At 34.8% G+C, this 144,179-nt stretch overlaps 1 protein-coding gene across 1 annotated transcript; it reads left to right on the top strand.

The window, feature by feature from the left end:
• The first annotated feature begins 41,505 nt into the window (after positions 1–41,505).
• Tusc3 (tumor suppressor candidate 3) lies at positions 41,506–130,590 on the top strand. Its single transcript, XM_013024081.1, has 11 exons — positions 41,506–41,624; positions 43,664–43,784; positions 44,211–44,380; positions 55,478–55,595; positions 61,074–61,214; positions 64,959–65,099; positions 73,793–73,882; positions 112,493–112,556; positions 122,130–122,204; positions 125,417–125,507; positions 129,545–130,590. Exons 1-11 carry the CDS (start codon positions 41,506–41,508, stop codon positions 129,558–129,560), a joined length of 1,146 nt encoding a protein of 381 aa, XP_012879535.1. The 3' UTR covers positions 129,561–130,590.
• The last annotated feature ends 13,589 nt before the right edge of the window (positions 130,591–144,179 follow it).

The raw sequence follows: 144,179 nt of genomic DNA, 5'->3' as shown, positions 1-144,179 counted from the left end.
CTTGTCAAGGTGATACACATAGGGGGTTACAGTTACATAAGTAAAGTAGTGAGTACATTTCTTGTCGAACTTGTTACCCCTTTCCTCATTCTCCCACTTTCTCTCCCCCACCCTCCCCACCCCCAAGTTGTACAGATCATTTCCAACATATTGTCTTGTGAATATCACTGTTGCCTTGGTTTCCCCTTAGTCCTTTGACTCACCTTTTTTTTCTTTTTTTTTATTGTGAAAATACCATACAGAGGGGTACAATTACATGGGCAAGGTAATGAGTACATTTCTTATCAAGCATTGTTGCCTCCTCCTTTGTTTCCTCTTCCTATCCCTCCCATCTTCCCCACCCCCCCACGCCAAAGTCATAAAGTTTGTTTCTTGATATAACTAACGTCTTGTACATCTCATTGTTGCAATGGGTCCACCTGAATCCCTATTTAAACAATTTGTTTTTTTGCCGTTCCCCTCCCCAAATTATACCAACATCAAATATAGTGAAAACAGGAGTTATACTGTGGGGGAGGGACATAAAAAGCAATAAAGAAATATCTTATAATAGAAACAATAGGAAGTCCTTATCTTGGGGTTCATTTCTCCTAACATCAACTTTTCTGACCGTTTCTTCTTGTCTCAGACATATACTAGTTATTGCAAATAAGGGAAACCATGGGACCTATGTTTCTTTGGGCCTGGCTTACTTCACTTAATATAATTTTTTCCAAGTCATTCTTTCTGATGGAGGCATAGAATTCCATTGTGTATATATACCACATTTTCTTGACCCATTTCATCTACTGAGGGGCATCTGAGTTGGTTCCATATCTTAGCTATGGTAAATAATGCTGCAATAAACATAGTTGTGCTGGTAGCTTTAGTTTGGTCTTGTTTGTGAACATTTGGGTAAATGCCCAAAAGTGGGATTGCTGGGTCATAGGGGAGCTCTATGTGGAGTCTTTTGAGGAACCTCCATACTGCTTTCCAAAGTGGTTGAACAAATTTGCACTTCCACCAACAATGTAGTAGAGTTCCCTTCTGTCCACATCCCCTCCAGCATCTGTTGTTATTTTTTTTGTTCCCCTTCCTGTCCCTAATTCAGATAAACATATATACAATACCCAGGGTACCAGAATTAAATACAGTGACAACAGGGAATAAACCATAGAGGGAAAAACACAAAAGAAAAAAAAATCACATAGAACAACAAAGAAAAACCTCTTGTGTCCATGTCTTGGAGTTCATTTCAGTTACATCATTTTATATGGTCATATGTACATAGCTATTGAGCTGTTCTGCTCATCTGTTAAGATTATCCTAGACAGACACTATTTATTACAAGTAGGCAAAACCATGGGACCTATGTATCTTTGGGTCTGGCTTACTTCACCTAATATGATTTTTTCTAAGTCCTTCAATTTCCTTACGAACAAGGCAGTATCATTCTTTCTGATTCTGACAAGTCTTTCTTAAACAAGATCAGCCTCCATTTATATAGTTCTTCTTAGTATTTGCTGGATAATACATGTTCAATTTATTGCCATAAAATTATATATCCCTTAAATTTAGACTAATTGAGGTGAAAGTCAAAGGAAATTTTCCCTTGCAAATTTGAGATAATAAATTATAGCTTAATGACAATAAAACTGTTACACACACATAAAGTTTATTTTATCCATCTCAAAATCATCTGTATAATTATCTTGATATCTGGATCAGGGCAAAGATAATAGGTTATAGCCAGAAGGATTCAGCTATTTAGAATGATGATGACTATATAATTGATTGTCTGAATCAGGACACTAGGGAATGAGAAAAGTTGCAATGAATGATTTTGCTGAGGTTACAGGAATGAGGTGGGACTGTCCCTGGGATGCTGGGACATCTGGTCACTGTAGTTAGAGGATAGATACGAAGGTTCTAAAATGGATACACTAATACATTTTTTTAAAATTGCTAAGAGCAGCTGTATAAGATTCTCAATAGAAACTATCTTTGTGTTAACACTCAGTGTTACACTAGTGTATATGATTATTTAGCATTCACCAAGATTTTAATGTATTGCTCTAATTGGTCTAGTGAGTGCTACTTTTTTTTTTCACGGAGAAATTTTACCTTGGTTTCAGTGAGTGCTACTTATATATGCAGTATTTAATCTCAGCTTTTCAATTTTCTGTATTTTCATTAAGGAGTGTTTTATTTTCATTAAAAGAGGTTTACTTATGTTCAAGTGTTTATAAAGTCAAATTTGGAATATATACAGATCCACATATCTATCTATATATATATCCAGACACATCATTGGTGGAAAATTCTGCTCAAAGAGAGCATGTGCATTTTAAAGAGAAACCGACATTATCATTAATTTTTACCTTGTCTTACAACATTAAAAATTCTTGGTTACCTCTTCTGTTTAATAAAACTCTGAATTTTCACATTGTATATTTTCTTTGTAATGTAATTTTTTGTGTAGAACACCTTAAAACATAGTTGTCTTTTTCTAGTATTAAAATATTATTTTGTAGTCTATTATATATGTAACATATATGTAGAATAAAATCCAATAAATATTGCCTAGTTTTCTTAATGATGCTTAATGGAAATTGGCGACAAGATTGTTCTCTTTGGTTTGAATATGTTGTAAATATATGTAGTCTATAAAACGATGAAATTTAAATAGAGGCCTGTTTTTTCCTTTCCTGTTTTTTTATGAACTTAGACAAAACTTGGAAATGATTTTAATATATTAACTTGTTTAGATTTAATTAAAACAAGAAGTAATATTTCTATGTTCTAGCATAGTTGAACTAACGATAACTGCCACTTATTAAATCCTGACAACATGCTGTTCTCTATTTTGTATATATAATGTCTCATTTGAGAACCATAGAAGTGTAGTATGATTTTGTTTATTGAGGAAAATGTTGAGGTTGGTATATAAAAGTGTTTTGTTAGGATGATTTGCTCCAAATAATGCAAATGGTCGCTGATATTTAAAGTGCAGAGTTGACTTCAAAGCTGTACTTTTGCATTATCCCTTGTGGTGGTTCTCAGAATGAAAGAAGAAAGAGTGAATGAAAGTGCATTCCCAGGGATGTGGAGGAATAGCAAGCCACCAGCTGGTATTTTGGAGTATCTTTGTGGTCTTCTATTTTTATATTAAAACCTTTGATAAATGAACTTTACAACTTTGGAAGTGGGGGAGGGGAGGTGGAGATGGGAGTGGGGGAGTATAGTCGTGGAGATGGGAGGGCAGGGATAGTAGGGGAAAAACAAAGGAGGAGGCATTGTTGCTCATGTAATTTTATCCCCTCTGTACAGTATTTTCACAATAAAAAAACTTATTAAAATAAAAAGATTGCTTTCTTTCTGTTATCTAATAGATTTTTGTATTCTCAGTTGAGTGTAAGTTGCTAAAGGAGGCAGTGCAGTATTTTCATCGATCACCCTAGTGGAGGCAAGGATTATTTTGCCAGAGAATGTGCTCTTTTATAATAGGATCCACATCCAATTAGTCCCATAGAGAACTGTGTGTGTTTAGGAGAGCAGCCTCTTCCTGAAGGAGTATGGGAGCTATATAGGTTGTCTTGCTGCACTTCTAGACTCTGCTAAGTCCACATAAGCTGCAGGTCTCCATAGCAACAGAAGTTCTGGGAGCCTGCCACTGACTCACTGGGATGGTGTCACAGCTGAAAAACCCTCAGTTAAGGAACCTTCACACTTCCAAAGAGACTACATTAAACTTGTCCAACCTTGCCCTGCAGTCTGGAAATAAATCTGTCCTCTTGTTTGAGGGAAAACTCTGCTGGGTATGTGTGGGTGTATCTACATATAATTATTAAGGTGTTGTACAGAATTACCTTTTCATAAGTTGGGTAATCAGTACATTTCTTTTTTATTTTTATTTTTTGCCACTCTTGGGTTTGAACTTAGGCCAGGTGCTGTCCCTGAGCCTCTTTGTGCTCAAGGCTAGAGCCCTATCACTTGAGCCACAGCACCACTTCTATCTTTTTATTTTAATAAGTTTTTTTACTGTGAAATACTGTACAGAGGGGATAAAATTACATGAGCAACAATGCCTCCTCCTTTGTTTTTCCCCTACTATCCCTGCCCTCACATCTCCACGACTATACTCCCCCACTCCCGTCTCCACGACTAGATGACTATACTCCCCCCCCACCCCCCCGCTTCCAAAGTTGTAAAGTTCATTTATCAGTATAGCATTTTGTACATCTCCTTGTTGCATCCTTGTTGCAGTGGGGTCCACCTTTATCCCTATTTAAACAATTTGTTTTTTCCCTTCTCCACAAATTATACAAACATCAAATACAGTGAAAATAGGAGTTACACTGTGGGGGAGGGACATACACAGCAACAAAACAATCACCTACTAAATATGTTAGAAACAATAGCAAGAAAGAAAAAAAAAACTACTTGTGTCCTTATCTTGGGGTTCATTTCGCCTAACATCATCTTATCTGACCTTTTTTGCTTATCTCAGACATATACTAGTTACTGCAAATAAGGGAAACCATGGGACCTATGTTTCTTTGGGCCTGGCTTACTTCACTTAACACAGATGCTGGAGGGGATGTGGACAGAAGGGAACCCTACTGCATTGTTGGGGGAGTGTAAACTTGTTCAACCACTTTGGAAAGTAGTATGGAGGTTCCTCAAAGATTCCACATAGAGCTCCTCTATGACCCAGCAATCCCACTTTTGGGCATTTACCCAAATGATCAAAAACAAGAACATACTAAAGCTACCAGCATGACTATGTTTATTGCAGCATTATTTACCATAGGTAAGATAGAGAACCAACCCAGATGCTCCTCAGTAGATGAATGGATCAAGAAAATGTGGTATACATACACAATGGAATTCTATGCCTCCATCAGAAAGGATGACATTGCCCCATTTGTTAGGAAATGGAAAGACTTCTGTCTTTTTCTGAGTAGTTTATAACTCTCCTGCTTGGGCTGGCTTTGAACTGCGATCCTCAATCTCATCCTTCTAACTATCTAGGATTACAGGTGTAGGCCACCAGCACCAGGCAAGTATGTTTCTTCTTTGGGATAATGACACTCCTGTCTCTGCTTTCATCCAGTAGTTTTGTCTGTTCCTGCCCACAGGTTACATAGTTCTTGGAAAACTATTTCTAAGGCTACCTGTATGCAAATGTTATTAAAATATGTTTTGCAAAAAATGTTCCAACATAAGGCAGAAATGGTGTGGAAATTTTGTTAGGACCCCCCCATCTTGAAAGTTTTCTGGTATTTTTCAAGTGGTGGGGAGGAAGATACATATTTTCACAGTGGAAGGTAGGGAACAAAGAAGGTAATTAAGCTAGTGCTTATGTAATTCTAGGTTGGGGGTTTCTTCTTGTTTGGATTCTATAATTGTCTTAGGTAGGCTTAATAAAGGAAATTTAAGGAAGCCTCATTGATATACTTCAATTGTTAATGTGTTTAAATTACCTGTTGTTTTGTTCATAGCCATGACTATTACTAATGTGCAAAGGCTCCCTCCTTGTCTCCCCTCTCTCTTATTGTATCTCTTTTCCTTTACCTCCCTTTCTCTTCTCTCTCTAGATCTATAGAGATTTAGTATGATACATTAGTCATTACTTCTTCTAAAAGTATATAATTGTAAATATGACTGGGCAATTGCACAGCTTGTATATTTTTTTCCTTCTGTCATTAGTGGTAGAAATGTTACTCAGACTATTTTAACATTATATCAATTTTTAGTATGAAGTAGTGTGACATTACATTTAGATTTATTTGTTGGGCTATCATAGTTTATTATGTATACATAGCCCCACACAAAGTCAGATCATTTTAATATTAATAATTTTATATTATATGTATATTTATATTCATGAACTGATTTTTCCTTTGTTGTCTTTTTTAAAAATAATTTTTATTGAGATTGATTACATAAATTACAAAGTTTCACAGTATTGTGGGATAGTGAAACTTAAAGTCACAAACACATTTTAACCTTCACAAGGCAAATTGTCATTGTCATGGTCTATAATGTTTGTGAATTCTATGAGCTTTGACAATACAGCTGTTTCTTCCACATCGGGTGATATGTACATTCCTTTCCTTTTGCTTAGTGTCAGCCGTTCCTTCTTTCCCTGTCATTCCCTCCTTTCCATCACTGCCCTTTTGTTGCGTAGTTTGTTTCCATCAATGTCCAGTGCAGCTGATGGGCCCCTCTGTTGTATAATTTCCTGTGTCCCTCTGATTCTGTGCCCTCCTCCTAGCTTCCCTCAGATGTGTGTGCGCACACATGCACACACACCCTCCCCACATACATACATATATACACCATATATATGGTCAAGAACATGGAGTTTTGGGATAACGGGGCGCTTCTATGCCCAGCTATTATGCTTCCTAATGTAGATAGAATAACAGGACTCTACCAGCTGGTCTCATTGATGGAAATGGAATTTCTAGAACTTTCTGCCTGGACTAGCCCCTAAACTATAGTCCCCTGTTCTACTTCCAATTATCTAGAATTTCAACTTTGATCTACCCATTGCACCCAGCTAGAGCCATTTTTTCTTAATACTACTCCTAAAGTTTTATGCTTTCAGTTACTAAGACTGCTTCTTTTTTCGTATTTTAAATATTTATTTATTTTTGTTGGTTTTGGGGCCTGATCTTGGCCTGTGCACTGTCCCTGAGCTCTTTGGCTCAAGGCTAGCTCTCTACTTGAACCACAGCACCACTTCTGGCTTTTTCTGCTTAGGTCATACTGAGTAATTGAACCCAGGGCCTCATGCATGCAAGTCAAGCACTGTACCACTGAACCACCTTCCCATCCCCTCTTTATGATTTTTTTTTAATTGTAAAGGTGATGTCCACAGGGGTTGCATAAGTCAGGTAAGGAGTACATTACTTTTTGAACAGTGTCACACCTCCCTCATTGTCTCCCAATTCAGACCCTTTCCTATAACTGGGAAATTGTTGCTTGCTTTTAGCTGTTGAATTGGGGTGGTCTGGATTAAGACATTCAGTTGCCATTATTTATAATTATTGCTTTGAGTTATAACAGAAATATTTTTCAGTTGCCTCTTAGCCCTATGGGAGTAATTTAAATTTTGGTTATTCTAGTAATTTTGGTAATTCTGGTTATTTTAATAATTCTGCCTCACAGAGCTTACTTAAGATTTTGACCCTTAGGGTTGTTTCTATGAGAGTTAGATTTCATTTTGTAGCTAACATTATCTCATTCCTCTTGAGAAATTGAGTAAGTTTATATTGCTTCTAGAGAAAATAAATAAAAAATTATTTTATGGTAGCTGTTAATCCTTTGTGCCCAATTTTAGTTTTATCTGGGCATAAATCACTTGGCAAACATTTAGATGGATCATCCATTTAGAATCTAGTAAATATGTTCAACTTTATACTGTCAATTATAGATTGTCTCCCGCTGGGAAACTGCCTTCTTGTTTTATATTTTAAGGTTATTTTGAAGGAGAAAAATGTTTAGCAGAAAGCAGGTACCCTTCTCTATAAACCTACGTGTACATACCTGTATATTTACATATATGTTATTCATCCTAAGATGCTAATATATTTTTCAAAAAGTATTTTTGTACTGTACAGCCAATTGAGCTCACTTATTTTTAATGTTACATTATATGTTTTGATATCTGCTGTCAGTCACAGTCCAAAAATATTAAGTGGAATTTTTTAGAAATAATATGTCTTAATATACATGCTATTCTCATAGCATGATGGTCCTGCTCTTTTCATCCCATCATATGAACTAATTATAGAAGAAGTAGAGAAGAGAGATGGAGGGAGAAAGGGGGAAAGATAGGAGAGAGGGAGGATGCTCACATAATGTTATTATGATGGTGTATTGTTATCATTATTCTGTTGTATTAGTTATTGCTAATCTTACACTGATGAATTTATAAATTAAACTTTACTGTAAGTATGTTTATATAGCAAAAAGTGACAAGTTCAGTACTCATGATGGTTTCAGATATCCTCTGGAAATCTTCAAGCTTATCTTTGGTGATTCAGTGGGGAGTACTGTACTGCCTTGTAAATATGGTGCTTATCATTTTTGATGAAAATTATGCATTTGAACTTCTAAATCACTCGGCCACTTCTAATATAAAAATTTTGCTAGCATTTTAAATGTCAAGAAATTAAAGATTGGAAACTAAAACTTAAAAATGATGTGAATAGCATATAAAGATAATATAAAGCTAGATAACTATATAATTGGTCAGTTAAGTTGGAATGCATTTGGGAAGCAAAGGAGATTCCAGGACTACTGCTTAGAAGTAGAAATACACTAGAACTGTTTCTAGCAGACCTAGTACATTATTTTGTAAAGACAAAAGTAAATCATATACTTTGGTTTATAATTTGTCACTTTATACAGTGGATTCTAATATTAATGTTTTCCTTTATGCTAATAATTCCAGGACAGCTTACCCCTCTTTAGAAGTTTTGAGGTAAAAATTATGTTTTTTAAAAGTTTATATTGTCTTTTTAGTTTTTTTTTTTAATTGACTGCACCAATGTTTGGACTCAGGTTTGTACTTGTTTGCCGTGCTTGTCGTGTCTGGCACTCTTCCTATTCCAGCCACACCTTCACCCCAAGTTTTGTAGATTATTTTGGAGATGGAGTCTGGTTGACTTTTTTGCCTGGGCTCCCTTAACTGTGATCCTCTGAATCCTAACCTCCTGAATACCTAGAATGAGAGGTGTGTCGTACCTGGATGGAGTTTGTAATTTTGGTTTTACTGGTATAACAATTCTTTTGGCTGAGTAGTTAAATATCAGTGAAAGTTCACTTAGATTGCAGTTTTGGAGCTGGAAACTTAAAAAGCATGACACTGTTCTAAATATTACCTTCCTGGTTGTCACCACATGAGAAGATAAGCAATTATGTGTGGAACTTAGAAGAATTTGTCCTTTTCATCAGGCTACAGTGGTCATAGCCCACCCACTTTCATGAATTCATTTATATAAGCACCATATGCTTGTAATCTAATAACCTCATACAGTTTTGCAGGTGACATTCAAGCAATAGTAGTTGTGCTTTGAGTATTGGTACCTGCTTCTCCCTGAGTAACACCTTCATTCATGGGGGACGAGCTTCTGTTCCTTAGGAATGGTAACCCCTGTTCTTCTCAGCTTGCCCTCCTTCTACTGGTGTGGTTTCTTTCTAGTCTTATGTGCAGGGCTTGGAAAAGGGATAGGAACCACCTTAGCTTTATTTGCCCAGATTAGATCTACTGTAATAAAAAGTTAGTAAGGTATTGGGAACTCAAATGGGATTTGGGCTCAAATGGGATGAACATTTTATGTTCTTAACCAAGACTTGAAGATTAAATAAATGCTTTTAAATTTCTTGCTTTCTTAGTACAATTTAAAAGTTTTCAACCACTTTTATTTTGTTTTCCTGAGATATGCTGCTAAACTTCACATTAAGTGAAGAGCATTTTAGAGATGCATTATGCATCTAACAGATGAAATTAATATGCATATTTAAATAGCTTAATGCCATAAACTGGTTGGTGATGACCTTTGTTTTCCTTTCTTTGATTTTAGATTCGTCTACTTCCACAAACTTATGGGATTTTAAATTATTATTAATGCAATATTGAATTTTTTGTACGTTTTTTATTGTAAAAAATGCTGTACAGAGGGGTTACAGTTACATGAGCAAAGTAATAAGTATATTTATTATTGAGCATTGTTGCCTTCTCCTTTGTTTTCCCCCTACCATCCCTTCCCTCCCAACTCCACAACTACTACCCCCGCTCCCCCCGCTGAAGTTGTAAAGTTCTTTTTCAGCATAGTGTTTTGTATATCTCATTGTTACAATGGGTCAACCTGTATCCTTATTTAAACATTTTGTTTATTCCCTTCCCCTCCCTGAATTAAAGAAGTGTATATACAAGATGCAGGTCACTGACATCAAATACAGTGAAAACAGAGGTTATACCATGGGGGAGGAACTTACAAAGAAACAAAAAAATCACATGTACATTATACATACATTAGAAACAATAGCAAGAAAGAAAAATGATATTTGTGTCCCTATCTTGGGATTCATTTTGTTTAACATCATCTTATATGGTCATATGTACATAGCTTTTGGCCTTTTCTGCTTGTCCTACACATGTACTAGTTATTGCAAATAAGGGAAACCATGGGACCTATGTTTCTTTGGGCCTGGCTTACTTCACTTAATGTAATTTTTTCCAAATTTTTCCATTTGCTAACAAGTGGGGCAATTTTCTTAATAGAGACCCAGAAACACAACAAATCAAAGAAAGGTTGGACAAATGGGATTGCATGAAATTGCAGAGCTTCTGCATGGCAAAGGACATAGCTAGCAAGATCAATAGAAAGCCCACAGATTGGGAGAAGATCTTCACTAATCATACAAGGGACAAGGGTCTAATATCTAAAATGTGCTTGGAACTAAAAAAAATTAAATCCCTCAACAACAAATCCTCAAAGAAACAACTGCCCGATAAATAAGTGGGCTAACGACTTAAAGAGAAACTTCTCTGAAGAGGAAATAAGAATTGCGGACACATGTAGAAAAGATCAATTTCTCTAGCCATAAAAGAAATGCAAATCAAAACAACATTGAGATTCCACCTCACCCCAGTTAGAATGGCTATAATCAAGAACTCTAATAACAACAGATGCTGGAGGGGATGTGGCCAGAAGGGAACCCTACTGCATTGTTGGTGGGAGTGTAAACTTGTTCAACCATTTTGGAAAATAGTATGGAGGTTCTTCAAAAAACTCCACATAGAGCTCCCCTGTGACCCAACAGTCCCACTTTGGGGCATTTACCCGAATGAACACAAACAAGGCCATACTAAGGCTACCAGCAAAACTATGTTTATCATAGCATTATTTACCATTACTAAGATATGGAACCAACGTAGATGACCCTCAGTAGATGAATAGATCAAGAAAATGTGACACACACACACACACACACACATACACACACAAAGACACATACATACACAGTGGAATTCTATGCCTCTATCAGAAAGAATGACAATATTGAAATTTAACTTTGAGATTGTGACAGACATTGAAGTCAAGCTAGCTTGAGTGGGATTGATACAGCTGTGAAAACTTTCTCATGAAAGTTAATCTGAGAGTTCAGATTGATGTGTTCCCCTCTTTTTCTGTTTCAGACACTATTGTTAAACACTTAGATATAATGTTTAAGTGTTATAAACACTTAAATTAGTACTCTTAATTTCCTGCCAATGTAGGACATTAAACATTTAATATTCAATCACAAAGATTATAGAATTTAGTATACATTTTCTAGCAATTTTTGTTTAAATAAATTAATAATTTTATAACATAGACTGAAGTCTATGCTAAGTCTATGCCAGAGCCAGTTCAGAGAACATTGGTATGATGTTAAACAAATGAAAGAATGATTACATAGGGAATATTGGAAATAATTAGTAAGTTCAGCATACATACTGATAGAATGGTTATTTTCTTTGATTTTATTTATAAGTAGGATCAGTTGATGGATATTGTATATATATGTGTACATACATAGAAAGATAAATTTTGAAATGTTAACTATTTTTTAAAAATGGAGTTGGTTTTTAGTGGGAGAGCAAGCTCCTTTTTTCTAGAAGTGATCAATGTCAGGAAAGTACATGGGCTCTATTGGGTGGGAGTTTTAAGTAAATTGTTTCTATTCCTGTGGCAATTATACTCTTATGGAGGGAAATGGTAATGATTATTGTAAATGCATTTTTAAATTATTGTTTTACTTTGACAATTCTGGAGGGACTGCATGATTATAAGTATTAAACCAGAGAAACACTTGAGATGAGGATACAGTTATATGAAAGAAAAATCAGTAATGTGATTAAGAAGGGGAGTGTCATCTTTGCAAGTTTATAGATTGAATTAAATCCCTTAGCATATAGTGTAACTAGTTTGCTCTTTCTTTCTTGAGCTTCTGGCCTAGGTGCTGTCCCTGAACACCGTTAGCTCAAGGTTAGTGCTCTACCACTTTGAGCCACAGCTCCACTTCTGGTTTTCTGGTGGTTAATTGGAGATAACAGTCTTACGAATTTTCCTTCCTGGGCTGAGTATGCACTGTGATCCTTAGATCTCAACCTTCTGAGTAGCTAGGATTATGGATGTGAGCCATTAGCATCTGGCTAAAATAGTTTCTTAAGACTCACCAAACACAGTGGCTTAATTGTTATAATATTTCTGTAATCATTAAAATGCTGAAATGCTTATTTGATATTTAGTTTATTTAACACATAACATTTTCAATTGTGAACTTCAAAGTATTGTTTCAATGAACTTAAGTGAGAGAGAGGACTTGTTTATAGGTGTGCTCTTTTAAAATTGTCAATCTCATCAGAATACTTAATGCAAACTGTTTTTCCACTACAGGATACCTCCATTTGTTCTATTAATATTACTTCTTTTTTCCCTAAACTGTCAGGTTTAATAATAACCTTTTCTTCTTTTTCAGTTTGTACTGTTTCTTTTCACCTCAGTGTACTACCATTGTGGTATATTAAAATACAAAATGAGAAAATTCAGTGTTGTTGGTACAGAGTACCATTTTAAAACTCACAAATTCACCAACCTATAAAGTTAATGAAATAACTCATTTGAGGAAATAAATTTTTCCTTAAATCAAAATAGATTAACTACTCCATAAATCAGCATGAAAATACGTCAGAAAATAACAATGATTATGCTCATATGGAAGTCATTTATAAAATATCACTAATACAATATGCTAATGGAAAATTACATCATCACTCTTCATCTTCCTTTGTAAAGAATTTGTTCTTTGTAATAACCACAACATGGGCCCCTTCCCTGGCAACCAATGGACTAGTAGATGTTCCTAGGATTTGGGCCACCTCCCAGTAGCCTTTGCCTACTAGCCTGCAGCTAACCCTTCTCATCACCCATTATTATCAAGGCCTGGGGGAATGCCACCCAGCCTCCTACTTCTCTACAAGGTGGATGCCGAGTCCTTAGATAGTGATTATCTAAAAGTCATCATTTGCATCAGTCTGGAGAAGAAAGGGACAGAGTGCTCATTGCCCATGCTTGCATGCTCTTGGTGGTGCTGGATATCAGGCAGCATCAGCACAATGTGCTCTTTTGTGGAGTCCTCTAGGGAGCAAGGCACCCCAGCCTCTTCTTAGGCGGGTTCACATTGTCTTTAAGTAGCACTTCTTCAAAACCTTTCTGCGCTTTCCTAAATTCAGTCTTCATGGGGCCTGACAAATTTGAAGTGGTGTCAGCAGCAGGGGTCTTGGTGTCTGCCAGCATCTTGCCCTGGCACTCCCAGCCGTCCCCTGCAAGGAGCAACAGCAGCTCCTGCAGCTGCCTTTTCTCTTCCTCCTCCTGGGTCAGCTGGTTGACACACTCATCTTCCTCCTGATACAGCTGATCCAGAACTTCCATCTGTTCTTTACAGAAAACTTTGGCCTCTTCAATAGTGCTAATATGTTCTGACAGCTGGCTGCATTGATGTTGGAGGTCATCCACTTGACTCTGGGAGTCCACCTTGTTAGGCAGGTCATCGGTGAAGCAGATTTTCAACTTCTTGGGTACCTGTGTGTCCTGTTCCTGTCCCCATACACACCATGGTTCCAGCTCTTGAGGAAGAGAGCCTGTTGCTCCAGCTTTGTCTGGCACTGGGCTGCCAGGTTGGCCAGGCACCTGCAGCGGGCCTGCTGCTCCTGCAGCTGCCAGCTGAGTTTTACCTTTTTTGATTCAGCAACTGATAGTTCTTTACGGTAAGTATCCCACATCGTTTGTGGGTTGTCTACATCCTCTGGGACAGTCATGTCAGGTGGAGTTGCCTCCTCACCCTTTTCTTCTTCATTGTTCACTCCTTCACCTTCCCTAGGGAAAGCCAGAAAGCTCAGCTGGGCCTGCTATTGCTCCTTCTGTTATCTGGTTGCTTCCAGGCACTTCAGAGCATCCTGCAGCTTTTGAGTCACCGTCGGGTCCCCCAACGTGGTCTGCTTTTGCACTTGCTTCAGCTGCTCCAGCATCTGGGTGTGCCTCCGCAGGTGCTGCTACAGGGCCTCCTTCTCTGAGCTCAGCTGCTGATTGGAGGATATGTGCTGCTCCCAGGTGCCTCTGAGCTCCTGCAGATGGGCCAAGTACTGGTCATGCAGCTCCTACAGATTCTGAGCCACTTGGCTCTTTATCTCAATCACCTCTTTCCATTCTTCTTACTTCTCTAGCTGCTCCAGCTTCTCCTGCAGATGTTTCTTCACCTGCTACTCTGAATTTAGGATGCTGGTGAGCTCCTCCTCCTCAATACTCACCCTGTGGAAAGCATCCTGCAGCTAGGCCAGCTGATTTTTCAGCTCCCTGTTGTGCACATGTGAGCATCTCATGGTCTCAGATCTCATGGTCTCATGATCTTCGGCATGCTGATCCCATTTCTCCATCATCTTCTCTAGCCACTCCTGCTGCTCCACATTCTGGAGACTGAGGCTCTTGTTTTCCTGTACCTGGTAGGCCTGGGCCTGCAGCTGCTGCTCAGCCTGAGATGGTCCTGCAAAGGGCTGCAACTCTGCCAACTTCTTTCTCAGTTCCTCCAGGTTGGTCCCTAGGTCCAACACCTGCCTCACCCCTTGCTCTCTCTCCTCTCTAAGTTGGTTCATCTGCTCTGAGAGCTGCTGGACCTTATCCTTCCACATGGACCTCTCCACCCTCAGGTCCTTGGCAAAGTTGACGCTCTCCAACTTTAATGTGGTCACACTCCTTTCATGTTGTGTAGTTGTCTTTTCAGTGCTGCCTGTTCTTCATGTTGATCTTCTGTGTCCAGAGCACTTCCAGCTTCTCCTACAATTCGGTGTTCACTGCCTCCAGGTCATCATAGCTTCTGGTCTTTTCCTGGAGTTGTAGCTTTACATTATTCAGGTCTTCGATGAGCTGAAGGTTCTTCTTTTCTGTCTCATTCTGTGTGATGATGACTTCTGACAATGTCATCTCTAGCTCTGTGGCGTGCTGCTGTGAAGCCTGCAGGCAGCTGGCGAGACCTTCATGCTCCATTTCTCTTTCATTGGCTACCTGTTGTACGTGGGTCAGGGCAGATTGTAAATTGCATTCTTCTGAAACCAACATCTGTATTGATATCCTGTTGTTTTCCAGCTCTGTTTTCAGTGCTTCTTGCACATGGGCTATCCTCTCATTTTCTTTCTTAGGTTGGTCCTTCAGGTCTTTCTTTTCCTGCTTCAGTTGTTCAATCTCACTGCAAAATTGTTGGATTCTTAGGGCAAGCACCAGATGTTATTAGCGCCTCTCTAGATCCTTTGTGTTATTGGGATCTGTCACTCTTGAACCTGGCTGCTCTGACTGTGTCCACAGGCAGGGGAGGCTTAGGGTCAGCATGATCTTTGGCTGTACTCCAAGTTGAATTATAGTCCCTGTGGAGTTTTTCTTGGGGTTTCCTCCCTTTTCAGTTCTCTTGTTTTTCTTGAATTTTGCAGGTCCATCAGGACAATTCTGGTATTCTTGCAGAAGTTTCTTTCCTGCAGATATATAGATATAATTTTTTTCTGTCTTGTTTGTTCAGACATCCCAGTTCTGAGACAGGTAAGATAGGTGGGGGGCATATTTCCAGGCTCTCTGAAATCACCTCTATTCTTACAATCACTATCAACTATGTCTATTTCTCTTATATCTCCAAAGTCACCTTGATTCTCTTGCTCACCACTCGGCCACCTCTACCTTCCGCCTCCAATACTTTCCTGTTGTCACTCCATGCAAAAGTAGCCTATCAATGTACTTTTTAAAGAGTATCACTTGTTAAAATGGTATGAAATACGTTTTCACCATTCAGTAGAATAAAGCCCTGTTGTGCATTGTTTTTGTTGTTGTTGGTCGAGGGGCTTGAACTCTAGGCTTGAGTGCTTTCCCTCAGCTCTTCAGCTGAGGGTGAGTGCTCTAACACTTGAGCCACAGAACTGCTTCCAGTTTTCTGGTGGTTAATTGGAGATAAGAATCTCATGGACTTTCCTGCTAGGATTATAGGCATGAACCATCAGCACCCAGCTATTGTGTTCTTCAATAGAGATGCACAGATCAGTTGTTATGTAATTGTGTATATAGTATAATCTACCTCCTGAGTTTACTTTTACATTTAGTTTACAGTTGAGACCATTTGAGTTAAAATTTGCCATCTTATTTCCAGAGGTTAAATACAATTATTGATTCAAATGGCTACATTTTTCTCAGTTATCTATTTCTTGGTACAAGTCTAGTCTTGTTTCCTGCATGATAGTGACCAGGTTGGCTCCACACCAGGATTCTCAGATCTCAGCCTCCCAAATTGCTAGAATTACACCTTTTAAGACTATATATAAACACGAGCCGTGAGTGCCTGGCTTTGTTGTTTCATTCTTTAAGTTCTGGTTAATGTTAGCTACCACTGCCCATCTCCGCTTTTTTTCTCTTCCTTGCCTTTTCACTGTTGTGTCTTTTCAGTCCTTCACCAGTCAAATGTTACCAATTTTGAAGATTTACTGAAAGCATAAACATTTACTGAAAACGTAAGTGAAGATATTCTTGATGATCATACCAGTAATGTCATTTTCATGTCAATAATTCTGGTATATCCAATTAATACTGTGATGTGAGATGTTTTAACCATGTTCTTATCAATGGGTATATTGCTATAAAACATTTATGAAACTATTTGAAGTTGTCACACAATTCATTGATCCTCCATAGTTTATTATTGGGATGTCTTCCAGTTTACTCATTTTGTTCTATGTGTTCTACCCATTGTACTTTTACTTCAGATTTGTAGTACTCTACTTTCAAGTTAAATTTCACTATTTTAAATATCATTGTGTCCAACATCTTGAACATGTAGGATGCAGTTTAATGTCTCTGCTACTTTTAAAATCTGTTCAGTTTCCACATTGGAAATTATCCAGTTTCCAATAAAAATTGGCTAAGTTTTCTCCATACTATGAAATGTATTTTTCTGCCTTTCTGTGTGCCTGGAAGTTGTTGATTAGACAAGTTTTTTACCTGGGATGCTGGCTATGTTAGGATTCCTATGAGTAGTAGTATTGGTTTATTCTGGCTGAGATAGAAGCATTTCTATTTCAGATCTTTTTATAAGGTTCCTTAGTTGGACACAGAGTAGCATTCTGTGTAAAGATAACTTTTTTTCTGACTGAAGCCAGCTCCTGTAACTACTCTCTAAAGAATGCTGAATTGGGATGCTTTGTTAGTAGAAACAGCATCTATTCTTCACTGATGTTAAGTGCACAGATGCTGTGCATCCACTTGTTGAGACTGCTGAGCAAGAACACACTCAAGCATGAAACTGTTATACATATGTCATAAAGGACAACATGAGTCTAGAATTCATTCATTTCATCTTCCTCCCCTCAATGCTAAGAAAAGCTGTGTGGGGAAATATAGTTTCCATTATGGGTGTCCCTCCTGTTCTGCAGCTGAGGGACTCTGGAGAATAGTCTTCCTTGAACACCATCACTTGAACACAAGGCCAATGCAACTCTGGGATAGTGCACTGGGGGCTAGACATTCTTTTCCTAACAGGAGATTTACTAGTCATGATTTACTAGTCATGGACTTTTTTTTTATTATCTGGCTTAGGTATTTTCCTCACAGCACAGGGTATGATCAGCACACACTGAGTTTTCAAGATGTCTAAGTATAATTCTCTCCTCTCTATGCGTGTCCAGTGAGCCTCAGTGCCTTGACTTATGTGGCATTGCTAGGATTCTCTTTCTCTGTGCTTCACCTGAAATCCTTCTGTATGCAGTGAGCTAGAACAACCACAGGTCTCCACTGGATTCTTTACTGTGCCTTGAACATTTGTATCTATTTTTTTTTATATCCAATGTTCTGAAAGTTGTTTTGTATATTTTTTCCCTTGCCTTTTCCTGTTTTTGTTTCTGTTAGGTAGATAAATCTGGTCCCTGTTGCTCTAACCTGTCACAAACAGAAGCATATTTTTGTTACATTTTTTCAAAAGTAATATGAAACAGACATTCTTAAGGGAAGAAGTTCAGTGTAGTACAATATGGGATTCATTCTAGTTTTATAGTCCTATAAAATTATCCCCAAACTTAAGTATTTTTCTAGTATGTTTATAGAATTCTAATTTAAAACAATGTTTTCCATTTTGCAAGTTGTTCTTCATCTGTCATTGCAGTACGGATTGCTATTTAGTAAGTTCATTTTGTGCTATAGGAGATGAGGGTTGTAATGAGTAGTTACTTTGACCAACAGAATAAGAGTAGTCCAGGTCCCCTATATATAGTTTGAAAGTCTTCTAGTAGTTTATCTAAGGTATAAAAACCATATTTTGCAAATGACTTTACAAGAGCCTTTGAAACAAAGTATTTTTTCCATTTTGTAATAACATACTCCATCTGAATATATATATATATATGTATATATATCTGTCTTAAACAATTAGATACTGTTTCTAAAGCAGATGTCTTTTTTAAAGTGTATTTTATTTTCATTATTGTTCACAGAAAGAATAATGCCATGTTTTTAGGAGAGTTTTGCTAAGAAATTATCTGGAGCTTCAGTTAATATGTCTTATAATTGTATAATTAACAGATAATTGTGGGGCATACTGTTAGCTATAACCTTCTTTTTCACACAGTTATGTTAATGTTCTCATATCAATTATAGTTCTTTATTCCCTTTAAAAATCTCAAATTTCATGGGCTTACAAAGAGTGAAAAGTGGAATATGTGAGGGACTGATTCATTTATATTACAATTTCAATTTGTCATTTTTTAAAAAAAATTTTATTGTAAAGATGCTGTACAGAGGGTTTACAGTTACATGAGTAAGGTACTGAATATATTACTTGACGATCATTGTTACTGCTTCCCTTGTTGTCCCACTATCCCTTCCCTCCCCCACCTCCCACACTCCTCCCTCCCCAACCTTCCTCAACCCCTCCTCCATCCCCCCCCCCGACCTGAAGTTGTAAAGCTCTTTTCCAATATACTGTCCCCATGGGTATTGTTACAATGGGTTATCCTGTGTACTTGTTTCACCATTTTGTTATTCCCCTTCCTCTCCCCAGATTAGACAAATGTATATACAAGATTCAGGGTGCCGAAATCAAGTACAGTGACAACAGGGAATATACCATAGGGGGAAGAACACACAAAGGAAACAAAAATCACATAGTACATTTAAAACTACAACTATAAAGATCTCTTGTGTACATATCTTGGCGTTCATTTCACTTAACATCATTTTTAATACATATTTTTATTGTAAAGATACTGTACAAAGGGGTTACAGTTACATGAGTAAGGTAATGAGTACATTTCCTATCAAGCATTGTTACCTCCTCCTTTGTTTTTCCCATACCTTCCCCACTGCGCTAACTTCTCCCTCCACCTGCAAGTTGTTCGTTTTCAATCTAGTGTCTTGTATATCTCATTGTTACAATGAATCAACCTGTATCCTTATTTCATCATTTTGTTATTTCCCTTTCCCTCCCCAAATTAAAAAATGTATATACAAGATGCAGGGCACTGGAATTAAATACAGTGGAAACAGATTATACCATGGGGGAAGAACATACAAAAGAGACAAAAGAAAATCATACAGTACATTATAAGTACATTAAGAACAACAGCAACAAAGATAAAATCTCTTGTGTCCCTATCTTGGGATTCATTTTGCTAAGCATCATCTTATGGTCATATGTTCATAGCTTTTGACCTTTTCTGCTTGTCCTAGAAATATACTAGTTATTGCAAATAAGGGAAACCATGGGATCTATGTTTCTTTGGGCCTGGCTTACTTCACTTAATAAGAATTTTTCCAAGTCTCTCCATTTCCTAACAAATGGGACAGTGTCATTCTTTCTGATGGAGGCATAGAATTCATATATATATATATATATATATATATATATACACACACACACATATATATACAGACATATATATATATACATACACATATAGATAGATAGATAGATAGATATCACATTTTCTTGATCCATTCATCTACTGAGGGGTATCTGGGTTGGTTCCATATCTTGGCTGTGGTGAATAATGTTGCAATAAACATAGTTGTGCTGGTAGCTTTAGTGTGACCTTGTTTGTTTTCCTTTGAGTAAATGCCCAAAAGTGAGTTTGCTGGTTCATAGGGAAGCATTTGACAAGATCCATCACCCCTTTATCATGAAAGCTCTGGAGAAGCTAAGAATCCAAGGAACATTTCTCAACACAATAAAGGCTGTGTATGACAAACCTACAGCCAGCATTATACTTAATAGTGAAAAGTTAAACTGTTTCCTCTAAACTCAGGGACGAGACAAGGATATCTCCTCTTCCCACTCCAATTTATTATTAGAATGCATAGCTAGAATAATAAGACAAGATGAAAACATAAAGGGGATCTAGGGAAAGATGAAGTAAAACTCTTCCTCTTTGCAGATGACATGATCTTGTATTTAAAGCACCCCATAGGCTCCACTCCCATGTTACATGAGCTGATTCGAAACTTTGGCAAAGTAACAGGGTATAAAATTAACCCACAAAAATCAATAGCTTTCCCGTATGCCAATTATGAGAAGAGTGCAACTGAAATCAGGAAAGCAACTCCTTTTGTAATAGCCTTCAAAAAACAAAATGCCTAGGAATTAAAATGAAGGAATTATATGATGAATACTTTAAAAACCTGAAAAAGGAAATTAAAGCAGAAGTAAGGAAGTAGAAAAACCTCCCATGCTCCTGGATAGAGAGGATTAACATCATGAAAATGGCAATACTGCCAAAGGCTATATACAAATTCAGTGTGATACCTATCAATATCCCAACTTTATTCTTCAATGAAATAGAAGAAGCAATCCAAAAATTCATATGGAACCATAAAAGACCCCGAATAGCAAAAATAATCCTTAACAGAAAGAACAGTGCTGGAAGAATAGAAATTCCAGACTTAAAACTCTACTACAAGGCCACAGTAATCAAAACAGCTTGGCACTGGCACAAGAGCAGATGGAATAGAACTGAAGACCAATGGAATAGAACTGAAGACCCAGAAATGAACCCAGACATACAGCCATCTAATCTTCGATAAAGGAGCTAACAATAGAATGAAAAAGACAGCCTCTTCAGTAAATAGTGCTGGCAAAATTGGTTAAACACCTGTAGAAAACTAAAGCTAGATCCAGTATATCACCCTGCACCAGAATCAACTCCAAAAGGATCAAAGACCTTTCAAATCAGACATCTGAAAACATTACAGGAAGGAATAGGTGAAACTCTAGGGCTCCTTGGCATAGGACAACATTTCAATAAAGACTCAGAAACATATCAAAGAAATGTTTGACAAATGGGATTGCATGAAATTGCAGAACTTCTGCATGGCAAAGTACATAGCTAGTAAGAGCAATAGAAAGTCCATAGACTGGGAGAAGATCTTCAGTAGCTATACAAGAGACAAGGGCCTCATATCTAAAATATATTCAGAACTCAAAAAATTAAATCATCCAAAAACAAAGCCCAAAAGGAACCTCCCCCATCAATAAGTGGGAAAAAGACTTAGTCTCCCAAAAACAAATCCTCACAGAAACAACTGCCTGATAAATAAGTGGGCTAAAGACTTACAGTGAAACATCTGTGAAGAGGAAATAAGAGTGGCCAAATGCCACATGAAGAAATGCTCAACTTCTCTAGCCATAAAAGAAATGCAAATCAAAATAATACTGAGATTCCACCTCACCCCAGTTAACATGGCTATAATCAAGAGCTCTAATAACAATAGATGCTGGAGGGAATGTGGACAGAAGGGAGCCCTACTGCATTGGAGGTGGGAGTGTAAACTTGTTCAACTACTTTGGAAAGCAGAATGGAGGTACTTTAAAAGACTACAGAATTCGTCATTTTTGCTGAGGTAATTAGATTCATAGGTTTTCTTTTTGCTTCAAATTAGCCTTTTTGAGATGACAGGCATAAATTATTTTGCAAATCATTCTTAAATGGAAAAGTACAAAAACAAATCTAATATTGAAAGTATTAGTTGTATAAGTATAGACTATGAATATGTATAACTAAATATGTGTGTATTGAATTTAGTTTGATATTATTTAGAAAAACCTTCATACATTTGTTCCTGGAAAATGTTTGGTTATCTGACATTGAGATTAAGCACATGTACTGAAAGCATATGGCTGTCTTAACTCTTTGACCTGGGACTATTCAGTACTTTGTCATTTGTCAAAATAGTATGGCCTGGATTTTTAAGGCAGTTGGAATTCTAAATTGGTAGTGTGAGGGAAAAACTTTAATCCTGTGAATTCTTTTGTGGTAAATGTATGTACACAGGGTTTATTTCTTGGCATTTGTGTATGCACAGTCACACAGGTTTGTTTTATTTTTTTATTTTTGTCTGGAGAATTATAGTATTCCCTTATTATAGTATTCCCTTTGAACTCCTCCCCTCCTTCTCCTGCCCCCCGTAAGTGGGGCCTGATTTCTGGGCCTGGTCACTGTTCCTCAGCTCTTCAGCTCAAGGCTAGGGCTCTACCACTTGAGCCACCAGTGCCACTTCCAGCTTTTTCTGCTTATGTGGTGCTGAGGAATCAAACCTTGGGCCTCATGCATACAAGGCAAGCACTCTACCACTGAGCCACCTTTCCAGCCCTCCCTTTTAAAATTTTAAGGTCACATAGTATTCTCTTCCTTTGTAAGGTTTAGATTTACTTATCCTTCCCTTGATAATATTCATTGTGTAGACTAGATTTAGGTCCTGTGTCAATTTTTGTTCCTTCAGCATTACTTACAAATAAGGTTACTGGCCACAAATCCCATGCTCTTTTTTTTTTAAATCTTGTCAGAGAAAATTTTTATTCTCATTTTGAAAAGTATATTCTGAAGGCACTGAATTCTAGTTTTAACTTTTTTCAACACATTTTAAATACTTACCTCTACTATTTTCTTTATTGCATGGTTTCAGAGAAGTCATATTGATTTCTTATCTTCGGTCCTTTCTTAGTAATGTGTTTTCTCTTTTTTCTGACATTTTCTTTCAATTTTTTTTCATTATTTAAAAATAAAATGCCTGCATGACTTTTTGGTTTTTGGTTCTCATCCTTTTTTTGGTGTTCCTTATTTTATTACTGTTTCAAATATTTGTCCTGTTCTCCCCGCCCCCCCAACTTCTCCTTTTATTCTCATATTCCCATTCTGGAAATGTCACATTTTTATAGTTTTATTTATTTAATTAATTTATTTATTATGAATTTTCTGGTTTTTTGCTTATTTTATAGCTCTTTGATTTTGAGGTTTCTATAAAACAAGCCTGAAGTTATGAGACTTTTCAGCTGTAGTCTATTAATCAGCTCAGCAACAGCCTTTATTTTTCATAACAGTGGCTTTGATCTCTACCATTTGGCTTTGGTTTCTAGGATTTCCACTTCACTAACATTGCTTATCCATACATGCTTGCTGTCTGGTCTCTCATTAATATGCCCTAGTGTAGTAATCATGAATGTTCTTAATTCCTAATAAAGTACTTGCGACATCTGTCATGTCTAGTTCTTATGATTGTTCTCCCTCTTCATTTTTTTTCTTTTGACTATGTATTGTACATTTTTCCCTGATACCCAGAAATGATGTACCAGTAATTTAAGTGTTGGAAGAGGGAGGCAATATTTCTCTAGCCCTTTGGTTAGTTTTCAGTCTTTTGGTGAGCCTGTGTCCTAAAATGTGGACTTTACAAGTCTTTCTTGGTGTTTACAGAAAGGGTAGACTAGGTTGTAGTTAGGTATTTCCTTATGCTAGGATACGTAGCCTCTGATCAAACCTTTGTAGATAAGATTCTGTTTAACTAGTTGCATCTAAGGGCAGACCTTTTAAGATGAGGTAGAACAGTGGGAAGGGAATATTCCAAATGGTTCCATTTACCCTCTGCCGGGTAGAAACATGAGATTTTGCCAGGCGGTTACTGATTGAGTTCCTAGAGATAAAACTGAAATCTATGGTGGAGGGTTTCTCTATAACAGTGTTCTCCTAGAGTATAGAGCTTTGAGTTGTCTACACAGAACCTGCAGTAGTTTGTCAGATACATCTCAGATTTTCCTACTGTAACACTGCTTCCTACATAGTTTACAGTGCTGAGACTTGTATTAATAATGACAGTGCTTGTTTTTCCATGATGAACGTGGAATTCTGTATTTTTCTCCAGCCTTGCATGTTGTGATTTGCTCTATGCCTTCACATATACAACAAAAGGTGCTTTTTCATTCAGCTGAAGTGACACGTTAAAATTTCCTTATATGTGGACCTGGAAACCAGAGTTGTACCTGGCCATTTTATTGAAATTTTAATTTGGCTAGGTGACTTTTAAATTTATTTCAACTTAAGCATACAATAGTATAATATCCTATTTGGGAATTTGATGAAACTAATGTTTTGTTCCACTGTATGCAGGATCAGAAGTAGAGATGCTGGGGTAGATTCTACGTTGATGGAATAATCAATATTTTCCATTTAAAATTTATTTCATTTTAATTTTTAGTGTATTGGGGCTTGAACTCAGAGCATTGCACTCTTGTTTTTTTTTTTTTTTTTAAGTGCAGGGCTGGTGTGCTCTCCCACTGGAAGCACACTTCCACTTCTGGCTCTTTTCTGGTTAATTGGAGATAAGAGTCTTAGGGACTTTTCTGCTCAGGCCTGCACTTAACCTTTATCCTCAGTTCTTAGCCTCTTTTGAGTACCAGGATTACAGATGTGAATCACCAATGCCTATTTTCCAATTTTAAACTGTGAGTTTACTCTTGAAATATTTATTTTTTAAGATAAAATTTCATAAAATTACTTAGGAAACATGCTGAAATACATTTGTTTTAAACTTTTGTAAGTATTTGTTTGAATTAACTTATTTTCTAAATGTAATTGCTATTGGAAAACTATAGTTAGTCCAGGAAAGACTAGCTGGCATTGGGGAGGAAAATGAACTTTGTACTATAAGGAAAAGTAAATATGACTAACCAGAGCTGGAATATTCATACAAACGTTGAACTACAAAATTAGAAAAAACAAAACAAAATGCTATTTTTGAAGGGCAGATAGTTGGACTAAGGGGTTGGTAGATATACAGAAATTGTAAAGAATATTAGCTGATTCTAAGGAGATTTAGGCATAGAAATGGGTAATGATTCTTGTTTATATTTTTTTTGATAAAGTTTTGTTATTGTGACCATTAAGTTTGTAAAGCCTATAGAAAATACTGCTTAATTTTTGCTTTGTCTTAATAGGTTATAAGTTAGAATGAATTGGACTGGAGATGAGGAAAAGGCAAAAGCATACATGAACATTTGAGGAGGTAACTCAGTTATAGCTTGAGCTAAGAGGTGTGACGTATTCCTTTGCCTTGCATATTCAGATCTGAATCCTTCTCTTCTTGGACCCTTTCACTAAATATTTTATTTTCTGCAGTGGATTCTGAACTTATTTGTGGTCCCAAAGAATTTTGTCTTTGTCTTTGCTTATATGGAAGTTGCTTAGTATCAATGAAATGACCAACTTAATAGTGATTATAAATATAAGGACACAAGACGTGCAAGCAATGTGCTAAAATAATTTATGTGTAGTGGAACTTGTTCCCTCATTTTTGAAGGGAATGCACAAGTCATTGAAAAAAGTAATTGAATGTTCAAGTCTTACAACAGAAAGTGAACTTACAAGTTTTTACTTTGTAGAAAACCAATGAATATTGGTTGGCTAGGAAGTCTAAAATTGGGTCTTTTATTCTAAGAATCTTAGGAGGATGAAGTCTTTACTTACAGCACTATTTTAAAAGTATTTACATTTTTTTATTGTGTCTGTCTACTCTGTGTGTGTGTATGCATGGGTGAGTGCATGCAGGGTCTGTGACTAAAAACTCAGGTCCTGGACACTGGCCCCAAGCACAAAACTCACACTCCACCATTTGAACTACAGCTCTACTTCTAGCTTTTGGAGATGAATATTATGGACTTTCCTGCCCAGCCTGGCTTCAAACCATGATCCTCAGATCTTAGTCTCTTGAGCAGCTAGGATTACAGGATTTAGCCACTGGTGTGGGTTGTTTTAAACAATTACAGGCCACATAGAAAATCAGGGTTAGTGCCATTGTGATTTAGGTTTAAATTTGACCCTCTCTGTATTACTTTATTATTGCCCATTGGTGAAATCTGTAGTAGTGGGGACATTCTTTTTATATTAGTTTCCAGCTAAATTTTAGAAGGCTTATGAAGGAATAGGGAACTGGACAGTGGCATTTTGAAGATAATGATAGTGGTTCCATGTAATGAATGCTATTGGATAGTAAGAGATTGCTTGAGTTTCTGAAGAGATGATAGGTATAGATGCCCTGAGCATGATTATTTTTTTTTTTGCAGATGTGGGAATAACAGCATGTTAAACGTTTAAAATATCTGCTACTATGTTGTTAGCTATACAAGTAATTAAATGTGAATTTGTTAATAAGTTTTTTATTGTGAAAATACCATACAGCGGGGTTTACATGAGCAAGGTAATGAGTACATTTCTTATCAAGCATTGTTGCCTCCTTTTTTTTTCCTCTACCATCCCTGACCTCCCATCTCCAGGACTACACTCCACCCACCCCGCCCCCACCAATGTTGTAAAGTTCTTTTTTTAACATAGCATCTTATACATCTCATTGTTGCAATGGGTCCACCTGTATCCCTATTTAAACAATTTGTTTTTTCCCTTCCCCTCCCCAAATTATACCAACATCAAATGCAGTGAAAATGGGGGTTATACCATAGGGGAGGGACATACAAAGCAACAAAAAAAATCACCTTATAAATATGTTAGAAACAATAGCAAGCAAGAAAAAAAACCACTTGTGTCCTTATCATTTTTCCAAACATCATCTTATCTGACCTTTTCTGCTTATCTCAGACAAATACTAGTTATTACAAATAAGGGAAACCATGGGACCTATGTTTCTTGGGCCTGGCTTACTTCACTTTATATAATTTTTTCTAAGTCTTTCCATTTCCTAACAAATGGGGCAATGTCATTAGTATTAGAATGCCTAGTTACAGCAATAAAACAAGATGCAAACATAAAAGGGATCCAAATAGGGAAAGATGAAGTAAAACTTTCCCTCTTTGCAGATGACATGATCTTGTATTTAAAGAATCCCACAGACTCCACTCCCAAATTACTTGAGCTGATTTGAAATTTTGGCAAAATAGCAGTGTATGAAATTAACCCTCAAAAAATCAATGGTTTTTCTGTATGCCAACAATGAGAAGAGTGTGGCTGAATGTGAATTTTTGTTTTAATAAGTTTATCTTAATTGTAACACATAACAAGTGAAACAATCACATTTACTACTTGTATGAACATAATGCTGGAATTCTGAGTGTGCATTAAATACCTACTTGCATTGAATCATAATTTTCTCTGTGAAACACGTTTTTCATTTGCTAGGATTACATAGACTTTGTCTAGGTATTATTTGATTTGTGGCTTTCTTTGTGCCAGTTTTTACCAAAATATACTGAATAAAATATTTATGTGATTTTTCTGGCTATTTATAATGTAATCTGTTTTTTTATAGTGTTTAGAATGTTCTTAAATGTAGAACCAGCATTTGCTTTTACATTACAATTTTTATTGCATGGTGCTTCATTAACCATTCACCGTATTTTATTTTGTACTGATCATTCAAAACTATGTCTTGAGTAGTCTAGTATAGAATACATTATTTAAATTTTGTTAGTCTGGAAAAGTTTACTGACTTCTAACACAAATAAGATGAAAAGTACATATAAGCTTTTATTTCTGCACAGTTAATTTTCACACAATTTATCAAATAGGCTGTATGTGTTAGTCCTTACATTTTTCATCTCATGAAAAGAACTGGTAGAAGAAAACAAGGCAGTGGTTTGAAAGAAGTATGGAGTTTGAAGGCAAAGCCTTTATGATATTGTCTTGTGCGAGGGTTTAATCTTTATAAATGAAGCAATGGTAATTGCTGCCTTTCTGGGCCCTTGTAAAAGCTAAATTTTTGCATGTGTATGTGTATGTGTATAATCTGTGTGTATATGTGTATACATACTATGTATCTCTATAGATTTGTATAGTACCTACTATATAATGAGTTTAGTTTTTGTAACTAATATCACTTATTAATTTTTATACAAAGAAAAGGGCACTGGAAATTATGGAAAAATAACATTAGATTATTAAAATTAACATAAATAAGTATAAGTAAATCTTGAATATTGTTAGATTATGAAAATACTTTATAATGCTAGGGGAGAGACCAAAGTTTTAAATAAGAAAGAATTCTGGCATGTATCATAGTAGTAGTAAGTAGTAGTAAGTGCTTGGCTCTAGGTTTGATCCCTAGAACCACCCATACATACCACGAAAAGAGGTGCTTAAAAGGAATTTTTAATTTGACTATATTTTAAATAGTTTTGTAACAAAGGAAAACAGAACTCGCATGTCAAGTCAAAGATTGCCATGAAAATAATTAACATTAGTAATATGTTACTTATTATTTATCAAAAAATGATAAATAATAAGAGCAGACCCACAATTGGAAATGGGTAATCCAAACAGGCAGTGTATAATGGGAACCTGAGTGGTTAATAATCATATTAACTGATGATCATGAATATGAAAATTACAAGAAAATTCAAATACATAGAAAATACATGAAAGGTAGTACATCTTTAATGCGCTTTTCATTTTTCTCAACATAGAACAGTTATTTAGGTAGCATTTAATTCTTGGTACATATAAAATAACTAATTGACAGGTGAATTAAAGTATATTAGAAGATGTACTCAGGTTATATGCACATTCAGTGTTTTCTTTGTATAAATGGTATAAGTAGCTTTAGAAGAGTTTTGGTTACTTGTAGGCGTTCTTGGAATATTAATGGTGCCTAAGGAACATTAGTAATTTGTATGGAGAAAAAATTGGCATGATCTCACAATTATGTTTTTGTACTTTTTGTACCATGGCCATATTATACAGTGTTGGAAATGAAAACTTTGTACTTTACAGAATAATTTTTTTTTTGGTCCGGTTGTGGGGCCTGAACTCTGGGCCTGGGCGCTGTCCCTCAGCTCTTCAGCTTAAAGCTAGCGCTCTACCACTTGAGCCACAGCGCCACTTCGGGCTTTGTTCTTTTTGCTTATGTGGTGCTGAGGAATCGAACCCAGGGTCTCATGCATGCAAAGCAAGCACTCTACCCCTGAGCCACCTTCCCAGCCCTACAGAATAATTTTTGAATTAATATATAAAGGAATAAAAATGATAATTATATTGAAATATCAAAATACAACAAAGAGTAACTTTATGAGGCCTCTGTAACAGGAATCTAGTAATAGGTCATGATAAATGTCATGATCCCAAAATAGTGACTAGCACAAACCATGTTTTGAGCTATTAGTAACAAAGAAAATGGAACAGAAAAATGTTTTCTCCTATTGTAACACATAGTGCTGTCTTTTGTGTTTTTGTGTCTCTACTTATATTTGAACAGCTAAGTTTTAGTTAGAAAATTGTGAAAATCCTCCTTTTTCCATTTCAAGTTCATGATTCCTGGATTATAATCACGGAGATAGTGGACACTACCATTGGAGAATATCTTACTAGAGAACAATACTAATAGTTGTATCGTTGTTTGTACAGATATAAACAGGAAAAAACTTTTGTGGCCATTACATAGAAAGGTGGAAATCATATTGGGATGGATTAAATTCTCAGCAGCAGTGCAGATTACTGAATTCTACCTACATTTGTCCACATGCATGGATTCAGAAATAAAAATCTAAAAGTTTCAATATAATAAGCATCTAATACTGAGAAAAGTAAAGGCATAAGTACAGTTACGGTGTGTGTTATTGTGGGCTTATGCACTTGTGTGTGTCTTTATGTGTATGAAAATAATATATTTACCTGTGAAAGGCAAATCAATTAACATAAAAGAATTCAGTTATCCCTATAATATTTTAGTTCTTTATGTTCCTGTTCTTTTATTTCAGAGGATTTGAAATAAACAGACTTTACTCAATGATAATTTACTCAATGATAATGAAACATGTACTTATTATAATGTGTACTATAATAATGGAAAAGTGACACCAAGATAGCAATTAAAAAGGAGACTTTGTACCTGTGTCTTGGTGGCTCATGCCAGTAATACTACTTGCTTGGAATGCTGAGATATGAAGAGTACAATTTGAAGCCAGCCCAGGCAGGAAAGTCCCTCAAGAGTCTTATCTCCAATTAACCTTTAAAAAAAATCTGTAAATGGGGCTGTGGCTTCAGTGGTAGAGCATGAGACAAGCCAAGAAGCTCAGAGCCTGGACAAAACCCTGAATTCAAGCTCCAGGACCAGCACAAAACAAAACAATAACACAAACCAAACAGCTCTTTTTGTATATACTATTGGTGCATATTGGTTACTCAAAGAATTATAAAATTAGTATTTTGAAATTCATGCGAGTTCTTATTTTCTTTTTCCAGTTCCATTTGGAATATGAAAGTGTATGTTTTTCAATCAGTTGATATTTATGATAGCAGAATGTAACTCTGAAGGTGGTTAAAGTACTTTGGTATAACTTAGTCCCAAATTTACCCCATTTTTGGCATCTTTATTATCAACGAAGCTCAAAATTATCCTGGCAAACCTAGATAAATGTTTTATTTGATGTACATTCTCTAATGTTTCATTAAATGCTTCTCTGTAATGCTTCACTAAACATGATTTCAAATATCTAGGATTGATTTATTGAGTTTCTTCTTAGTAAAGAGATACATAAAATTCTGGTTACTGAGAAACTTCTGGTGCAGTTTCTAGGTCATTTTTACTGAAAAGAACTAAAATGGTAGTCAATACAGATAGATGTAGTACAGTATAATGAAGCATCCTCATTTTATCAAATGGCAGCTTGACCCAAAAGTAAGGATTAAATTACAGTGAAGTGAGTATGACTTCCCAGAGAGCAAAATGGATCTGCAGATGGGAAGATGAGCATAGTAGCAGCACAGAGATACTGTAATATCCTTTTTTAACATTCTTTTCTGAACCATCAGAATTTCTTGACTCTTAGCTAATTGTTTTTTTTTAATCTCTTACATTGTCTTTTTCTGATCAACAATTACTGTTTAGTTTATCAAGTGATAATAGGTAAAAATTTCAATAATATAGAAATTTATAGAGTATAAATGAATATATCTCTGAAGTTTCCTCTAGAAATAAACCATTATCAATTTTTATTTATCCTTTCAAGCATGTATGTAAAAATTTTAATGAATAGGTACACATATTTTAAAACTACAAAATAGTAACTTAATGTTATTATACATAACATTTAAATAATTTAATTTACTTAAATTTATATTATGTCCTCATACACAAGGGCCTTCTTATGTAAGTCTGTTTCATTTTGTTAAATAACACCATTTTGTGATTGCACTAACCTTCCCTGTATCAAGTTCCAAGTGTGTCTTGCAATGAATGTCCTTTTTCATAGACCCATGTTTTTGTGTTGATGTTTTTTTCTTTAAGATACATTTCTAAAGCACGGTAAAGGATACATTTATTTAAATTACATATATAGTATCATGTATATTATTTTATCAATGCATATCTGTATTATAGCATTAGATTTAACTACATTCTACATTTTAGTAAAATAATTTTAATAACACATTTTAAGCACAGTCTTTTATAATGTTTTCACCTAGTGAATACTAGCAATGGGAATTATCATATGTAAAGACAGCTTCCATGTTTAATGAATGATCAGCTTTCACCCTGGCTGTTACCCTGCTTCTAGTAAGTGATTTTAGAGGCATAGCTCTTCAGCCACAGCTACCTAGGAGATATGTCTCTGCCCTAAATAAATATGTTACTCATCAGATAGCTGTGTTTTCCATTTCCATTTTCCATTTTTTTGTTATTTTGTTATACCAATACTTATTTGTGGGTAATGCATTAGGGTATTTGCTAGATACATTGAACAGTATAGAATATAACCAGACATAGTAGCTTACTATGTCTGTAAAAACAGTAATTTGGGAGACAGAAATTGGGAGGATTGTAATTTTAGACCAGCTCAGACAAAAGGTACTGAGACTTCATCTCAGCCAACAAGTGGCTGAATGTCCTCCAATAATTGGCCTTGAGGGAGGCATACTAGGAAGATGATGTTTTGAGGCCAACTCTGAGCAAAAGTGCAAGACATTAACAAATAACTAAAGCAAAAAGGCTATGGCGTGGTGCATCTACCTAGTAAGCATGAGGCCCTGAATACCCCAGTACTATATAAAAGGAAAAAAAAAACCCTAAATAGAATTCTGGTCCTTCAATAGTTTATAATATAGTATTAGAAACTGGTAAGTAGCTACACATAGCTAAATATTTTATTAGTAGCTATAGAATTACACATATTGTTAAAACAATGCTTCAAAATGAAAGCTAAACATTCACTAAAATATTTACTTCTCAAACTGTCATTAGCATTAGGTATAATTTTCCTCTGAATTTTCAACACATTACACAGTTTTGGAATGAGTATTCAACATGTATACCATCTCATCTTTCTAATTAATCTTTTTTATGCTTTTTTGCATATTTCTTTGTCCACTTTCTCTCCATCTTTTAAAATGCTTTTCAAAAATTTATTTTATTTTTGAATTAGCATACGTTTATAATACGAAAGGGATTCACTGTAGCATTTCCACCCACACATACAATTCAACTTTATTCTCTCTTCCCTCCCCTTCATTCTCCTTTTCAAATGGTGTTTGGTGAATTTCCTTATGGTGTCTTCATATATCTCATATATATATATATATATATATAGAGAGAGAGAGAGAGAGAGAGAGAGAGAGGGAGGGAGAGTCATATATATATATATATATATATATATATATAGAGAGAGAGAGAGAGAGAGAGAGAGAGAGAGAGAGAGTGTCCCTTGGACCTTTGGACCTTTTCACTTCTGAGTATACTTTTTTTCCCCATTAGACAATCTCCTTTTTATATTCCTGTTACTATTAGTTTCCTCATCTCATCATTTGAGGTTTATATTCTACAAATGAACTAGAACATGTAATATTGGGCTTTTTCAGTTTGGTTTATCTTGCTCAACATTTCAAAGTAATCTCTGTAATGAATGTAGGTTCAAAATCCTCCTTAAAATACTTGGGAACTGAATTGAACAATTATAAGGATCATGCACCAATTTCAAGTTGATTTCATTCCAGGCATGCTAGGATGGTTCGACCCAGGTAAATAAGTGTGATAAAACAACACATAAATAGAATCAAGGACAAAAATCACGTAATCATCTCAATTCATACAGAAAAAATATTTTTGCAAAAGTTGATACCCTTTTGTCTCTCATAATAAATACTCTATGTCACAGTTCTATAACCAACATCCTACTAAACAAGAAAAAAATACTCAAAAGTCAGGAATAAGACGAGGATGTCCACTCTGTATTCTGATTGATTACGGTAATGGAATATCTAATCAGAGAAGTAAGGCAAAAGAAAGAAATGGGATCCAAATATGGAAGGAAGAAGTAGAATTATATGCAAATAAGGGATTTTTCTTAATGACAAGAATTAACAGTCTGAGAAAGAATTCCATTCATGATAGCCTCAAAAAATGAACATAAATTTTTTGAAACATAATTATCCTCCTTCCAACCTGCAGTTTATTTAGTATTATTTTAAATAATTTTTTTAAATAAAGCCTATAATTTCAATATGTTACAAGTTTGGAATTTTAAATTTCTTTTCTAGTCCCTTTCCCACCTTGTAAGTTTTTGATGAATTGTTTATCTAATTACAGAGCACAATAGGTCATAAATCTTAAGTAACCACATAATTTACACCTATTGCAATCTTTTTGAGAATCAGGATTGACATCAACAGTTGTGCAGGGCTGGAAAGTGCAGTTGGGTTTCTTAGGCAGCACACAGGATACTTCACTCTCTGTAACTGCCATTGCCAGAGTTCTTTATCCTTTGTTTTATATCTAAATGTGTTTGCATTTAGTAAACAATGTGCTTAAAATCTAATATTTTGCCATCAATTCTCCCTTTTTGGGTTCTTCATTTTGATTTATCTTTTTGCTAGATTGTATACTATAGTTGTCCACCTCCTTAAGGAGCTAATTGGTACTGGATTCCTTAAGTTATTGCTTGTTTCATTAACTTACATTTTTATAGTTTGTATCAGCACTAAATTACAAGCAGAAATGGTTATTTATGTACAGGGATTATGAGAATGACATTGGGAACATTTTGGTCTCTCCTGGGGTATCATGAGTTGGAATCATTGCTCTGCTATCATGACTTTTACATAAAATCCCATGCAAGAAATTGTTTTGGCTATTTTAGTACTACTGGGACCAATTCATCTGGAGATAATAGATAGCTTGGACACTTTTTGATATCATACCTTTTACAGAAAATAGAAAGCTAATATATTTATTCACCCAATACTTGACGTGCTCCCTTGCAGTTGGAAGTAACTTGGTGTCCACAAATCCTATTAAACTTGAAAAAATGTTACAAAAATTTTAACATAGGCATAAAACTTTGCCTTTGGCCTGTTTTCTGTTGTATTCTATTTAATTTTTCTTTTAATAATTTAACCCTTCTAGATTTTACTGATTTATATAATTCAAGAATACATTTGCTGAGAAAAAAATCATGCATAAAATGCAGAGCTTTTTTTCCCCCACATTGTAATACTAAAGCTTCATCTCTAACACACATGTTGCCATTAACAGTGAGGAGTTACATACTGTCACTTCGAAAGTAGTATAGACTATTTTATGATATAGTATATTATTATTATAGCTTACATGCTACACTCATTTACATTGGTAATGGCGATCTTGCCTGGATCTATGTCCCCAAGAGAGTAAGAACAGATGGCTGTGTACAGCTGCAAGTAGAATTCTCTCCCTGCTCTTAACATCTGCTGTGATTCTTAGTATCTGGTACTTGTTTTTAAATGGCACATTATTTATACAATAAAAATATCCAACAGAAGACATGAAAGAGTACTAGAAAGATCGTGACAGAAGCTAATGCACTGGTACAATTAAATAGGGATGTTATTGGAGCCCATTTTGTGATTATCTCTTATAAAAATTACTTTATATTTGATCCTTCAGAGAAAATGTCATTGTATTCATTGTAGAATACAGTTTTTGACAGGAGGAGAGGGCATTGTTTTTTACTTTCACACTTTACTGTAAAAAATAGCCATAAGTCAGCTCACATAAATTTTTTAAAAGCCTTTTTTCATATTATAGTAAAAATAAAAGAGTAACTCCCAATACCATGAGTCCATTTTCAGCTACACAGATGACTCTTCCGACCTTTATCTCCACAGATTTTTGTAGCTATATCTATTGTAAATTTGTTACCATCTATCTTCTAACTTGCTGTTATGATATTTGATTTGTTTGTCGTAGACCACATGTGCCTTTCTGATCTGCAGTATTTTATTGTACTAATCTACTTGATTTCCTAGATAATTTTAGGTATTTTAGTATATATTCTATTGATCACCTAAGTGTTTTGCTATTTTTTAAAAAATATTTTGTTGGCCATATTAAGAAAATATGATTATTAAATTAACTTACATTTAATTTACTTTGTATTGGTTTTATGTAGAAGCATTATATTTTAGGTTATGAGAAGTTTATTTCTTGAAGTCTATTTGAAGTTAATTTCAATGAAGTCTGAATTCATTGATCTAATTTTGTTATTACTGCTAGTATCAAATGTAAATTATTTCATGACACTGATATTTTCTCAAACACACACACACACACACTCACACACACACACATATCTACCTATAGCAATGCTATTCTTTTTTTTTAATTTTAATTTTTATTTTTTGTGAACATACTGTACAGAGGGGTTACAATTACTTGGGCAAGATAATGAGTACATTTCTTATCAGGCATTGCAGCCTCCTCCTTTGTTTACCCTTCATATCCCTTGGCTGGGTGCCAGTGGTTCACACTAGTAATCCTAGCTACTCAGGAGGCTGAGATCTAAGGATTATAGTTTTAAGACAGCCTGGGCAGAAAAGTAAGTTAACTACCAAAAAGCCAGCAATAGAGCTGTGGCTCAAGTTGTAGAGTGCTATCCTTGAGCACAAAATTTCAGGGAGTGCAACCACTTCCTAAGTTCAAGCCTCAGGACTGGCACACCAAAAAACAAAGCCAAAAAATGCTTAAATTTTATAGTTACCAGAGGATAGTTATGCTTTTACTGGAAGAAAAATTCTGTTTCAGCCGGGCGCTGGTGGCTCACGCCTGTAATCCTAGCTTCTCAGGAGGCTGAGATCTGAGGATCACGGTTCAAAGCCAGCCCGGGCAGGAAAGACCATGAGACTCCTATCTCCAATAAACCACCAGAAAACCGGAAGTGGCACTGTAGCTCAAGTGGTAGAGCGCTCGCCTTGAGCTGAAGAGCTGAGGGACAGCGCCCAGGCCCAGAGTTCAAGCCCCACGACCGACAAAAAAAAAAAAAAAAAAAAAAAAATTTGTTTTCAATAGTCAGTAGATGTACTTATATGAGAAACCTAAGTTTTTTTATAAAGGAAGGGCAGTAGTAATCATATTGGTTCTTGTGTTCTCAAGCTCTAGTTCTGTGCCTTCCACACAGTATTTTTGAGTCTGTAGGGTACGCTTTCTAATTCTCCTGTATGAAGAAATACATGTGCTTTTGTATATACTTCCATTTCTTGAGGGCATGCTTTAAGTATCATCCTGAAAATTTCCTAACAAGTCTATCAGAGTATGAAATGTTTAGTCTGTTGTTTTCTTTTTGTATAACTTTCATAGTCATCACAAAATAGGAAAACTAAAAACTATGCATTTCAAGTATCTACCACTATAACACTAAATGTTAATCATCTATCTGAATATATAGTTCAGAAATTTTCATTCGTTTTGACTAGTATTGAAAACTTTGCATATTAAAAAATTGAAGGCATTATATTTTTATATTAATCCCTTCTTCATTTTGAAATAATTCAAGACTTAAGTTGCAAATTGTGCAGAATTCATATGTCTTTCTCATCGTCTCTAAGGTGAGTAGAGCTACTAAAAATAAAATTGTTCAGTATTACTAGCGAACCTATATTCTGTTATTCCATTTTCACTAGATTTCCAGTTCAGAGTTTGACATTGTCCTGTCCAGATTCCTTGTCCTTGTCTCCTTAGCCCTCTTCTTTCTATGATGGTTCCTCAGTCTTTGTTTCTTGTTCTTTACTTCCTAGTCTTTCATGAATTTGATACCTATGAAGAATATTAGTCAGGTATTTTTTTCAATATGTTGCTTTATTTGAGTATCTCTAATGTTTTCCCATGATTAGAATGAAGTTTCATTTTTGGGGGGAGGCATAGCAAAAAATGATTTCCTATAGTGGACTGTGTCATGAATTATCTAATATCAGTAAGTCTTTTTATTAGTACTGTTGAGAATCATTTTTTGGGTAAGGTTTTATTTACTGTAATTCTCTATTATCATAGTAATGTTTCTGTCATGATGATTAATAAACATCAGTGTTGTGAAAATATGCAGTTTGTCAAAATTCACCTAAAGTAGTAAACTTTCCTGAGTCCTAGCCTGGTATTCTAATGATGCTTTATAAAATTTCCTTTGTGGCTTCTAAATATGTATTTAGAATTTTTCTTTAATCATGGTTTATTCCTTTTCTTCCATTATTTGTAAAATAATTATGTGATTTAACTTCAATTCTATTTTCATTTCTCATGTGCTCAAAATTTTCAGTCTTGAGTAATTTAGTATTTTCTCACATTCTTTTTGTTTTCAGTGACTTGAGCAGCAACTCATTATCTGGCAAAATAAAGTATCATAAATTTACAATTCATGTAACATTCTTCCCTTTAACCTTTTAATCGACCACTTCTGATTCCTTTTAATGATGCTGATATTTAGAAATCAAGGTTTGTGGCTATTGGCATATCAACAATTCTCAGTCCTCTCAGCAGAGCTTAGAAGCTCTCTTTCTCTCTCTCCCCCTCTCTCTCTTTACCCCTCCTTAATTTGTCCATGCAAGCTCATTTCTGTTTCTCTTTTACATTTCTATTTTAAAAGCCACAGATATGATGCCTCCCACATCTATTCCAAACCACAGAGTTTTGCCTTTTGCTTTATTTGTGATTTTTTGACAACTATTAATATGACATTCTTTACAATATACATGCTTATTTAACTCTAATATAATTTTAACATAATGTGTGCAATAACTAACAACATAGTGTTATATTAGGCTTATTTATGAGGGTTTGCATTTCATTTTGGTAACTCCTACCTCTCTGAGATTGATATTTAAAATCTATGCCAATAGGATTTGTGATTGGTATATTTTTTATGGCTTTGAAAAAAATGTATAGCCCTAACTTTACTACTACCCTCATGAGAGAATACTTTCATCACTCTGTTATATTTTAGAAAAAAAGTCTTGAAAGTAGTTTGAACTTAAAATTTATATGAAAAATTTCATGAGCATTTTTCTGGTATCCTAATCTAGCTTGAGTAATCACATTAGGAAAGAAGATTATTTGAATAGTCAAGCAACTGAAATACTAAGTGAGATCCACAAGGAGCATCTTTTCTTTTTTTTTTTTTTGGCCAGGCCGGGGGCTTGAACTAAGGGCCTAGGTGCTGTCTCTGAGCTTGTATTGCTCAAGGCTAATGCTCTACTACTTGAGTCATAGTTCTGCTTCTGCTATCCTTTTTTTTAATGTATTGGAGATAAGAGTTTCATAAACTTTTCTGCCTTGGCTGACTTCCAACTATGATACACAGATCTCAGACTCCAAAGTAGCTAGGATTATATGCATGAGCCACTGGTGCTTCGCAAATGTCACTTCTTAATTGGTATTCATCACCATGTTAGAACATGTTTTTTTTTTCTTTTTCAGATTAAATAAATGGAATTTTCATATACGTTGAAACTGTTTAAACAAAAGTATCTCACAAAAATTATGTACTTTAAAACATAACCTTTTGCACATATTATAAGTTTACTTATCTTTGTCTACCCATGTATACATAGAAGGTAATGCAAAAGTAATAAAATGTTAGCCTCATACCACTTGTATCAATATTCTGGATATGGTATTGTTGCATTCATTTTTATCTGTTTTATATTACAAATTTCTATATTTGTGAGTAGAAAAAAGATAATGGGCCAGGCGCTGGTGGCTCAGGCCTGTAATCCTAGCTACTCAGGAGGCTGAGATCTGAGGATTATGGTTCAAAACCAGCACGGGTAGGAATGCCCATGACACTCTTATCTCCAATTAACCACCAAAAAACTGGAAGTGGCGCTGTGGCCTCAAGTGGTAGAGTGCTAGCCTTGAGCTGAAGAGATCAGAGACAGCTCCCAGAGTTCAAAACCCATGACAGACCAAAAAAAAAAAAAAAAAGATAATGGACATGAGGCAGTTAAAGCAGATGTATGCAGAATTATAGAAAGTGCTCAATTTTGCTAGAAAATAAGAATGTAAATTAAAACAAGGATATCCTATTTTCACCTATTAAAGGATAGTTGTATCTAGATGCATGGGACAGAGAGAGAGAGAATGAATATACAAATCTGGTATAGAGAGAATGAAAATAAACATACTAATCTGGTAGAGACAGAGGCAGAATGAGAATGAACATACAAATCTGGTAAAGCAGTAGTGACTGACATTCTAGCAAATTTGAACACTGAACCTGGCATTGGAATTTCACAATGATTTAGAGTCTTTATCATGATGGTCACAGTAATAAAAAAATACCAATGATACTTCTGTCAGACAATAATCACTTGATGGACATTTTCTTTAAAGAAATACGTTATAGATTATCCATAGTATAAACAGTATGTTCAATTGTATTCTATCTTTTCGAAGACATGATTGTGTAAAAGTTATATTTTTACATAGACAAAATATAGAACATGCCTGTGTATCCTTGCGTAACCTAAAATTTGTAGCAGAGTACTTGCCAACGCATGAATCATTAATTAGGAAAAGGAAAGATTTAGATTTGAACAGTTTTGGAGGAATATTGTAACTGCTTGGTAACTACAAATGTACTATAAAAAGAAAGATAAGCCAGGTGATACCTATCCATTGCTGTGTATTCCCCCTCCCGCACCGTGCTTGGGATTTACTACCAGACCTTGAGCATGCTAAGCAAATATTCTTTTGTTGAGCTATGACACCAGCCTTGTTGTGTTTTGTTTGGCTTTTAAATGACAATGTAACTTACCAGCTCTGGTCACTGAAATAAGAAATATCTTACCTACTGAGGAAATGTCATATGTGAATGAACTTAATTTTAACTTTAAAATGGAAAGCACTTGGAAAATATGGGTACCAGCCTTATTTTTGTTCTTTAGCACAGATTTTGGTGCATGAAAGTTCTTGTGGCATATTAAGGTAGGATATTTTTGTGGCTTTTACCTTTGAGGTAAAATACATAATAATTAAAAGTACTATCGTGTATTTATATTCTTGTTGTAATAATTTGCTAAGTTTCTTAAGAAAAATTGCATTGTTTAATGATACCTTAAAAAAGTCACAGATGTGACATCACTTCTAAAAGCCATCTAAGTTTGAACTTTTAATTAAGATGAAAGAATTTCTGAATAAAGATAAATATTATTACTTGACTTTGAAAAAATAATTCCATCCTGCCAAAAGGTAGATGGAAAGTTTTTGATAGCCAAGAGTAATTGTCAGGATCAGTGACTGGGTTCTACCACTCAAAGGCTATTTTCAAGTTTGTTGCATATATTTGTGCTGTCTTTTATACATATATAGCAGAACTAAAATATTGAGGAGTTATATTGAGGAGACATACCTCTGTACTTCTAAAATATGTAGATGTCTTCAAATTCTGCATTGTAATAAAGAACATACTGTGTGACATTATTGAAACTGGGTCTCATGTTTCTGCACATCTGTACTAGCATTAACAATTTTAGTATGACATTCGTTTCAAGGATATTGTTATACAGAAGTCTTGGAGGATAGACACATATCTTTTCTATGACAGAAGGCAGATATGTTTCTTGTGCAAGATTATAGAAGAATTGTTTTATCTGCATGTTTTTCTAGCGTTTCCTTTGAAATGTGGGGTCTTTTAAGAATTGGGTTATTCAGTGTCATCTTTTATGGACTTGTTAGGATGTGAATGACAAAAAGCTCATTCTGATTGTTGTGGCATAAGGAATATCTTTCATTGAGAATTCATGCTTGTACCCTCTGTAAGATTAACTTTGGCTTTAAGATCTTGTAAGTGGAGTAAAAACTTTGACCCTCTGCAATTATTTTATGTTTTAGTAGAAACATATTGATATAATTATGTAGTGTTTTAAAAAATGGAAAGGTGAGCATGGTGGCTCAAGACTATATTCCTAAATATTTGGGAGTTGAAGATGGAGGTCAACATGAGTATAAAAGTTCAGAAGACTCCATCTCAACTAATGATTGTTATCCTGAGTTACAGGGAAAGTACATGTGCCTGCCATCTCAACAACAAAGGGAAGCACAAGGATTGTTTATGAAAACTAGAGCATAAAACGAGACCCTTTTCTAGAGTAATCAACACCAAGAGGATTGGTGGGCTGGCAAAGTAGCTCAAATAGAGCCTGTTCCTATCAAGGTTAACTGCTGGAGTTCAAACCAAAAACAACAAACAGAATTCTGTAAGAATAATATTGTAAAAGCAAAAAGTAGTACGGAATTGTGTGTGTGTTGTTTGTATGTTGTATTTAATGAGAAAGCTATACTAAAACACAGTAGGAATATATAGGCAACTATTTAAAGGCCAATTACTTTTTGTCCTCCTTAGTGGATTTCCCTGCTTGATTTCTATCCTGATTCTGTTTTTTTCATAGAGGGTCACAATTTCTAAATACATAAATATAAAATATATGAATAATATAAAATATAAATGCTTATATATAACAATATTTTTCTTTGTATAAAAGATTCATAGATACTATATTGTCTTGCTAAGTGTTATAGTGAAGAGTTGAAGACTATCACATATGTTCTATTAATTATATAACAGTATTCTGTAACACACCATTAGATTATGCCTAACATGGAAAATACCATTACTTTGTTTCTTAGAATTAATTTAAAGAACAGATAACAAAATTCCTGTGTACCTTCCAATTGTTAGGGGTATACTGATGAGACTGATTATTTTCTAAAATAAGCTTTATTTTAGTTTGAGTTTAGTAAGATTATGATTTTATGTGTAGAAACATATTCATATGTGTAGGCAAAACTAAAGAATTGCTTATTAACTAGATCTTAGTAATTTGTTTAGAAGTTAAGATCAACTTGAGGTCTTGACCATTTTGTTACAGCAAAATTATGTCGGGTGTTTTAGTTTGTTTGTGTGTTTGTTTTTTATGTTTTTTGTGTGTGTGTTTTTTTGGTCTTGGGCTTGAACTTGGAGTGAGAGTGCTGTCCCTGATCTCTTTCACTCAATACTAGTGTTCTACCACTTTGAACCACAGCTCCACTTGCAGTTTTCTGTGGGCTTTGGAGATAATAGTTTCATGGATTTTCTTGACCAGGATGGTTTTGAACTGAGATCTTTAGATTTCAGCCTCCTGAGTAGCTAGGATTACAGGCTTGAGACACTATACCCAGGTTCAGGTTTTTAATACTAGCAGTCATCTCAGTAATGAGCCATATATTTTTTCATTTAGTTAGCATACCAGAACTGAATGTAGAGCATAAATTACTAATTAAAAATTCTGTATGTTGTACTGGTTAATATTTCTTCTTCCCTCTCTTTCATGTCTTTCAGTTTGTCTTCTTCGTTTACTTAAGCGAGTGCATACATGTCAGGTCTTTGCATTTAAAGCAGGTGCCTGTGTACCTGTTGTCTGATTCATGTACACAAGCTCATCTATGCAATTCATGAGGAGCCACTGATGCACAACTATTGGGAAGGGAGGGAAAAGAAATGAATTTCTTTCTAAATTCCAGAGTTGGGCTTTCCTGTTCAAGCCTGTTTCTTGACCATAGACACTTGGTTTTTCCAAGGCAGAGCATTTCTTTTTCTTACACATATGCAATCCTGTACAGGGATTTTTAGATAAAAATGAATGCTCTAAAGGCTAATCTACAGTGTCCTCTCTACCCTCGAGAAAATAATATTATTGATAGCACTCTACCTCCCATTAGGCCATCTCCCAGCCATTGGGCATTTACATTGTCCTGCCTGTTCCACTTTAGTCCTATCTTCATTTCATCACAGTAGATTAATTTAGATGTGTGTGTGTGTGTGTGTGTGTGTGTGTGTGTGTGTTAACAGTACTAGGGCTTGAACCTAGGACCTTGCCTTCTTACTCTTTCAGCTTTTTGCTGATAGCCTGTCTATACCACTTGAGACAAACTTCCATTCTGTTTGCTTGTTAATTGGAGATAGACTCTCTTGTTCATTTCTGCTCCAGCTGACTTTGTTTTAATTCTGTTTTCAATATCTCAGTCTTGTGAATCATTAGGATTACATAAACTCTTAAAATTAGTCAAGCAGAGGCTCCTATTCAACCTGCCAGTGGTAATGAGACCACAGTTGTTCTATGGTGTTTGGTTGAAGAACAGTTATTTTACCAGCCTGCCCTTTTCGTTGTCTCTTGGGTAGAGACAGTAAGTGTTCATTTGCAATGTGGACTTCTCTAAAGAGTCCTTTAAATACGAAGTGAAAATCCAGGGAACTCATTGCTTTTTCATTTTTCAGGTTATGTGATCCTTAGCCAGTCTGCCTTCTTTTTACCTATAAAAGCTTCTTTACATAGTAAAATGTTCACATTACTATGTATTTAGTGGGAAGATTAGGAAAATGTATGTGGATTTCATCTTTCTGATTTTTAAAATGTATTTTATAGTATTTTGAAATTGTTAGGAACAATGAAGTATTTTATGCACAACAGGTCAATTAACAATAAGTCCATTCACCAAAACGAGAACATTAACTAATGTGGTAAAAATTCAGTTTTAACATAACTTCTGTTTGGAAAGTATCAGTAATAGTTTAACCCTGTGTAATTTTAATTTTTTTGTGTATAATTCCAGAATCTTTTGGCTGAAAAGGTAGAACAGCTGATGGAATGGAGTTCTAGGCGCTCCATTTTCCGAATGAATGGTGATAAATTCCGAAAGTTTGTGAAGGCACCACCTCGAAACTATTCTATGATTGTTATGTTCACGGCTCTACAGCCTCAGCGGCAGTGCTCTGTTTGCAGGTGAGTTATGTATTTAAAGTTTCAAAAAGTGGGGGCTGGGAAGGTGGCTCAGTGGTAGAGTGCTTGCCTTGCATGCTTGAGGCTCTGGGTTTGATGCCTCAGCACCACGTAAGCAGGAAAAAAAAAGCCGGAAGTGGCACTGTGACTCAGGTGGTAGAGTGCTAGCCTTGAGTTGAAGAGCTGAGGGACAGCGCCCAGGCCCAGAGTTCAGGCCCCTCGACCAGATCCCCCCTCAAAAAAATGTTATTTATATGTTTAACCTGATATATATATATATATGAAAATAATTGTGGAATACAACTATGAACATTATAGAGTAAGCTTAAAATCAGCGTATTTTATAGGCTAATATTTTATTGCAGGCATCAAACTATATATTTATTAAATTCGCCAAGAAAGATCAAGAATATTTTGTCCTTTTCATATCCTACATTTTGATTTCTGGGTTACCTAATTATATCTGTGTTCATATATGCTGTTCATTTGAATATGGTCTTTTTAATAAAGAATAGAGCAACTCATATTTGCCTAGGGAAGTCCATTTACTTTTTGATACCTCCAGTGAATAGAAAATAAGTGTTAAACAATTTGAAATGAGTGAATATCAGTACTTTTCATTATGCCAGGTCAAAAAAATTCTGCACGTATGGCATGTATGTTAATAAGCTCAGTTGATGAGCATCTTGCAATAATCCCCATTTCTTGTTAGTTGTATGTAAAGCCCTACACATCCTGCTCATTCATGGTCTTTCTTCATGGTGATCTCTTTGAAAACATACCTATGGAAATCAAAGGTTTTTGTATAAAGTTGAGCTAGAACAAAAACAATGAACATGTAGTCAATATTTCTTAGTTTATTTTGAGATATGGTGGTACATATGTAAGAAATAATAAGAAGTGATAGAGTTCTTGTGTGTTAGTCATTTTTCTATAACTGACAAAATATTTTAGAAAATCAACTTCAAGGAGCAAAGATGTATTTTGGCTCACAGCTTCAGAGATTTCAGTCCATGATTATTTGGCTACATTTTTGGGGCCTACAGTAAATCATGGTAGAAGAGCATGATAGAAAAATCTGCTGCCTCCTGGTAGCCAGACAGAAGACCCAGCTAGTGACCAGAAGTAAAACAAACTCCTAAAAGATATGTCCCCTATGACCTACCCAACTAAGCCCCACTTCCTAATAGCTCATTCAAATATATATATATATAAACCTTGGAAATGTCCATTGAGAAAGTTAGCACTTTTTGGATACAATCACTTCTCAATATAATCACTTCTCAGTCACTTCACCACCATTTAAGTACCAAACCTTGAATATGTGAGGCTTTGGGGATATCTATAGCCAAACTATAACACCCTTGTATTGTTTCCTGTTTACTCCATGAATAGCATTGTGCAAATCTCTGATGTAATAACTCAAGCAGGTATTGTCATTGGTAAGTCATTATTAATGATAATAATGATAAAGTCGTCCACTCTTACCCCATATTCCACAGCTTACTTTCAATTTGGCTTCTCCTTTACTTATTTTTCATTTCTTTAATTTCCTTAAAGAATATAAATGCAATCATACCACATATGACTTTTGATTTTTGTTTTATAAAATTCTTGAATATAATAACTAAAACCTTTCACATTCTAAGTAATTAATTGGGCACTGTTTAAACTAAACCATAATTCCTTCAAAATCTTTACAAGTTATTTCATTTTAAATGGTTCATTCTTTCTATTACTAAACAATATTTTATGGTATGCATGTTCTACAGTTTGTTAAAAGTGACTCGGCTTGCTTCTGGTTTTGGATTGTTTTAGGTTAAGCATCCTAACCGAATAAAGTGAAATCTAAAATGCTCCAGAATCTGAAACTGAACACTGCCATGATGTTTTAGTAGAAAATTTAATTTAGGCTTTTCTTTGTGAGCCTTTTCTGGTTGTTTTGTTTTTCTATAAAACCAATAAATTTTCTTTCAGAGTTAATTCATAATTAGATTCTCTAGTTGTTTCTTCTTGCTGAAAGGCTAGTGAATGAGCCTTTGATTTCTTATATTTCCATTTAGCAATATATTCTGTTCTTCCATCACATAGTCGGTTTATTCACAAATTTGTGAATTCAATTCTCACCGCCCTCAGTGCTAGTATCAAACTCCTTGGCCAAGTAAAGTTGTTAATTATTACTACTCAATACAATTCTCACTTCCTTTAAGTGTTAACTTCAAACTTTCCCCATCAAATTATACTGCGGGGAATATTTCCATAATTGCTAAATTTTTGTTTTGTTTTTGTTTTTATTTAATTTATATTTTTCCAGTCCTGGGGCTTCAACTTGGGCTCTGTCCCTGAGCCTCTCAGTGCTTAAGGCTAGCTCTCTACCACTTGGGCCACAGTGCCATTTTGGCTTTTTCTGTTTATGTGGTACTGAGGAATCAAACCCAGAGTTTTCATGTATGATAGGCAAGCACTCTACAACTAAGCCACATTCCCAACCCCTAATTGCTAAAAGTTATAGATCTATTCTCCCACCAAAATACTTATTTCCTCTAGAATTTAATACTTATTATAAGATATCCCTGTTTAAAGTTACTTCTGTGTCTCAAAAATTAAGGGAACAAATTAGTTGAATAAAACATTTTACACATTTTCAAAAAATTTTTCAGGGAAATGGATTGACCTAAAACAAATCATGTTAAGTGAAATAAGCCAAGTTTAGAGAGACAAACAGCACATTTTTCTCTCATATGTAGAAGGTAGATCTAAAATACACCAGGATATATTAAATTATACAGGACTCTAGCATTCACACAGAGAGACTCTTAGGGGAGGAACACAGAGGTGCCATGCTTATGTGCCTCAATCATGTAAAATTATATTTATCAAAATAAACTGTAGGAAATAGAAATGAGGTATTTTCTTTATTGTTGTTTTTGTTTTCTAATCTTTTTTTCTTCTTTATTTAGCTGTGTTTGAGAGAGTAAGGTGTAACATAGTAATGGAGGGACAAAGGGTGAACAAGTACAGAAGTGGTACTTGAAACACTACGTTGAAATGAATTACACAACTTGTGGCTGGGCATAGGAAGGAAAAACTGGGAGAGAGTGATGGAAGGAGTGATATTGCCCAAGAAGAAATGTACTCATTACCTGACTGTAATCCCTCTGTGCATCACTTTTATAATAGCAATAAAAACAATATTTACAAAAAATAAAACCTTTTTGACTTACAGAACCAAATACAGTACTTTTGTAGATAAAAGTCATGTGTTAGAGGTTACAATATTATTGGACTCTCTCTATATATAAATTAGTAAAATACAGTATAAACTGAGGAATGTATTACACGACTATTAAATTGTAACTGTTTGTATATGTTTTGTATATATATATGAACATATGTATACATTTATTTGTGTTGTATATTATTAATCTGAAAGTAAATCTGAGAAAAATCCATTTTTATAGATGACACTATTAAAGCTCAAAGGGTACTCCATAACTATTAGAGTTTTAATACTTAAGGTATTCATTCGTCCCTGACCCATGAACTGTATTTGTATTTTGCTTGCATTCCCAGCTAAAATTATTAGCCGTTTAGAGCAAGGATTCATCAGCCTGCATTTTCTAAACATAGGATCATGAAAACTTTTATTCCAGTAGCATCTCATAATAGAACTAAAATGTGCAGTTTACATATCCAAAATCATGTGGAAAAGTGCTGGGCTTCCCATTTTTATCACAAGTGAGGTCACATAGTATAGGATTATATAGTTAGCACATAAGGTGAAAACCAAGTATAGATAAAAATCATCCTGCACTTAATGTACTTGTAAGTGCATTTGCTTTTTAAGTGGTTTTTGAACTATTGCCCTTACTGCTTCTCTCATATTACTCTGCGATATTAAATTTTTAATTGTCTCTCTTTTGCCTGGCAACTTAAAACAGGTATTTTACTTCTTTGTCAGAATAGAAAACTGTTGAAATTCATGCATTTTTTGTGTGCCTGTTTTCATAGTGTAAATAATACATGAGAAATGGCCTGATTGAATCTGTGATCAGTTTAATAGGAACGATGCTGTCTTCTAGTTTTTTTAAATTTTTAACATTAAAGATACATAATGTAATTTCATCATATCTGTGCTCTTTGTGGGTGATAATTATCATTAATTCTACAGTATAATCTCATTGTAGAATCTGTTTTGGACTACAAAGTGCCTTTTATACCTCTTTCCCAATTTCTGTACTGGCCAATTTACCTTTGCCTCTGTAGTTACTTTTAATATATTTTGTTCTCACACTGTAATTATTTTTTGTTTTAATATTAAATTTTTCTTTTCTTTTAGAGCAAGCAAAGTGTTACTTGCATTGCTCTAGAGTGGTTTGATTGTTTCCTCATGGTTTTGGCAGAAGTGCTATTGTAGTTATTGATATGCTTTTCATATGTCAGATTACAACACTGCTTATATGAATTAACATGATTGTCAACAAATCCTTCCATTGTACAAGTATATTTTTCCCTTGAAATAAATTATTTGAAGACGACAAGTAGGTTTGGGAGAGAGGACACGGGTACCAGGTAAACATCCTGTTTCTCAGCTAGTGGTTAGAGAAACCATAGATAATTTTTGCTTGAATTTGGTATTATGTTGCCGATTGTGAAATTAATTAGTTGCTAGCTTCTGTAAAGACTGGCTTTCTACACTCTTGTATTTTGAATATGTTAAGGACTTATTTTTATTCACTAATGCATTACTATAATATTCTTTATTTTAGAAGAGTTTTTTTATTTAATCAGTGGGTACCAATTCCCATATCACAGATCTGCACTGTTCTATTTTTTAGTATGAATACTCACATGTTTACTTGGTACTGTTGTTATCGAAATACCATCACCATGGCTTCAGTGTTAGTTGTACTCATTGCTCCTTGTATATTTTCATAAGCATTCAGGCCTTTTTAATTGAAGAAAAAAACTTCTGAACAACTCTCTGTATGTACTTAAGAAGTATGACTTAAGTTTGCTCTCTATTGTAGAAGAATACTACACAGTTTTACCTGTCTTTTCATCACTTTATCTTTACTGTCTTTTTCCAAAATGAAAATCCAAATCTCAATCAGTTTTAATGCATTTGCTCATTTGCTGTCTTTAAAATGTACAAAAATGCTTCAGTTTTCAACACTTGTGTGATCTCTGACAATCAATGGTTGTAGGTGAAAACCTTTCCCACTTTCTGTGCAGTAGGATTTGATGTTCATGAATGAGTCTTTAGATACTTGCTAGCCATGTTTGAAAACTGGTCATCGACTGTTTTTTTTTTTTCAAATTTATTTATTAAAAAAAATCCAAAGTGGATCAAAAAGAAAAATCATCAAGGTGCCAGACACAGGCCAAGAGAATAGGTAGAAAAGTATGCCTTGGGAACATTCAGGACTTCATCTCTACCTTAGTTTTCAAAGTTATAACCTAACATAAATAGCTTAGTTTTCCATTGACCTAGCTTCTGCACCTACAAATGTGGCTGACTTGCCGTTCAAAGGCCTCAGTTGAAGGACCACATTTACACACAGGTCGTGGCTGCTTTTTGTTTCTGTTTGCCTTGCTTTTTAGCTTCCCAAATCGTCAAATATCCACTGAATTTCAATCAAGGCTAGGTTGTATGTTAAACTGCGCTGACCCTAAACTGGGCTGGGAGTGTAACTCACTTAGTGTGCCATCCTCAGCACCATGTAGAAAGGCAAACAAAGCAAGAATAGCCACAAATAACAATGAACCAGATACTGAAACTCAAACTTTGTATCTGCAGTTTTTACAGCAACAAAATTGGTCAAGGCATACATAATATTAATTACCTCATCTGGCTGCCTGAGCCACCAGTCTATGTAAATTCTATGTAAAGACAGTGTTTGCCACAGCAGCAACCTTGGGTGTAATCTCAGGGTATGTCCCTTTTATAGTACTCTACTTACACCCTGAGGATCATGAAACAATTATCAATGCCAGCCCACTATTGAGCTCCCAGCTCAGCTGAGTGGAAGCTCCTTCTTTTCTACATGTATTTCCATGCTAGATTTCCCCTTCCTCTTCCTAGCTGTCATGTTGTGACTGTTGTTTGCTTATTGTTAATATGTTCTTTCTCATGCTCTGTTCTGAGCACCAGTCTGATTTTCTTCAATGTTTACTGTTTAACTTTACTCACTTTGCTGAGTAGAAGAGGTTTCTTGATTGTTTTGATTTTTTGTACTTTTTATTGTAAAAATACTATATAGAGGAGTTACATGAGCAAGATAATGAGTATATTTCCTATGGAGCATTGTTGCCTCCTCCTCTATTTTTCCCCTCCATCCCTTCCCTCCCACCGCCACAACTATTCCCCACGACCTTCCTGCCATCGTGATTGTTTTGATTTTGAACTGGAGTATAATGCTTGCTTTAATCCCACATCTTGGCTCCTCTGCCAACTTTTGAGAGAATAGATGTAATTTCTGTAGGGTTTTCAGTATGCCTACTATAGTTTTGTTGGTTCTATTTGTAGAACTAGATGATTTTTACAAATTGTTGCAAGGTTTTTGTCATTATAGGAACCCAATGATTAACTTGTAGGTTAACTTGGAATCTGAACACAAACATGAAGGATCTTTAAAATGAAAACTATTTTACTAATATTATTATAATGTTGCTATGTTCATTCTAGATCACATGAAATGCAGAGCTTTGTACTTTCTGTATTCTTAGAATCTTATTTAATGAAATGAGAGTATTTTCATATTGGTAGAGAATTAATTGAAAATTTGATATTGCAGTATTACAGAAGTAATTCTATATAGGCAAGTCTGATCACCTCAGATCTAGTATAAATCTCTTAAATTTGTTATTTTTATGATTCATGTGTATAAAATTTATCATGAAACTATGGCTAAATAGGCAGTAAGCGCTAGTATTTTAATATGAACCTGTTACCTGAAAGGAAGTTGCAGTAACAGTAAAAAGCACAAACATACTTTGTAAGGTGTCCTTCCAAGAAAAGTAGTTAAAAATGGTATTCATCATGGGAAATATATAGACTATCTATAGACCATGGATGAGCTAATCTGTTTTGTTTCATGAAATCTTGTAAGAAAGATTGTACTATAAAAATTATTATATTTGGGTTAAGTTTTTCCTTGACTGAAGATTTTACTATACCAGATTTAATATAACTAGTGTCCTGGAGTTAACCGCTTAAGCACTCCTGAATCTCTCTCGTGCAGTCTTACTGCCCTCTTCAGGCGGCATACGAATCTTAAGAATCTTATACAGTCCCCTAAGTTCTTAGGTTAGGCCTTGAGTGCTCCTGTAAACTGCAACAAAAATATTGTTTTAGTTTGTAAATATAGTAAATGTAGATAATTTGAGGTACATGTTGGGGCATTTGTGTTGTAAATGAAGATATTGGATTTACTGTAGTTTTTAATTTCTAGTTTGAAATGGCATTTAGGTCTGAGTAAGCAGGAACAATATTTGCTTTTGATCATTAGTCTAAACTGACATAAATGTAGACAAAAATCCACTAAATTTATCTTTTCTGTTAGATTTCCTCTACCTCCTACAAAGTGTAAAGAAGTTGGACTATTAGGGGCATACATGATAATGATAATATAATAAGAATGTAGAATCTTTGCTATGAGGATAGTTTTCTTGCTAATGAATCTTTTGTACTCTCAACCTATACCATTATTATGTTTTTCTCATCTTCCTTGACTTGTTTTTAATGACACAGATTTGTCCATTGATTTTATTGTTTCTGAATTATACCCATCAGAAGAAAGCCCTTATTTATTTTTGTTATTATTAATTTTCTATTAAGTATTGGGCATATTTGAGTTGAGAAATTGGAAATTATTTGGCCTTCATTTATCTAGATCAAATATCTAGAGATATTTCAATGTAGACTGTTTTAGAAAATTGTAGTGGATCTGTTGGCCTGCTATATCCTAAAAGAGACTATATAAAATAGGTTATGGACTGGGAAGGTGGCTCAGTGGTAGAGTGCTTGCCTCACAAGCATGAGGCTGGAAGTGGAGCTGTGGCTCAAGTAGTAGGGCACTCATGTTGAACAAACAAACAAACAAAAATGTTTCAGAGGGAAACAAAAAACCCATCCTGTAAAGTAGGTCATATCTTTATATAACATTTTAATAATATCTTCTGTTTTTCAAGAAAGCATTTTGAATGGAACCCATTGCTTATTTTCTTTCTTCCAATATATTATACACTTTTGCCAGGTACAATATTTTTAAATAATTTGTTACCTAATCTAATTCTTTTGAAAACACCTGAATTTTGTCATTATTTACAGAAATGTCTTTTTTAATTTTTCTCCCCTTGAGTCTTTCTTCCTCTTATTTTCTAAGATGAATCTTACATTTCTATTTCCTCATTGTTTTTTCCCTCTTTTTTCTTGATTATTATAATTTTAGTCCTGGACAAACTGGTTATTTTCCATAGCTCAATCCACGATGATGCCAACTTCCTTTGTATGCTGTGTAGCATCTACAATCTGCATTCTTTTAATGAGTTTCTTATTTATGTATTAGACATATCCACTTCTTCCTCTAACGAGCCTCTTAATTATAGCGATTATGAACTATACCTCATTGTCATTGTTGTTGGAGCATATGCCGAAGACTCAGTATGAATACCATTGATAATTAAGCTCTGGATTCCATATTTACATATGAAATTGACATTAATATGATATCACATGATGGACTAGTTGGGCTAGGTTAGTTTATAACAGTATGAGTAAAAGAAGTCAATATATCTGCTTAGTTCATTTCATAACATATTGCATACAGATGTTGAAAAATCAAAATATTTAATTGACTTATTTTTGTATCATGGATGTCATTTACCCAAGAATGCTGTTTTGATGATTTTTCTGTTAAGATGTTTTTCAATAAAATCATCCAGTAATGCAATTTTATTTATATGCTTTTTTCTTATTTATGATGTCATCCTTCTATTTTTTAACAATATTAATCTCTTAAGCTTTATCATTATTCTAATATGCATTGCAACATGGAGGGAGGGCATAGCTGTTGTAGTTGGCATGTTTCTCTAGGAAACAGATCACGTTCTCTTTTATATGATTTTTTTAAACCAGTATCCTAGAGTGTTTCACTATGTAAAACTTGATCTTTGCTTTTCCTGGTGCCCTTATTGTTCATGCTCTAGCTCTTCTCAGTGAGACTCTCATTCTTGAGATTTGACCTTTTCTGTCACTTCTTCTGAAAAGTCCTGTTGACCATTCCATCTATCTACCATTATTTACTGTAATGTTATTGTGGATGATTATCTCAGCATATACTTCATTGACAATTATTTTATATATTCTTGTAGTTACCTGCTCAGTCGCCCCAATCAAACATCACCTCAATGACATAAGAGGCCTTGGAGATTAGCTTACTTCTTGCTCTTGGATACATTGTCTATACTTTTGTATGAATTAATAGTGAGTTAAATTTAAGAACAAAAGTTTTCAAAGTTTATAATTAATTGGATCGAAAATATTCTAAAAATAATTTTATATAATATTCTAGCCACTAACCACAATAACAGTCAAGCAGTAATGATTAGTTTGTGCACTGTGCTTTGGTGACATAATGCTCTTAAAATGTTTATGCTAAATAACTTCAGATTGTAACACTGCTAAATATATCTTTTAATCACAGTCACACAGATAATATTAATAATAATTTAAAAAGTTAAACTATGTTCACTCTGGTTTTGAACTCCTCTATTTGTAGATATGTAGTCCAGAGATATTTGTTGTTACTCTTTTGTGCTTATTATAGGGTATAGTTTTGGGTCCTGTATTCTTGACGAATTAAATTTTCAACATTTTTCTATTCTAGGAAGAATAGTCATTTAAGAAAATACTTTTTAAAAAAAAGTCCATGAGGCTTTCCTTAAATTTATAGTGAGCTTTTAGATAGTTTAGTATTAAGTAATAGAAAGGTGAATTCTGTCATTGGTAGGGCAAGATTAAAGTTTGGGCTCCATTATTTTGACAGGTAAATTTAATTATGAACTCTGTTTCAGAATTATTTCTTATCTTCAGACTCAACTATTTCTGGATTTGGTTGTTTTCCTTTTTAGTTGCAATTGCCCCTGAAATTTTAGCTGTCTTCGTCAAACTTTTCCATGAGCTGTTTTCCAAATGTTTCTGGAAATTTTTTATCGGCTACTGACTCTACTGTTTTTATAGCATTATCCTATTTTATTTCACTTCTTATATCTTTGGAGAAGAATAAGATAAACTCTTGAAAATAGTAATATTAAAAGCACTATTTTCCTCCAAATGTTTGAGCAATATCTTGTTGATTCTTGTTTCTGTTATGGTTTATATTTTTCCAGCAAAGCTGTTTCTCTATTCCTACTGTCTCTCTATATAAATCACTGTCATCTGGAAAATCTTCAAAATCCCCATTAAAAATGGATTCAGTATATGAATAAATACTATATTAAGGGAAGGCTTGTTTGTTGCCTCTGGTGTAGCCACTCAGAGAAAATTTTGCTTACTTTTAGATTTGAATGTAAATGTGCTTTAACTCAAAGGAATGTATAATGGTAAAGGTAGCTTTATTTTCAACTTTAAATCTTATATTTTCTTTCACTTAGTTGTTCCATTAAACTAATTTGTTAAATGTTGACCTATACCTTTTACTACAATGTATTGGAAAATTTGACTTACATCATAAAAAATGCCACCAAGTATTTTCTTTCCTAAAGTAAAAATAGGCAAACTTTTTATTCAAAGGTCCACGCTAGGCCATAGCCCATTTTAGATAACATTAAGAGCAGCTGGATTTGGCCCTTACAGGAGGAGTTATAAAGGATATATGCCTGAATCTAAGTGTCTGTATTTAATGGAAACCATTGTGGAATAGCAAAAATTTGAGTAATTTTAAAATAATTTGCACATGTTTGAACTGTTTCCTCTTTTTATGGTTGATATTCATTTACCTTTCAGTTCATACAAATGATGGCCAAATTTTACCCTAGAATTGCTTGTTTTATTGGAATACTGAAGTGTTTTCTGTTTTGCTCCATTATCTTTTCCAGGCAAGCTAATGAAGAGTATCAAATACTGGCGAATTCCTGGCGCTATTCCTCTGCGTTTTGTAACAAACTGTTTTTCGGTATGGTGGACTATGATGAGGGAACAGATGTTTTTCAACAGGTAAAGAAGTTGTATTTGTTTTGTAATATATTATACAATGTGTTGGTTACATTTTTTTCCTGTATAAAATACAATTCATAGAGTGAGTTAATACATTAACTGATACAAACAATAAATTCTGTGATATTATTAAAATAATTGCAGTTAATATTATATCATTAGAAGGTTTGCTAGTAGCAAGTAGCAAGTACAGTAAAAACACTTCACATCTGTATTTGTAGGGAAGATTGTTTTCAGCAAATGGCTAGTGTTACTTTGGTATTTATATATTGTTTAGGCAATGTTTTATACAAGTTTATGATATTTTGTGTAAAATTCAGTGAAAGTTTTACTTTTGTAGATTCTTTAACATGTAAAATGTTACATATTTATTTTAAAGTTATTATACCTCTCATATTCAAATTCCAGTGTTGCAACCCTAAATCACATTGTGACTCTATTTGTAGCTGGGGCCTTCTAGAGATAATTAAGGTTGCATGAGGTCATGAGGATGAGTCCCTGCTCCAGTAGGACCGATAGCCTCATAAGAAGAAAGATTAATAGTGCATGTTGGCAAAGGCCATTTGGAGACATGGCGATGAAAGAGCTATTTCTAAGCTTAGAAAGAGAGGCTTCACCAAAAACCCAGCACCTTGATCTAGAAATTTGGGGTGATAGGCCTTTTCTTTCTCTCACATGGTGCACTTTGGTTTAATGCTTGATTGATTCTTACTACTAATAGGAAATGGACCATTAGTGAGTATTTTTTTCTTATTTTTTCCAGATTAGCTCATTGCTATTAGTTTCTATTTCAATAACATATTTTTCTTTTTGTGCCTTCAATATCTTTTTATTAGTAGTAGATTTCATTTACATCCTCTCCCTTTAATTCATTTGTAGTTTATTTTAGATGTTTTTTTCTAAACTAAATAGTAAAGTATCTGTGCTTAGAATTGTGTGTGTGTTTACTCATAGTCAATAAGTATTATAGAGGATTAATCTATAGAAGCTGTAAATTTCTAGGAAAACATAAATAAAAAGTTTTTAAAATTAATATACTGTTATTATAAAGCAGAGGGATTGCAATTACATGAGTCAGGCAATGAGTGCATTTTCTTTCGTATAGTGTCTTCTGTTCCCTCACTCTTCCAGTCCTTCTCTCCCATTTCTACCAGGAGTTTTATAGTTCATTTTCATCAGTGTCCAGTGGGATCCATTGCTGAATTTCTTCACTCTTCTGCCCTTGAGTTCTTTGCCCCCCAAAGATATACACATGACCATACCATTCATAAGGAAGACAGAATAATCAAAAAGTTAAAAAGAGATCTGTTGTTTCTGTATCTTGGAGTTAATTTATATATATATATATATATATATATATATACATATGTATGTCTATGTGTATATGTTTATATATACATATAAAGATAGCTTTAAAACAGAAAAACATATAGTTCTTACAAGCAGCACATATGTAGTTTTAAAACAGCAAAACAAATATAGTTCTTATAAGCAGTTTATAGATTAGGAAGTTGGTCATTATCATTTCAGAAGAATAAAATCAAATACATATATAATTTCAAATCAACTTAAAGGCAAATATATGGATCTATAACTCAAATATTAATTTGTGTACTTTACACATTTTTATATACTCTTGGGAAATTGGTCTTAGAGATCACAAATGGAAGAACTGTTCATTATGTACTTGAGTCTCCTCTGCATTGAAAAATAGTCATTTGTATCCAATCTGGTTGGAGCAGGCATTGAGATCTAGTGTTTGTGTTGACCAAGACTGTGAATTATATCAAAAATGGTTTGGGATACTTTAGTTTATTATCTTTAATATGCCTGTACTAAGTATGTTAAATGTGTTAGTTCTTTTAAGCATACTGTTTTTATTAAAAGTTTCTTTGTCTTTTTACATAAGTAGATCTTTAATACAAACACTCATATTTCACATCCCATTGTGGGAGGACAGTGTAGTGTGAATGAGAACTACCACCAAGTGAAATGGATGTGCTTTAATGCTGTAGGAAGGAAATATCAGAGCTCTAGCTCTATGAAGAAACATAGTTCACATGTAACCAGCTCAATTTATCAATAAAAGCTCAAAGTATTAATTTAACATGAAATTCCTCAATCTTTTATATCTTACAGGTTATTTATATTAAAGAAAACTTTTGAGTAGCTAGGATTACAGGCGTGAGCCACTGGTGCCGGGCTTATACATCTTTGGTGTGGGGGGGCGGTAGCACTGGGTGGGAGTACAGTCCTGAGGATGGGAAGGGGAAACAGAGGAGGCTACAATGCTTGATAAGAAATGTACTCATTATCTTGCCCATGTAATTGTAACCCCTCTGAACAGTATTTGCACAAAAAAAAAAAACTTTCTGGGAAGAAAGTCATTATGAATTTGTGGTACCAATAGGCTGCCAGTTTGTAACTTTATTGGTACATCGTTAGATATAATCATTCCATTATTTTATATGCATTGAACATTTTATAAAGTTACCATGGTGATGAGTTTTGAAGTCAGATTGATTTCAATTGAAACTTTGTTCAGAACTATTTTGATTGAGCGTAATTCCAAAAATGCATCTGCGCTGTGTTTTCTAAAACCTAATCCCTTGCTTAGCATTTGTTTTCTATCTTAAAATTCAATAATACATAAAAATTATAAGTTAATGATTTTTGTAGGTAATTAGAGCCTGAAAAAGTGGTAAAGTGTGTATTTTTTGACAACTACTAAAAGATTTTTCATACTGATGTTTTGTTTCCCACTTAGTTATACTTTGTTGAAATATTTTCTCAAAATTAAAATTTTAAAGCACTGTCAAGAATATTGTGGTATCTGAAGATATAATTAATAAAAATGTACAATAAATTTAATTTCTAGCTTATTGAGGGGCTTGCTGGGAAAGTATATATGGTTCCCATGGGAATGGCTGAGGCTAAGGGTCTGATGGTAAGACAGTGAGTTAATGAGAATGTGTGTTGGAAGGACTTCTGGAATAGAGAACAGATTTGTGTTATGCCCTGTTTATACAACCTTGGGGAGTTAGGACATTGTAATTAAAAAGTCTTTGAATTATGTGACTTTTTTTTAAACTCCAAAAGTGTAGAATGGTAAGCTTTCATATGGATTTCTGATTGTTGTGATTTAGGAAATAATAAGGGAGACTTTTCTTCTCTTGTAATCTTAAATTTACATGTTGACCAAAAACTATTGTGTATCCATGGGAGAAATGCAAATGAACAAATTCTGTAATGGGGTAAGCATAGAAAAAAAAGGAAGTGGTAATTACCTTCATTTTAATTAATATCTAAGTGTCTGTAATAGGCCTAGTTTGGTGAAATGGAATAAAAAGTAGACTTCTGATGTCCATATGTATGTGTATGTGTTAATGTGCATATGTGACATATATGCTATATACTGTGTATTTTCATGTTGCATGTTATAATCTGTCATGTTTATCAAATATAGGAACTTTCATAATTTAGTCTTAGAATAAACTTGTTCAAAATTGGTATAAAATATTCATTAAAATACATCATAATTTATCTAAAATAGAGTTAGGAGACCAGATGTTACATTACAGTGTTACCTGTTTATAGTTGTATGATCTTTATAAACTAAGTGATATTCTTAAGCCTCTATTTCTTCTGTGAAAGAGGGAAAGTATTAGTGCCCTTCTCATAGGATAATTTAGATGATTAAAATTAGATGCTAATAAATGTACCTGTCTACCTCTATGCCTGATGTGTAAATGTTTAGGAAATAATTATAGCAGTACAACATAAGCAACAATATTGAAATACAGGGTTTAATCTTCCAGTACTATCTTAATTTTGCAGAACTTGATTAAACCTAAATTTTGTAGAAAATAATGCAAAGTTGATATAAAGAAATGAAGAGCAAGAAAAATAGGATAAGCAAAATTTCTTTTTCTTTAGGAAAATATTTGTTTAAATATTGTCTTAGTCCGTGTTATAGTAACAAAACACATGAGATTGGATAGTTGTAATTAGCAAATACATAAGCCCCCACTACTGGAGGATATGAAGTGTAATACCAAGGATCTAGCATCTGGAAATGGCCTTGTGCATCATCACATGGTAGAAAATAGAGAAAGCAGGAGGGCAAGAACGGGTAAACTTGCCCTTTTACAACAACAATCCCTTCCCTTGATGCCGGTGGAGTCTTTATGGCCTGTCATCTCATAAAGTTCTTATCTCTTAATACTATCATAATAGCAGCTAATCTTGAACATTAAAATCATAGTGAACATGGATTATCAACTATTTTTTAATACTAGAGTACTAATGTGGGTAAAAGGAATGTAAGTAAAGAAAATCTGATAGTATTTGCAGTATTAAAAATGAATAGTATGTGATACAAATAGATTTATTTAGAGAATTCAGCTCTTTTGTGCTAAACTGTTTGACAGTCTAAACATTGATTTGGAGCTGTCTTGAATATAACAGTTAAGGTAAGAGTTTACCTGTATGACAGGAGCTATAAACTTGGCTATTACAGGTATCTGTGCTTTCACAGCTATTTCTTAACCTTGATAATGGCTGTTGTGTAATATAGTTTATTTGATTTGATTGTTATTCTACTTTAAAAATTATATTGCAAGTCAAGGGCAAAAATCACTTGACCCTTTAAGTTTTTTTTCTATAATTTCTATAATTTCTTCCATACATGTCTATGTGTACTTATGTGTGTATATGCATATACAGATACCTATATGTATATACTTACAATTTTCTCTGTAATGCAAATTAACTGTATACATGTTCCTAGAGATCATATTGTTAAACAACACTTATTTGTTTTCTATTTAGTATGCTTTTTGAATGGAAATTACCTATAGGAGATATTGCTGCAAAACCCATTTAAGAATATTGAATCAATAGAAAAGTTCAGCAGAAAATACTGTATTGGGGATTTTGCCTGTAGTTTCTGGTAATTCAAGTTCTTTAGAGCATAAACACTGGCTTCTGTTGTTTAGTCATTATCATTATGGAAAGGGAAGGCATTAAAACCTTTACTAGAGAATTCAGTCTTTGTAAAATGTGTTTGCAACTTCCATAATATGCTTATTTGTTCAAATCCCAGTAACTTCTCAAGAAGTTGAATAATCCATGTACTGCCTGATTATAGCGTTTCTACTTTGAGCTTTCTTCTTTTAACTAACTTAAAAAAAATCTACAAAGACAATAAAAAAGATGTTGAATATGGAGGGATATAGCTTAAAATATGAATTATTAATGTTAAATGAGATCATTCAGAGAATTTAGGCAAACTCACCAGTTCTCTTTCATCCAAAAATACATTGTTTGATTAAAAACAAATTAGGTAGTTAAGTAGAATGCTATTTAAATTTTTGCAAGGTAATCTGTTCAAAATTCATGCAAAAAGTATAAAATTTTAATTCAATGATAAAGAATATTAGGATGTTATAATTAATATTTTTATCTCATGTTTTTCAGCTCAACATGAACTCTGCTCCTACATTCATGCATTTTCCTTCAAAAGGCAGACCAAAGAGAGCTGATACTTTTGACCTTCAAAGAATTGGATTTGCAGCTGAACAGCTAGCAAAGTGGATTGCTGACAGAACGGATGTTCATGTATGCTTTTATTCCCTTAAGTTTTAATGATATGTCTTGATTAGCTTGGTTTATAGTATTCTGTAATAAGCCTAAAGGACTTAACTTTTTTCCGTATGGCTATTTCTCCTTGCATAGGACATACTATGGATTCTTTCAGTGCTTTTGTTTGTGGTGCTGATATTGAACCTAGAACTTTGCATATGCTAAGCAAATATTCTACCACTGAGCTACAGCTCACTGTCCTGAGCAAACTATGCTTGATAGCTGTTGCTGATTCAACTTTCAGTAACAGGTTAATTCAGATAGTTTGTTGAATTGTGATTCAATGACATTAAAAAAGAGACAAAAAGTAATTTCAAGCTAGGCGCTGGTGGCTCACGCCTGTAATCCTAGCTACTCAGGAAGCTGAGATCTGAGGATCAGGGTTCAAAGCCAGCCCCAGCAGGAAAGTCCGTGAGACTCTTATCTCCAATTAACCACCAGAAAACTGGAAGTGTTGCTGTGGCTCAAGAGGTAGAGCACTATTCTTGAGCTGAAGAGCTGAGGGACAGCACCAAAGCCCAGAGTTAGAGCCTCATAACTGACAAAAAAAAAAAAAGAATTTCCGAGGATAAAAAATACATTAAAATGTTCGATGTATTTAGTAGTTAATAAAGCTTTAAAATCTAAATTCTAAAATGGATTCTTTTTTTCAATGGAAATAAAATAAAGGGTTTAGAGCCATGTAGAAAAATAAGCACATGTGCTGTTCTGGAACCTATAAGTTAGTATAATGCTCCTAATAGAATGTGTCTTGTCTTTATTTCATATAATCTGACTTCACACGTTGTTCTCTTCTAGGAATTGAATGGATACAACAATTAGGGGTTTCAAATTCTTAGCTATTTAATTTTTTTAAAATAGTATTCATTTTAGTCACAGAGAATGAAGCTCCAAATCTAACAAAAATAGATTAAAAATATTTCTAATAGAATATTTTTATTTAAAACAGGAATATGATTATAAGTTGAAAGAGACCATGTATTCTAGAAGGAATGGAACAAAAATGTTGATGATTATATATGTATAGGGCAGAGAAGTAAATGAGGCTTATCTCCAAAATAAGTAGCAAAAATCAGGACTGGAGGCCTGGTGAAAATGATGGAGCATCAACTAAACAAACAAGCTGAGCATGTAATAGCTTGTGTACAAATATTTGTACTACCTTCACCACTACCAAAAAACAACACAAAACACACCCAGAAACCTAAATAACAGCAACTCTCCCAGAAAACACAAAATATCTCTACAGCATTCTAGCTGGTAAGAGTTTGCCTGACCTAGACCTAGGTAATTGCAGCTATACTGTATGGCCTGCCCAGGAACATGTCTTCATGAAAAAAAAAAAAAAACTGTTTAATGCTGAGGCCTGTTCAATGCTGTGACCTATGTATTCTCTATACCTTTAGGAGACAATATTCCTCTTTCTTAATCATTCCAGACAAGGTACCAAGCAGTTAGAAACTACCTCTATCCCTGAAATCCCCTAAGGTTATGTGGAGCAGTCAGTCTTAAACTGATTGCCCTACCCAGTTTGCCCTGACCGACTGTTGGAAGCTCCAATAGAGGCAATAGTTTAACTTTGTACTGCGCCCCTTCTTCTGCCACTAAGCGACACTGGTATCTCTCATGTGCCTTGGGTGTATGTAGTGTCTCATATGTCTAGAACCTGTGAGAATTGGTTTGTCTTGAGCTTCTTCTGTACCTGATTGACCAACCCATGAAAGAATACAAAATATACTACTCCTATGTGATTTCTATCACCATTCTTAAATTATTTGGTGCTAGAACTGCCCTACATTAGACCATTCGGCCCTTTTTGTGCTCCCGGTTCTTGATCTCTGACTCCCTCATTTTTCTCTAAATACTATTTTTATTTTATAATTGTTTATTCTAGTATCTGTTGCACAGTATTCAGTACATCATGTCTTTAAAGAACTCTCGCTCATTTTACTGAAAAATGTTGAGAACCAATATCTCTATATATTGTAGAAATCATGACTGTACCAATTCTATCAACTTTGAAAAATAGCCTTTTATCTTAAAGAGAGAATTACACGAAAGTGAGTAAACAACCCACGAAAAGTGGGAAATATATACCATCATTTTTCTGATGAAATTTATGTATTTGGGGCTCTTGACCTCAGTAATAAAAAAGATAAACCACAACTGGTATCTAAATAAGCTTTTCTGCAAGGAAAATATACGAATATTCAGTCCATAGGGAAACATCAAAACTATAATGAGATAGCACTTCCCACTCAGTATCATGGCTACAATCCATTAGATAATGGAGACTGTCAAGGAAATGGGGAAACTGGATCCCTCTTGTACTATTGGATGTGAAATGATACAACTACTTTGAAAAGAGTTTGGCAATTCCTGAAACTAGTAAACATAGTTTTCATATGACCTTGCCTTTTACTCCTAGCTGCCTGTGCAAGAGAAAAGAACCCATACATCATAAATTATAGTGGTCATAAGGTAGAAACACTATTATGTCTATCAGCTGGATTAATGAATAAACAAAATAGGTGTAGTCACATAAGGGAATATTATCCACCTATTTGAAGGAGTGAAGTGGAGTGCCAGTGGCTCATGCCTGTAATCCTAGCTACTGGAGGCTGAGATCTGAGGACCATGGTTCAAAGTGAGCCCAAGCAGTAAAGTCCCCATGAGACTTATCTCCAGTTAACAACTCAAAAAACTAGAAGTGGAGTTGTGGCTTAATTGGTAGTGCGCTAGCCATGAGCACAAAAAGGCTCAGGGACAGTGTTTAGGCCCTGAGTTCAAGCCCCACAAAAGAAAAAAGAAAACAATGAAATAATGACATATGCTTCAACATGTGTAAACTTTGAAAGCCTGGTGTTAATGGAAAGACATCAGTTTCAAATGGTCTAACATTATATTAAAGTCTAGAGTTAGGGTTATCTGTAGCTACAAAGTGAATTAGTAGTTAAGGCTGCAGGTTAAGGGGGAATTAGTGGGTAATTGAGGTGAAAAAATTTGTGTGCCATCTGCCATCTGCAAATATATTAAAGACTAGTTCATTGTTCATTTTGGGGTGAATTACATGGTATATGGTTTATATTTAATACAATTGTTTAAAGTAGCCTTTAAAAAAACTCCACATTTGAAACAATACAAATATGCACACATCTTACTCGATTATTTCCTAGTTAATCCAGTAGTTGGTGTGTATACTAGAGTCACTTAGTGTTATTAAATGTGTTAGATTTGCATATGATTGAGTGCATTTGTCTAAAATGAAGAGAAGGACTTTTCACCTAGTTTCTGTGTTTTTAATTCAATTTTTTTTGACTTAGAAGTAGATAATAAAAGAATTATCAATGCCAGGTGTCAAAGGTGGAGTGATATGTCTCTGAGTTTTTGGTGCTGAAGATCGGAAGTTCTAGAATATGGTCAAATGGAAAAATACAAAGCTGGGCACCAGCTGTAATCCTAGCTATGCCTGTAATCCTAGCTATGCATGAGGCTGAGATCATGTGTTAGAGTTCAAAGCCAGCCTGGTCAGAAAAGTTGAGGAGATTCCATCTCAGTTATCCAGCCAACAATTAAGCTGGAGGCATGCCTCAAGTGAGTAAGTAAGCCAAGTCAAAACATAAGCCTCTTGAATGCAAAGCTGCTACTAGCATATAAAAACAGAAAGGATAAAAAAAGTATTTATCTTTTATTATGTAAATTTTCATTGAATTTTTGCAGATTCGGGTTTTCAGACCGCCCAACTACTCTGGCACCATTGCTTTGGCCCTGTTGGTGTCACTTGTTGGTGGCTTACTCTATTTAAGAAGAAACAACTTGGAGTTCATCTATAACAAGACTGGGTGGGCCATGGTGTCACTGGTATGTTATCTAATTATCCTTCTTTTTGCTTTTTTCAGATTATAATGGAAGTTTTAATATTATTAACAGAAATAGCCAGATCATTATCATAGTAGAAATCAGTCTAAATGATAAGAATCAACTTTTCATAACTGGGCTGAAAAAAGTTTACTATCAGTTGAAATTATTCCATCTTCCTTCATTTTATTAAAATACAATGTACTTCATTTCTTGGCACATTACAAATGGTAAATAAACGTATGTTGAATGTGTTTAGAAATATGAGCTGGGTGCTGGTGGCTCATGCATGGTATTATTATATACATAGGAAGCTGAGCATTGTGGTTTGAAGCCAGCCCAGGAAGGAAAGTGTGTGAGCTAAAGTAGGGAGGTGTGGCCCAAGAGGTAGAGTGTTAGCTTTGAACAAACAAGCTTAGGGAACATTACCCAGGTTGTGAGTTCAAGCTCCAAGACCAACACACACACACTCCTCCAAAAACCAAAACCAAAACCTCCACCTGGTGCCAGTGGCTCACGCCTGGAATCCTATCTCTTCAGTAGACTGAGACTGAGATTTGAGAATAGCGGTTCAAAGCTAGTCTGGGCAGAAAAGTTCCTCACACTCTTCTCTTCAATTAATCACAGAAAAAAAAAAAGCAACCAGAAGTGGCATTGTGGCTCAAGTGGTAGAGTGCTAGTCTTGAGCAAAAGGAACTCAGGGGCAGTGCCCAGGCCCAGAGTTCAAGCACAAGGACTGGCACAAAAAAATCAAAACAAAAAACAACAAAAAAACAACATAAGTTTAAAAAGTGATGTTCTTTAGTTCTTGGCACATTACAAATGGTAAATTTATGCTGCATATATTAAGAAATATGGTAAGACTAAAAGAACTAATAGTTTATAGAATAGTTTTCAAACAGTAGAGATTTAAAAATGAGCTCATACAGTATTTTCTTCACCAATTACTTCTTGTGTCTACCATATACCTGGTATTTGTTAGGTTTTGAGGGTATGTAATGAATTCCTTCTGCATGTACAAATTTACCAATAGAAACAAATAGGTGTAAGGTACAGGCTGAGAGGGAGAAAAACAGGGAGAACTATAGGAATCCAGAAGAAAGATACCTAACTGAGAGCAAAGACAATCAAGATAGGCATCCCAGAGTGTGACAGCAGTGAATTTGGAAAAAGCAAATGAAATTCTTTAGTTGTTACAGCCAAGAAAGACGTACGTAATGATACTGGAGAGAAAAGAGATGGACTCTTGTCCACAGTGTGTAGGGATATGGCTTTTATCCCACTGGTACAAGGAAGTCATCAAAATATTCCATAGGAAAAAAGCATCATTGCATTTATGTGTAAAAATCACTTTAGTAGCAATGAGCAGTTGATAGAAAGGGGCAATTTGGGCCTATGGAAGACTAGGATATTACAAGAATCCAGCTGAACACGATCTATTTTGGTTTCGTCAAAAATATTTTTCTTCTCAATGACTTAAGATCATACTAAATTTTGTAATTTAGCTAACAAAATGAGGTATATTCATATGAATAAATATCTTCAGACTGAGAAGGCAGCTGCATAGATTAATTAAAATATTAGTGCTTTGTGTGTATATGTAATTTGTTTATATTTATATTATGCAAACAGACTCAACAATGAAACAGATTTCCAGATGTTATTTTTCTTTTTTTCTCTTTTTCACTATTTTGAAAGATACATGACACTTTTTCTTTTCAACAATTTTGAGAGCTACATAACAGTAAAGCAGAAAACTATAATATTGTGTTAATGAATCTGAGTTTATATACCTGTTTGTATGACGCCGTAGACTTAAGTCAGGTGTGAGCACTAACATCATGTTCAAAATGGTATCTGATTAGCTATGGGTTGGCAATTAGTTTTCCTTGTTGTGAATTTAGTGTAAGTCTAAACTTGCAAGTGCAAAGTCATACAGACAGTTTTCTCGGAGATACACTCTGATTGAAGAGTAGATAAGGGTTTGGTTAAAGTTAAAACACAGGGGAAATTCTTCAGGATTATTTTGTTTCAAATCTTTGCTCCTTTATTTTTATTTAGTTGTACCACAATCCCCAGCAGTCCTGAAGTGGCAGCAGTTGGGGCAATAAACATAGCTGGCCTATTATCTGCCCATAGTTTTGAAAGATAGGGGCGAAGAATAAAAGGAAGCACAGGCAGCTGTGAGGTATGGGACAGGGACCACTTTCAGCACAGCCTAGGCTTCTGTAGGGCAAGCACCTGGGAAACTGCACCAAGATGCTTAGATTCCATTCCTCTGCTTGGTGCTGTTTGAGACCATAGAGTTTTTAGATGGTGCCTGGTTGTTACCATGGCACCATTTTCCAGCTGGTCCATGTTTGAGAGAGGAATCACTACCACCACCACCATCGCCATAGCATGGAGCTCTGACTGAGCATATGTCTGAGCTTATACATGTATGAGGGCCTGTCTTCCAGAACATGGAAATGGCACTGGCACAGCAGCCACCTCCATAAAAGGGAGTTGGATTTCTAAGTTCCCTTGAGGCCTTTAGAGACAAGCAATGATCCAAATAGGATAATATATAGAAGAGAATGCCAGCACCCAGGAGTACATCACAATGGCCTATAGCCAATCTTATGAATACATGAGCAGATATTCTAAAAAAAATAGGTAAATTCAGTACTATGTACAATGCCAAGTATTGGTTGTAGGAAAGGTTAAGCATTAGGGAAGATATAAATTAAGTGTAAACCAGTGTATTAGATGTATAGAAGAGAAATATTATTGATTATGAGTATGCCTAGAGGCGATATAATTAGCTATCTATCATGATTCTTAAAGTTTTATAAAGTTTAACAAGCAACAAATTTAAGAGAACGTTCTTAGGTAAACTATAAAAATTCATAAAAGATATTGCAGTAGTGATAATGTAGAATGATACCTATTATTTCTTACTATTCTTACTATTCATCTCATAGAATTAAGGTATAGATTAGAAAAAAGTATAGGGAATAACAATTGTTAAGGAAGAAGCATGTGTTATTCCTAACCTATGATATGATCTGCTTATGGTATACTTGTCTGCATAGAAAATTCAAGAACTATGAGCAACAATTAAAAATAATAGAGTTCAGTGATTTTTTTCTCCTGAAATTTTTGTCATTAGCCAAAAATTATTTAGAGTTCTTATAGAATATACACTCCTTTTCCATCTGCTTTTCCTCCTTCACTCTTTCTCCTGATCTCCTCCACACCTCTTTGTTTATTTTTTAATTTTCTTTCTTTTTTAGCTTAGATGTGAAACATTTTCTCCAAACTAAATTTTTTTTCCCATGCGAGTCTATTGTTAAAATCATAGTTGTGACTGAAGTAGACATGAAACCACACCTACCCGCTGGGGAGATTTAGGAACTGAGGAGCTCATTAAAACAAAACAAAACAGAATAGAACAGAAACCCAAACAAACAGGAAAAAAGATGTTTGGAGAATGGAGGCATCTTCAGGCCGTTAGTGTATTTTAGCTCACCAAAGGATTATGGAAACCTAGGAATGAGTTAGATATCAAGTGGCCTTGTTTTCAGTTCAGGGTTTGTTGAATGCTAACCTATTTTATACTAGAAGTAAGTATGTCCTTTGTACCGTGAGGTAGAGATTTCTATCAGGTTTTTGTGTGTGTCTCCCTAATGTTCAGAATTGTGTTTGGCCGGTGGAAAGAGCTTGATAAGTTTTTGTTGAATGACTGTAAGTTTAATGGGTGTATACATACAATTTGGTTTAAGGAAATTTTAAAATAAGGTCTTTATTTTCACTATTATTTAAAATACTTTTTTTCTTAGAAATATCAATTTATGCTATTACATTTTGATGAGTTTTAGAATAACAATTAGGTGTTTGAAAATATATACTCAGAACTGTGGAGAACCACATGAAGACGTAAAGTAGGACACAATAAAAGGAGAAGGGCATGAGCCCTGCCCTCAGGAGCCCTATCTGTGTACTGAGGATGGGGAAACCAGATTTGTGCAACAGTAAGATACCAGTATTCTGGTTAACATGTACTTAGAAATCTTGGTTTTCCATCTTCATTATAACAATGAAGCTATTAGTATGTGTCTCAAGGAAAATGTAAATCTAGAAACCAAAGTATCTTCAAAGGGACTTACTAAACTAACAGCAACAAATAATCTTGAATGGCTTGTTCACAATTGCCTTTTCCAAGATTGCTTTTTTTAGTATTTGTTTTACTGTCATTTTTTTTTCTGAAGAAAATACTCAAAAAGAACATCTTTTGCATTTCATGAGACTGATTCTATGAGGAAATAAGCCAGTTTGAGCAGAAATTTTACAAGTCTTCAGTATTAGGACATTTAGTGAGGAGGTATGCTTGAAAACTATAAGCATGCTTCACTAATTGGTGTAGAGGAGAGTAGGGAGAGGTAAGTGGGAGAAAACGAGGGATGGAGAAACAGTGGTTAAAAACAAATGTACTCATTACTTTATGTAACTGTAACCTCCTGCTCATCACCTTTTCAATAAAGATCAATTAAAAAAGAGAAAACTATAAGCAGAAAACTTCTAAAAATATGGTACATATTTTGTAATCTTGTTAATTAAAAATTACAATATAACTACCTAAGAGACTTATATTTGAGGATTAGAGCAGAAGCCAGCCTGGACAGAGAAAAGTTTGTGAAACATGAAAAGTCCAGAAGTGGCAGTGTGGCTCAAATGGTACAGCACCGGACTTCAGCACAAAAAACTAAAGGAAGCATGCAGGTCCTGAGTTTTAGCTTCTGGTGAGAAATATCTGTATTTGTCTCATAGACAAAATTTCAGATACTTCAAAAATTATTGTGATTAATCAGCTACATGCATAATTGAAGTAAATTGTATTTTTATTAGATAATTAAAAATGAAGATTTGTTTTCATCCTATGTTGATTTATTGACTTTCTTCCACCACTGCATTTGAAACATGAATCTCTTGGGCTTTGTGGACTGCTGTATTATCATTAATATTATTGTAATTTTTTATTACAAAGATCATGTACAGAAGGGTTGCAGGTATATGTCAGGTAAAGAGTTCATTTTTAATTTTTTAAAATTACTTTTCCAGTGCAGTCTTTATTTTTATTGTAAAAGTGATATACAGAGGGGTTCCAGTTACATAAGTCAGGTAGTGAGGACATTTTTTTTTTAAAGTGTCACTTCTTTCCTTGTTTTCTCCCAGGTTTTTCCCTCCTAACTCCCCCATGCTGCAAGTTGTATAGTTCATTTTGAACATAGGATCTAATGAATATCACTGCTGAACTAGATTGCCCTTTATCCCACCATTTCTGTATTATTTGAATGGTTTCTACTTACATATAAGATTACTACCCCCACTTGTGTACTAGATTATTTTGTCCCTTCTCATTTATCAGTACCAGTGCTCCAACAATTCTCCATTCTTTCAATGTTATCATAAAATTTTCCCTTAAAAATATAGTTACTAAACATTATTTAGCAATAGAAACTTATCCTAAAATAATGTAACACTAGTTTTCTTACTTATTTGATCACTTTTGTGACCCAGCTCCTTGAAGTAGTTGTCTTATTCTTGATTCTTTTCTCCTAAAGCTCTGCTGTTTCATTGAGAATGCTTTTGTTCAGCGTCCAACTATTTTCAAGGAAACTAAATCCAGTGTTAATTCCAAATCAACTAATTCCTCATGGATATTTACAACTCTTCATTTACCTTCTAATTTGCCACACTTGGCATTTTCCTATTTAGCTCTTTTGAATCTATTTCTGTACTATACTCTCAATGTGGAATGATGCAATTTCTTTTCTCTGTATTTACTTCCCTGTACTTTAAGGCTTTATGTACTTTCTGTTGAAGTCACATGTCCCTAAACTTGGGATGATAACAATGTAACTACTAATGTTATTTCAACATGCAAATATACCAGGACATTTCATAATCGATAGGTAGGAAGAGAAAAAAACAAAGCTCTGAAATTTTAGGCCACAGGCATGGTTTTTCTATAGTCATTTACTAATACCCCCCTTTTTTTTGGTGGTGGTGGTATTTTTTTAAATTTTGTTTTACAAATGAAAAATTTTATGATTGTTCTTTGTCACTTATGCTCTATGTTGCTATTTACAGGTGTGGGAGAAAACTGGATTAACAATAAATGATATTAAGGGCATATTATATATCATGATATTAAGAGTATATTACTCATGTAATTGACTACTATGTGAGTACTTTTACTTAGTTTTTAAGTTAACCACTTATAATTCAGTAGTTTACAAAGATGGATTGAAATACTAATAGTATAGAAAAGAAACTGAAGCTCAGAGTAATGTACTTGCCTCAAATCTCTAAGTACTGAAAGTAGGCCAGAAACTCAAGTATTAGAGCTTAAGTGTGTCTATGTTTAATTTCTTTTTGTTTTGTTTTGTTTTTTGTTGATCATGGGGCTTTAACTCGGCCTAGGCACTGCCCCTCAGCTCTTCAGCTCAAGGCTAGTGTTCTACCACTTAAGCCACAGTGCCACTTTGGTTTTCTGAGTGGTTTATTGGAGGTAAGAGTCTTACAGCCTTTTCTGCCTGTCTGGCTTTGAACCATGATCCTCAGATCTCAGCCTCCTAAGTAGCTAGGATTACAGGCATGAGCCACCGGCACCCAGCTTATGTTCAATTTCTGTGATAGTCATCTTCTCACATAAAGCACGCCAGACACAGGTCTTGAGATTGTGGAAATATTTTAATGTACTAGATATTATAGTATCTGTGTATGGTCTGTCCACCCTATGGGAATTGAGATTTCTCCGGTTGCTTTGTGTGAGATCATTCTTTAGCTTTGGCAGCTGCTAAGTCCTCTATTCTCTTTTTTTGACAGTCCTGGAACATTCAGCACTTGAGTGCTGTCCCTGAGCTTCTTTTGCTCAAGGCTAGTGCTCTTAAAACTTGAACCACAGTGCCGCTTCCACTTTTTCTGAATAGTTTATTGGAGATAAGAGTCTCATGGACTTTCTTGCCTGGGCTAGCTTCGAACTGTAATCCTCAAGTTGTAGCCTCCTTAGTAGTTAGGATTACAGTGTGAGCCGCTGGCACTCAGCTGGGTCTTTCTTTAGATAGAATATGCCATCTTTCCAACTCTGTTATGTCTATCCCAGTTCTGCGCAGACCATTTTTGAATCCACTTATAGAGTTCCTTCAGAGTTCCTTCTTAGGCTTTCATTGTATCCCACCTGTTGTGCTGGAGTAATCACATCCATTTTCTTGACAAGAAAAATAAACAGTGTATTGTCAGTTGATTTTTTCCCCTTGACTTTTTGTCATTTTATAAGATATGGAAGTATCTCTTAGCAATCTTACCAGGTAACTTTTTTTCTAATGAGTGTATTGAAAGTAGTTATTCTACTTAAATACTAAGCTCAGGCTTTATTACCAGCTTCCTTTCCTTTATATGCCTTTCTCATTTCTATATATCATTGGTTCAATCCACAGTTACCTAGTTGCTCAAAACACAAACCAGAAACTCTGACCCCAGCACTTGGGAGACTGAGACAGGAGAATCATGAGTTTGAGGCTTGCATGTAGGCCAGCCTATATTATATTCATAGCAAGACTGTCTCAAAAAATAGAAATGAGCCAGGGGCATTGGCTCATACCTGTAATCCTAGTTACTCAGGAGGCTGAGACCTGAGGATCATAGTTAAGTTACAGTGATTGAGCTGTAACTTTTGTTTCAAACACTCTACAATCCTCTCTGCTAATACCTTGAATCTTCAAGATTAGTTTCACAATACATTTCTTTCTTTAGTGGGTAGTTAACATCTTTTTATGGTTTCTTCCATTTCTACACATCTGACTTAACTGTTACATGCTTTGCTGAAAACATTTCAGTACTTACAAGAATATAAGTAAGCTATAGCTATGAATGCAGGCTTTTGGTGATTCATAGTACTGTTGAAATTTAAAGGATCTGGATAATTACCATGTTTTCATCTGTCCTTGGTTTGGGCAAGGGGCAGTACTGGATTTTTGAAGAGGTCTCATGTGTGCTAGGCTTGTGCTTTATCACTTGGGCTATACCTTCAGCTTTTGTCTGTGCTGTTGTCTGGCTTAGGTAGGCACATGATACCATGTTTCCATGCCAGCTACTTCACACATTATCCAGTTTAGTCATTAGAGTTCTCCACAGCAAAGTATCTATCTTAGTTGATATACATATGGATTTTGATATGGCAGAGGAAAGAAGAATTTACCCAACATAAAAATTTCTTAATAAGATAGATGATTCATTTTTTAAGTTTTGTGATGAACATTGTTGTTAGTGTGTGTGTGTCTGTGTGCACATGTGTGTGCATGCTCACTTGTGTGTGTGTATGTGTGTGTGTGTGTGTGCTTGTGTGCCTTTGTGCCAGTCCTGGAGCTTGAATTTGGCCTGAGCACTTCCCCTGAGTTTCTTTGTTCAAGGCTAGCACTATATCACTTGAGCCACAGTTCTACTTCTGGTGCTTTTTGTAATTAATTAGAGGTAAGTGTCTAACAGATGTTCCTTCCCAGGTTGGCTATGAATCACCATCCGTAGATCTCACCCTCCTGAGTAGCTAGAATTACAGGCGTGAGCTACTGGTACCTAGCTCCCATTCTTTCTTTAAATGCATTTTCCTGCTATTCTCTGACTTACATATTGAAACATTGTACCCTGGTTTTCAGTGTATAGTCTTTGCTATGACGTCTGGACAGATGTGGAATCATATTCGTGGACCTCCATATGCTCATAAGAACCCACACAATGGACAAGTGGTAAGTGCATTTCTAACCATCAATATCATGATCTTCAAACCTCCTTAATAAAGTTATTAATAGGATTTAGTAAAAATGGATTCTATTCATAATGAAGCATCTATATCATTTACTGCCTCTGTCACATATGTACACATACACAAAACTATCTATTGCTTGACATGGCAAGGAATGTTTAAATAGCAATCCATTAACAGTTTGTCTACCATAAACAAGTATACATAGGAAAATCACCTTTCATCCAGGCACTGGTGGCTAATGGCTATAATCCTAGCTATAAAGGAGGCTGAGGTCTGAGAATTGTGTTTCAAAGCAAACCCCGCAGAAAAGTCCTTGTGAGACTCCTAGATCCAATTAACCACTCAGATTGGAGCTGTGGCTCAAAATGGTAGAGCACAGGAACAGCACCCAGACCCTGAGTTCACAACCCTGCAACCACACACACACACACACACACACACACACACACACACACACACCTCTTTCAACTATTTATAAATAGTTCTGGCATATAATATATAGTCCTACAGGAGAAAATAGGAACAGTTTATAGCCAGTTTCCCATTGATGTTAAATTTAACTTATTTCAATAGTTAAAATATCATTAAGAAACAGGTTTCATTGCTTTTGAATATTAGTACTCTTTGTTATAAAATTAAAATAAGAATAATGTATTTTTAATTAGTAGCAGAATTTACATTAGTAATTTCTTAATTTGCCTCACTTAAATTGTTTTCCCTTTCCTTTGGGTATGTAAAAAATACATATTTGAGGAATATGTAGGTATTAGCTTTTTGAGTTGAAAATAACTTGAAACTATGCTTTGCTTTAACTTTTTTTTACTTTTTTGATCTTGAGAGAATAAGGATTTCCCTCAAATACAAATCACCATACCATTACCAATAATCACTTCATAACCAACCTTATTTCATAGACTTTTACATCTTACTCCTTTTACCTCCTGTTACATTTAATTGAAAGAAGTGTTCAGCATCATTTCATGCATAAATATACCAATTGCTATTGAAATTCCTTGATAACTGTCATGCTTTAGAGACTATTTGCATATTGCCATAAATAGTTATTCACACTACTTAGGCAACAATTTGGTCTCATATTTAGGAATATTTTCAGATTTCAATATATAGTAAGAATATGGAGTCAGTGTTTAATTCAGTATAAATAACTGCCATAGTAAATCAGACTGAAATTTTCATGTGTTTTTCAAGTGTCATTACCCACAAGGAAGAATAATTTCTGAATACCTTCATTATTCAAAATCAAATTATTTTAAAGGAAAAAAGTAATTAGAGAACAATAAAGTGAGTGTTCTTTCGCTTTAAGTTTTCACATAAATGCTGCCTTCCCAATGATCTCCCTGTTTGCAAGGTGCAGCCTTCTCCTAAGTAATTCTCAGATTCCCATCCTATCTCCTTTTCCTTTATTTTTTCTCTATACTACTAATAATCTTATGATTATAATTTATGGATGCTGTGTTTTTTTGTGTATCTATTACCATGATTCCAGTAATACACATCTAATTTAAGATGTTATATTTCTCTTATAAAGAGAAGGAATCAGCACAAAGATTTGATCAAGTTTTGTTGCTATTTTTTAAAAGTGGAAATTTAGGAAGTCTTAGACATTTTTTATTACTGATTATATCCTATTGTTCTAAGACAGTGTTCTTTAGGGAAAAAGTAATATGTTTATCATCATTTGTACTTCATTAAAGTACAAGAAAAATAGATTAATATTAAATTCTTTAACAAGTCACAGTAATCTGTTTTCTTAACTATGTTACTCAGTACTTTGGTCTTGAGGCTCTGGCCCCATACATGCATTATAATAGAAAAAGCTTTGGTGAAGTTTGTCCTGATAATTACCACTACTCCAAAAGTCATCTATTGATTACTATACATATGTCACGCATGAGATGAGGATTTATAGGTGAATATTCCTAAAAGCATGCTTTGTTTATAATTACAATGCTGTCAGCTTTGGGGTTCAGTTACCATTTCAGTTGCAAATCATAAAAAGTGAATAATTTTTTGTCTACTGAAATTTCCTTTTCAACTTTTTCCTTTGGTACTTTTCAAAGAAGAAAAAAAAACTTTGTTATCCTGTATATTCTGCTTATTGCTTCCTAAATATGTATTTATTATTCTACTTTTATCTTTAGAATGCTCTCTGTTTACTGGCTCATACCCATCTTCACAAACCGTCTAATCTGCCATTCCTCTAAAAGGAATTACTGCTTATACAGTCTTTTTCCTTTCCTTATTTGTTAACTTAAGAGTTCATTTGTTAGGTTTTTTAACCTTTCTTTTATTGTAATAGTTGACATTTTATATGCTGTTAGTGAAATATTTAAACCTAGTTTATCTAATCTGTTTTTCATATGTACAATTGTATTCATATGGTCTACAGGCAGGATGCTGTTACAGTGCACTAGTATATGGAATTATTTTAAAGTTGGAATTTCATCCTCAAAACTAGTCAGAAAAATACTAGGATCAACATGTCACTGTTTTTTTTTTGTTTTTTTTATTTTAATTTTATTTTTTTGTGTGAACATACTGTACAGAGGGGTTACAATTACATGGGCAGGATAATGCATACATTTCTTATCAAGCATTCAGCATGAAATAGTAGGATCCTTAATGTGAAAGGAACATTAAAGTTGAGATTAGAGAAATTTTCTTATTTGGTAAAATTTATCCCGCCCTGCGAGGTACTTGAGAAAAGGTACTTGAAACATTAAAGCCCACAATAAGAAAATAAACATTCTTTATACTTAAAAAAATGGTCTAAGAGTCACACTGAAAGCTATTGAACACTGGACTGGGGGATGGGAAAAAAGCAATAGGAGGTATTTTGGTTAAAATATAAAATATACACATAAGAAATGCCATGGTGAAACCACTAGCTACAATTAATATACACTAAATAAAGAACGACAGGAAAGTAAAGCCAGCTCTCTTAGGGGGTGTATATCATCAGAAGTGGGAGGTTGAATTTATAGAATTGATGATCATGAGCACAGTACTTTAGCTGAAAATAGACCGATAAACGATGCAAGCTGTTGTACTATTTTTACAAAGGAGGAGGGCTGTAAGAGTGACAGCGGAGTGAAGGTGATGGGGCACATGCATTGAAATGCCAAATGAAACTGAGGTTTGCATAATGGGTACTGCTAATAATCTCAGTTAAGGAAAGCCTTTTGTTTTATACATTTTGGGACTGTATTTCTTATGACCTCAAAAAATTTAGAGACGCTGAGATCATGAAAGTGCTGCGTAGAATAGTTACAAAATGACAAAAGTTGTAAGTTCTGACATTCTTTGTTATTCAGTAAGATGGAGATAATTGACAACACTGATTATTTTACAATAACTGGAAGGGAAGATTTTGAATATTCTTATCAAAAAGAAATGGTAAGTGTTTTACATGGTAGATATGGTTAATATTCTGATTTGATTATGATACAGTATACTCATGAATTAGTGTATTACTCTAGGCCATAAATACAGTCAGTAATTTGCCAATTAATAAAAATTCAAAAATAGAGAGACAGGTGGACCCACTGCAACAATGAGATATACAAGTCGTTAGGTTGAAAAACGAACTCATTATCTTGCCCATGTAACTGTAACCCCTCTGTACAGTATTCTCACAATAAAAAAAAAGAATTGTAGAAATAATGAAACTGGTCTATAGGCAGAATGTTTTAAAAGCTCAATTTCATCCCATAGAGATCATTACTTTATATTTATAAACTTCTTTTATGTTTGAGTCAGTTATTAGTTGAAGATATTAGTTGCTGCATGAGGTAGATGAAGCTTATAAAAACATCTATTCCATCATGCAAAGATGGGAGAAAGTTGCTCAGTACTATGCAGCTTGTTCTTACTTTGCATCTCACTGTACTTGATGAAAATTTTCCTTCCAAATTTTTGTATGTACTAGGTCAGCATATCCTGAAAAAGAAAATTGGTTTAAGTTTCATTTTAATGAATTGATTTGCATAATAATGTGTTTCCATAATGTGGAAACAAACTAGAACATTAACTTTGCTTTATGAAATGAAATGCATGCTGCTAAAGAATTTTTACTTGAAACAGTAATTGTCTATTAAAATGAGAATAGTAAATGTTTTCCTTTAAATAGATGTATTTAAATTTCACAGAACAACTTAAATATGTTTGAGACTTCATTTTCTTTTTGTTAGCTTATATTAATTATATGGGGAGGGAAGCTTATTTTGACATTTCCATCCCCTTTCCTGCCTTCTCATTTCTAAAAGAATTTTAACAGATTTATTGTTCTATCTTTATACAAGCAGATAATCTACTTTGACCATATGCATCTTCTTTCTTCATCTTTATTGGCTTAATATTGTGATTTCATATTTTATAATATAATGGAATAGCTGTATGTCACAGTGTGTTTTATGCTGTTAGGAGAGAATATTAGACACTAGATGATTTGTGAATGAAATTTATTTCTCACAATTGTAGAAGCTAGGAAGCCAAAACATGTCAACATTTGGTGAGAACTTTGTTGCTGATGAGAAGACAAGACAGCCAAAGCAATACAATCTGGCTACACTGATTGATCATGAGGATTGATCATGTAAACAGTATTAATCCATTTAGATGTTAACATTACTCATGGCTTAATTGCCTCTTAAAGGACTCATTTTCATACAGTTTTAATGACAATTAGGCCTAGATATGAGTTTAAGAGGGGACAAATAATCAAAGCACAGTATTATTACACTTTAAAATTTCAAACTCATTTATAAGAAACTGTTGAACACAAAAAGATGTCTATTCTAATTTTTGTATACTTACTCAAGATGATTGATGTAAGTATGTTTTATTTATATCAGCATTTTATTTGGGCCAAAAAATTACGTTGAAATTGTTATTTTAATGTATTTTAATTTTACTTTTGTAAGTGCACTTTTGTAAATGCTTTCCATTTTCACAATCTGGTTCTCCATGCTTTCATGAAATAATTTTTTTCTTTCTCTGAAGTCACACTTCTTTTTTTTTTTCTTTTATTTTTTTCCGGTCGTGGGGCCTGAACTCTGGGCCTGAGTGTTGTCCCTCAGCTCTTCAGCTCAAGGCTAAGTGCTCTCCGACTTGAGCCACAGTGCCACTTCCGGCTTTTTTTCTTTTTGCTTATGTGGTGCTGAGGAATCGAACCCAGGGCCTTGGGTAGGCAAGGCAAGCGCTCTACCACTGAGCCAACTTCCCAGTCCTGAAGTCACACTTCTGAGTGATGTTACTTTGTGTCAAAATTTTTATATTTTTGCTTTCCCCCTTTCTGTATTTGTAATAAGAAAATTTCCTGTGATGTCTACCACCTTTAACCCATTTTAAGTGCATAGTACATATTGCTAACAAAAATAAGATATATTTCATATCTTCCAGATGTAATTGACTTGCAACTATATTTATGGAGTCTTGCAGTTTTACTTATAAGTTATACATTTTGAGGTCATTTTTCATCATTTCATGCCTCTTTTTAAAATAAGTATTGTAAAGTTGATGAACAGGGGTTACGGTTACATAACTAAGGTAATGAGTACATTTCTTGTTGAACATTGTTATCCCCTCCCTCATTTTTCTCTCATTTTCCCTCCACCCTTCTTCCCCCCTAAGTTGTAAAGTTCATTTCCACCATAGTGTCTTGTGAGTATTGCTGTTGCATTGGTTTACCTTTTGTCATGTCTCACTATTTTGTTATTCCCCATCCCTTCCCCAAATCATATAAATGTATATATAATACACAGGGTCCCGTTATGCCTCTTTTAGCAAACAATATTCTACTTTCTGTTTCTAGGTTGGATTACTTTTACATGCCTTATTGCTATGCACTAATCCTTTTCCTTTATGATAAATTTTAAGCATTTTATCTAATATTTATTTGGACATTTATAGCACACCTTCGTACATGAAGTAAGGTAGGGCCTCTCAGCTTCTATCCTCTATTCATCATATATATGCACTAAAATACACTTAGGCGTTCCTCATATTTAACATGTAAAGAACTCAAAATACATTACCCAATTCAAAGTAACAGAGAATGGACATTTATAAAAGAGAAAATGTAATATTCTCAGAGAATATACTAGAACCAGAAATAGCGAGGTAGATGTAAGTGTAATTGAACACTTCCCTTGATAAAAATTAGATAATTTGTTTGAAATATAAAGTTTCAAAACACATAATTAGTAATCACCACTGTTTGAACCTTGATGATAAAATTGAAAAGTTTTGATAGAAATTGTAACAGGTTTCTAGACAATCTCTGAATCAAAGATGATACCTACCATTCTCTATACAGAAGATGACTGAATATGAGTCTAAGAGGGTAGAGTGCAAAGCAGGATGATAGAGCCATTTGTATAGTAGTATGCATAGGACTGTAGATTTTTTTCTCTAGCCTAGGAAAAAAAGTATGAATACATATATGTATGTTATGTACAAGTACACATTACACAAATGCTTTATTTTTCAGTGATACACATGCAAATATACATATATGTGTGTGTGTGTGTTTGTATGTTTATACATTCACAAATATGGGGTAAAAGTCATGGTGTTACCTTACTTTTGAGGTCAATAGGTTTGTACTGGCGCTTGAACTTAGAGCCTTGTTCTCATTTAGCTTTCTCTCTCAACTGGTGCTTTTGTAACTTGAGCCATATCTCTATTCTGTTTTGTTAATAAATAAGACACATAGTCTTGCAGTTTTTGCCCTACAGTCCTCTTCCAGGTCTCAGTCTCTGAGTAGCTAAGTACATTCATTAGCCATCAGCACCTAGCCTTGTGCCATAATCTTCATGAACAGTTTAGAACAGACCTAAGAACTAATAACATCTTAGAAACACAAAGATACAAGTATAATCTTTATATCTATCATTTATATTCTAGATTTTTTTCCTAGTATCTTATTCTCCCAAATCATTTTCTGTCATAAGAAATTTTGCTCTAGGCTAGTGCTCTACCACTTGAATCACAGCTCCATTTCCGATTTTCTGGTGGTTACTTAGAAATAAGCTTCTAATTTGAGTCCTTATCCTGTGGTTCTGCTTGTCTCAGACATATACTAGTTATTGCAAACAAGGGAAACCATGGGACTTATGTTTCTTTGAACCTGGCATACTTCACTTAATATAATTTTTTCCAAGTCTTTCCATTTCCTAACAAATGAGGCAATGTCATTCTTTTTGATGGAGGCATAGAATTCCATTGTGTATATATACCACATTTTCTCGATCTATTCATCTACTGAGGGGCATCTGGCTTGGTTCCATATCTTAGCTATGGTAAATAATGCTGCAATAAACATAGTCGTGCTGGTAGCTTTAGTATGGTCTTGTTTTTGATCATTTGGGTAAATGCCCAAAAGTGGGATTTCTGGGTCATAGGGGAGCTCTATGTGGAGTCTTTTGAAGAACCTACATACTACTTTCCAAAGTGGTTGAACAAGTTTACACTCCCACCAATAATGCGGTAGGGTTCTCTTCTGTCCACATCCCCTCCAGCATCTGTTATTATTAGCGTTCTTGATTATAGCCATTCTAACTGAGGTGAGATGGTATCTCAATGTTGTTTTGATTTGCATTTCTTTTATGGCTAGGGAGGTTGAGCATTTCTTCATGTGTCTATTGACCATCCTTCTTTCCTCTTCAGAGAAGTTTCTTTTAAGTCTTTAGCCCACTTATTTATTGGGCAGTTGTTTCTTTGAGAATTTTTTTTGTCTTTATTTTTTAATTTAATTTTATTTTATTTGTGAACATACTGTACAGAGGAGTTACAATTACATGGGCAGGATAATTCTTACCAAGCATTGCAGCCTCCTCCTTTGTTTACCCTTCACATCCCTTCCCAGCCTCCCCCCTCACCCCCAATCCCAATCCTTCTCCTTCTCCCCCCTTCCCCCCCCCCCACACCGACGTTGTAAAGCTCGTTTTGGACATGACAACTTGTACTTCTCATTGTTGCAACAGGTCCACCTGTATCCTTAAACAACTGGTTTTTCCCCATCTCCTCCACAAGTTATACTGACATCAAATATAGTGAAAGCAGGGGTTATACTGTGGGGGAGGGACATACAAAGCAACAAAGAGATAATCTTATAAATGCGTTAGAAACACATGCATGAAAGAAAAAAACATTAAAATACATATCTAAGGGTTCATTTTCTTGACATCACATTATCTGACCTTTTATGCTTGACTCATACATATACTAGATTTGTTGTTGGAGGATTTAATTTTTTAAGTTCCAGGTATATTTTAGATATGAGACCCTTGTCTGTTGTATGGCTACTGAAGATCTTCTCCCAATCCTTGGGCTTTCAAAGGATTTTCTGTATGCCAACAATAAGAAAAGTGTGGCTGAAATTAGGAAAGCAACTCCATTTGTAATAGCCCCACAAGAAAAAAAAATACCTAGGAATTACCCAAAGAAGTGAAATACCTGTATGATGAAACTTTAAAAACCTTAAAAAGGACATCAGAACAGAACTTAGAAAGTGGAAAAACCTCCCCTGCTCCTGGATAGGAAGGATTAACAATGTGAAAATGGCAATACATCCCAAGACTGTCTACAAATTCAATGTGCTACCTATCAATATTCCAATCTCATTCTTCAAGGAAATAGAAGAGGCAATCCAAAAATTCTTATGGAACAATAAAAGACCCCGAATATCAAAAACGATCCTTAACAGAAAGAACAGTGCTGGAGAAATGTCAATACCAAATTTCAAACTCTACTACAAAGTCATAGTAATCAAAACAGCTTGGTACTGGCACAAGTATATCACATTTTCTTGATCCATTCATCTAGTAAGGTATTTTGTGATTTTTTTTTCCTCTAAAAACATTTTATAAAGGTAAAAGAACTGGTATTTTGAACCACGCTGACTCATTTATTGTTTAGTTGTATATATTAAATGCTGTCAGTACATATGATTAATATGTAAGTGGGTGTTCTATGATAGTTTAATAGATATTTACATAAACATAATTTAAAGTGTAACATTTTTTACAAAAGGTATAAGAGGAAGTGCAGAAGACATTAGCACACAAAGACCTTTCTATGCCTTTATACTGAAACTACAGGCAAAGAATAGAAACAGAGTAGGGCTCGTAAGCTTGTGGTCTTAAAAATATCACTTGGGGGCCATTGCTTTGTCTATTCTTCTGTAAAATGAACCTTAACACCAATTTTTACCTTAGAGTTTAGTATAAGAAAATCATAGGACAAGGATGGAGCACTTTCAGATAGCCCTTTGTCAAGTTGGCTGTCAGAGTAGGGCCTGCAAGAGACTCAGTCCCGGGATGATGGGGAAGTGAGTGAAGCAGGATGCACCAAGAACAGGTGACGTAGGAGGGCAGGAGGGCAACAGTCTAGACAAGGTGGACTCTACTACATACACTTGTAAACGTTGAACATACTTTTGTCTTCTTTTGTGTTGGGTTTTTCAAGGAAGAGTCATAAAGACAATCACTTGAAAGTAGTTCATTTTGGATGGGATTAGAGTGAGCAATTGAGTAATTGTCCTAGGAAGGGAGAGTAGCCCAGTAATTTATGTAAATTAGTCATTTATTCTTATGTACCTTCAGAACTTAATTCTTCAGCAACTATATTCTCTCTGCAGGGAGATGGTCTCAACTCCTTTGCAGATCACATATACCAACTTTCCTATCCAAAAGGAGAGAGAGCTGAGGAATTTATGTACCAGTAATCATCAATCATTTGTTGAACACTAGTCCCCCAGCAGTACTACTCTCTTGGCATCAGGAAACATCAGCTATCAAAGAAAGCCAACCAACAGGTCCTAGACACGGAAGTCAGGCTCTACTGCACAGAATTGCTAAGGTTCAGCAAATACCATCAGCCATTCATAGACACTGTGACACGGCTCAGTTTCCAACATTATGGCAGTTTTCTGTTTTTCTTTTTTTGCTGGTCGTGGGGCCTGACCTCTGTGCCTGGGCGCTGTCCCTCAGCTTTTCAGCTCAGGACTAGCGCTCTACCACTTGAGCCACAGCACCACTTATAGCTTTTTCTGTTTATGTGGTGCTAAGGAATCGAACCCAGGGCCTCATGCATGCAAGGCAAGCACTCTACCACTGAGCCATCTTCCCAGCGCAATTATGGCAGTTTTCTTTCCCTTTCTTTGTAGATTCTTTCCCTTTCTTTGTAGATTCCAAAGCAAAGGAAAACAGTATGTGAAAAGCCACATTTTCTGATAATATTTTTTTCTTTTTTATTGTCAAGGTGTTAATATTTTAAAGATGTTGCTCTGCAAAAACGGTCAAAAATAATACTTAAAATCACAAGTAGAGTTTAGCAACTCTACAGAGAGAAGTATAAAAATGCACACATCTTTAAGAACATCTGTCTTTTGTTTATCATGTTACTTTGTCTTTATTATACATGTTGACACTTCTTATGTTCCACATAGAGGGATAATTTGCTTTCATAGGGAAGGTTTGTTATTGGTTTGTCACTGTGTTTTTCGACTATTTTTCAAAAGCAGTATCCATTGCAGTCGTCTGAGCCATCCATTCCTACTTCCCATTGATCATACTATCAGTGTACTCGTGAAGGCACACTGATCAGAAAAGCCCATCATTTGTCTATCAGTAGAATTTTATTTGTGCTACGTATAATATGTATTATATATAATTGATGTCTGAACTTCTTTACCTGAAATGATTTAATCGTCAAATTGGACTGAGCTAACTGGACAAGACAAAAAAAATACACATATGTTTTTGGGTCTTCATTTATTTCCTAGGTTTTGTAAAAATAATAATTAGGTATAAGTTTGGTGTTTGTTTTCATACTTTCACCTATTAAATATGAGATAAAATATGCTTAGCAAAACCTGAAAATATTGTGCTTGCTTCGGCAGCACATATACTAAAATAGGAACGAAAAACCTGAAAATATTAACAAACTTCTACTTCATTAAACATAAATGTAAATGGAATACAGAGAATGTAAAGAAAATTAATAGTGCAGACAATATGGTGCTGTGCTGATTTGCAAGTTTCTTTGTTTTCACTATTAAGATGCTACATAATGGCAGAAGTCAAGTGCTAATGGGCTACTTAACAGCATGAAAGTCATCACATAAACAATCATTACTTAGTAGCCGAAGGGTAGCTGTACAACTGTATGGTTACATGGGACGTAAAAAATTTTTCTGTTAGAAAAGTTGTTTTAAAGAGAAATACATAAAATGCAATAAAGCTTATGCTTGTTTTAAATTTCACTAAAAGGTGGTTCCTTTTTTTTTTTAATTTTGAGAATACCATGCAGAGAAGTTACAATTACATGGGCAAGATAACGAGTACATTTCTTATCAAGCACTGCCCCCCACCCAATCCTCGCCCCGCCCACCAAAGTGGTAAAGTTCATTTTTCGACATAATGACTTGTACATCTCATTGTTGCAATGGGTCCACCTGTATCCCTAGTTAAATGATTTGTTTTTGCCCTTCCCCTCCCCAAATTATACCAACATCAAATACAGTGAAAGCAGGGGTTATAACATGGGGGAGGTATATACAAAGCAACATAGAAATCATCTTATAAATATGCTAGAAACAATTGCATGAAAGAAAAAAAAAACATTTGAATACTTTCTTTGGGGTTCATTACCCTAACATCAAATTATTTGACCGTTTCTGCTTGTCTCAGACATATACTAGTTATTGCAAGTAAGGGAAACCATGGGATGTATGTTTATTTGGGCCTGGATTACTTCACTTAATATAATTTTTTCCAAGTCTTTCCATCTCCTAACAAATACGGCAATGTCATTCTTTCTGATGGAGGCATAGAATTCCATCACACACACACACACACACACACACACACACACACACACACACACACACACACACACACACACACACACACACACCACATATTCTTGATCAATTCATCTACTGAGGGGCATCTGGGTTGGTTCCATATCTTAGCTATGGTAAATAAGGCTGCAATAAACATAGTTGTGCTGATCGCTTTAGTATGGTCTTGTTTGTGAACATTTGGGTAAATGCCCGAAAGTGGGATTGCTGGGTCAAAGGGGAGCTCTATGTGGAGTCTTTTTTTTTGGGGGGGGGTTCCGGTCGTGGGGCCTGAACTCTAGGCCTGGGCACTATCCTTCAGCTCTTCAGCTCAAGGCTAGTGCTCTACCACCTGAGTCACAGCACTACTTCTGGCTTTTTTTTTCTTTTTGCTTATGTGGTGCTGAGGAATTGAACCCAGGGCCTCAGCACTCTACCACTGAGCCACCTTCCCAGCCCTATGTGGAGTCTTTTCAGGAACCTCCATACTGCTCTCCAAAGTGGTTGAACAAGTTTACACTCCCACCAACAATGTAGTAAGGTTCCCTGTCAACATCCCCTCCAGCATCTGTTGTTATTAGAGTTCTTGATTATAGCTATTCTAACTGGGGTGAAGTGATATCTCAGTGTTGTTTTGATTTGCATTTCTTTTTTTTTCTTTTACTTTTTTTTTTTTTGTCAGTCCTGGGGCTTGAACTCTAGGCCTGGATACTATCCCTGAGCTCTTCAGCTCAAGGCTAGCATGCTACAACTTGAGCTGCAGTGCCACTTCAGCCTTTTTTTTTTTTTTAACTGTTTATGTGGTGCTGAGGAATTGAACCCAGGGCCTCATGCATGCAAGGCAAGCACTCTACCACTGAGCCACCTTCCCAGCCCCTGATTTGCATTTCTTTTATGGCTAGAAAGGTTGAGCATTTCTTCGTGTGTCTATTGGCCAAATTTCTTTCCTCTTCAGAGAAGTTTCTCTTTAAGTGTTTAGCCCACTATGACATGATCTTGTATTTAAATAATCCCATCGACTTCGCTCCCTAGTTACTCAAGGTGATTCAAAACTTTGGTAAAGTAGCAGGGTATAAAATTAACCCTCAAAAATCAATAGTTTTTTGGTATGCAACAATGGGAAAAGTATGGCTGAATTTAGGAAAGCAACCCCATTTGTAATAGCCCCATAAAAATAAAATACCTAGGAATTAACTTAACCAAAGAAGTGAAGGACCTCTATGATGAAAACTGTAAAAACCTGAAAAAGGAAATCAAAACAGAACTTAGAAAGTGGCAAAAACTCCTATGCTCCTGGATTGGAAAAATCAACATCATGAAAATGGCAATACTTCCCAAGGCTATCTACAAATTCAATGCAATACCTATTAATATTCCAACCTCATTCTTCAAAGAAATAGAAGAGGCAATCCAAAAATTCATATGGAACAATAAAAGACCCCAATTTGCTAAAATGATCCTTAACAGAAAGAACAGTGCTGGAGAAATATCAATACCAAATTTCAAACTCTACTACAAAGCCATAGTAATCAAAACAGCTTGGTACTGGCACAAGAACAGACTTCAGGACCAATGGAATAGAATCTTTGATAAGGGAGCTAAAAAAATAGAATGGAAGACAGCCTCTTCATTAAATGTGCTGGCAAAATTGTTTAACTACTTGTAGAAAACTAAAGCTAAATCCTTATATATCACCCTCCACCAGAATGAACTCCAAATGGATCAAAGACCTTGGAGTCAAAGTAAACACTCTTAAAACATTACACCATGGAATAGTAGAAACCCTAGGTCTCCTTGGCACAGGCCGAAATGTTCTTATTAGAGACCCAGAAACACAAGAAATCAAAGAAAGGTTGGACAAATGGGATTGCATGAAGTTGCAGAGCTTCTGCATGGCAAAGGACATAGCTACCAAGATCAATAGAAATTCCATGGATTGGGAGAAGATCTTTACTAGCCATACAACGGACAAGGGTCTCATACCTAAAATATACCTGGAAGTCAAAAAATTAAATCCCCCAAAAACAAATCCTCAACGAAATGTTCTAAGGTTTTAATTTTAACGTTTGTTTGAATATTCTTTTGGGCTTGCCATACATAATCCAGAATTTTTCCACTGCACTGTAGTTCAGATATGAATAAAACTAAGTGCTATTTTCTTCATGCATGTGCAAAAGCATTTACTCCAAAATGATATACTGCTAATTTCATCTTGGATTCATCATTAATGAGGCACCATGGTCTTATATTTCTTGAATTTGCATCATGGTCACCCCTCAGATTGTGCACAAGTTAGATCTTTGAGGTACATATTAAAGGTATTGTAACCGTATTTTGGTTATAAGTTGAAAGCATTCTTAAAGATTTATTATTTGCACTTTGATTTCTTGTTAACTAATTTTAATAAGTACATAAATTATGTTAAGTATCAGACACAATTGATGTTCTCATTTCCTGCTGTTTGCATTATTATAAAAAGTATTTGTTTTTATTCCTTCAGTGAAAGAGGACTATAATATTCATAGCTCATAACATTCTTAGTAGATTTATTATAATATATATGTTGTAGCAGACATGTAAGTCAAGAACTATATAAACTTCAACTAAATGCTAATCTTTGTAGAAATTTAATCAAAACTCAGTGAAGTTTAAATATTGTCAACAAAGAGAATATTAACTTTATCTTGACATGCTTTTAAAAAACATGGAGTAAACAAGGTCAGAGCAACTGATTTAAAAGATACTGAAAACCTTAGAGGTTGGAACTGGGAACCTTTTTCCTCATATATTCATTATTTTTCCATTTAGTAAATATTTGTTGACGGTCATTTTGTTAGGGATTTCATTTGCACAAGCAGTAAGAATATATCATCGAGTTCATAAATTAGTAAGGAGATATTGTATGGGTTAACCCAACATCTAAGGCTTTATTATCTTGATGCTTATTACATGCATGGTATTAGAATTGCTTTAGAATCTTTCCTTGGCACTGTGGGGACTTTATTGTTGTGATACTGCCTCTGGTTTCTTACAAGATTTGTTCAATATTCCTTTGTACTTTTATTTTTTTTGCTAGCTGACTGGCTGTAGTAATATTGCTTACCTTCATCTCTAGAAGTTATTTCTTTGCTCTGGGCCTTTTTCCACTTGGATTTATTTCTTCATTTCACTATTATTTATATGTTCTGTTGATCCTCAAGTCTATCTTGAGTGCTAGCTTTGGAGAAAATTAATTGAAAAGCTATTATTGCTATACTTACCTTATAACCATGCATTTCACAAATGTTAGATGTTAAATAAACAATAGCCGAATAAATGAGTGTTTCTTTACAAGTGGAAATTTACATTATAATCCTCTCAAAAAAATGAAGCAAATATTAAAAAGATTTTCCCTTCAATACTTGTTTGTGCTTTATAATTAAACTATCAAGGAACATAAACATACATCAGAGAACTACAAATGAAGGAATGTCATTTAACATGCCAAGTGTCATCCAGTCCAGTAAGATATTTTCATACAGTCCAGAATGAATGTGATTCCAGAGAAGAAAAAGAGCAAAGAATCATTCTACCCATAGAGAAAAGGATAAATTATTCATTAACTTATTCATATTTAATTTTTTTCCAATTGTGGAAAATTAGTATATTAGAACTGGTAATGTGCTAAATAGAACCATCTGGTCTGTAAAAAACAAAGAAATTATTCTCAGCTTACCAATACAGTTAAGCATAATTATATTAAATATAATTCGTAATAAGCATAGTGAGATTTCAAAAATGACTTTTAATTTATAGCATTACATTTCTAAAAGACCATATACATTTCAGTAACTCAGATTTATTTCTTGATATATGAATAAGTATAAAAATTTGATTTCTGTATAATGTTAATGACTTATTTTCATAAAATGAATCTTGTAAAATGAAGACAGGAATGTAAAACAGATGAAGGGAGAAGGTGAAAGGGGCTGAATACAATAAAGTACTTCGTACATATTTTCTATGAAAATAGAACAATAAACCTTGATGAAAGGGCTGGGAATGTGGCTTAGTGGTGCAGTGCTTGCCTAGCATGCATGAGGCCCTGGGCTTGATTCCTCAGTACTACATAAACAGAAAACTTGATGAAAGTGTTTTTCAGAAGAGGGTAAGAGAATGGAGGAAGGTATAATAGGAGGCATGAATTGGATGTATGCATACACAGAAATATCACAATGAAACCTCTCTCAACCAAAATTTGCTAATATATGAATTTTTATATAAACTTGGAAAAACATTCAAAAGCTGTCACTTCAATATATCTACATTACCTATATCTAGGTAAAAAAATTGTAAAGTATTTTGTTGTATTAAAATGTAAGTGTCATTTTTGTCTGAGGATACTTTTTCCTTTTTTACCATAATGACTTAACACTGCATATCAAATATTTTATATATCTTGACAAAGGACTAAATAAAATACCTATTTCTCTTTTATAAAAAAGCTACTCACAGCCTAATTTCATATTGTTGAGCAAATTATGCCTTTATAAATGAGTTATAAAATTTCAGAAAATAATACTAAAGTGATGACATAGATGCAATTGAAGAAAAATGTCCATTCTTTGCCTAGGTCATGTGGAGTATTTTATATTCTCATATAAGTGTCTATCTGTCTCTCACTGTCTCACATCTTCCTTAACTTCTACTTCTGTCTTTTTCCTTCACCCTAAGTATTATTAATCTATTAAGGTCAGTTTTACTTAGATGATAAAAAGTAGTCAAATAGAATACAGGCAAAAGAATGAATCTTTCTTCTGACTAGACATGAAAATGAGTCTTATTTTACTTCTGGCTAGACATGAACAAACATCACTTTTCTTTCATTGTAAGTATAAAACTGAAATGGCATTCTTCCTTTCTGTTCTATAGTATTTTTCTTTATCTGCTTGGATGAATACAAAATATTCTTCTGAATGTCTGTAGTACTCATTTCTTTTATGTAATTGCTTTATTAACTAAGTTGTCTGCTAATAACATGAAAATATTTTGACAGAATAGGTGTAATGTTCATGTTTATAATACTTGTCATAAAACAATACATTATAAATGTGCCAAAGTGCACACTAAGGCACTTCATATGTTTCATTTACTGCTTGTATCACCCTACATATTTATAGAATAGTAAAGAGGGTTTTTTTGCTTGCTTGTTTCTGGGGCAGTCTGAAAAAGTGCTTTAAATTTATTTTGTTTCAATCACCAGGTAACCATTGATTATGTAATGTAAAGATTATTATTTCCATTCTTACAAAAATGTTTATTGTGCCCTAATGCAAGTTATTATTTATTGAATATATTATGCCTAATCTGTTTGGATTTATAAAAAATTACAAATTTAGACTTACTTGAAACCATGTCAAATACAGACAAAATATACTTTCAAAAGCTTTTGAACTTAACAATATACCAAGTAAAACTTGTTTCCCAAATAGTTTTTTTTATAATATCAGAGCTCCAGTATTAGTAATGCAAAAGTACTTTAATTCTCTTATAAAGAAGCAATAACTGACAAGAAACATTCCTGCCAAGAAATAAAATTACTATGTCCTACATCAAATCTGGTAATAATATGTTGTAAGCCCTGAAAGTTATGTAACATTATACTTCCCATTCACTAAAAGAATCAAAACAATCATTCTTATAGTGAAAGTCACATTATAAAATAAGTAGCAACAATACATCTGAAATTTGATATGCAGTTTATGGCCTTATTAAAATTTTCTTATAGTTTGAAATCAAAGAATAAACTGTAAATCTTCAGGAATGCCCCTCTCATTTTTTTTTTATTTTGAAAATACCGTACAGAGGGTTAAAATTACATGGGCAAGATAATGAGTACATTTCTTATCTAGCATTGTTGCCTCCTTTGTTTCCCCTTCCCATCCCTTCCCATCTACCCCTCCCCCCCACTCCTACTTTCCCTTTTCCCTCCCCCCCACTTTCCTGGCCAAAGTTGTAAAGACATTATGTCGAAAAACAAAATTTACAGCTTCTCTCATTTTTTGAGAGCATCTCTGTTCTGTTTCTGTGATACATGTCTGTCAGGTTCAGTTCAATTAGATATGCAGTCTGATCTGTACAGTCTTTTTTTAACCTATTCAAATTTATATGGAGGCAAATGAACTATGTAATTTGAGGGTAGAGCCAGGAGTCAGAAAATGGGATAAAATGAAGGAAGGGTTGACATTAACCAAGAAGTATTTTATTCATAACCTGACTTAGGGAATTTTAACCCTATATACAACTACTTAATAAAAAAAGACAAAAAATATATGGAGCAATAAAGTCCATGTTTTTCTATGGTGCATGTTCTTCTAAAAGGATATAGTACTTAAATATGTAGTACTTAAATACGTAAGAGTACACCTATAGTCGATACCATTTTCTCTTCGCTAGCAATTCTAGAACTGCTGAATTCATGCACCTAGTTATAAGGTGGAAATGCCTGAATTACTTCTAAAACAGTCTTCATGGCCCCTGATTTGTATTAGATTATTATATATCTCAGTATTATTTGTTGCTAGGCAATTTTTATATTTGATGTACATTTAAATGGCTAAAGTACTTTTCAATTACATTTCTTCCTCCTCCTTTTCCTCCCCCTCCTATTCATCATCATCACATCATCATCATTATTATCATCATCTTAATCATCATTATCATTAATTTGTGCTGGTCTTGGGGCTTGAACTAAGGACCCGAGTGCTGTGCCTAATCTTTTTTATTTCCAGCCCAGTTCTCTGCTGCTTGAGTCAGGATCAGCAGAAGCCATCTCCTAAGTGAAGCTGAGCCCCTTGGCATGAGCCAAGTGGCACCCCTCTTAGGTTACTTTATAGAATTTTTAGTAGCCTTAATTCAGTCACTTTTTCTGAGCTCTGATGTGTATTTGGGTTTTCTCACATTTCTTTACTAATGGCTGATCAGCATCCTGGGTTCCATGCTACATAATTCATATTTTGTACTACTGGATATTGTCTTTATGCAAATAGAAACAAGCAAATATGCTGTGTGGGAGGGTGTGCATGCATGTGTGTGCACATGTGTCAGCCAATCCTTGGGCTTGCACTTAGGGCTTGGGGTGTTGGTCTGTAATTTTTTTGTCCTCAAAAGTAGCAGTCTTATAACCACTACAGTTACAGCTCTACTTCTGGCTCTTTGGTGGTTAATTGGAGGTAGGTCTCACAGACTAAACTGCTTAGAGACTTGCTTTGAACTGAGATCTTCAGCTCTCAGCCTCTTGAGTAGCTACTATATATGTGAGCACCAGCACTTGGCCCTCTCATTTTTGAAAATGAAATGCTTTTCATACCTTTGACATTCGTAGGCCTTCACTTCTTATTTTACTTGTAATTTTAATATTTAATAACTAGAATTCATTATTTTCCTCCAGATTGCTTGTTAGTAGAGTGAATTCTAAATTAGTAGTGAATTGTGAAACTGTTTATCATTTTCATTATATTATTAATAGCTAACAAGTTTAATAAAATGATGTATCAGTATAACTAGCAATCACTTAACTGTAATAACTCTTCAGTGATTGTAATTTGTGCTTCATTACTGTAGTGTCATAACTAAGGCATTCACAGTTCAGAAAAAGCAATTTTCCTGTTGAAGCACTTTCATTCACTATAGTTTGTGATACTCCTCTCTACCACTTCTTTCTCTCCTTTTCTATAATTAGTTCATTAGTGACAGTAATACTCCAGACCACCTGGATTTTTAAAAACATATCCAGTGGTCAGTAATTAAAATGGATAATAAAAACTAACATCAACCATGGTAATATAGTCTGAGATAACCAATGTTACATCCACTTTGCTTTCAGAAGCTTAAAAGCAGACTTAAATAAAACGTTAGTTAATGATTGGATTGTCCAGTCAATTTTATTTATTTATATCCTGATAATAGCTGTCTCACTCTCAGATAGAAGATGAGAAGATAGTGTAAGTATTGAAAGCCCTTGAATGTTTTATGCATGTTTAGACCTAGAATACTTTACAGACAGTGTTGACTTCTTGGCAAAAAAGAAAAGAAAGAAAGAAAGCATTAGAAAATCTGTTTCAGTGTTTTAGAATACTTTTAAAACACTTTTTTGAACAAGTAGTTCAGAAAATGCTACAAAAGCAAGAATTACACAATCAACAGCCAAAATTGATATATAGTACATTGCCAACTCACTTTTTATAAACAGATTTGAGTCAGCATAAAGTATATTTTAATACTGTACTCATAGTGTGTACTTGGATAGAATTTATTAGTTGAAGAGATTGCAGATCTTGTCCTTTGCCTTTCCATAGATTTAACAAATAGCAAGATTACAGTGACAGCTGAAGTTTAGGGGATGAAACTAAGAATTCAAATACTTCCTCCAAGCCACATGACTCTTGAGTCTCAGAGAGCAATGATACTTTGTCTAAAAATGTTCATTGTGCTTTCCCCAGATACAGTCATACTTCAGATCATTTATTTCAGTTCAATTCAAACTGCTTTGGGGGTATAACAGTATTCTAGATTCAAATCCAGTTTTCAATAACTTCAATTCAGTCGATAGTGCAAGTAAGAATAGTTTTAACTTCTAGGTCTTTTAATCATGTGAGCACAGAGTAAGTTGGACTGAAAGACCCTTTTTTAGGTGGACATTGTAGGAAAATCAAATTTTCTGTTAATGGCCAAGTAGAAAGCATGTTGAGAATAGTACAGAGTGCATAAAGGCCACAGGGAGTAATCAGATGTGATTGGTGCCTGTGCTAGAATATGAAGGACCTTGAACGCATTATAGTAATTTAACCTTAATCCTAAGAGCTTAAAAAATCATGAAATGATTTGAGAAAAGAGTAGGATGAGTTTAGGGTTAATCAAGATAACATGTCTAAAAGAGACAAATATTTATCACATACTTACCAACAGAAGTATTTGTCTAAAAAGTTTCTCAAGAAGTATTTGTCTAAAAAGTTTCTCAAGAATGTTCCTTTCCTAGCAGGGTGCCAGTGGCTCACTCCTGTAATCCTAGCTATTCAGGAGGCTGAGATCTGAGGATCATGGTTCAAAGCCAGCTCAGGCATGAAAGTCCTTTAAACTCTTATCTCCAATAAACCATCAGAAAACCTGAAGTGGTGCTGTAGCTCCAGTGGTAGAGCATCACCTTGAGTTGAAAAGCTGAGGGACAGCACCCAGGCCCAGAGTTCAAGCCCCACAACTGACAAAAAAAAAAAAGAATGTTCCTTTCCTGTCTTCAACTAGAGAAAACAGGTTTTCTGGTGGCCAGATTTTCTAATATTCTAGTCCAAGATATGATAAATGAAAAAAAAAATCTATGAGTCTCCACTGAAGTATTGTTTCTGGGTCCTGAAAAATGCCATCTTGATGCTTTTTTTTTCGGACTCTCAAAAATCTTACATTTGTTTCATATTTTATGTCCAGAGACTTCAGGACTTTCCTCTTCTCAGAGTAACAGGGACTTCTATCCATCTTGTCTGCCACTAGAAATTGTAAATTGACTTTAAAGATTTTTATGGAAAATATAAAAATAATGTAATACACAGGCATGTTTCCATAAATGTGTATGTTAGAATAAGATTCAAATCATTTTTATTTTTCCATGAAGTTTACCTAAACCTTTTTTTTTTTTTGGCCAATCCTGGGGCTAAACTCAAGGCCTTGGTTCTATCCCTGAACCTCTTTGTGCTCAAGGCTAGCACTCTACCACTTGAGCCAAAGCACCACTTCCAGCTTTTTCTGAGTCGCTTATTAGAGATGAGATTCTTATAGACTTTGAACCATGACCTTCAGATCTCAATCTCCTGAATAGCTAGACTTACAGGTGTGAGCTGCCAGTATCCAGCTATATAGTTTCTTCTTCTTATGGAAGTCATTATTCTGAATTATTTTGCCATAGCTTATAATTTGCCTTATATTTGAGTTTTCTGTGAAAAGAATCACATATTTTTATATATTTTAATTAAAACAGTGTTTCTGAGTTTAAAACTTTTTTAAATACCTTGTGCTGTGTGGGACTGTATACCTCAGAATTCATGTTTTGCAAATTGTATTATTCATGCCATCTTGTGAAGTGGTAAGCCTTAATGAGGTGATTAGGTCAACAGGGCCTCTGCACTTAGAATTGATTCAAATGTGGGCTCATTATTTCAAGAGTAGAATTGCTCTGTAAGTAAATCCAGGCTTCAGAGATTTCTTGGTCTTCTGCACTCTTTGGTTAGATGATGCACTACGATGGCATTAATTACATGCCACCCCCATGAATTTGGGCTTCCCAGCCTTCATAACTTTATTTGTTTTTTTAATTTTGTTTTGCTGGTCCTGTGGCTTGAAATCGGGGCCTGGGCTCTGTCCCTAAGACTCTCTGTGCTCAAGGCTAGCATTCTACCATGTGAGACACAGCACCACTTCTGGCTTTTTCTGTTTTTTTTTTTTTTTTTTTTTTCTGGAATCGAAACCAGGGCTTCATGAATGCTAATCAAGTACTCTACTAAACCACATTCCCAGCCATAACTTTAATATATAAGCCTCTTTTCTTCATAAATTACCCAGTCTACATTTTTGGACACAAAGTAGACTGTAGTACTTTGTAGGTATTTTCAGCTATTAAAATTTTAAGCCATATAATAGTTTACATTATGATTGTTATTTTATATCAAATTATATATATAAAGAGCATGTTATATAATTATGAATGTATATATTCTATAGTATAGAATAACATTCTATACTTCAGAATATACACTATAGCATAGAATAGATATAGAATAGAATATATCCTATATACAATAATATATTGAAGGTGGTGTTTTAGGAAGGGAATTAATTTTTTAAGAGGGATAATATATGTTTGGGGGTGAGGAGGGTAGTTGATGGTTCAGAATAGGAGTAGATTAATGGAGAAATCTCAGTTCCCACAATGTACTGGGATAATCTGTAAATTAAAGCAAAGCTAAATTGTATTAGAATTTACTGGGTATGGAGAGTTTCAGTGTTTGAGAAAGTAGAAGTAGTGGCATCTTTATAGGGCTTTGGAACTTGACCTAAATAGTTTATGGTGGGCTTTTCAAGACAGGGAATTGATTTGGATAAAGCAAATTTATAGTAGACTACATTTCTTCCACAGTATAAGGCTAAAGTCTTATGGAAAGCTATTTATCCAGGTATGTAGGCAATTGTCAAAGATAAAATAATTGTAGAATTTTGTGAAGCAAATTATTTGTTTGATTGATGGTCTTTCCCAGACAAAGATTTCTCTGAACAAAGTACTAAGTCATGTTTACACAGATAGTCTCAGTTTTCAGTTATTAAGAGGTAAGTTAAGAGGTTACTGATAAACTTCAGGTTGCTCTATAAATAACTGCCATTGTGATAAAACTGGAATAACTCTTGCATAAAACCAAAAGAATGATGTAGAATAAAAATGAAGAGGTTCTGTTTTCAAAACTAGACAGAGCTTATTTTTGTAGACTTTTTTAATTTGATAATTATTCCTCCAATCTATTTCATTACAAAGCCAGAATTCTCTATTTGATACACGCACACACGCATGCACGCACTCACACACGCACACACCTATTTAAGTAATAGGTGCTGATCCCCATAAACACTTAGATGATAGAAAACTTGTTTTCTCATGAAACAATTGTAGCTTTAGAAAGTTTTGTTAGTTGAAGGATATTTTTATATTAAGTTGGAAGCTGTTTCTTTAAAATGCCATATCGTACATTTTCCCCTGGAATCTCATTTAATAAATGCTTTCTTAGTCCTCTTATTAACTGAGCAAATAATTGAATTGAGTTATGGCACCTGAATCTTTTCCAGGCTGCCTATATTTGTTTTGTTCAGCTGTTGTCATTTCTAAGGCATCTTTTTGTGGCTCTTCAGTTTGCTCTCTAATTTATCAGTGCCACTGTTAACCTCTGTAGCACTCCAGTTGAATACTGTTTGTTAGATATGTTCTGGACTGGTACCATACGTTTCTGGTACCATATGTTACTTAAAATAACAAAACAGAAAACAGTAGAAACCAAGTGAACCCAATTATACTTTTCCATTAACTGCATCAGACTGTAAATTCATGTTTATTTTGCCTTTTGGTTTCTAGACAGAGGTGAAATAACAGAACCAGAGGGAAAAGTTGAATCTGCTTGTGTAGGTGATACTGACAGGTAGATTATTTCTGTTTATGTTCTGAGGAAAGAATACTTAACTGTCTATGGTGTTTAAAAATGAATTGTGTAAAAATATGTTCATGTAAGTAAAATCCAGACTACTATAAGTTTAAGGCAAAAACCCAAAGTAATCCCCCAACTAACTTAGTAATTTCAAAAAGGTACAATCCACACAAGCCTAAATGAATAGTTTCTGGACATCTTTTTTACTTAGAAAAGCCTCTGTCCTTTGGTAATTAACTTTGCAACTGAAAACAGCAGTGCAGAGCAGGTAGCACTGAAGCTCTCCTATTACCATATTTATTTAATTTAAACCTTAATATAGTGAGAAACTATTGAGTGTCATGTATGTCCATGTATCTCAGTGTCGTGGCTTGATATTACTAAAGAAAGAAGCATCTTCTAAACTCTTGAGTTTTGAATTATAGAAGTATCAGGAGACACAAATGCAGATATAAACCTTAAAGAGACTTTACCTATGCCTAATTAACTATAGAATATATTACAAAAATTAAAGGAAAGTGTTTATTTTCAACTTTCCTCTGAACTAAGTGGGAATTTCTTAAGCTTCACATACTTTGGGTTGTAATTGAGCTGTAGGATTTGAAGTTTTTACCTTTATAACATTTATTATTAAGTTTTTGACAGCCTCACATTCATTAATGTATTCACTTATCCCTTCAAGACATGTTTAAAGAACACAAGCTGTGTGCTATGCATTTTTCTAGTCAAGCTAAAAGCGATCTTGGCTAGGTACAGCAAATTTAGTAATGAACAAAATAGAGCTAAGAACTTTCATTTTAGGCTGGGGATGCACACATTGTTAAAGCAATATGGCAGGTAGTAGTAAGTGCATGAGAATAATAAAGCTGAATAGTGGGAGCTGAGGAAATGCTGTTTTATACTGTTTCAAAGGCTTATCTAAAGGAGTCATTTCAGCAGAGATAAGGAAGAGGACAGTAATTCGTACTAATATCTAGAAGAAGAAGGAATACTAAAGATGAATATAGAAATTTTCTTCATAATGTTTATGGAATATTAAACCAGTGAGATAGTAGTAGTGAGAATGAAGAGTGATGAATGAGACTGGAGTTAGGGGTGGGAATGACATGGCATGCTTATTACCATGTTGGACCTTGAAAACCATGAGGACTTTGATTTCAATTTAGGGAAGGTGAGTGGAGCAAAGTATGTGAGCTCACAGTGTGTGAGCTAATAAGAACATCCATTTAGATATTAAAGTTAACTTCGAAAATGCCTGTGTTCCTGATAGCCATGCTGTCTCATCACGTACATGTTCGGGGCTCTCTGTTCCCACTTCCTGCTTGCCTTGTGATGTTCCTCGCTCCCACTGTTTCTTCCTCTTTGCCCTATTTCTCTAAATAAACCCTCTGCTAAGCTTCCAAAAAACAAAAACAATGATGTTTAATATCTTAATGTGGATGGTTAAAAAGAAGTTTGAAATACCAGGAGAGAAGGCTTCTACTCTAAAATCAAGTTTACAAGCAGGGAGAGAAGTCAGCATTATCAGTGGAAGATAGCCAATTTCAGTTTTGTGTTGCTCCCACTGAAATAAGGGCTGTAGCTTAAAGTACAAGTAAACAATGTGGTAAATATTCCATAACTGTCATCTACATGTATAAAACATGAATAATATTGACTCTTCATTGTGAATTATGATTATCAACATTTCCCTGTACAGGGCTGTCCGCTTGCTAGAGGAAAGGCACTCTGTGGGATACCCCTTGAGCTGCATACCTCATGAACATGTCTTGAATATGTTCCCATTATACAACTTCAGCATTTGGGGAAACTTGTATCAGTTCTTCCATTTTATACTTTTTAATTTGGGAAGTTCAGTCATTGGGAAAGATTATTTAGACCTTCAGAGTAATATTCAAAAATAACAGGAAAAGCTAGGTTCTTTTTGTTGAGTCATATGAATTATAACTAATCACTGTCCATAGCAGATGTTTTGTAGGATTTAATCTCTGTGCCTTTATCTTTATAGTCATTTTGAGTTACTATATGAAAACATTGGTATATTAAAAGCCTTTCAAATTAACTTGTTTATATCAGATGTTATTCCTTGAAATTCAGCCAATTTCATAATTCCTGCATAAGCAATTGAACTATACAATAAGGTAATATAAAAGTATAGACATAACTGAAAGATGCTTATACCAAAGTATTTTTAATTTTTCATAAGCATTTAAATTTATATTTAAAAAAAATCCAGCATGAGGTTGAAGTTGTTTAGCATTTCTTCCCTATCCTGAACTTACGCAGTGAGCATTTTCATGAGAGTCCTTACATAGTTTACCTTTTCCATGAATGAATATAACAACTTCAAAATTTATGGCTTGTTTTTTTGTTTGTTTTGTTTTTTTGGGTCCGGTTGTGGAGCCTGAACTCTGGACCTGGGCGCTGTCCCTCAGCTCTTCAGCTTAAGGCTAGCGCTCTACCACTTGAGCCACACTGGCACATCCCGCTTTTTTCTTTTTAATTATGGGGTGCTGAGAAATCGAATCCAGGGCCTCATGCATGCAAGACAAGCGCTCTACCACTGAGCCACCTTCCCAGCCCCTATGGCTTGTTTTAAGCCTATAACTTACATTTCAGCAACTGGTTCTTGGTCATCTGTTATAACTAGCACACATTAATACTGTAAATGAAAGAATAATAAGTTGTTTTTATCTTGATATATTCCCAAACTGTAGGCAAAATGATATATAAATATACCACAGCCTTGCAACGTAGTGATAATTATGTATAAAATATCTCTGTAAGAACAAAAATGGAGAAATGGCCTACTACTTGGAAAAATCTGTAGGAAATAAAGAAAAAGATGGGCGAGCCAAGGTCTTTTAACTTTACTGTAGCAACTTGGGAAAGGGATAACAGGCATATTAATTTTCTAGAGCCATCACCAAAATACCACATACTAAATAGCTTAAAACAACAGAAATGTTTTCTCTCACAATTAAGGAGGACAGCGGTCCAAAATCACGCTAAATTATCAGGGTTGGTTCTTCAAAAATTTCTCAGGAAAAAACCTTTCCCCTTAGGGTATGCTACCCCACTCCTATTTCTGCCTCTATCTTCCCATCAGCTCCTCTGTATTTCTATATGTATTGTCATGAAGATATTTGATGTTTAACTACATCTACTTCTTAGAGTTTCTGTAATGCCATGAGTTTAGCACCATCTTAGGCTAGGAAAAAAAAGTTGTGTGTGTGTGTGTGTGTGTGTGTGTGTGTGTGTGTGTGTGTGCGCGCAATTTGGAATAATAAATGTAAAGTAAATTGAGTTTTGTTGGGGGGTAATACTGAAAAACGGATTAGAACAAAACATTAGACTATCAACTATAGGCATATAACTACCGGAGCTTGTAACTAGAAGGGAAGAGAAAAGAAGGGAAGGATTTGCTTAATGTTGAAATTCACTGGCCAGCCCTGTCCTTCTTTTCCCTGACCTTCTCTATCTTCCCCTCTCCTTTTCTCTCCCTTCTCCTTTTCTGTGTTGTGAGTGGAATATAGGGACTTGTGCATAGTAGGCTAATACTTCTACTGAGCTACATCCTCAACTCTGTAAGGATACTATTTATAATATTGGTGTATAGCTCACCATATGGCCCCATTCTAACTAAATTATCTCTTCAAAGATATGCCTCTAGGTATAGTCATTCTCTGAAGTACTTGGGATCAGGTCTTTAATCTATGAATCAAGGTACAGGACACAATAGAGCATGAATATTCAGTTAAAACCTTTATTGAAAGTACCATTTATAGAATGGCAATACACACATGAAGAAATACTCAACTTTTCTGGCCACAAAAGAAATGCAAATCAAAACAACATTGAGATTCTACCTCACCCCAGTTAGAATGGCTATAATCAAGAACTCTAATAACAACAGATGCTGGAGGGGGTGTGGAGAAGGGAACCCTACTACATTGTTGGTGGGAGTGTAAACTTGTTCAATCACTCTGGAAATCAGTATGGAGGTTCCTGAAAAGACTCCATATAGAGCTCCCCTGTGACCCAGCAATCCCACTTCTGGTCATTTACCCAAATGATCACAAACAAGGCCATACTAAAGCTACCAGTATATATATATAGATACAGATATTTATATCTATATATCTATATCTATATATATAATAGAATTCTATGTTTCCATCAGAAAGAGTGACATTGCCCCATTTGTTAGGAAAGACTTGGAAAAAAATCATATTAAGTGAAGTAAGCCAGTCCCCCCCAAATTTAGGTCCCATGGTTTCCCTTATTTGCAATAATTAGTATACATGTAGGATAATCTTATCAAATGAGCAGAAAAGCTCAAAAGCTGTGTACATATGACCATATAAGAAGATGCTAAGTAAATGAACCCCAAGAAGTTGTCTGTCTTTATTGTTATTTTTTTAAATGTTCTATGTGATTTATTTTTTGTTTCCTTTGTATGTTCTTTCCCCTATGGCATATCCCCTGTTGTCACTGTACTTGATTTTGGTACCCTGCATCTTGTATATACTTTTGTCTAATCTGTGGAGGGCACACAGGATGACCCATTACAACAAGGATACCCACAGGACAGTATATTGGAAAAAAACTTTACAACTAAGGGTATTTGGGGCTAGGGAGGAGTGAGGAAGGTGGAGGAGGGAAGGGATGGTGGGACACCAAGGAAAGGTAACAATGATCGACAAGTAATATACTCATTGCCTTACTCATGTAACTGTAACCCCTCTGTACAGCATCTTTAAAATAAAATAAGAGAAAATTGAAAAAAGAAAGTACTGCTTAAAGCAGTTCATCACTTTTTCTTTTTTTTTAACTTAATTTTATTTTATTTGTGAACATACTGTACAGAGGGGTTACAATTGCATGGGCAGGATAATGCATACATTTCTTACCAAGCATTGCAGCCTCCTCCTTTGTTTACCCCTTCACATCCCTTCCCAGCCTCCCCCCTCACCCCCAATCCCAATCCTTCTCCTTCCCCCCTCCCCTCCCCCCCTCCCCGCACCCACTTTGTAAAGCTCGTTTTGGACATGACAACTTGTACTTCTCATTGTTGCAACAGGTCCAGCTGTATCCTTAAATGCATTAGAAACACATGCATGAAAGAAAAAAACATTAAAATACATATCTAAGGGTTCATTTTCCTGACATCACATTATCTGACCTTTTCTGCTTGACTCATACATATACTAGATATTGCAAATAAGGGAAATAAGCTTTAAAATATATGTAATTGAGCACAACTTAAATGTTTATTGTTTACTAATAAAATTTTCTTCTAGGAAATGCAGTTTGAAGGAGATTGTCTCCGCCTGAAGCTACAGTAGTTGTTCAAATTACGAATAGCTTTTAACAGCTTCCTTAGCCTGAGATAACTTATTGATGTTATAAAGCCTTTTGAAGACAGATTGTTTGTATATTCTATTGCACATCTTAGAATATTGTTCACATTTTGTATAATGATATTTCCCAAAGAGCTTAAAATATGGGGATAGGACTGTATTTATTGCCCTTTACCTTCAACGCATTTACACAGAATTTGTGTGATTAACCTATAAAGCAACTTTATATAATCAGTAATATGACAATACATAAATCAGTTTGTCTTGAACTTTCATTTTTAAACCTCCAAAGCTATTATTGCCTTCATTTACAGTGAGGAAATGAAACAAAGAGCTTCTCAGAGCTTCTTCCTAGCTATGTACGTTAACAGGTCAGGTACTACAAATTATGTAGTAATTATATTTAGTAAGTTATACCTGCAAGAAGTACTTGTCAAATACTTTAGAGTCAATAGCACTGAAATACTCGTACTAATGAGGAGTTGTGAACTATCTAAAAATATCTAGTATTAATCCAAAACAGATTCTTCCTACTGAATAATTTCCAAGATTATTTCTTAGTGTAATTAAATACATAATTTCTTATTTTCTACTTGCTAAATTGTTTCAGGTTGTCCAATGTAAGAATCAGTGAACTTAATTGAGAAAACGAAAGTAAAAATGAAAGATGAATATTAATTAAGAGAATTTCTGAAGTACATGTATATATACAAGTGTGTAAATGTAATATACATGCATATATGTATATGTACATATACATGTACACACATATACACATATATAGTATATAGTATATATATGTATATTAAATAGTGAATATATGTATACACATATAGTGTATATATATGTATGTATATATACATACATATATACACTATATATGTGTGTGTGTGTATATATATATATATATATATATATATATAAAATTAGCCTCTGGTGTAGGAAAAATGCTTTCTGATTATAAATGAAAAATATACAAACATACTTCCATTGATATAACACATTTAATGATTTTTATATATTTCAACTTGTTTTTCCAAATATTTCATTTAAAACCATACTTTCTCTTATTTTTACAGGTAATTTGTATACAGAAAATATTGAAAAGATTTTGGTGTTCTTTCTCTGTCATTACTGAGACTTTTCTTACAATTAATAGATACTAATTATACAGATTAATGGAATGAGTACATGATTCATTGATCATCCCCATCCACCTTTCCCTACTCTCTAGCCCCATCCTTGTACCTTATCAATCTCTCATAATTAAATTTTTACAGTACTTATATGTTCCAGTGTAAATACTGTGATTAACCCTTCCCTGATAACAAGTATTTGTGATGAAAGGCAAATCTGAGGTATTTCATGTAAATAGGCCAGATTTCTTTTAAACTGCAACATAAGGAGAACCTTCTTAATTATTAAATAAAACATATTTGCAGTGTTAAATATTCTTAGTGTGAAAGTTCTGTTTTTATATTATTAGTGGTAGTATTAGTATTATTTTGCCATTCCTGGGTTTTGAACTCAGGGCTTGGGCGCTGTCCTGAGCTTCTTTGTGATCAAATCTAGCTGTTCTATCATTTTTGAGGCACAGTGTCACTGCCGGCTTTTTCTGAGTAGTTTATTGTAGGTAAGATTTTTCTGCCCACATTGGCTTCAAACAGCAATCCTTAGATCTCAGCCCCCTGAGTAGCTAGGATTTACAGGCATGAGCCACTGGACCTGGCCTGGTTTTTATTTCTACAAATTAATATAAGACTCTTTGAAATCTATATGTAAAAAGATAATATCTTAATAAGTTGTAAAAGTGTTTCCTTATGCACTAAGACTTGAACATACGTAAACTAATGATGGAATATGCTCTGTAAATCTCTGTTGAAATGCAAGATTTTAATTGTATACTTATAGTACACAGTAACTACCAGATGTCAATATTTTTACTAGGAATCTTGGGCAAAAATTGCTTACTAAAAAGAAAAACATTTAATGAGTTTAGAACAAATCTAAAGAAATGCTACTTTTATTCTAAAGAGTCTTTACTTTTTACTTTATTCATCACTCTTTTGCTCTATGATTTATATTATTTCCTGGGTTTAGATTTTTCTTTTATATTGAAGAACTCAGTTAAGCTTTGAGAACTAAAATGTAAATATGAAATTATGAATAAATACTCAGGAAGTAATCCCTAAAGTAAATATGGAGATCTTTATGAGAAATCTTTAGGATTTAAGGATACTTTTTGTTGAAATTATTTTGAAATACATAGAATCAAATACTTGTTGCCTGTTCTATTTAAACTAAGAAAAATTTTTGTTCCTATTCTTTATGTCTTACCCTTAAAAATTACCATTTGTGACGGCCAGTTCAAACGTAGTTATATAACTGCATATATAAATTTTTAATCTTAAATTCATTTATTCTCAATTAGATTTTGATGTCCTATATGAATAGGACTATGAATGATGCAGTATTTATTTACTATGAACTTCAACTTTCACTAAATTTTAACTATATATTCTATCAGTTATAGTCTTGTCTTCTTGTGCATCAAAGCACAGTAAAAAATAAATGCTTTTGTTCTTCCTTCAGAATATATCTAGGGTCAGATCAGTCCTTGCCATCTGCTATTACTGTAGTAATCTTTTCGCCGTCTCTTTGCTCCATTATAGTCCGCGTTCAACATACACGCACTTACAGCTCCTCCTGTGGCTCAGAATAAAACCCTAAATCCTCATCAGAAAAAAGAAAAAGACAAAGAACCAACCATGGGCTTGGAAACATGGTGCCAATGAGCAGATAAGTCAAGTACTAAGTTAAAAACTCATTATTGTACCTTAAAAAAAAAAGTCCTCAGCAGCACATTAACTACTTATTGTTCCTTGAACACTTTTCTACCTTAGCAGTGTGCATTATTCCATCCTCCAAACCAGTATTACTATCCTTTGTTGAAGTCCCTTGCTCTGATGCCAAATGCATTGTCTGTGGTGATTTCCTCTCATTAACTTACTCCCCATTTTTAACAGTTCATCCCCTCCCTTGCTCTACTTTTTCTTTTCACATAGGACTGTGCAAATACAGTAGGCAGTTCATTTTACCTTACACACACACACACACACACACACACACACACACACACATTTATATACTCATTTTTTTGCTTTGTTTTGGTTTTTATCTCTACCTGCCCTGGCCCAACACATAAGTACATACATACTCACTAAATAAATCTATACCCATGAGGCTAGGAATATGTCGCTTTGTTCATTTGTAGCCCTTAAATAGTACACTTAAAAAAAAGAATAGCACACCAAAATTTTAATGTCTAATGGCAGATAAGTACTGTCACTAGCACCATTATTAGTTAAACTCAGCCTGAATGCCTGAGGCATGGTACTAATAGTTGAATCCTTATCCGTGCCATTTTCATTTGTTAGGCAGATTTCATTTATTATACTGCTCTATACTATATTTCACATCTCATGTCAAGATACTCTGATGGCAGAGATTTAGCAACAGTAGCTTCTCAATTTATTCATCAGGATACAGTGGTCTAGACTTCTAATGCAATTGACAGTAGGTGCACTTTTTTTATTGTGAAAATACTGTACAGAGGGGTTACAATTACATGGGCAAGATAATGAGTACATTTCTTATCAAGCATTGTTGCCTCCTCCTTTGTTTCCCCTTCCCATAATGTTCTCAGGTCTTGATAAGATAATGAGTTTGAGAGCAGGAGCTAATGATATCTGAAATACTGGGATTGATGGTGACTTGACAGATAGTTCCCCATAATGTAATGGGACTCAGACTTGGCAGTACTTTGGTTGTATTGCAGTCATAAGGCAATGACCACAAATAAACACAAGTCCAAATGATGAGCAAAAATATCTGTCAGATACTCTAAAAGGTTTATTATTTGAGAATAACAATTGCCTGTTCACCCATGTGATTCATTTTCAACCTGAGTATGTACATGGAGAGAAAATCGTCAAAATACTATCAAGTGAGTTTGAGAGTATATGGTGGACACTCATTCAGAGGTAATTAAAAGAGAGAAGGAAATGTTAGGAGGCACATTCTGCTTCAGAGAAGACAGTGATTCTTAGTGTAGAAATTTGATAATGACATTTTTTATTCTTTAGTTGTCCTATAAATAAACAAAAGTGTTCTATACTAGAAAAAATGAATTACAAAAATGTCAACTAGATTTCCTGGGGTAAACAGTGAATTTACTAGCAAATCTAGATTGGGGTTCAGAGACTATGTTCTTATTGTATCCTTAGAGTAGTCACAAGTGCACAATACTTGGTCATGTGAATTGAGTTGTTTTAAATGTAATGATATAAATTTTAAGCTGCATTCATTGGTTTTCCCTTTTTGGTATTGAGATTTGGACTCACATTTATAATAATGACATGAGAATACTAATGCATTTGATAGTTACTTTCTGGCCTAGGGCCATAATTCCACAAAAATCTTTAAATGTTCTCAAACCCTGATTAGGAACTACTAGCTCATTAGATTCATCCATTTCTAGTAGACTTAATTCATACCTCCTTCTAAGTTAATTACCTTGTCTCTTAGAGAATCTCTCGGGAAACTAGAAAATATGATTCAAATCTGAGTTTCTGTGTTTGTTGTGAGGTTGTCTGTGTATAATCTACTTATTGAATGAGATATAGATCCTTCTGTTACTTGAGCTCAATTTGCACCCAACTACTACTGTGATAGGCAATGAACAAAAGCACATTAAACTTCTTTTTTTTAAATAAGTTTTTTTTATTGTGAAAATACTGTACAGAGGGGTTACAATTACATGAGCAAGGTAATGAGTACATTTCTTATCCAGCATTGTTGCCTCCTCCTTTGTTTTTCCCCTACCATCCCATCCGTCCCACTTCCTCAACTACACCCCCACACCCTCCACCTAAACTGTAAAGTTCTTTTTCCAGCTTTTCCTCAAGATTTCAGTTTAAAACTTTCCCATACAGCCTCCTGAAAAATGTAATTATGTATTTAAGGTTTGTAGTTCATCGGCAATACAAATTTCTCTTCCTACCATGGACTTATTAGGTTCTCCATAAATAAAACCTGAAAAGTTGTTTCTTAAATAAGTATCATACACATGCAATTTTGAGAATTCTTTTAAACCACTGTTAGGTTTATTGGTGAAAATATCTAACCCTCAAATAGGAGTATAGTTTGAGAGTATAGTTTGCCCAAAAGTTTACAGATCATGCAGTTAGTTTAGCTGGAACAAGATTTTTTAAATGTCTCTAAAATTTGAGGTAAGGAGAATGAGATCTTCCTGCTAACAATTGATAGAGACAAAATACTTGGATATCAGATGTGTCACTGTTCCCATAGACTGTTTTATTTCATTTTTTTTATCATTTCCAGTTTAAGCCAGTTGTTTGAAATGCTGAGAAATTTCAAGCATGATAGGTACAGCTTCTAAGGAAGTCAAACAGTGGGGAATTCTTTGTTAAGTGGATGTAGATAATGTGTGTGTGTGTGTGTGTGTGTGTGTGTGTGTGTGTGTGTGTGTGTCCCTCCTTTCAAGCAAATCCTAAAGGGACTTGACTTAGCTATTTTTTTAATCTATATCTCATCTTGATTTTGGTGTAGTAACTTAGTAAGAATTAATCCTGCCTCAAAAAGATGATGTAGCTGGATGAATACAAAGAGACCCCAGGGGTGAGACTAGAAATATGGACATATAAGAGGAATCTTTCAAAGAAGAATCTTTTAAAGTGAAAGAACTCTAGCCTATTTTGTACAGTGGCAGTGATGACTTGAGAATCTTCTTTTTGCCATTAGCTCTCCAGAAGCCTATGTACTTGCTTTGCCTTCTTTCTTTCCTCTAAGTTCCTTCCCTCCCACCTTTTCCCTCCCTTCTCTTATATTTTCATCTCTTTACATATTTAAAATTTTATTGTTAAGATGTATAGAGGGTTTACAGTTACATGAGTAAAGCAATGAGTACATTACTTGATCATTGTTACCCCTTCCCTTCCTTTTTTTTTTTTTAAGTAAAGGCTCAACTAATTTGTTCTACCTTAGACAGGATTATAGTATGATATAGTAGAAGTTCTTAGGATACCTTTTTTAAAAATGTACTAATGGATACACTAAGGTATTTTAACCTATATGAATAGTTCAAAAGTATTATTTCCTGAATATTAGTATTCTAAGAAGGAAACTGAAAGAGAAATAACATTACTTCACTTTAGTATCCTTAGTTCCTTGATACAAAAAAAAAAAAAGAGAGACTAGAGTCTAGAGTGTTAGACCACATTTGTAATAGTTATTTGGAAGTCTTATACTTACCTAGAATGAGGTATGTAAGTATACTTTCCACAAAATTCATACATTGAAGCTTCACCCCCTAATGACTGTATTTGGACATCAGTCCAACTCTAGGAAGTAAAGTAATTTCATAAACGAACTATACAACTTGTGGCTAGGGATGGGAAGAGAAAACTGGGAAAAATGAGGAAAAGGATGACAGTGTTCAAAAAGAAACATACACTTTATGTATGTTTGTGAAATTAACTCCTCTGTATATTACCTTTATAATCACAATAAAAATGAAAAAAGGAAAAAAGAAAAATACTATACCTAAATAAGTGGATAAAAAGTAGTAAACATTATCAAATGAATTCTAGTTTAATAAAACCTAAAGATTTTTGAAGAGTAAAATGATGTTCTGAAGTGAATGTGTATCTAAATATCATCACTTAAAACCATCAGTTGAACATACTTAAAATGCACTTGTAAAAATTGAATTTTGGAATGGTATTTAACCATAGTTTAAAATGTTTAATAGGTACAGTTCGTTTAAAAGGTAAATATTTGATTATTTGCTACAGAGCCATGTACTGTGCAACTAACCTAGTATAATAATATCTCATTTGATTTTAGGACAGTATTTCGAGGAATACTTTTCCTAAAGATGGGATAATACGGTTAAGTAATGTGTTCAACTGATTAGTTGCAGAATCAGGACTTTCTCCAAAGGCATTCATTTCTTTTGCCTTACAAGAATCAAACTACAAAAATTACAGATCAGTTATCAAGAAATGATCAGTTAAGGTGAAATGGGAGAAAAATGTCCATATCTTGGATATTGTGACTGGAAACAGGAAATGCATTCCGTGATATGATAGTTCTCTTCCATGTTTGAGGAAGTATTGAGGGATTCCAAGCAAGGCAGTTATCGGATCTGATTAATTTTAAACAAACTGATGAGCGTTAGGGTCAAAGCAAATAAGAATAAAGGAGGATTTGCAACTATCTAGGCAAGAGATGATGAGTTCCTGGACCAGACCAATATCTGTCCTTATTCCTTAGGTCACTCACTTTGCCAGTTCTTCCTAGAGGTGATGACAGATGCTTTATTTGGAATGACTCTTGAATGTACAGCAAGCTGTTTTCTGAAATTGAATGGATGAGGAGAAAAGTAAGGGAAGAGAGGAGAAACAAGCCTGGTTATAGAGTTTTGGAATAAACAACTGGAATAGTCATGTTGCTGTTTTCCTGAATGAGCTGAGATAAGCACATTCTTGGATAGAGGAAGGTTTATCCCTCACAATTTGTATTTGGCCACTTTAGGTTTTAGACTGCCAAATGGAGTCTGCTAGTGAAGACAAACTGACCTGTGGAAATGGATGTATCTCAGCCTTGTTGTAAATATGAAAATCCTCAATACAGACTTGATCATTAAAGCCATGTGATTAAGTAATACCACCTGGGAAGGAAGGGAAGGAAAGATGAAAGGCTTAAATCTACAGAACTCTAGATAGTGGAAGTAGAATTAGATACTAGAAGATTTGCAGAAGAGAAACCAGTGAAGTAATAGAATCAAGAGTGTCATTCCAGAAGTTCAATATGAAAGATACTAGAAAAGAAGAGACTGAGTGGGTGTAGATTTGGCAGTGAAAAGTCTATTGATACCCTAGAGAAAAAGTTAATATTGAGAAAGCGCTACTAACAATTTTTTTTTGTCTTTTTCCTTTTTGGTACTGGGCATCATACCTAGGATATTCTACTTGTTAGGCAAGTGCTATGCCACTGAGCTGCATCCAAGCCCTAAAATCTTTTAAAATAAGATATTTATTAGTTGTATAAGAAGTTTTATTGTGGTATATTTCCATGCATCTTCTTTTCCCTTCTCAAAATAATGTCAGCAGGTTTTATTGTCTGTTTTCATCCCCTTCCTCAACAGTACTGGTTTACTCTCCTGTCATTTGTTACTGTAAATTAATTGTACTAGGCAGATTCATTGTGATATTTTACACATATATTTTAACCAGAGTGTCCTCTCTATTGCTCTTCCTCATTCCCCAGGCCCCATCTTCATACTACAGATGCATCTCCCTCCTCCCTGCCTGTCATCCTCCACTTGTGACTTTAATGTAGCCAAAGTATTTTGCAGGTGTTAAATGAATTTGTGTGTATTATCTTGTACTGTTCTATTCAGTTTTATTTTATCATTACATAAGTGTTGATTTTAATTGCTTTAACTGCGATTCCGTTGTGTGCCAAGTTCAACTTTTAAGGTTTTTTGTTTTTGTTTCTATTTTTTTTTTACTTGATGTATTTTCAATATTTGGTAATTTTGTTAAATGGTAAAAAAAAAAAAAAGGAGTAGCCTACATGGACAGACCCAGTTCACAGTCCAACTTTCACTAGTTAATAGTCTCCAGTCTTGAGTGGGGAATTAAATCTCTCCAAGTCTATTTTCATACAGAAGATGACAGGTAGTAAAAGAAGATGACAGGGTTGCTAAAAAGACACAATAAGAACACATATGAAACCTCTAAATGAAATCAAATTCTAATAGCCAGACTAGGTAAGATATTTAACTGTACTTATTTTATATGTTAGGTAACTTACGTGTGAGTTCAACAGAGGCTTAAGAAGGGTGAGGAAATTTGCCTATGACTACAAATTTAATATATGTACGCTGTTGAATTTGCACTTAGGTCTCTGATTCAGAACCTGAGTACTTAGTCAACTACATTATTTGTTATTTGCTGAATGTTTTAGAGGTTGCATGTGTTTTAATTAAGTTTGTAAAAAACTATACATTAACTATATCTTTTGCTTGCTTATAAATTTTGTGTTTCTGTCTTCTCTTGCAGAGCTATATTCATGGGAGCAGTCAGGCTCAGTTCGTGGCAGAATCACACATCATCCTGGTACTGAGTATCCTTTCAGATAGCTGAGAAATGGGAAGGGCAAAACAAAGATGCAGGCAAATAATTCTGTTTTTGTTCCTGTCAAGATTTCTTAAAGACATTAAGTTTTAAACTTTTACTATATAACTAATTTTCTAATTCTTAAGTTAATTGTTCCCAATTACAGTATAATTTTGTTATTCTAAATCATATATAAACTGTAATTTTCTCTTTGTTACTTACATTGAATTTCAAATATGAAAATTGACTTTTACTCTGCATTAATTGGCCTTGCTAGTTTTTTTTTGTGTAGTTTATACTTCCTTTCTCTTTAGCATCTTACTGGGGAGAAGAAAAGGGCTTATAATAACATAAGGCATACAAAAGGAGTTATCTCCTATCTTTTGTATGAAGTTAATGGAATGGGTAAAATATCAACCTCTCCGAATGTGGTAAGTATTCTAATATAGCCTTTATTTTCTCATCTTTCTAACTCAGAATTTCATATAGCATGTACAATTGGTTAATTCTTCAATGTTTAACAAAAATATAGATAAACAGAAAAAGAACTATTTCCATAGTAAAATGAATTTTTCCAAAATAAGAGTTGTTGAGTCCTTCCAATTGTATTTACAAAATAGTCAGATGATACTATTTAAAGTTTGACTTTGGAAGTGATGTTAAAAAGAGGGAAGTTCTGAGTATCCAGTGAATTCACATATCAACTGAACACTTACCATGGTATTTCTATGTGTAAACAGCAGTGATTATTTTCTTGCTCTGTATCTGTTTCCAACATGTTGCTTTCTTCCACTGTTGGCTACACATATTTGGATGTGTACATGAGCTATGGATGACTGCAGCTCACTCCTTGCTTACACTTACCTGTGTGTGTTATGGTTTCAAAAGTAAAAACATACATATATATATGTGTGTGTATGTTAGTATTGTTGTTCTATTAGTCTGTAGAGACAAGGATTAGAAGTACCTATGTATGAATACATATTCTCAAATTTTGTGACCTACTTCAATAGCTACTAAGTTTCTATACTCCAACTTGAATATACTAAGTGGTTAATAGTTTTTGTATATCAGTGGGGCTTTAGGTGGCAAATCAGATCTTTGAGATGACATTAATAAGAAAATCTCAGTAAAAATATAAGGACAAAGCCATATTTACTGTTAAATTTAAATGTTTCTGAAGCAAAATTCATTTATAACAAAAGACATCAATTGTTTGTTACAGATAAGTTTAGCTCTATTTGTTTATATGTTATACTTTCCTCTTATTTTCTTTTGTTATTTTTTTCCAATCAGTAGCATTTTTGCAGTATATTGTAGTCAAAATACAATCCAAGCTATCAGGGCCTGGCATCCATGGCTCACAACTGTAATCCTAGCTAATCAGCAGGCTGAGGTCTGGAGGATAATAGCTTTATGCTAGCTCAGGCAGAAAAGTTGCCTAGAATGTATCTCAAAAAAAGACAGGAGCAACAAAAATCATGCATGGCTGAATTGGTAGAGTGCCAGGTTGGCATGTGGAAGGCCCTGAGTTCAGATCTAGTATCACAAAAAACAAAATTTAAAAAAAAACTCACAAGCCAGGCCCCAGTGACTTACACATGTAATCCCAACTTCTTAGGAGGCTGAGATCTGAGGATTGCGATTCAAAGCCAGCCCGGGCAGGAAAGCCTGTGAGACTCTTATCTGCAATAACTACTCAGAAAATGCTGGACGTGGTGCTGTGGTTCAAGTGGTAGAGTGCTAGCCTAGAATACAGAGAGGCTCAGGGACATTGCCCAGTCCCAGGACTGTCAAAAATATATAACCCTCACAAAACCAGATACACACACACACACACACACACACACACACACACACACACACACACACACACACACACACACACACACACACACACACACACACACACACACACACACACACACACACACACACACACACACACACACACACACACACTACTTACCAGTGAAAAGCTGTGTTGCGGTCATAATTCCTTTGCATAGTAGGAATTTTGTTTTATATAGAAAGTTTCCAATATTTTATTTCATAGATCATTGACATCAATTTGAGATTTAGGAAGAAAAGATATTTCACAAGCAATATGAAGTCATCTGTAAAAATCCTAGCAGCAACATTTAATTGAGTTAAAGGTCTCAGTTGTCTTAAGGCTATCAGTAATTATTTGTTTCTTCACCAAGAGAGAAAAATTATATTTCATTTTTGGTGGTATTGATGTTTGAACTCAGAGGCTTGCACTTACTAGGCAAGCACTTGTATTAAAACTGTCCATCCCAGTCCTTTTTGCTTTAGTTATTTTTGAGATTTGGTCTCACCTTTGTGCTTGACAGGTCTGGCCTATGAGTTTCCTATTTATGCTCAATCTGCCTCCTATTCTAAGATTACAAGTCTGAGCCACTGTACTCAGTTGGGAAATTATTTCTAAAAATTTTAAATGTACATTACCAATAAAGTTTTAATATTTCATAATTTTTATTTTAAATTTACTTGACAGTCTGCTTACATTTTTGAATTTCTATATTTTTAAACTATTTTGTTTTCCCCAATGCAAAATACATAAATCCCAGATGCTTACTTTTTGTTTATCTGCAGAGAATGTCCCTTTTTGGCTTTTTCTTCTTAATTTAGGAAGTCAACATCATTCAGTGCAGTTGCTCCATGCAACATTTTGTTGAGAAAAACCTGAGAGAAAGCAGGTGAAATTCTTTAGTGTCATAGGTTATAGATTCATATTTTCTACAAGTAAGATTTTTTTCTCCACGTGCTATTTTTCCACAGTTTATTTATTGCCCTAAGAATTGTGCTATTACCCTTATATTTCTCTTCCTGCAGTCATTTCTCTACATTTATTTTTAAGAGATAACTCTGGGCTGTGTTCCAGTGGCTCACACTAATTCTAGCTACTCCGGAGGTTAGATCTGAGGATTGAGGTTCAAAGCTAACCAGGTCAGAAAAGTCTGAGGAACTCTTTAATTCCAATTAACCAGCAAAAACTCTGTAAGCATTGTGTGGCTTAAATGTTAGAGTGCCGGCCTTAGTAAGAAAGCCAAAAAAGTGACGTCCCAGTACCTGCAAAAAAGAGAGACATGATGTTGTACTCTTAGCTATATTTTATTTTCATTTGGTATAATGACAAAACTACCTTGCTTGTGAGTAATAACTTTCTAACCTCAGATTTGTATAACTAATTTATCACATGGAGTACCACACATTATAGTTAACCTTCATGTTTTTAATATTTATATGTTGCAAATTATCTTTATGTGTTTTTGTTTGTTTATCCAAAGGTAATTTGAGGCCCTTCAAATGAAAGGACAAAGTATTGGACCAATGTAAGGGTGCTCACCTATGAGACAGATTTTCTAGCTGCTTACGTAAATGCTTAAGAATGGTGGGTAGTTATAGTGGGGAAAATATTGCAGATTGTTGGTGGTCCAGAGACAGAATTTTATAATTGGTTGAAGAAGCTTTTACTGGAGTTAGTTTTATAGCATCAGGGAATTGCAGAAACCTGGCCTGCTAGTAGGCCAGGTCTCCCTCCCATGAGGGGGTAACTTTTGATAACTTCACTCATGTGATATTTTAAATCTTTTTTCAGTTTAATAGGAAATACTTTGTGTATTTTATATTTTGCCATACTTAGGATTAGCTTTATGGAAATGGTATTACTGAGTATGTTCTTGAAATATGCATCTATTCCAGTGATCATTGACTTCTGTGGAGATTTTTGACATGTTAAAACTTCAAATTTTTGTTAGTTTTGCAGCTTATATTCCTTTCTGCCTCATTAATAGTGATTCTGCATATTGTTAACTCAGCCTAATTTGGCAGATGCTACATCGTTCCTCATCTGCTCCCAATAATAGTAATACATTAGGAACATTTGATTTAAAATCAATATAAAATAGAAATTATATGAAGGTAAAAATAATCTAGATACATTTCAGATAGCAGTTTATGAATAATTTGCACATTTATTTGTAAAATTTGAAATAAAAATAGAGTGTTTGCCTAGCATGTATGAAGCCTGTGTTCACTTCAGGAAAAGCCAAGTGGTAGAGTGGTAGCCTTGAGCAAAAGGAGCTCAGAGACAGTGCCCACGCCCTGAGTTCAAGCCCCAGGACTGACAAAAAAAAACCAAAATGACATTAGATCTTACAAAAATTCGTGACTTATAAAGAGCTAAAGAAATAATATTAAATTAAATAAAATTAAATAAAAATATATTTTGAGGTTTGAATATTTTTAATATCTTACAATGTATGATTTTTTAAAACAAAGTTTTATGGTGAAATTGAGCTGGCAGTTTTCTTCCTTTACTCACCCTCATTTGATTTTCATTAACCCTAACACTATTGTGGGGCATTTATTTTATACTCTTGGTTTCCACCCTGCATTCTGTATCTTTGTATTGTGGAACAAGTTAATCAGACTAGATCTCTCTGGGCTTCAATTTCTTTGTTTATAAACTGATAATGCCTATATCAAATAGTTGTCGCTACTAGGTAAGATAGTAAAGAAATCTTCCTTTATAGTGGTAAGACAAAGAAAAAAGCCTGAAAGTTTCTTTTACAATAATGTGATGTATAAAAGCAAAATAAGGAAATAGGAAAGTCAAAGGTGGTTTCTCTGATATGTGAGGCAAGGAGAGACCTGATGAATGGAAGAATGGGACTGATTCATGCAATATTTAGAGGAAAAGCATTCCAGGCAGTTTAGAATAGCAAGTTTAGAAATACTGTCCACAGGGGTGTCTGGCTTGTTGGAAGAATACTGAGGATTGGACTAAGCGCAAACAAGGACAAGGGAGTGTATGGTGTCATTGGGTGAAGAACAAGTCATCTAGCAGTAAGGTCTTTAGGTTTTATTTGGAGAAAGAAAATTATTAAAATGTGAATGCATTACCTAACTTCCTTCAATATTAGTAGAAGAAAGGACCAGAAAAAAGAAATGCTTGTAAGATCTAGGGATAGGAATTAGTTTCACAAGCAGAATTCATCAAGAAAAAGATTAATGAATTTGAACACATTAAAGTAAAAGCCTTCTTCATAATATAATGGTTTGAGAGAAATAAAGTAGAAAGTTCAGTCAATTTCTATTGAAGAAAAAAACTGAGCACATTTTACCATTAAGGAAAAGAAAGTATGTTTCAATGGAAAAAAGAAAATATGTTAGTAGTACACAGAAGATTAAACAAAGGGAAAATCTTCACAAATTTCTTATACTCAGTTGGAACATTGCTCCACATTTAACAATTAATAAAACTCTATAGTCTATCAATATTGTGTTCAATTGAATGTTCATGTTCATGCTTACAATCCTAGATACTCTGGAAGGAGAGATCTAAGTATCGCAGTTTATAGCTAGCTCAAGGAGGAAAATTTTTGAGACTCTTCTCCAGTTAACCACCAAAAAGCCAGAAATGGAACAATGGCTCAACTAATAGAGGACTAGCCTTGAGTAAAAAAACTAAGGTACAGTACTTAGACCCTGAGTTCAAGTCCCAGTTTTGATTCACTCAGTACACATACACAATAAATATACACACATATACTATACACACATATACATATATACACATATATATAGAAAAATGTAAACCCATACATTGTTCATTTTAGAGAATATGATTATACTGAACAATTTTTGTGCATAAGTGTAGAACTTTGAGAAGGAATACACGTACATAAGATATTCTTTACATTCTTATTTGTAATGTGAATATTGGGGATATCTTTAAATGTCAGTAAGATAAAGCAAAGTCTAATCTTATAAAAATGCTGTAATTTTCAGTTATGATGCTGTTGAAATTTATGACATTAAAAATTTCAGGTTAGAAGCACATTTCCCACATAGTGTGCAACATAGAAACAGAACAGTAAAATATTCAGTGAAGACATATCCAATTAATTACCAATAAAAAACAAAACATCTTGCAGTACTAGAAGTTAAAGTCAGGGCATGTACAAAGTACAAACTCTACCACTGAGTTTCATGCTCATCCTTCTCCCTGCTTTTCTTTCTTTTTTATATTATTGAGACAGAGCCTTGTTAAGTTTTCCAGGCTCATTGGGAATTTGGGATGCTCCTGCCTCAGCCTCCCAGAGCTAAGATGACAGAACTAAGCTACCATATAGCTAAGATGACAGAACCAAGGTACAGAGCTGAGATGACAGAACCAAGATAATCTCTTCACTGAGATCACATGTATTTATTATGAACATATATATTTTAATTATGTGCATAAAATGTGACCTACATATTTTAATACATGCCTTTATGCTTATTAAAATTGGGAAACACTTGTCATTTTCCCCTTTTTTATGGAAGAGAGAGATTTAGCAGATGAATCCATAAGTGGGTTGTGTTCAGTACTTATATAAGCACATTTAAAATTCCATTTGTATTTTGAATATACACAAATTATTTTGTCAGAATCAAAATACTACAGAATGCTGTATGAATTATCAGTGAGTGGCTTTTTTAATATATATTTTTTATTGTAAAGATACTGTACAGAGGGGTTATAGTTACATGAGCAAGGTAGAATCCATTTCCTATGAAGCATTGTTACATCCTCCTTTATTTATCCCGTATCATCCCTTTCCTCCCCACTTCCCCAATGCCTCCCTCGGCTCTCCCCCAAAGTTGTAAAGTTCGTTTTCAGCATACTGTCTTGTACATCTCATTGTTACAATGGGTCAACCTGTATCCTTCTTTCAGCATTTTGTTATTTCCCTTTCCCTCTCCAAATTAGAAAAATGTATATACAAGATGCAGGGCACCAGAATCAAATACAGTATAAACAGGAGTTACACCATGGGGGAAGAACATACAAAAGAAACAAAAAAATCACATAGTACATTATAAGTACATTAAAAAGAACTACAACAGAGATAAAACCTGTGTCCCTATCTTGGGGTTCATTTCACTTAGCATCAAGTTATATGGTCATATGTACGTAGTTTTTGACCTCTTCTGTTTGTCCTAGACATATACTAGTTATTGCAAATAAGGGAAACCATGGGACCTATGTTTCTTTGAGTCTGGCTTACTTCATGTAATATTATTTTTTCCAAGTCTTTCCATTTCCTAACAAATGGGGCAATGTCATTCTTTCTGATGGAGATATAGAATTCCATTGTGTGTGTGTGTGTGTTTGTGTGTGTGTGTGTATGTGTGTGTGTGTGTGTACACAATGGAGATATACATACATATATATCACATTTTCTTGATCCATTCATATACTGAGGGACCTCTGGGTTGTTTCCATATCTTAGCTGTGGTGAATAATGCTGCATTAAACATAGTTGTGTGCTGTATGGCCTTGTTTGTGATCATCTGGGTAAATGCCTAGAAGTGGGATTACTGGGTCACAGGGGAGCTCTAAGTCAAAAGACTTTTTGAGTAACCTCCATACTGCTTTCCAAAGTGGTTGAACAAGTTTACATTCCCACCAACAATGTATGGGGCCACATCCCCTCCAGCATCTTTTATTAGATCTTGTTTATAGCCATTCTAACTGGGATGAGGTGGAATCTCAATGTTGTTTTGATTTGCATTTCTTTTAAGGCTAAAGAAGTTGAGCATTTCTTCATGTGTCTATTTACCATTCTTATTTTCTTTTCAGAGAAGTCTCGCTTTAAGTCTTTAGCCCACTTACTAATCAGATGGTTGTTTCTTTGAGGATTTGTTGTTGGGAGGGTTAATTTTTTGAGTTCTATTTTAGATAGAGACCTCTCCTCTGCCATCTTCTTCCCCTCTCCTCAGTGAATGTTATGTGCATCTTTTGTTTGTGGGGCCTGAGTCCTGTCCCTTCGTTTCTTTCATGCAAGGCTAGCATTCTACTACTGAGCAACAGTTGGAGATAAGAGACTCACAGACTTTCCTGCCTGGGCTGGGTTCAAAATGTGATCCTCAGATCCCAGCCTCCTGAGTAGTTAGGATTTCAGCTGTGAACCACTGGCACCTGGCTATGTGTATCTTAATATGTCAGATTAAAATTTAATAGATTAAAAGGGAAATTCTTCGGTAAGGTCACATCTAGCTTTCTCCAAAACACCTACATTAAGCAACAGAAACTCCTGCCTGAACCATTTTAGTTTTTAATTCATGTGCTCTGTTTATATATGCAGGTAGAAAGTCTAAAATACTTTTTGAATTAATTAATCCTTGAAGTCTAGAAATCATTCTTATCCATTATTACCTATATTAAACTGAGAAGTTCAGTAATATCTAAATTTCAGTGTTTTTAAAACTATCAGGGATCCTCAGAAGTTTAATTGTATGTAGCACTTGGCATATGTGTGTTTGGTGAGGACTGGTATACATTAGCTTGCAACTCAAGGTTTTTGTTTATTTGCTATTTTTCCTAAAATGGGTTCCAATGCTCTACCTAATAGAAGAGTTTGAAAATTGTTTTAAAGATAGTATAATAATGCATAATGAGAGGAGTGAGATATTCAGAAGTTGGATAAGTTCATGGGAGCAGAACCAAAATTAGTGACTATTAAAAATTACACATTCAATAATAGTAATGAAAGGTGACTCAGTGTGGAGATACTTACTCTGAATAACTTGCTGTGACATCCATTTAATTATATAGCTCTTGCTTCAGGATGTGCTTTGTGCTTCTATTGGGGTGGAAGACATCTCCCACCAGAGACTGGTTGGTGGTGTATATACACAGCAGTAGAAATGACGGTGCAATGAAGGAAAAGGATGAATTTGTTGGCTGGAACTGTAATTTTTTAATCTATTAGTCATTTGAGCATATACATATTTCCAGAATTGGTGGTTTCTAAAACCTGGATAATAGTGTCAAAGATGTTTTAATAATCTGCAAAAAGTGTTCTTAAGAAGTTGGAGCATATCCATCATTTCTTCAGTCCCTAGCATCTTTCAGCAGGGAGGAGTAAGTCTATCCTGTTGTAGGCCACATTAAGTACAGAAGGAATTGTGTTTTCATTCTTAAAATGTCAATGAACTGGCTAGTTTGAGATCCTGCTAAATTTGTCAGAATTGTTTTAGCATTATGTGCCTATTTGATTTGATAAAGCTTATAGTTGAATACCATATTTTCTGTGTAATATGGAACTGGAGCTTATGTATTTCTCTAAACAAAATATGGAATATATGAAATAATTTTTAAATAATTGCACAAAGATGCTATGAACATAAAATAAGAAATCATGAACATATTTTAATTTTCCAGGATTTCCAGTGAAATTTACTGTGACTGTAACATTTTTATGTAATATGTGAAATGTTAGAACTGCTTTTGAAATTTTATGTGATCTTTATGTGCTTTGAAAGTCTTACAATTTAAGAGCATTTAGAACTGGTTTCCCCAAATCTGGCAAATTAAAGTTTCAGGATATAAGAGTTAAAAATGAAGACATACACAAAGAATGGTGATTTTTATGTTACATAATGAACACCAATTTTATTTATCTCTATGTGCAATTTAGCCATTCTGAAATACTGTTTTCAGACCATAAAAATCAATAGGTTTTGTTTGCTTCTATTTCTAATGCTTCCTTGACAACTGCTGCAGATGCCGCCATCACCATGGGGATGGTTCTTCTGAATGAAGCAGCAACTTCCAAAGGAGACGTTGGAAAAAGACGGAGTAAGTGTCTGCAATGCAGTTTCATTATTTTGACATTGATTTCAGTTAAAAGTATAGACAGACTCTTTGTTAACATAAGATTCTGAGAATGTGGTCTACTTCCAAGAAAGTTCAGGTTTTTGGTTTTTTTTTTCCATTTTTTTCTCTCTCTAATATATGTGAATGTCCTAGAAAAATATATTTTTTTCCAAAACAAGATTCAGGTGATTTCCTGTGGAATGCTGTATAATAACTGATTGAGACGACATCGTTCTTCTCAGAGTCCTTCCTTATTACAGAAAGAGGTGGTGTTCTGCTAGCAGAATCTTGAGAAAATCAAATATGCACGACTAGGATGGGAAAAGAGTTGCTGTATAGTTTTTCTTTGCAAATACTTGTATTACCTTCCAAACCTTATATCGACATTTTTCAAGGAAGAGAACATCTCTTCATACTATCATTAACAAAGGTTTTGTCCATTCTCCTGTTATATGAGATTTATAATTCCAGTTTCAGCATTATTTTTAAGCAAGTTAACTATGTTTGAGATTTTAGGGTTTGTTTTTTTTTGTTCACCCAACATGACCTCCCAGTTGTTAGGCAGATGTGTCTATTCACTATTTGAGCCATATCTCAAGCTCACTTTTGCTTTTAGCTCTTTTTTCAGGTAGCTTACTTTTAGCTATTGTTCAGGTTGGGTGTTCTGTTTTTGCCTGTAACCAAGTGAGACCACAACCTTCCTATATAATTTCCCATGTATTTGAGATTGCAGGTGTATATACTACTATTCCTACCTTGTTTACTGAGATGGAATCTCACTTCTAGCTTGGCCTAGCCTTCAGATTTTGTTCCTCCTGGTCTCTGCCTCCCAAGTAACTAGGATTACCCATGTGAGCCACTGCACCTGGCCCAAATTGTTTTATCCTTTGATGGAAATATCCCTCCTAGGAGGTTGTACTTCTACGTATATTTTTATACTTGGGGCAGGTGCGGGGAGTAAGGGCAAGTACCAATGGAACATCAAATTTGCTTTGCTGGTTGAGCCGTACCCCCTCCATCCTCTCTTTTTTGTATTTTTAAATTAAAAATTTGTGTTTATATGTAGTTCCTTCTATATTCTTTAGTGTACAAAACTTGCCTCTTGCCGTTTATGAACACAGTGTTACCTTCCTCAATATTACTCCTTTAAGCATTCTCATGCATCTTTCCCCTACCCATCCCTTCTTCTTAAATTCTGTAGGATATACATTGGATTTTTGACTTCATTCTTGGGAAAGGATCCTAGAGTCCTTTCTGTCGTCCTTTTTATCATTGATATCAAGTCTCTACGATTTTGTGCCATCACAAACTTAAACCTAAAACTTTTCTCAATACATTTAATTCTCACCTCTTCTCCAAGCCTAAACATGGTATATGAGAAAATTTATCAGAGTATTTGAAATTAAAATCCAAATATGTTTTTGGAATTTTTGTGATGAACATCTAAATAATTCATAGTGATTTCTTTTTTATTAATAAGTTTTTTATTGTGAAAATACAAAGGGGTTACAATTACATGAGCAAGGTAATGAGTACATTTCTTACCAAGCATTGTTGCCTCCTCCTTTGTTTCTGAACACTTAAAATTGCTTGGAAGTAAGGTACAATCAAGACCATCTTCCGTGTTTTCCCATGATGCTTATCCATATAGTGTTGTAATGAAACCACAGATGAAATTAATATATTACCTTGCTTTAAGCAATTCTGGATAAGATGTATCTTTTGAATAATTAGTGTCATTCTGATAATAGTAATACTTAATAAATGTTTTCATCTGACATCTATATAGTTTGTAAAAAAACAAATCCTTTGAATTTCCCTCTTTGATGTTTCCTCATTTACCTCATTTATTCTTGTGATTGTGTGTGCAACAGAGACACAAATGCATACGAGGAATTATTTTAGGGTCTAACATGGTGATACTGTATAACCACTTTGTGATTACTACCACTTCCAGGGGGTCATTATGCTCCTGGTGTGATGTCTCACTTACTATTACTAATCCTTTGCTTTGTTCAGCCCCTTTCCCTCATCTACAAATAATCTAGTATTTTGTTCCACTGTGTAGAATCAAGTAAACAAATAGTTTTCCTGATGAAATACCTTGAATCTTTGCCACTAAGCATAATGTAGCAAGGTAACAAATACAAGGGACTAAGCTGGGTGCCGGTGGCTCACGCCTGTAATCCTAGCTATTCAGGAGGCTGAGGTCTGAGGGTCGTGGTTCAAAGCCAGCTTGAGCAGGAATGTCCGTAAGACTCGTATTTCCAGTAAACCACCAGAAAACTGGAAGTGGTGTTGTGTCTCAAGTGGTAGCGTGCTCGCCTTGAGCTGAAGAGTGCAGGGACAGCACCCCGGCCCAGAGTTCAAGCCCCACGACTGACCAAAAAAAAAAGTATTTTCCTTATTTCTTACCATCCAGGAAAAATGAAATATTTCATTAATACATTTTGGAAGGCATAAATTGCTATGTAATAGATTCTAGACCTATTAAGATTTTGATGCAGTTAATATTTCTTGGGTCTAATAATCCATTCTAATCTGTTATACATATTTTTACAGTGCAAATAAGTATATTTAGTGGGTTCAGATTTTTAAATTATTGAACATGTTTGGATTAATAACAAATTTACTATAGTAAAAAATCTATACAACCATACTATAAAGAACAGAAAATAAGTAATTTTCCTATTGCTAATCTTCCTGAGATAGTCACTGAAATCTGTACTACTGTGCCATATAGCTCTTACCTGTTCTTGAGTGTTCCTGGCTCTTACTGGGACCTTATTTCCTATGCCTCAAGCTTCTATACTTAACATATGTTAAGTAGTAGTAATCTAAATAAAATGTAATTTTAATTCTAGTAACACCAATATTCCTCCTATAGCCAGTGTTTTATGGGGTTGATAGTCTTTTTATTACGTAATTTGATCCCTTATAGTTCTTGCAGAAACTTTGTAAGAGAATAAATCTATCAGCTAGAATAAATCTATCAGTTTCCCATAACCAGAATAGTACATTCTTATTGAGAAGAATGTGGAAAATAATGAATATGTTTTGTTGTGGATTATCTGGTGGTTTATGTCATGAACTATTAAGTGTAAGAATTCTGTAACTGAATGTATTCTAAGCGTATATACACTGGAGTTGTCAATTGCATGTCTCTAGACACTAATGATATTATCTTTCTCTAGTAATTTGCCTCGTGGGATTAGGCCTGGTGGTCTTCTTCTTCAGTTTTCTGCTTTCAATATTTCGTTCCAAGTACCATGGCTATCCATATAGGTAATATATAATAATCTCCAATTAACCACTCAACAACAGGAAGTGGCACTGTGGCTCAAGTGGTAGAGCACTAGCCTTGAACACAGAGAGGCTCAGGGACAGTGCCCAGTCCCTGAGTTCAAGCCCAGGACAAGCAGAAATAAAAATAAATTGAGCACCAAGTATGTGTATAAGATTTGCTGGGCAAACTTCCTACCTGTACCTAGTTCAGATAATCGTGTTGTAATTGGGACAACTCTTGGTCTTTCATTGAAAATGCTCACTTGAACAGTATATATACTACACTTACCTCTAGCCAGGGGCTTTGAGCTTCACTGAAATTTCATCCTTGGCTGTTATTTCACTGTAGCTTCCAATATCTTTCTTTTCAATATCAATTATTGTTTTCATACCAGTCTTAAATCAAAAACTTTTAAAGATGATTAAGGCACGGTGCTATATAAAACTTTTTTCCATTCTTTCTTCACCATTGTGAATTCTGTAGCTCTTATTTTTTATACCAAGTAATTCTCATTTTTAATTTTAATCTATACTTAGAAGCCTCAGAGAACTATAAACATTTATTGTGCCCGTATGATATTTTCTCAGTGTATCTCACAACCTCAAAAATGAACCTGCTAAAATTATAAAAATCTACTTAAAATAGTTTTTCCTTGAGAGTGCCTAGAGTTTCAGCACTTATGGTATATTTATTCTACAGTATCAAGCTGTTTCATGCCATTAAATTGTCCCAGAAAGTTAAATTTCAGTAAGTTTTCTTGAACCCTCAGTCTGCTTCTATCTGGGATTTTGAGCAAATGATCATAGTTATTTATTCATTACATAGTATTACTCAAATATTTGATGCTAATACCATTAATTCTGATATATTTAAATTCATATACTTTGCTTAAAATGATTTATTTATGGTGAACATTCAGAAGCTTTTAGACTTAACATAGCTGGTTGAGTGAATAGCAGATACTTTCTGAACCCTTTCCCGAACTTCATTAGGCTCCAAAAACACCGGAAAACTTAAGTCAAATGCCAGCTTTCCTATGAATTGTGTGTCATTGGCATCTGAGTGATACTGCATAAGAAATTAACTTTAGTTCTTGGCTCATTTTCTAAAATGAGCAAAGTGTTCATAAGGACACATGATAGTCTTCCATGCGGGTGAAAACACTGAGTATGTAATTCTATGTATCTTGTGGAAGACATCTATATGTCTCAGCTTTAGTAGCATGTGAAATATTAGTTCTATTACCATGATTACTGTTCATAAAATCGAGAGATGATATAATGGGATTTTTTCATATTATATAGATAATAGCTTACCCTTTGTAGTTCAATCCTCTCCTTAACTTTGAAACTTGGAGTTAGAGTTGTCTTAATTTTAATGTACCTTTGCCTTGCTATCAGATCTCTACCTGTACAACTCTCTACTCTTGCAGATTAGCTTCTGTCTCATATTAGTGAGTTAATTTGAAAGTACATGCATTCACTCTGGTATAAACCAGCCATATTATTCACTGCTGAGTATTTGCTGACTGTTTACTACAGTGACTATGACATTGATTCCTGACCTGGAAGACTGGAATTCACCAGCTTCTTACGCCATCAGGAAACAGACTGCAACACTGAAAAAGCACAGATATAGAAGGAAAAGAGGAATGTATCTAGTTGTTTTTATAATTTAGTCAATTTAAGTACAATATAAAAGGATTTATGTATAAAAGGATTTATGTATGTATTTGAACATCAATAGGAAAATTTACAAGCACTATTGAAAGTATAAATCTATAAAAATGGCAATGCCATTAGAAATATTAGATTCATCAATGTGAAGAGAATACAACAGGCCAAGCTTAATGACACTAAATCCATGAGTGATAGTGATATAAAAATTCACATGAGCCGGGCGCCGGTGGCTCACGCCTGTCATCCTAGCTACTCAGGAGGCTGAGATCTGAGGATCACGGTTCAAAGCCAGCCTGGCAGGGATGTCCGTGAGACTCTTATCTCCAATAAACCACCAGAAAACCAGAAGTGGCGTCGTAGCCATTGTAGCTGTTGTAGCTCAAGTGGTAGAGTGCTTTCCTTGAGCTGAAGAGCTGAGGGACAGCGCCCAGGCCCAAAGTTCAAGCCCTAAGACTGACAAAAAAAAAAAAATTCACATGAACATACACTATACACTTAAAAACTGAAATCCTAGTTACACTTATAGCAACTCATGCTTTGCTTTTCTAAAAAAATTAAAAACACCACTTTCTTCTGTTCAGTCATGAAGATATAAAAAATTTTACAAGTATCCCATTTTCATGAAAAGTCTTGTAATTATAAATATAGTAGATGTTCTGCTTATCACACTTATTACTGGGCATTTACTAGATCAGCAGATTGTTACTTCATAATCAGGTATAAACAAGGGATACTAAGTATTGAGTTTGGAAATCCCTGTGAACAGATATAATAGTGAGGGTTCTTAACCTTTAGTAACAATGTAGTAGCCAAGATACTTTTAAAATACAGCAGCAGTTAAATATCATAGAACATTTTAATCTTGCTCATTAGAAAACCCACTGGGCACATTGGTGGAGATGGGATAACCATCTCAAAGTACTCTGTATTTTATACCTTTCTCTAACCAGTATATTTCAGGACAGTGTTTTTATTAAATTTTCAAGTTAGCTTATACTTGAAAAAAAAACCCAGGGGCTGGGAAGATGGCTCAGTGGTAGAGCGCTTGCCTTGCATGCCTGAGGCCCTGGGTTCGATTCCTCAGCACCACCTAAAGCAAAATGAAAAAAGCCGGAAGTGGCACTGTGGCTCAAGTGGTAGAGCACTAGTCTTGAGCTGAAGAGCTGAGGGACAGTGCCCAGGCCCAGAGTTCAGGCCCACGACTGGACCCCCCAAAAAAAATCCCAGAAATTCATCTGCCAGAGATAAATGTATCTGCTTTCCCTCCCTGCTGTAAGGGCTGGACTAAGCAGGAATTCCAGCCTTCACGCTATAAGGCTTCTAATGAAAATCATATTTGTGGAGACGGCTACCCTTGCAATATAATCAATCTCTGATTGGGTCTATCTTCTAATTTAATAATTCCTTAAAGTAGATTTAGAATAACTATTCTGCATGTATTGCATGCGGTTTACACTGTACTTATGTTATGAATAAGAATACATTAGCAATGCAATATACAGTCATAGAATTGTTTTACATTTTATGTCAAAATACAGACTTTTAGCAGCCTGTATTGTCAGAATCATAAAGCATTAGTGCTGGGAAGAACCTGGGCAATCATATGCAGCAGTGTTTTTTATATTAGTGAGAATCCCAGCATTCAATGAGACAAACCCTGCATGCCTAGGACAGCCAGCTGTTAAAGTCACCAGTTTAAATTTTCCAATAATAGGGTTTTTCAGCTGCAGTAACACTCAATTTCAGTTTTGCTTTAGTATTTGTGTCTTGTAGTCTTGTAGAGTTGCCATGAAAAATGTGCTACAGGAAGGCACAAAAATCAAGCAGATGTATAGTAAATGGAAATATTATTTAAATTGACCATTTCACCAAGCTAAATTCCCATTCTGATCATAAAGCTTAGCTTAAGGCACTTCAAAATGCAATAGTTACCTTTCCCTTCATATGTTTGTGCTGATACATTCTTTTGGCTATTTAATATAATGCAATCATAGATTACCATTAACAAAAGACCAAATATTAATTATTGTTCTAAATAAATGCATTATAAATTCAATGAGAGAACTGTTTTTAGGCATTCAAATATTCAGTCTATTCCCATTATTTTGCCTATATTACCATTTTAAATGATAGTAATGACAGGTACATTTATATAAATTAACTCAATTTGCTTTAGCTCACCTCAAATATGACCTCATTACAGGAAGTAGTTTCAAAAAATTTCCCTAATAAAAATATTATTTAAGTGAAAAAGTATAATTATTGTGTCTTTTATACTTACATGTGCTAATTCAGAATGGAAGAGAAAGCCTATTGTTTATTGTGTTCAGTACATAATAATTTTCTTTCTTTTCCAGCTTTTTAATTAAATGAAGCCAAGCAGGATTTGCATAAACTGAATGTTTGCCATGAAGATAAACCTGTTCCTGACATTATACTATTTCGAATTCTTGAAGTCATTTCTTTGTTAATTGTGATAAGCTAGCTCCTTCTTGTATACTTTTTTGAAACTGGGTTTTCCTAGTAAATTTAATTTTCAAAAACGGTAACAATCTACAAAAGAAACATGAAAGTGTTTTTCAAGCATATTATAGTCGTGTGCCACAGGATTGAAATAAATGACAATGTTTTCCAACTCCTCAGTAGTAAAGGAAACCACAGTGTTCATAAAGGAAACCTAAGGCATGTATGTTAAAATTAGTTCTGTATAGGGATAAAGCATATGCATGAAAACGTGTCATGTATGGAAAATTATTGCAGTTTCAGTTATAAAGGATGTGCACTGTTACAAAGTGTCTTGTTTGGTCTTATTAATCATAACTAGATCAAGGTCTGTGGGACAAGAGAGCTGGATGGATGGTACTTGTGATATTGATGTCTCACCAGAAAACGAAGCTTTCTTCCTAAGATCCAATTCTAAAGCAAACAAACATGTACTAAATCAGCTTTCTCAAAGGCCTTCTGACAGTAGAAGCATCACTTCACACACACAAATCTTGTAGTGTCTTCTAGGAATCCAGATTTATAATAGCAAAATGAACCCACTATGGCCATTTTCCTCTCGCATTTTATGGAGAAGCTTGCCATCAAAATCTCAGTCTCTGAATCTATATGAAAGGTTAGTATTCCTGGAGGAGCAAATGACACAGTGAAAACCACATTCAGGAATGTAACCATTATTACCTTTTGTATCCTGCTGTAGTTTTATACAGCTCATCTGTTTCTCACATCTTTCTAGACTAGACAGGAAATGTAAATGTTGTCTGACTTATAAGTGTACTAGATGCCAGAAATAAAAGGTTAAGCTGTAAACAAGCTTTCAAACTCATCTATATTTTTATGTTCTGTAATGCAAATTCAGAAATGGTTTTAGTAAAAACAATTCCTTATTCAGTCAAATAAGTGTTCCCCCACTTTTTTCTCTCCTTATGACTTGTCTAATTTCTGTGAAGAACCTAAAAGACCATGGAGCATTTTGTCTTCTGGGAATTGCAGTCAGGCAGGACCCAGGTGTATGCACATTGACTTGGCTTATTTTGTGCCTATGAATTTTAATGAACAATGGGAAATATAAAAGCCTACTAAGGCAATTTTGTCATGCTCTATTCTGGTAATGTGTGTGCTAAAAGAAAGTTCTTTTCAAAACATGATATTCAGTGAAAATTACATAATTCGAAACTGTGTCAACATTATATACTCCCAAAACCACTATTGAAAACACTAATTTCCCTGGTTTCCTGTTCAGTTTTAATAAATTCATGATTGGAATGGCACTGATGGAAAAGCAGGAGGTAAACATGTGTTTGATGCTTAGGCCTATGTAGCAGTAGAATTCTTGAACCATCTAATGTTTTTTTTTTTTTTTAGTCCCGAAGTTTATTCAGAAGTTTAGAGATTACAATTGAAGTTTGAGGTCAAATTTTACAAATAGTACATATTGTTGTTACTGTGTGATTCTAAACTCATTACTATACCCAACTTGTTCTCAGATTCTATGAGGTAAGAAATACTCCCTTACCCTGTAGTAGTAAACTCTTTCCAGTAGGCATTTTATAATTTCTTCTGAACATTAAAAATCATTCCAGCAATTAAAACAGTTAATTTTCTCAGGATTTTAAGTTGAATGCTACATCTTTATTCATAGTTATTGCATTAGGGAAGTGACTTTGGAGAACAATGGACTGTCAACATAAATCATTATTTTATGATTCTATAGGCAGAACTAAAAAGAGGCTGTAACCCTGTGTGTCTACAGAATGTCACATATATAAAACATGATACTGTTATCTGTGCCAAATAACTAGAATTTGTAACTGGTATGTTGCATCCTGTAATTTTTACTTTCCTCCAGATTCACTTGTATTAGACTCGCATTAAAAAGTGAGTGTATGTTTAATAATCTTGTGTTAGAATCTCAAAACAAAAATTAGTTCTGTGCTTGGAAAAATCCTGATACAAAATTCCAGCTAAAGAAGTTTCATTTTCCAACATTATCTGATGAATAACTTGTTGTATTTTGGAGCCTAGTAACATTGTGGATTTACCATAATTTTCTTTTAATACATAAAGTCATATCAGTTACAATTCAGTGGACATGGCAGTTTGAAGAAATTCAATCTTGCTGTAACTAGAAACTTGAGACTTGAAAAGAATTCCCTTACTATTATGACACACACACACACTGCAAAGAGAGTGGTTTTTCTTAATAAGACATAGTACATCATTATTTTGAGATTTGTAGTGGTAAGTGTTGATAAGTATGTGTTTTAAGGACTGGTAATAGGGCACACACATGAGCTACAGCATCTAGGACAAAATACTTGAACAGACTATTGGAGACATGGTGTTCTTCAGAGTTCACATAGCTCATGCAGTTTAACATATTACAACAATGTTATTTTCATACTCCTGCAAGAATTTTGGTGAGTCAAACCAGTAATATATGCAAAGTATGAATAGCTAATCATACTTAAAGGCTGTGTATCCATTTGTCCCAAAATTGCTTTGTCCAATTAATAAGGACCTATTATTTATGCACTTTTCCATCTCTTTTACCATACCTATATTTTGGAAACAAATACATATAAAGCAAGAGACTAATTCTTTAACCAAGCATCGCATATCCATACTCCTTTAGGAAAGTCATATCAGAGTCACTTAAGCATTAGTTTATTCCTTCCCACTGACATATGAAGAAAACTAGGAGGAGGACACAGAAACAGAAGGAAGCAAGGGAAAACATGTAAAGGTGGAACCCATCAGCTTCCCTGGTCATTGATCAAAGCAAACTAAAGCAACTCAAAGGAAGCAATGGGAGGGAGGGAATGAATGGGAAAGAGGGAACAGCTGACACTAAGCAAAAGGAAAGAAATGTACATATCACCCGATTTGGAAGAAATAACTATTGTCAAAGCTCATAGAACTCATGGTAAAGACAATTTGCCCCATGAAGGTTAGAATGTGTTCGTGACTTTATCACTCTCTCACAATACTGTGGAATTTGTGAAATTTATGTACTCACCTAATCACAATTTAAAAAAGTGCTATAAAAAAAGAATAATGTGAGTGGGAAACTTCCAAAACACACTACTCCAATACAGTACACCACGAGAAGCTGGAAAGGAAAAACTCATTACCAGTATTACTATTAAGTTTGATAAATAAAAGTTTCTAGCTGAAAGCCAGTTTGCTAGATTTACAGCATTTACCTGCTTTGTACTTCCCAGTCAGCAGTGGTTTTGCACACAGAAGCTTCCACTTCCGATGTGGGTTTCTAGTTCTGTAAGGAGCAGAGCAGACCTTGTTCCTGAAACACAATCTAGGGGCTTGCTTTTATTTTTCCTCAGCATTCCCTGGTGTGAAGAAGTGTCTGTGTATACAAAACAAGATTTAAAAGCGCTGAAAGGTAAGTGAAAAAGCCTCTGCCACCTGAGGCTAAGGTTGCACATAGAACTACATGGCCAGGAGAAAAGGTGAGGGTGGCATGCTTCGGAATAACAAAGACTTAAAAGCTCCTGTGAATACCTGCGACTCTACAACAGCACGCATGCACACACACACACACAAACACACACAGCATGGGTTGTGCACTTAAAAAATACTTAAAGAGAAACCAAGTGTTTGCCTCTTGCTAATATTGACACTAGCCCAATGCAAAGTGAAGGCTAAAGCAGTGTGGAAAATATGCTATAGACCACGAGGAAGGAGTGCCCCACATTCCACCAGTCTGCAATTCTTTTGTTTCTGGGAAACAAGACCAGTGGAAATGATCTCATCGGAAGAAAACTTAGCAGTAACTTAGCATACACCACAGGCATACCAATATAGATACAATGAAAAGTTTGTTACATTTCAAAATATGAATACTTCCCAAATTTAAAGATACGGTTCTAACATTCTAGGAATCTCAACAAATTCCCAGTAGTAGAAACACCCAAAAATCCACATTGCCTTTTACAAAAGATATGATAATCTTGAAAGTGAACTGAGTGCTTCTGCCTCATGCCTGTAATCTTAGCTATCCAAGAGACTGAAGTTAGTGTTGTGCTTTGAGATCAGTCAATAGAGAAGTCTGTAAAACTCCGTATGTCATCCCACCTACACAGGAGACAGATCTGAATGATCACTGTTTTAAGCCAGCACAGACAAAAGAACCAGATACCATCTCTGGAGATAAACCAGGAGTAGTCATGTGCAAAAAGAGTTTAAATAGGAGGATCATGGTCCAGGATCAACAAAGCAAGACTGTCTCAAAAGTAGCCAGAGCAGAAGGGCTGAGAAGCTAGCTGAAATGGTAAAGTGCTTTGGTAGCAAGTACAAATCCCTGAGTTCAAATTCTTCAACTTTTAACAGGATGGGGGAAAAGACTAAAGCATGAGAAAGTGATTCACTGTGTACATGTATAACAGCTATTCTGTGGTAACCACTGAGGAGGGAAGAGATTTTACATGTTGAAGTGGAGAAAATTCTCCACAAAGAATTCTATATCTGGTAAAGAGGGATCCTTTAAAAATAAAGAATGAATATCCCCAAGAATGAAAATAAAGATATCTGTTGCTCAAAGTTCTAGTCTGCCAAACATGCTAACGGGAGTTCTTGGAGCTGGAAAAGACACTCACCAGTGATAGAGTCCAACATAGGTTAGTAACTTATATAACCTACCTATGTACTTTGTGAGCGTAATGACTGTGGAATGGATGGGCTTGTTCAGAATCTGTGCCACTAAGTTGTAGATATTACTGCAAATTATTATCAGTACATAGGTCATCATTGTAATCGTCACAGGAACCATTAAGAAATAGGTTTGCAGTCTGCCAAAATGAAAAGAGATCCCTTCTTTCAGAGAAATGAACAAAAGCATTAATGGAAGAATAAAGAGAAACAGAAGATATGTAGCATAGAGAACGTGTTACACGCTACCAGTCATCACTGAATGTAAATGTTGAAAGCTGCAATGCAAAGCAGAAATGGCAGGGCACATTAGCAGGCAAATAAGTGAACAGACAGAATGCTGTTAGGTCAGGAAGACCTAACTGTTCACACAGCACTGTGTTGCCCACACATGACAATAATATGCAATGTGTATTAGACAGTCTGTATAGACAAAAGTCTAGACAATTTGTAGAATTGGTGGGGGGGAGTGGGTCATGAGTATTGAACTCTGGGCTTGGGCGCTGTCCCTGAGCTTTTCAGCTCCAGGTGAGTCTTCTACCACTTGACCCACAAGCACCACTTCTGGTTTTCTGGTGGTTAATTGGAGATGAGTCTTATGATGGGGCTGGGAAGGTGGTTCAGTGGTAGAGCACTTGCCTTGCATGCCTGAGGCCCTGGGTTTGATTCCTCAGCACCACATAAGCAGAAAAAGCCAGAAGTGGCACTGTGGCTCAAGTGGTATAGCGCTAACCTTGAGCTGAAGAGCTGAAGGACAGCGCCCAGGCCCAGAGTTCAGGCCCCACAACCAACCAAAAAAAAAAAGTCTCACAAACTTTCCTGCCTCACCTGGCTTTGAACCGTGATCCTCAGATCTCAGCCTCCTGAGTAGGATTATAGGTGTGAGCCACCAACACCTCCTCAATTTGTACAATTTTAAGATACTGAAATTAGACAAACCATCTTCTCCAACTATAATAGCATGAAACTAAAATTCTGTAACAGCCCAAAAGCTGGGAAACACATGATGAACAAGGAGTTACAGAGGAAATTCTAAGGAGAATTAGAAAATATTTAGAGATAAACACACCAAATATACTATATTTTAGCTGTAAATTTTCATGCTGTAAAGGAATACATGTCAACATCTTAAATGTATTCCTAAGGAATTTGGTGAAAAAAATAATCTAGCAGTAGAGTATAAATGAGAGCCAGGCACTGGTAGTTCATGCCCATATTTCAGGCTACTGGGACTGAAACCAAAGGATCACAGTTCAAGGCCAGTCAGGATAGGAAAGTCCATGAGTCTCTGTCACCAAAATAACCACCAAATAGCTAAGCTAGATGTTTGGCTCAAGTGGTAGAGTACCAGCTGAGCAAACAAACTGAAGTGATCACAAACCAGAGTACTGCACATACTTACTTTTTAAAGAGTATAGCAGAAAGAATTTAAAAGTATCCTTGAAGCCCAAAATTTGTGTTTGAAAAGATGAGAGTTGGAAAGCTTTTAGCTAGACAAAAGCAGGAAGGATGACATTGATAAAGTTAATAATAAAACATGGAAACAAGTGGCGCTGTGGCTCAAGTGGTAGAGCACTAGCCTTGAGCTGAAGAGCTGAGGGACAGCGCCCAGGACCAGTGTTGAAGCCTCACATCCAACAACAACAACAACAAAAAGTCTCACAAACATGGAAACATAAACATGAATAATATATGAGGAAAGTATAATTGAATGTTCTAGGAAAAGTACTCATCCAAAGCTCCATAACTGAGTAGATCTATAATTAAATAGAGTCAGTTACCAAGTATAAAACCTTAAGGCCAGGTAGCCTAACTGGTTAGTTACATCAATATGAAAGGAAAACCATCCTTAGGCAACTCCTCTTCCTAACCAATCATTTGAGACTAGTATTGCCCTGTTCTGAAAGCCAGACAAATAACTAAGAAATTAAAAACTAACATTCCAGGCTGGAAGGTGGCTCAGTGGTAAAGTCCTTGCCTTGCATGCATGAGGCCCTGGATTCAATTCCTCAGCACCACATAAGCAGAAAAGGCCCGAAGTGGTGCTGTGGCTCAAGTGGTAGAGCGCTCACCTTGAGCTGAAGAGCTGAGGGAAAGCACCCAGGCCCAGAGTTCAGGCCCCACAACCAGCAAAACAAAAAATAAAAACTAATATTCCTTTGTGACTGTTCGTGAAAAATTCAACAAAATGCAAATCTAGTCCAGCAGTACATTGACAGTTTATTATAAAGGCTTGCCACTTGCAATTATTCCAAGTTTGCAAGAATAGCTCAATATAGTTAATATTAGAATTGATGCCAGGAAAACATCTGACCAAATCCAGTACTAGTCCATGATGTAGAAACCACCTCAAGAAACAAATTAGAAAATAACTTCTTATCCTGATCCAGTGCATTCATTAAGGCTTGAAGATAACAACTTGTTTACTGATTAAAGCTTCCCCTTAAAATCAGGAACATAAAAATGACCACATAGCACTTCCATTCTGTCTTACACTGCATGCTTTAAATTAGGACAGGAGAAATAAAATACAGCTACCATGCCATGACTACAGAAAGTTTCAAGATACATGATGAACTTGCAGAAATTGACTGTATTCCTATATATTAGCAAAAATGGAAATTAGACAATTCTATTGATGATATCAAAATAAAATGCTTTAAAAGAAATTCACTGGAAGTATTAAATATTAAAACATTGCTAAGATTAAACAAAACCTGGCTTCCTGTGTTTAATACACTGATAGTGTTCATATTGCCAAGATGGCAATGTTCCTCAAATTTAACTGCCTGTTAAAAATTCAGTGACACTTAAAATGTGGTAAAGGTAATACTGCAGTTCATATAGACATTCATGTTTGTTTTTTTCTGAATAGTCAATACAATATTGAAAGAGAAGAGCCAAGTTGGAAGATCCACATTCTTCATTTCAGCACTTACAAGTAACATATGTTTGCATGCATCTCTAAGCCCAGGTTTATGTGAGGTGGAGACTGGAAAGACTGAAGTTTGAGGCCAGTCCTATCAAAAAGTTAGCAGGGTCCCATCTCAACAATGTTACTGGACATGGTTGCTGATGACTCTAATTTCAAACTAGAAGCCATTATTTAGATAATCACAGTCCAAGTTGATCATAGCAACTCAGGAAGTTGAGGTCTAGAGAATCACAATCATAAGCCATTGCTGGAAGAAAAGTTCAGGAGACTCCATCTACAAAATATAAAAGCCAGCTGGTGGTGTGGCTCAAGTGGTAGAGTACCAGCTGAACAAGCTAACTACACAAGGCACTAAGTTCAAACGTTGGAAACTCCAAAAGGGGGAAAAATGGTTTGAGCTGGCCCAGGCAAAAACACAAGACCCTATCAAAAAATGAATGCAAAAATGGCTAAGAGTATTGCTCAAGTGGTTGAGGACCTGCCTGCCAAGTATGAAGCCCTTACTTCAAACTCCATAGCCTATGTGTGTATATACTTACATTAATAGAAAGTACCATGAATATTTGGAATGAGATGTACTCAGTATCAAAAATAGATATTGGCATAGATTAAAGGAATTAGATTAATGGTATAGAACAATTCCAATTCTCCATAATCTCACATTTACTGATTTGTCAACATGAGTTTATAATTGAGGAAGAGTAGTTTCTTCAGCCACTAATAATTGAATTTTCACATCTAATATTGAAAAAGAGAATATATGAACTTGGTTCCATACCTCATGCAGTATACAAAAGGTAACTTAATTGGATCAAGCATAAAGACTACATTTAATGACCCAAACTATAAAGTTCTTAGAAGGAAGCAAAGCTATAATAAATGATCTTGAACTTGGTAGTGGTTTCCTAAATAAGAAAATAGCATATGCCACCAAAGAAAACGAAATTTTAACAACACTGAAAAGTAAAGAAAACAAAAAGGAATAGAAAACATTTGCAAATCATGTATCTGATAAAGATCTAGTATCTGAGATATATGATGAGCTCTTACAATTCAACCAAAAGAAAATAATTTATTTTACATGTTACATGTCAAATTATTTCCCTGCAAAAAAGTGAATGTGGGCTGGGAAGGTAGCCCAAGGGTAAAGTGTTTGCCTAGCATCATGAAGCCCAGGGTTCCATTCTTCAGCAACACATAACCAGAAAAACCAGAAGTGGCGCTGTGGCTCAAGTGTTAGTGTGCTAGCATGTGCAAAAGAAGCTCAGGGACAGCGCCCAGGCCCTGAGTTCAAGTCCCAGGACTGACCCCGCCCCCCCAAAAAAGTGTCTCTGTGTGTGTGTGCATGTATGTATGTATATATATATATATATACATATATACATATATATGTATATATATATGTATATATGTATGTATATATATATATATATACATATATATACACAAGCACACACCCTGGATTTCAGGTTTTGAACTTGAGTTGAAACAGTTGTAGTCGAGATAAGGGCACAATGAAATAGGGACACAGAAAGGATGCAACATGAAGATGCATAGTTGACTCAATGAATATCAGCCAAAAAACAAAACATGTCACAGTTGTTAACATCAAAAGCCAACCCTCAAAAGCTAAGAGGCAAGAAAGGATCCCAGGAGGACTTTAGAGAAAACGGCCTTTCCAGCATCTTGACTTTTAATCATAAATTTTATTTTCCAACCATCTAGTGCTCCTTTGTTACAGCAGCTCTAGGAAACTAATACAATGGGCAAAGCACTGGAGTAGACTTTACTGCAGAATGTACAATTGTTACCAATCTTAGAGCCTCAATGCTTTCACTTGTTGTGGAACTACAAATCCAAATCACAAGGAAAAAATAATCTACTCCTTCCCAATTAAGCACATTTTAAGGGGAAAAAAAGTTTTGGGGAGGATGTGGAAGAATAAGATTCCTTGTACGTGGTTAGTGGGGGTGTCAAGTGAATCTGCCACTTTGAATTACAGGTCATTGACATTTCAGTGAAATAAGTAGCAATTCCGCTCCTGGTATGTATCCAAGACAATGGAAAGGCTTTTAAATAAAGACTGCATAACACCAGCACTGCTAACAACTCAAATGCCCAGCAGTTTGTCAGCAAACACTCAACTGTAGAAAAGTATTGGACAAAAAGGGATGAGTATTGAAAACATCATGCAAACAAAAGAAACCAGACACAAAATACCTAGAGTAGGAAAATCCATAAACTAGTGGTTGTTGGGATCTTACAGAAGGGCAAAGACAATAGTTATTGTTTACAGATTTGAGGGTTCACTTTTGGAGTCATGACATTGTTCTGAAACTAGATAGTTTTTTTTGCAAACATTTTAAAATATTTTTGTTACTATAAAGGTTCATAAGTCAAGTAATGAACACATTTCTTTTTGGACAACACCTCTTTCTCTCCCACTTTTTCCCACCTGTACCCATCAAAGTTGTTTAGTTCATTTTCAACATAGTGTCTAGTCATTACTGCATTTGTTCACCCTTCATTCCTACATTTCTGTGCCCCACCTTAACTTCTCAAAGACAGATAAAGGAACAAATAAGGAAGAAAACAAAAACAACAACAAAGAAAAAAACCCTCATTTCCATTGGTAGTGATTTTTGCACAATACTGGATAATGCAGTCATTTTGATTCTGATATATTTTACCACACAAAGAATATCTGTTAGCCCTAGAAACATGTTTTAGCAGTCTGTATGATCCTAATCAAGAATGTGAGGGTTCCTGGTCCCAAGAAGGAGGAATCTAGAGGGGAGGGGCAAAGGGAGCAAGGTCACCACTACTACAAGGTGCTCTTATCTAGATACTAGTGTGAAAACTAGGCTCATCATAACAAACAATGTAGATCTAAAGATGAATGTGAAGTTTATAATCGGAAAAAACATTTAGCTACTGAAGCCCTGCTCCTAATTTTTTTTCCTACTGAAGTACATGCACACACACACACACACACACACACACATTTAGATTCCTTTATGTAGTGGTAAAATCCTACAAAATTAAGAAAAATGAGGGAAGGGGTGGATGGGGAGGGCGGGGGGGTGGTGAGAGTGTTGAAAGGGATGACTGATAAAGATGCACTGTCTTCATAAACTGTTGCTAAATGGCAACTCCTTTGTACAACTGCTTAACAATAATAAAAGTAAAAAAGAGAAACTAGAGAAAAGAGAAAAAAACAGAAAAAGCAGAACACATGGCCTTCCATTCCTCTGGGAAATTAGACTGATGTTTGGTATGTAGATGCTATCGTTTTTTGAGGCATCTTTTTAATACTTGTTATCAGTAGATTGTTTCCCAAGGTTCCAAATTTCAGTCCTATCTCAAAACTGCATGTGTTGGATTTCTCATTTACCTACATATCATTATTCAACTGTATTATTTTCAACCCAGCTCACTTTAAAATCCTCATTTTCTTACCATTATTTAGTTTTAACAAATGTTAAAACCTGACAAGTACTATGCTATATAGTCAAATCAATTTTTACTTTCAAGGAGGAGAGGGGGTAGTAATATCTTTTATTTATCCCTAGAGTCTGTAATTGGCAAAGAGCTCTTTTTAATCACAGAAGCACTTGTACCATCAATTATCCTACAGTCTACTATGGTAAGACACACAGGATTTTAAATTCCTCTTTGGTTATAATCATTCTTTTGAAATAATGTCTTCCCAAAAGGATTTCAGGAGTCTTCTATTTCCATGTGACAAAAGCCAGGTAACATAATAAAAAAATATGGAAAGTTTAGTTATCATAATTCTCACATGTTCATTGAAAACAATCATTTAACTTATGTACATTGATGTTTATGCTTTTACCATAAAGTAGTGGCACTGTACTGAATGTGAGCAGGTTGTGAAATCTAATATAAATATTTTACATGCTTGTGTTTTTGAAGTCTCATCAAGTTCTTTTCTAGTTAGAGTTTTCTTTGAAGAATAGAAGACACAAAGAAAACTTTTTTTTCTGGCCCCATTTTAGAATCTGGAGTAAGACAACTAGTAGACAAGTCATCTGCTGCTTAAAGTCTCTAACTTCCAGTCATATCAAGAATAACATTTCAAAGTAAGTATAACAAAACATAGCAAAGTTCATAGTTTTATCATTTCAGGTATAGTGGGAGGTGTTACCCAACTGTTTCCAAAGATGAACTAAAAGGCATACATGCCTCAACAACACATTACCTTTCTTAACCTAAGTCATTCATCAAAGGGAGATTTTATTTTATTATGGTGCTAGTGCACAAAAATCACTAGGTAAAAGATACCTACTTCAGTATGTGCTGCTTATATATAGATCTGAAGCTATAATTCAAGTTTGTACAGTTCTAGAAGTTATGTGAAAGAAGAAAGACACATTCTGAAACTAGTCTAGACCATATGAGCAATATTGTATTTCCTTTCAGTATGGTACCTCTCCTTTTAGAAATTTGTGCAAATATTTGATTCTTACAACTTCATGTAGTTGATATTCCATCATAAAATTCCTGAATCTGTGTGTGTGTGTGTGTGTGTGTGTGTGTGTGTGTGTGTGTGTGCTGGTACTGAGGCTTAAACTCAGGGCCTGGGTACTGTCCCTTAGCTTTATCACTAAGCTGGATGCTCTACCACTTGAGCCACAGCTCCACATCTGGATTTTTGGTAGTTAATTGGGAATAGAATCTTGCCCAGGCTCCAAACTATAAACCTCAAATCTCAGCCTCCTGAGTAGCTAGGATTGTAGTCAAGAACAACTGGTGACTGGCTGTGAATAATTCTTTTTCTTTTCTTGTTTTTTTTTTTGTCAGTCATAGGGCTTGAACTCTGGGCCTGGGCACTGTCCCTGAGCTCTTCAGCTCAAGACTAGCATTCTACCACCTGGACCACAGTACCACTTCCAGTTTTCTGGTGGTTTATTAGAGATAAGTGTATCATGGACTTTCCTACCTGGGCTAGCTTTGAACTGTGATCCTCAGCCTCCTGAGTAGCTAGAATTACAAGTGTGAGCCACCGGCGCCCAGCTGAATACTTCTTGTTTATAACTTCCTTTTAATAAACATATACAAACACACATTACACAAATATGTAAAAGTTCACAATGATGGCTATCAATGTGCTATATGTCAGTCTCTTGGAGGAATTCATAGAGCTTCAGTGCATATGGATCAGATTGAAAATGTCAATGCAGTATTTAATTATATCACCAAAATATAGAGGCCAGAAGAGGGCTAGTGATGTATATCACTGGTAGAGTCCTTGCCTAGCATAACCAAGGCTCTAGACTTAATCCCCAGCATTACTATCAAAAAGGAGGAAAAGAAAGGGAGAGAGAAGAGCAGGGAAGAAAGGAATACTGAGCCTTGATGATCCTCTACCATTCCTAGGATGCCTTTACATCAGACTTCAGAGCCCATACTGTCAGGTGGAACTGGCTATTATCTTTTTCTTTGTCCCAGGTATTTAGTAATTGCTTCTCAGGTACTAAATCTGTCTTTCACACCTGATTTTCTTTAAGGATGGCTTGAAAAATGAAGAACAAGACAGAAATCCTTTAAGATCTGATACTGAGTATCAGTATAGACTAATCATTTAGTACACTGTATTCAAGCCTGTCTGGGGGAAGAACGCTTAATGATTTTGTGAATGCAGCATCTTTCCTTAAACATACCTCCAACATTCATCATCACTATGTTGAGCACAGTACAAAAGAGTCAAAAGTAACAGCATTAATAATCTCTCCTGTTCCAGTTATACAGGGCTAACATTCTAGATACCTTATTCTATCATTAGAATCACTGTCTCAGGCTTTATGCCAGATCTATAAAAGTATAATTCCAAATGCACTTTTTACTTAAGAGCCTGCAACAGGTTTCAAAAGTAGTTGCCTCCACAGATTAACACTATCTGGTTAGAGCCAGAAGAATGCAGTGCAGATGTCAAAAGACTCTTTGGTTCACTATGCCATCTATGTAGCTTCACGTTAATAGAACATTTAAGCCTGGAGTTGGTCTACTCTGTCTCCATTATATTCACACACATACTCTAGTGGAAAATTATCAGGAACAGTCTACCCTGTGACTTTTGTTTTGCAACTTCTGACAGAAGAGTGGCTCTATATTGATTTAGATTGTGTGGGGGGAAAGTTTGTGATCAATAGGATCAGAGGAAACTCCAGTTACCCCCAACAAAAAAAAAGCAAAGCCTCAAATAGAAGCTACAAAATTGGGGTGTGAAGAGAAAGGAGAACTGGAAGAGAATTCTAAGTGAATTCTCAATTAGGAAATATACTCGGACAATAAGTCCTATTATTATTAAGTTCTTATTAATTAATTAGAAATCTAATATTTATGAGAAAAAAAGTCAGAGAACCCATCCATGAACATTCTGCTGCGATAAGCAAAAGAACTACAGGATTTACAAAGAAAATGCCATTGTAGAGTACTGATCTCCAAAAAGTCTGGCAAAGAATTTGAGTGTTGGATAGTCATTTACAGAAGATGTTAACTCTCACATAGCAAATGACATACATAAAACAAACAGCATCTTTTTTTATTAAAAGATATCCAAGGAAGAGTCACTTAGATATTTAAAAGTTTTAAAATTACCAGGTACTATTGTGTTGGGCACCTGTGGCTCACACCTGAAATTCTCAGGAGGCTGAGATCTGAGGAGCATGGCTCAAAGCCAGCACAGGCAGCAAAGTCCACAAGAATCTTATCTCTAGTTAGGCCCAAAAAACCCAGAAGTGGAGCAATGGCTCAGAGCACTTGCCTTGAGAGAAAAAGCTCAGACTCTGTGTCCAGGCCCTGAGTTCAAGCCCGAGGACCATCACAAACACATACAAAACTTGTACCAAAACCAACATCAGAAT

Source organism: Dipodomys ordii, unplaced genomic scaffold (assembly GCF_000151885.1).
Source record: "Dipodomys ordii isolate 6190 unplaced genomic scaffold, Dord_2.0 Scaffold4, whole genome shotgun sequence".
In the NCBI taxonomy this organism is placed as follows: Eukaryota; Metazoa; Chordata; class Mammalia; order Rodentia; family Heteromyidae; genus Dipodomys; species Dipodomys ordii.
This window is presented reverse-complemented; position numbering and strand designations above follow the sequence as displayed.

Coding starts and splice junctions, on each gene's coding strand:
- Tusc3 (XM_013024081.1), top strand. CDS start 41,506: ATGGTGGCTCAAGACTATATTCCTAAATATTTGGGAGTTGAAGATGGA. Junction 41,625..43,663: donor TATCCTGAGTTACAGGGAAA/GTACATGTGCCT, acceptor TCTTAAAATTAG/TCAAGCAGAGGCTCCTATTC. Junction 55,596..61,073: donor GAACAGATGTTTTTCAACAG/GTAAAGAAGTTG, acceptor CATGTTTTTCAG/CTCAACATGAACTCTGCTCC.